General features: G+C 41.6%; 1 long non-coding RNA gene across 1 annotated transcript; it reads left to right on the forward strand.

The window, feature by feature from the left end:
• The first annotated feature begins 2,990 nt into the window (after window positions 1–2,990).
• On the forward strand, window positions 2,991–74,284 carry LOC118880321. Its single transcript, XR_005016254.1, has 3 exons — window positions 2,991–3,113; window positions 8,066–8,181; window positions 74,214–74,284. It is a non-coding gene; the product is annotated as an uncharacterized LOC118880321 (long non-coding RNA).
• Window positions 74,285–144,179: the final 69,895 nt, after the last annotated feature.

Below are 144,179 nucleotides of genomic sequence, written 5' to 3' on the forward strand. Positions count from 1 at the left end.
TTTCAGGGAGTCATTTCCCAGATTGTCAAGTACTATGTCTGTTGTTTTCTAAAACTGATCTTCTTGAGAGCATGCTGTGGTGGAGGTGTCATTCTGGGTAAATCCTTCACAACTGTCCTTCTCTGTTACTCCATAACTACAAGATGCCATATAGACCACTCTCCACATGATTGTCTCTCAAATCTCAATGTCATTTTGGAGACAGGGAGGAAGATTTACAACCCAGTGTATTATATAGAGCCTAAACACTAAACAAATATGAGGGTAGAATAAAATATTTTAAGACATGCAAGCTAAGCAAAATCATGCACCTTTTCTCAGAGAGCTACTGGAGCATGTGCTCTAACAAAAAGAGGGAGTAAAGAAGACAGTTAATCATCAACATAGGAGAAATGTGAAGGGAATCCTGGAAGTGATACCAAAAGAATATCTCCAGGTCATTAGCTATAATAGATTCGAGAACAATCAATCTAAATGAAAGGGCATAAGGCCAAGGAGAGGTATTTTCAAGAAAAGAAAAAAAATTACTAGATTTTCTGCTGTGTTTGAATGTACTGAGAAATGATTTCCAATTTTGATGAGAACCTCAAAGATGATTGATACATAGAAAATTAAGTGAATGAAAGAAATGGCATATATGTAAGAAAGAAAAAATAATCATAGCATAATATCTATTTTAGTTATAAAAATATTTACATGCTTATAATAATGTAAACACCTGGATAATGATTTAACCAAAAATTGGATAGAATATTTGGTTAACTCATTGGGAAATTTGTAGAATGGGGAAGGGAGGAGGGTGTATGTATGTGAATGTGTGGGCACATAAAAGAGTTAAATCTTTATCTTAATGTTAAGGCTCAAACAAGAAATTCAGAAATAATAGTATACACTCGTAAAATAATTTTAATAAGACTTTGGAATTGGGATGGGGAGTAGTGAGTGTGATAGGTAGATGCCCCAAAGATGTTCAGGTCCTAATCCCCAGAACACGTGAATATGTTAAGTAACATGACAAGAGAGACTTTCCAGATGTGTTTCTTTTCTTTTCTTTTCTTTCTTTCTTTTTTTTTAATGCTTTGGGGGAAGATCTTATCTTTTCTTATCTTTGTTTCCCTGTAGGTGAGGTGTTTTTCCTTCTGGCTGCTTTCAGGACTTTCTTGGTTTTTCTTAATCTGTGATTTTCTGTAATTTGAAAATGATATACCTAGGTGTAGTTTTTTGGGCATTTATCCTGCTTGGTGTTCTCTGAGCTTCCTCAGATAAATTAACTTAGATGAGGTAAGAATGCTTTGAGGTTGGTGCTATTACTGCTCCCACAGTAAACTCTATCAGTTAGCTTAAGGCAGTGAGCAGTTAAATCACGTGGCTAGTATGTGACAAGGCAAGGGTTTGCACTCAGGCAGTACTATTGATATTCTAAAGGCCCTATGGTTCATGTAGACTTTATTCCCAGCCACCTCACATTATTTTGAAAGAGTTGTGGCATGCCTTATTAACACATGAAAACAAAATGCTCACTTAACCTCAGTTACCTCTCAAATAGTACTTAATATATATCTAAACTATCTCTTCCTTCTCTGCTACTGCTAGTTGCTCTATTGTTGCTTATCTTGTAGACATTATTTGCAAATATCTCTGACTTTTAAGCATTCCTTTGTATCGGTGCTTTCCTTATATTGTTTTTTTCTTTTTTTTATTGCAAATGTTTAGGAGACAAAAAATGACTATGGTGTCTTAATTACAATGATTTCAATGAGCTGGTTTGACTTGCCTTTTTGTCTGTGTTCGCTCTGAACCCTGTCCTAGTTTCTGGGAGGTGTAAGGAACTGAGTGATTCATTTGGATCAACTGCTGTCATCAGGAAAGAGTGCCTGAGGGACAGAGGCTAGACTGGGATTTAAGATAACTAGAATCTAATCTCTCCTGGTTTACTGGCTGTTTTTACGTGGGGCTACATGTTGACTGTGATGTATAGGTGATCACTTAATTTCCTGTTCTTTGTATCTTTTCCCTCTAAAATGGCAGTAATTATTCTTTACCCCTTCTCCCCCCCACAAGGATATTGCAAAGATTAATTATTATTAAAACAAAATTATCAAGAGATAATTTGCTATATAAATATAAGAAATGATTCTCATTATTTCCTTGATCTTTATACCTGTGCCTGTAGGGTAAATAAGCACGTTCTCAATGAAGAGGGAGTGGTGAAATTCCTTCCAAAGAAGTCTGGCACTCATTCTAAATTGCCCTGGAGGCTCAGGAACCCTGGAATTGTTCCAGCTGGTTCTTACTCTGCCAGGTAAATATTTCCATGAACTAACAAGCTGTTTAAATTGATTATTCATGGATTCGACCGTAACTGTTGCCAGTTCTTGAGTTATTTTTGTGTTATATTTTTAGAACCCCTATAATTTTGTAGGTCCCAATGCTGAATCTGAGTCAGTATTGTTCTTTTAGGTGTCCTGTTAAAAAAGGACATTTATTGCAAACTTAATAAGATATTTAGAGGGAGGTGTTTCCAGATTGGTTTGTGACTTAGTATCATGGGGGTCCCATGTTCTTTCTTTCCTTATGCTTCAACATCTGTAGCCTGTTTAGTTTTTATCCTTGGGTGTCAGGCTTCATGGTCACCAGGTGGTTGCCACACCTACAGACAGCAAGTCTTTATGCAGCCGAGTGTGAGTGCAGAAGGAGGAGAGCTGTCAAGGTGGCAAGAGGCAGCTCTTCTCACATACCTGTTTCCTTTTATCCAGGAACAAAAGTCTTTCCCAGAAGTCCCTCTACCTTACATCTCTTTGGGCAGAAGGGGGTCTCATGGCCTCTCTGAGCTACAAAAGTGGCTAGAAAAGGAAGGATCTCGCTTTTTTAGCATCTACATTAGGAGGTGGGCAAGGAGAAAGGATGAGGAATTGCCAACCAAAGTGTTTGTTGCAACTAACAAGCTGCTTTTCTTTCTTTCCCTTCCACTCCATTTACAGACAGCAGTGTCTGCCAACAGCCTCCCTCACTCTTGGAAATGGACTCTGACAAACTTACCGCCGAGGCAGTTGACACTTCCCATCGAGCATGGAAGAATGGGGTTCCGAACTTCGTTACACTATTTTTGAAAGGTAATCAGCTCCTGTACATGAGTGGATGGAACAGGTCCATTTAAATCGCTTTGAAGTTTACCTAGTAAAGCACCACAAAACTGTGCAAGCTGAAGAATTGAGGGGGAAAGTTGTACTGGCATTGATCTGTTTCTCATAACTGCATTGGAAGGAGACAGATGACCATTAATCCTACTGATTTTATAAATGAGGATGAACAATTAAAGGGGTAGCAGTTTGAAATCTAGGAACTAGGCGTGAACAATTTCATTTCTAGGCTCCGAATGACCAAAGGTGCCAGGACAATAAGTTTTCTGTCCAAAACATGTTTGATATATGTCCATTGACAGCTGGATTTCATCTGAAATTCATGGATCTCTCCTTTTAAATCATTGTTTCTCAGAATTCCATACTTTTACATTGAAATTTGTATTTTGTCTGCCCTAGTCGGAGAATGCATAGGATGACCTTGTCGTTAGGCAGTATACAATACAATCAACTCTATGTGTTAATTCTAGAATAGTTTCCCATCGATAGGAATGTAGGAAACGTACACTGGCATCATTATCCTGGACATTTCTCTTTGTTTTTATTGTATTCAATAAAATATTGACTTCAGTAGCTCACCTTGGAAGAGGAGTGTGATGGAGTTTGACTATCCTTTAGTTTTACCTTAATTGCCAAAATGCCAGGACCCCAAACCTGTCTTCCTCCTAGTGAGGTCAGGTTGGAGACAATGAGCACATCTTTCTGAAGGTGATCTCCTTGATCTGAAAATGAAGAGAACCACTTGATGTGAATAAAACCCAAAGAATTTTGGGAAATGTTGGTGTTTCTTGATCCACACTCTTTACTTGGGATAGATTTAGCTGAGAGGGGCAGGAACTTTGATACTGCTTAAACAAACAAGGAGTTTCATTTTTCTTGCAAAAAGTATGGAGGTGGTCATTTCAGGGTCCAGTGCAGCTGTTCTAGGGCCGGGCTCATTTCACCCTTTTACTTCACTGTCCTTCATGCATAATGGCTGAGCATCTAAGAATTATGTTAGCATTCCAGAAACAAAGAAGAAAGATGAATAAGGAAGAATAAGTGGCTAGATCAGGACTTGGAACATTTCCAGAAACCCCAGTAAATGTACATCTTCTTGCCCTGAACCGTGTCCCACAGTGACCTTTAGCTGCAGTAGGGTCTGATGCCTGTTTTGTTCTCTGGGCCCAGTGCCATTCCTGTCAGAATTGAAATTCTCTAAATGAGGATGAAACAGGGAAGTGATATTGCCTCAGCAACTCACAGTGGACACCACACCCATCAGAGTCAGGCAGGTTATGGTATCTGTGTTTCATTTGTTGGTCATTATTCTCAATATCTATTGCCGTAGCTAATGTAAGTCAAAACGATTAGATGTCAAAAATGAATCTACCATTTTCTTTTCTTTTTCAAGTAAGCAATAGTAGCCTTCCTATGCGTGTTTACTTTTGTGCAGAGTGGAAGTTTGTTTTCTAGTTTTATGTGCGTCGTTTTACATATATTCCCAATTTTGGTGAGGAAGTGAAGGTTCATTTGGATGATAAAGTGAATCTTGGAGGGGCAAATTCATTCAGTTGTCAGATGGGTCTGGGCCTCATCTGGTCACGTCTGTGCCCCCTGTATGGTGCCTGGGCACCTGGCCTCCCCTTGGAACCAGGGCCCCCTCAACCCTGCCCGACCTGCAGAGGATCTGAGCTAAAGGCTGAGGAGCAGCTTCTGAGTCACGAGGTGGCTCACTTTGTGCTGTGCTGACCTGGCTGGCCAGCTGGGTCTGTGGGGACACTGCTGATGGTGTCAGGCAGTAGGTCAACAGTGTATTTAAACAGAGCCGGGGGACTGCTGCATGCACAGCCTGACTGCATCATGAGCAGGGATCGTTCCCTAGGGACCTAAAGTGTGACAGGCATTCCAAGCCGATGGAATCATGGGGTTAGCCTTTTGCAACCATGATGCTAATCAGAACATTATACTAATAGAAACCTTTTTAGAAGAATCTAGAAGTCACTTTTCTAATTTCCCACCTGTAGGAATCTCAGAGGACCTCACCTAGTTCTTTGTGAAGACATCTACAGACACACACACATCATTTCACAAGTCAGCCAGTTCTGAAGAGCGTGTCAGAAGGGTGTTGATTGTATTAGGTGGATATCTCCTATCAGATTTCAAAATATCATACTAACAGTGAAACTCCAAAATCCTATTGGATGAAATGACAAAAAGGACTATTGCACTGACTGGGTATTACACTGCTAGGTCTTCCCTTTTGCGTTAGGCTTTGTTGATTCAGAAGTGAGCGATAGTAAGTCTCTGTCAGAAAATTTGGAGGGGAACTATATATGAAGCACAGCAACAATTCTGAAAAAAATGTGATGCAGTATAAAACAGAAAGAAATGAATGGTGTTATTTGCCCTGTGACTGGCATCTTTAAAATTAAAATGTTGAGGATATATCCTTGCAAGGAACTTTGATCATATTCCTCTCCATGTTCGGAGAGATGGTAAAACAGGGTTATCTTCTTCCTCTTTCCTTCCTCCCTCCCTCCCTCCCTGTCTTCCTTTCCTTCATTCCTTCTTTCCAGGGCTTATAACTATGAGCATTTCAAGGAGGAGAGCTTAATCACTTTGGTTTGAAATCATGAGAAGAGACATCAGGAGTGAGTTATTTGAGTGTTTGGTCAGATGGGATGGGAGATATTGAATCCAAACACGTGGACCAATGCCATGCTTTTTATTGAGTCTCCTAGAGTGACTCAGTCATGATTATTCAGGCCACTGTTTCACAAAGTAAACATGCAGCCCACAGGCAGCCATCAGTGTTGACACTTTCTTATCCTTTATTTTGGGGAGGGCAAAGCATTTAGGAGCACACTGATGAATACTCAGCTATTTTCAACAAGTTTCCCCAAGAGGCAGATGACCTTCTCAAGTCACAGGCTCTCAAGGAGGTACCTTGGGTTATGTGCCACTCTGGGCAAGCGACCTGTAACTGTATCACCATCTCTCTTAACAGCAGACTGCAATCCAAGGAGAGTGGAAACACAAGGGGAAACAAATACAGGTGCCCTGTGTGTTTTTAGAGGGTTGTCACAACTGATTTTAACGAAGCATATCGATGATGGTAGTTGAGGACAATCAAATGGTTGAAGACCACCTGTAGACTTCATCAGAGTCTGTTTATTCAGAGTTTCCTGTAGTGAGGGAGTCAGCTATTATCTCACTCCTTCTGCTAGAGACACAAAGGGATTTGAAGGGATAGTTTTATAGAGTGAAAGGAGGAAATTGAAACAGCTTTTGGTCCATGTCCAATTTGGGAGGGATTTCCCCTTAGGGTGGGATTTTGGGAAGTGGTATGGAGGTGGTGGGAGTGGGTTGTGGGCCAGGAGTTTTCTGATTGACTTGCGAATGTATGTGACAGTCTTTGATTGGGTCACTGTCAGCAAGCACATAACTGGGGCCTTCTCAGGCTGGGTAGGCCATGGGGGTTTTCCTGTTTCAACTGAAAGAATATCTGGTCCTCAGCTTTGGGCTCCAAATCTAGCCTAAGCCAGTGCTGCACGACTGTTGCATTAAACCCTAAGCTCCTTGTTTAGCATACACCAGTGCCTGGTATATAGTAGGGAGTCAATAAGTATTTGTAGAATATACAATACATATTTTATAAGAGGAACTTTTCTCCCAACATTTTATTGTAAAACTTTCAAATATAAAAGTTGAAAGAGCTGTACAGTAAGTATCCATATTGCCACCACCTAGATTCCATAATTAAAATATTACTGTATTTGCTTCGTCACAAATCTATCCATATATTTGCTCCACAAGAGGGATTTTCCTATGACACATTTGATTAAGCTAAAAAGAAAACAGTTTATAGCCTTACATACTTACGTGAGGAGAGATCCTAGTCCCAAGAGAATGTTGAGCGATGGTTCCAGAAATGTCTTAATTGCCCTTATAAACCACTATTTTTTGCCAAACATGGGAGGGGCTCAGATCCCGTATGAGGCTTTTAGTGTCCACCAACTTTAGGCAGTTAAAGTGCTAAAGGTTCATTTGTCGATAGTATTATTGAGCCAGGATTTACCCACACTTAAAAAAGATTATGATTAAATGTGTAGGGAGAAATGCCAATTTTAAAAAACTATATGGGATTTTAAGCTTAATGGAGCTACTACAGTCAGTGTTCGTCATATGATTTTTTTTAAGATTCCATGGAAGTCAGCTTCATTCACAAATGAAAGTTTATTCTGTAGGTGGAATGAGGCAGGTAAAAGTTGAATATGCTTTCTGCATCACAGACTGGTAAGAGGCTTGTCATCAAAATATGTTTGCTTGGTTTTTCCTCTGTTCTGAATTTTTTCTGGAGAGTTAATATATTTCTGTACTATTACTCTTTACTGCTAGATATCTGTGTGCTGTGAAAAGTCTAGCATATGGCCAGGGGAGGACTTGTGGGTACAACTGGGAGTCAGTGCAGCCTTTGAGTACAGAGCCGGATGCCTTGAGTTTGGGTTCAGCCTCCATCCTTCATAGTTGGGGCAAGTTACTTAGCTGCCCTGAGTCTCAATTTCTGCACCATGAAATTAATTTAATCCACAATGAAATTACCTCCCAAGGTTGTGATAAAGATGAAATGAGATACTGTGTGTAAAATGCCTGGCGCATAGTGACAACCAGTAAATACTAGCTGTCATCAGTTAAAATGAGGTAAAAGTCATATACTTAGGAGAACAATTAAAATATACTTATATCGGTAGAATAGAATTCTAGTTTTGAGCTGGAAGGGGCTTCAAAAGTCCTCTCCCTCAGCTCCTTATCTGACAAATAAGAAACTGAAATCCAGAGACATTAAATAATTTCCCCACAATAACAGTTGAATTTATTCTGGAAGAGGATGAAAACCAAGATTTTTTTATTCCCTTAGTAGAAAGCTCTTTCCACTATTCCAGGTGATCCTGTTTTGAGGATGCTGAGGATGGCCTACTACATCAATAAAGAGCACAATCCTTGGAGGCGTGCAGACCTGGATCCACATCCAGACTTCACCTCTTATTATGTGACCTGGGTAGGTTACGCCTTCGTTTTCTCTCTGTAAATAGGTTTTGTAATCCTACCAGCTGAGGCTGTTCTGAGGTTAAGTGAGATAATAGAATAAGGTGCATCGCACAGCGCTCTGGCGTATAATAGAATAAGGCGCATTGCACAGCGCTCTGGCGTATAATAGAATAAGGCGCATTGCACAGCGCACTGGCATATAATAGAATAAGGTGCATCGCACAGCGCTCTGGCGTATAATAGAATAAGGCGCATTGCACAGCGCTCTGGCATATAATAGCTTCGCTGTTATGGCAGCTGCTCTCAGTGAAAAGCAAGAAAAGGAGGTGGAGAAAGAGAAGGAGGAGGGGTTTTAAAGGAAGAACACATTCCCTCATTCTCATAATAAATTGTGAAAGACTTGGATCCTGAAAAGTCTGTGGCACTATCAGAGGGAGTTAGAAGAAAAGCAAGAAGAAAAGCAGAAATGAAGTAGGAGAATGAGAGAAGGAAAGAAGAGTAGAGAGAAAAGATGTTGATGGAAAACAACTGATGGTCATCAGTCATTTCTGTTACTTTGGGGGCTCTTGACTTTGGTTAGGAATAGACAATCACAGACATGGTGCAATTTGATTCCACTGCAAGATTCGCACCAACGGCGCTCCACCTCACCCTCTGCATGTGATTTGTTTTTCTTGACTCCTATCTGAGCTAATTTTTGGATTACATGGATGCAAAATCATTGTCTCAGAAGGTTGCTTTGCACCCTTTGATGTGTTCTATTGAGTAGCTGTGTAAAATATAGGCTCTGAGTAAGCTGTTTTCTCAATAAGAGAATGAGATAACCTAAATATGTTTTGAATTCAAGTGTAACCATTAAGATGGGTGGGTAGAGCGGACGGACTGCTGGAGTCCACGACGCAGTGATGTGTCATGGTCAGGAGCACAGGGCTGTAAGAGACGTATCTGTGATGATGGAAATGTTCTCCATCAGCTCTGCCCAGTGGAAGCCATGGGCTACGTGTGGCTATTGAGCACTTGAACTGTGGCTAGTCCCGTTGAAGAACTGAATTTGTAATATTATTTAATTTTAATTAGGTTAATTAATTAATTTATTTAAAAAAATTTATTTTATTGAAGTATAGGTGATTTACATGTTGTGTTAATTTCTGCTGTACAGCACAGTGATTCAGTTATACATATAAATATATTCTTTTTCATGTTCTTTTCCATTATAGTGTATCAGAGGTTATTGAATATAGTTCCCGGTGGTATACAGTAGGACCTTGTTGTTTATCCATTATATATATAATAGTTTGTATCTGCTAATTCCAAACTCCCAATCTATCCCTCCCTCTCCCCACTCCCTCCCCCTTGGCATAATTAGGTTAATTTAAAATTTAAATATGGCTGCAGGACATATTGGGCTGTGTAGGACATAGAGTGTAATGGTAGGACGCAGACACTGAGGCACGTGGCCAGGGTTTGCATCCCAACCTTGCCCCTGGTGGTCGCTCCACTGCTGAGTTCCATGGTGTCCCCGTCTGTCAGAGCTGTCGTGAAGACCATGAGTCAATAGATGGGGTCAATATATGGAAAGTCATGTATTGAGCCAATAAATGGAAAGAGTCACTCTATGAAAATGAATCAATATATGGAAAGTACTTAGAACAATACCTGGAAACATCACATATATATATATACATATATATTCATGTATATATATATATATATGAGCTTGTTATTACTTTTATGAGGAGGCCATGAGATCTATTTTAATTAACTAGATCATTAAATAGTTATTTGGCCTGATTTTTGCCCTCCTTGACTGCCTAGGCCTGGGTAGTTCTATCAGATAAACAAGGGGGTTAGTCAATGCATCCTCTTCTGGTTCTGAGAGTTAATGTCTCTGTGCATTGGCCATTTTCACTTGTATAGATGATTGATAGGAGGAAATTTTGATTTTGCTGCAGATTTATTGGTATGTTGTCTTCTATCCTCAGTTTTTGCATCTGATGGATGAGGTAAGCGCTACCTCATTTCTCAGATGTCTACATTTTAGAGTCACATGAGGGATATTAAATAACATTTAAGTAAATAGTTGCATTTCAGGTGTTTGGGACAGATTTCCCATGAATTATGATCATTATAACATAGCAAATATTGAGTGATTTTTCTAGGCACTGGGCTAAGTGGTTTATGGGCATTATTTCCATTGGTCTCCAGTGCAACCCTATTAGGGAGATATTGTCCCAGTTATTTTAAGGGGACAAGACAGAGAGTTTAAGCAGTGTGTTCCAGGTCACATAGCCAATGGACAGCAGAGACAGGCTGTGTTCTCTTTGACTCTGAAACGTGTATCCCGAAGTTTGCTGAGTGGCCTTCTCTTGCTATCTGAGAACACACTTCTTAACTTGATGTTTTTGCCCATGTGCTTTAAAAAATTCAGTGATTGAGAAATCAGTTTTAAATTTGGAAAAATTTTAGAAACAGGAAGCAAGATAGCTTTACAGAATGAGGAGAGAAAATGTTGGTTGTTTATGCCCCTTTTGTTGGTGAACTTTCAGTCATTTGGAATTTACTCTGCACAGTTTTCCTTCAGAAAGTCTCTTGCTCTGGTGTTTCTTATGCTGTTGCCAACACAAAGAATCCGATGAAAATAAACTCCCAATTACCCCCATTAGCAAATAAAGAAATATCTCACTGCCTGACAGCATTTCAATAAATTTTTTTAACTTGCAAATTTGTAAATGTAGAGAGGGTGGGGAGGGACGTGAGTGGATAAATTACTTAAGGTAACATTGGCACATTTTTTGGTGTCTCTTCTCTAGAAAACCATCTCCAAGAGGTCTAGGGATCCCTACACAACCCCAGTCCTATCATTGTGTGCTTGTTTTCCTTTGTGCACGGCTGTCAATGTCATCCTTACTGTCTTGTTGTCTTTCTTATTCATTCAGTGAGTGAATTCAGAGAATACAGGGCACCTGATTTCCTCTTCAACAATCGTCTCTTCATTCATGTTGGTGGGATTGACCCCACCCAACATCCAGGGATGGACCCTCATTGGTTTCAAACAATAAGTGCTTACCATTTTTGTTTGTTTGTTTGTTTGTTTTTGGCCAAGGGATCTTAGTTCCCCCACCAGAGATCGAACCCGAGCCCTCACCAGTGAAAGCACGGAGTCCTTACCACTGGACCGCCAGGGAATTTCCTTACCATTGTTTTTTTTTTTTTTACCATCTTTATTGGGGTATAATTGCTTTACAATGGTGTGTTAGTTTCTGCTGTATAACAAAGTGAATCAGCTATATGTATACATATATCCCCATATCTCCTCCCTCTTGTGTCTCCCTCCCACCCTCCCTATCCCACTCCTCTAGGGGGACATAAAGCACCGAGCTGATCTCCCTGTGCTATGCAGCTGCTTCCCACTAGCTATCTATCTTACATTTGGTAGTGTATATATGTCCATGCCACTCTCACTTCGTCCCAGCTTACCCTTCCCCCTCCCTGTGTCCTCAAGTCAATTCTCTACATCTGTGTCTTTATTCCTGTCCTGCCTCTAGGTTCTTCAGAACAATTTTTTTTTTTTTTTAGATTCCATATATATGTGTTAGCATACGGTATTTGTTTTTCTCTTTCTGACTGACTTCGCTCTGTATGACAGACTCTAGGTCCATCCACCTCACTACACATAACTCAATTTCGTTTCTTTTTATGGCTGAGTAACATTCCATTGTATATATGTGCCACATCTTCTTTATCCATTCATCTGTCAATGGACACTTAGATTGCTTCCATGTCCTGGCTATTGTAAATAGAGCTGCAATGAACATTGTGGTACATGACTCTTTTTGAATTATGGTTTTCTCAGGGTATATGCCCAGTAGTGGGATTGCTGGGTCGTATGTTAGTTCTATTTTTCATTTTTTAAGGAATCTCCATACTGTTCTCCATAGTGGCAGTATCAATTTACATTCCCACCAACAGTGCAAGAGGGTTCGCTTTTCTCCACACCCTCTCCAGGATTTATTATTTGTAGATTTTTTGATGATGGCCATTCTGACCAATGTGAGGTGATACCTCATTGTAGTTTTGATTTGCGTTTCTCTAATGATTAGTGATGTTGAGCATCCTTTCATGTGTTTGTTGGCAATCTGTGTATCTTCTTTGGAGAAATGTCTATTTAGGTCTTCGGCCCATTTTTGGAATGGGTTGTTTGTTTTTTTGATATTGAGCTGCATGAGCTGCTTGTAAATTTTGGAGATTAATCCTTTGATAGTTACTTCGTTTGCAAATATTTTCTCCCATTCTGAGGGTTGTCTTTTCGTCTTGTTTATGGTTTCCTTTGCTGTGCAAAAGCTTTTAAGTTTCATTAGGTCCCATTTGTTTATTTTTGTTTTTATTTCCATTTCTCTAGGAGGTGGGTCAAAAAGGACCTTGCTGTGATTTATGTCATAGAGTGTTCTGCCTATGTTTCCTCTAAGAGTTTGATAGTGTCTGGCCTTACGTTTAGGTCTTTAATCCATTTTGAGTTTATTTTTGTGTATGGTGTTAGGGAGTGTTCTAATTTCATTCTTTTACATGTAGCTGTCCAGTTTTCCCAGGACCACTTATTGAAGAGGCTGTCTTTTCTCCATTGTGTATTCTTGCCTCGTTTATCAAAGGTAAGGTGACCATATGTGCGTGGGTTTATCTCTGGGCTTTCTATCCTGTTCCACTGATCTGTATTTCTGTTTTTGTGCCAGTACCATACTGTCTTGATTAGTGCAGGTTTGTAGTATAGTCTGAAGTCTGGGGGCCTGATTCCTCCAGCTCCGTTTTTCTTTCTCAGGATTGCTTTGGCTATTCGGGGTCTTTTGTGTTTCCATACAAGTTGTGAAATTTTTTGTTCTAGTTCTGTGAAAAATGCCATTTTACCATTGTTTTGTAAAAAATACATAATTGCCAAGCCCTATGCTTGCCCATAAAGTGCCTGCTGCAAGAACCGGATGGAGCCTCAAGTGTCTCACTTGGGATCTCTTGGAAAACCATGCCTGCACTTTGTCTCATAAACTTAAAAAGATTATCCACCAAAAGGAGGAATTTTCAGCCTCCCTCCCTCCTCAAAATAATCAGCACTTAAAGCCTAGAATCCCTGCTAATATGGAATAAATGCCTCTTTATTCCTACATGTCTATCCCTTTTTCTTTTAGTCGGTTTCTGAGTGAGAGGCTCTCTTCTTCTCAGCAAGAAAATGAACTTAGCTTTGCTTCTTGCTCTGGGCCTCTTTCCTTTATTCTCTGGCACTGTCCTGCTGAATTCAGGGATTCCTTTTGTTATGGTGCAAGACCTAAGTCAGCCCGATAAAGACCATCTGGACTTTCAGTAAGCTGCCAGGGACTTAAATGAGGAAGCTTGTAGCTCTAGAAACTACCAGGTGCCATCTTAGGAGGAAGAAGAAATCTGGTCAGAGGTCAAAGTTGTACAAAGCGCAGAATTGAGATATAGAAGGAAATTGGATCCTTGATGATCAAGCCTTACCTGAAGTCTAAATCTGAACTTTTCAGTCAAATGGGCCAATAAGTCCTCATTATTTAGATGAGTTTGCATTTTCCTTAACTGATAATGGGAAACATCTTAACTTGTGCAGAGGGTATAGTATACAGGCTAGGAAGCATAATAGCTCCTGGGCTCACACTGATGGATAAGATAAAATCCTTGCCCTTAAAATTCAGGAGTTCAAAAGAGGCTGAAGAATTATTTCATATTTAGACCAAAGTGACATGAGAACTAAGTGCAACGCATGATTGTAGACTGGTTCCTGGGCTGAAAAAGTTAGCCATTAAGGATGTTACTGGAATAAGTGGCAAAATTTGACTATGGATGGTAGATCAGTCAACAGTATCAATGTTAAATTTCTGACTTAGACCACTGTGCTGTGGTTTGGTAAGAAAATGTTGTTGCTCTTAGGAAGTAATCACTATTTACAGGGAAAAGGGCACAATGTCTCCTTACCCTTAAGGGGTTCAGGAGAAAAAAACATGTATATATGGAGAGACAGTGAATGCCAAAGCAAATAAAGCTAAATATTAATAATTGGTGAATCTAAAAAAAAAAAAAATTCAGGAGTTCATAATTCAAAAACCTTCTTTCCCGCATTTAATTTTTTCCTCCTTGTAATGCAATAGGCAGAACTATTCTTTTGTGATACAGTTAAAATTTTTTAAATATACATTTTGAATTGAGATATAGTTCACATGCCATAATATTCACCCTTTTAAGATGAGCAATTCAGTGGCTTTTGTATATTCACAAGGTTCTGCAATCATTGCTGTCTAATTTCAGAACCTTTTCATCAGCCCCCAAAGAAACCCCATATCCCTAGAAACCCCATATTCCCATCCATCTTCCCCTCAAGCCTGGCAGCCACTCATCTCCTTTCTTTCTCTATATGTTCTGGACACTCCATATAAGTGGAATCATAATATGTGGCCTTTGGTGATTGCCCTCTTTCACTTGGCATAATGTTTTCAAGGTTCATTCATGTTATGGCATGTCTCAGTCCGTCATTCCTTTTTCAGGTATAATTAACATACAACACTATATTAGTTTTAGGTGTACAACATAATGATTTGTTATTTGTATATATTGTGAAATTATCACCACAATACATCTAGTTAACATTCATCCCCATACATAGTTACAGAATTTCTTTTTCTTGTGAAGAGATCTTTTAAGATTTACTAACTTAGCAACTTTCATATATGCAATATAGTATTATTAACTAGAGTCACCCTGCTGTATATTACATCCCCATGACTTATTTATTTTATAACTGGAAGTTTGTACCTTTTGACTCCCTTCCCCCATTTTGCACCCCAGTGCCTTCTTCTGACAACCACCAATCTATTCTCTGTATCTGTGAACTTGTTTTTTTAAAATTTATTTTTGGTTTTGTTTTTTAGATTCTACATATAAGTGAGATCATACAGTATTTATCTTTCTCTCTCAGACATATTACATTTAGCATAATGTCCTCAAGGTCCATCCATGTTGTCACAAATGGTAAGATTTTATTCTTTTTAAGGCTGAATAATATTCCAGTAAGTGTGTGTGTGTGTATGTATGCCACATTGTCTTTATCCAATCATCCATCAATGGACACTTAGGTTGCTGTCATATATTGGCTATTATAAGTAGTGCTGCTATGAATATAGGTGTGTATATATCTTTTCAAGTTAGTGTTTTCATTTTCTTTGAATAAATACCTAGCAATGGCATTGCTGGATCATATGGTAGCTCTATTTTTAATGTTTGGAGGAACCTCCATACTGTCTTCCACAATGGCTGCACCAATTTATATTCCCACCAATAGTGCACAATGGTTCCCTTTTCTCCACATCCCTGTCAACACTTGTTATTTCTTGCTTTTTGATAATAGCCATCCTAACAGGTGTGAGGTGATATCTCATTTTCTCATTGTGGTTTTGATTTGCATTTCCCTGATGATTAGTGATGTTGAGCATCTTTTCATGTACCTATTGGTTATCTGTATGTCTTCTTTGGAAAAATGTCTATTTAGATCCTCTGCCCATTTTAAATTGGATTGTTTATTTTTTTGCTATTAAGTTGTATGAATTCTTTGTATATTTTGATGTTAACCTCTTGTCACATATATAATATGCAAATATTTTCTCCCATTCACTAGGCTGCCTTTTCATTTTTGTTAATGGTTTCCTTTGCTGTGCCTTCATTCCTTTTTATAGCCAAATAATATTCCTTTGAATGGATATGTGACACCTTGTTTACTGATTCATCAATTGATGGACATTTGAGTTGTTTCTATTTTTTGGCTTATGGATAATGCTGCTATGAACATTTACTTACAAATTTCCACGTGGACATATGTTTTTAATTATCTTAAGTGTACGTTATGAGTGGAATTGCTGGGTCATATGGTAACTCTGTGTTTAACTTTTTGAGGAACTGCTATGCTGTTTTCCAAAGTGGCTGCACCATTTTCCATTCCCACCAGCAATGTCTGATGGATCCAGTTTCTCTACATCCTTGTCAACACTTGTTATTTTCCATCATTTTCATTATGCCATCCTAGAGAGTGTGAAGTGCTATTTCATCATAGTTAATGGGCAGGATTTTGTGAAGATCCCTCCCTGAGCTTGGCCAATCTTCAGATGACATGCTGTAATCATAGCTCTGGTCATGGCATTCTTCCTATTCTACTTCTACTATTTTGTCTGTTTTTTTCTCTCTCAACCCATCCACTCCTGCTTCTTAACAAATCAAAATATATAGAGATCAAAAGGAAATTATTGATATAGTAGGTCTAGAGTGGGTTCTTTGGAATCTTTTTTTTTTTTAACATCTTTACTGGAGTATAATTGCTTTACAATGGTGTGTTAGTTTCTGCTTTATAACAAAGTGAATCTTTCTTTTTATAAAACTTACCTGATAATTCTGAAAGAAGCCAGGTTTTGGAACTATTGCTCTGGATTTAAGCAAGCACTGTTTTTGGTTCATTACTTGTAATTTGAACAGTGTCTGGCCCATTGTCAATGCTAAATACACTGAGGATCATGATAGAGAGATCTAAGACTCTGGAGAAGCCCTTCTATTTTATTCACTAACAAACTGGATATAAAGGGAGCAGAAAACATTTGTTCAGAGTTGCACAGAACTTCAAAACGCTCCATGAGGTGACAAAAGAAACTTTGGTATTAAATGTCCAAGCCTCATAATATGCATGAGGGGATGCTGGCCTTCCATTTCTTTTCTTTTTTTTTTTAAAATTTATTTAGTTTTTATTTATTTATGGCTGTGTTGGGTCTTCGTTTCTGTGCGAGGGCTTTCTCTAGTTGTGGCAAGTGGGGGCCACTCTTCATCGCGGTGTGCGGGCCTCTCACTATCACGGCCTCTTTTGTTGCGGAGCACAGGCTCCAGACGCGCAGGCTCAGTAATTGTGGCTCACGGGCCGAGTTGCTCCGCGGCATGTGGGATCTTCCCAGACCAGGGCTCGAACCCGTGTCCCCTGCATTGGCAGGCAGATTCTCAACCACTGCGCCACCAGGGAAGCCCTGGCCTTCCATTTCTAAAGTCATGGCTCTGTGTGTGACACTTGGAGGCCCTCAGAGCTAAGGGCTAAAGACATGGAACCCAGATGTCATTTGAAGTCACCTTGCTGCCTTCGTGATATTAATAAACAAGCAGAGAGTCCCTATCTCAGTTTGTTAAAAGCCTTTCCCAAGTTTTCTGCAAAGTCCTGAAGGTTTCATATCAAGGCCCCTCTGGTTCCCAGGCTCTTTGTTCTTCAGTCTTTCCCCGCTGCCCATAGAACTTGGCCTCTGTCTTTATTCTTTGTTTTATTTTTTGACCCTGCCCTCCTGGATGCAATGTTTCATTTCCATGTGGGTACAAGCCCCAAGTCAGGCCAGTTTTGTTGTTGTAGCAGATGACGGAGGGCTTGGGGGTGAATGTGGAGGCTTCTGGCACAGAAAGCATGGAGATAAAAGCTGAATATTAGACATTTCTTAGAAAGCCTTTCAGCCTTCCCACTGTTTGGAATTTCTCATGTAAACTTCCTCCAGCCTCGACAGGTTGACCGGTTCTCCCTCTCTCCCTCTCCCTTTCATCTTTCTCTTCAACTCATCGACATTCCTCTTCCTTTCTTCTTCTCTTTTTTTTTTTTTCAGGTCAACTCTCCCTGTGCTTCTCTTTCATGGTTTTAACTCTGCTCTCTGGGCAAAGTTTGCACATCATAAAACTTCTTCATACTAAACAAATATAGTCCTCTCTGGCTAGTGATGAAAAACACCAGACACACACACACACACACACAAAGAGTTTTCTCCTCTGCACAGTTAATTGTTAGGTGCTTAGGCTCAAGATTTGTCATTTTACGTATAATATTCGGCTTTCAAAGTTCACACAATTATACAAGTACATTCTAGATAGTGATGGCCAAAACAGTTTGTAATTGGTTCCTGTAAAACGCAAGTAGCTGGTGCTTCAGATAATCACACACCCCTTCCTGTTCCTCTCTCCTCCTGGCTCTCACCCACCAATGCCTGACAGCGACTCAACAAATATTCACTGCACACCTACCATGACCGGGTACCATGCTGGACACTGAACAAGATAAAACACTGAACAAGCAAATATGACTCCTGTTCTCACGGAGTTTATAGGTACTCATGTATAATAGATTACAAACATCAACTCTGGGAAAAAACTAGACCAGAAAGAAATCTTACGGCATCTTGTGCATTATAGCCTTTAATACAATAAAAGCTTCCTCCAAAATCCTTACTGTAAAGCAGAGATTTGGTCCCCTAGTAGCCCCTAGGTAAATAGTGATACGCAGTGTGTTTTTCCCATTATGACACTGAAAGCCTTTAGATTGGGAGTTTCTATTCTATCACAAAACTAAGAAGTTAGACATTTACGAAGCCCCTAACTGAGGATTTATTATTAAAGTGGAACACCAAGGAACTGTTAGGTCAATAAAAATCTCTAAAATTCTTTAAAAATTATCAGAGAATCGGAAACAAAAAATATGTTAGCAACATTATTTGGATTATAGGAACCAGGAAGTGTAATTAGCCATAAGTGGAAGTGAAATACATGAGATGAATATTATCGCTCAAGGAAAATATAAAACGAAAAGGTACTAAAAACATATAAAGCACACAGCACATGTGCTTTTTTAAAAATTATTTTATTGCAATAGCTAATGTACATTAGCTTATCTGTTTTGCTTTTTAAATTTAATAATGGCAAGTGAGGCATTAAAAGAACAACAGACAAAACCCGAGTTATCTTCGCCACCTCATTTTATGATAGCTACACCTTTCCTAAAAGATACTTGAAAGCATCTTATGTGAATTAGATGGTAACAATGAGAAAAATGCGTGAGGAAAGTGCGGCGGGGAATTTTGCGTATACTATAGACGACTCCCTCCACCCTTTCTCCCAGGTAGAGTCCAGATAGACAGGAGTATAAACATGGGCCTGTCTTAGAGGAGTTAGTATTTTCTTTAGACAAACCACACATAATTCCATAACAAGTAAAATCCAAGGCAGTAATTACACTAGCAAGTGATACTTTATTTAGGCAAAGACGGTTCCGTTACTGGGCCGTGATAATCTGGAAGGCTTTGTGGAGGATTCAGTGGGACCCGGGCCAGGAAGATGGACCGGTTTTGGAACAGGCATAGAGGAATGAAGAGCAGCTGAAGTGAAGCCACGGTGTGAACAAGAGGAGGAGGGAGCCGGCCATGTAAAGTTCGTGCATTGATTTCCTTTCCTGGGGTAGAAGAATTGGGGGCAATTATAGAGAAATAAACAGGAATAATTAGTCAGGTAGTAACATATTGTGGAGAAATTTGACAAACTGGGAAAGGAGCTTAGGTTTTTTTTTCTTTTTAAAAAATTTTTATTTTATGTATTTATTTTTGGCTGCGTTGGGTCTTTGTTGCTGTGCGTGGGCTTTCTCTAGTTGCGGTGAGCGAGGGCTACTCTTTGTTGACGTGCGCCGGCTTCTCATTGCGGTGGCTTCTCCTATTGCGGAGCACGGGCTCTAGGCGCTCGGGCTTCAGTAGTTGTGGCACATGGGCTCGGTAGTTGTGGCTCGCGGGCTCTAGAGTGCAGGCTCAGTAATTTTGGCTCACGGGCCTAGTTGCTCCGTGGCATGTGGGATCTTCCCGGACCAGGACTAGAACCCGTGTCCCCTGCATTGGCAGGCGGATTCTTAACCACTAGCGCCACCAGGGAAGCCCCTCTTTAACACTTTTAATAGGCCTCAGTTTATCTTTGAGCAGACATTAAAGTTCTTGCAGTGTAACATCCCAACACACACAGACAGAATTACTGATGACAACCCTGCCAAAGGGTCATCAGTCTCTGGCTAAGCATTTCTGTTCTATAAACATGAAGCTAGTAATTGCAGCCCCATCTATAACAGTCAATCATTGGAAGCAACCAAAATATCTAGTACAGAAATAAGTCACTATCAGACAACAAGTAGAAATTATAGCTGCGAACATTTGTGAAAATATTTATGATTTTAAATAAAAAAGGCAGAATATAAACTTGCATTTATATTATGCTTAAAACTAATTGTGGGAAAGAAGATGGAAAGATATGAAGAATGAAAACAATTGTTATGCTCGAGCTCTGAAGGTAATTTTTCTTTTAAACATTTGTTAAGTATTCTATAATTTTGCTTAGTCAGTGTTCTTATATCAAGCGAATACAAATAAGAGGTTGGTTTTACTTCTTTTCTTTTCTGCTTGAAAACAGATAAAGTGAGAAAGGGAGATAGTAATGTTCTCCAGGGGTCAGAGACAATGATCAAAGGAAAAAGTTTCAACTTTACCTGGTGAGACAAGCGAACATTCCATACCTCCCACCCCCTTTGAAAACCATTGTAGCTGCTTGTTGAATTTACGTCTGCAATTTAATGCGAGCCAGGGGATCATATTAAAAAGGAACAGATTTAAGAGAAAACACAGCGCAAGAGAAAAACGTTAACCAATTCTTAGAACAAACCTAATTACACTTTCACTTACATCCTAAAAAAAAGTATCTCCTGTATTTTACCGCACCATACAACTGATTGGCAGAGTTTCCCCATCTGAGTGAAGTCCTTTGGCTTGTTTTAATGTATCTTTATTACTTAGATGTAGCAGTTTAGTGTTTAGATGCAGGGACACATGCTTTTTCATTGTTGTGTCTTCTATTGTCTGGAGACTCGTAAAACCAGAAGGTGGACAGATTCCGTTTTGTTCTTATTATTTGCCCAAGCCATTTAACTGTGTGATTGGTGCTGGAGCCCTATAGCAGTTCATAAAGGATAATGTTTCCTGTCTTAGGATGAGGATTTTCAAATAGAAAAGAGTCTAAGGTTTTTGGATTAAAAAGATCAACCACAGCAAACTCGATTTGAAATAACCTTAAAAACAATATTGCTGTCCCGTGGAATGAAAGTGTTTGATATATTTAATTTTAGCTTCTTTGACAATTTATGACAATTAACTTTATAGTTTTAAAAACTAGATGGAAATTAGCCGTTAGTGTAGTAAGCAAAAATTGAATATATTCTATTCGTATTTAGAGAGCAAAAGATATATTCTAATTTGGAGGAGGAGTATTGTTTTCCTCTTTTAACATAGAATTTGAAATTCATATGCTCTGGTATTTAAGTAGTAAATATACTGTCTATCTAGGTGCTGAATCAAATAAAGGGCAAGTCAAAATTTTTTAGTTTTATTCTAACTTGGTTATAAATCTTAGAATCTAGGAAGACTCATACCAGGCAGACTATAATTTGTTACTTTTCCCTCTTATAATAATTTAGCACAATTTTATCAAACCCCTCCTGGCTCTCTGTTAATTAGATAAATGAAAAGAACTCCTAATCTTCATCTAAGGTAAACTTTTAATAAATAATCGTGCTTTTCTGTTTTGTTAAACTTTTCTCTCATCTTACATATGTTGTCCCTCTACTAGGTACCCCCATTTTCTCGTTGCTTTGGTTACCTTTCCTTCCCTGGCAGGTGACCAGCTTATTAAAGTGGGGACTCTTTAGGATCTGGTCCAGATCAACAGTGACTGAAAAGGCTCTTCCATCTGTGTTTGGCTGGTAGATGTGTCTGCCTGAATTTGATTTGATGTCAAAATTAGAACCATAAAGAGTGATGGGACAGCACTGGGAACCGAAAAGCAAAGAATAAAATGTTTTGAAATAACTTGAAACTTTGCCAGTGTGTTTTTAATGAAAATATTTTAATCAAGGCTTTTTAATTAGAAAAACAAGTAGACTTAACAATATGAATTCATTCTCAATTAGATGATTAGGGAAATGCAAATGACTACCGACTACCCAGATATCCGAGCAAAAAGGTGGGTGCACTTAAAGTTATACAAAATGACATTGTTTCAAAGGGTCCTGGTGATGATCAGCCAAGGTAATGTACTTCTGGCCTGAGCTGAACTCTCCGGAGATTGTGGGCATTTGTGCTGAAGCAAAGCATTGCTGGATCAACGGGCAACACACTCGAACCAGACAGAAAAAAATGGGTACTCTCTCCAACCTATTGCTCTGGTGACCATCCCGTGCATTTGGGAGGTGGAAAACCTACATTGGCTGTTAAGGTCTTGAGCATGTCATTTAGGTTTTATTGCAAAAAGGAAGCTCATTCCTTCTCTTTTCAAGTATTTAATATTACATCTGCGTCTCCCCTCTCTCCTTCTCTTACACACACACACACACACACACACACACATCCCTCTTTCTTTTGTTTATTTATTCTTTAACTTCTAGACTTTACATCCTGTGGCTCATGCACTCACAGCTGCAAAGTTCTGCTCAAACCCCTTCCTTCCCCCCAAACCTCCAGCTGCTGCTTTTTGCTGCTTCTTTTCGAGCCTTGCCTTTTCAGCCGCATGAACAAGTCCTAGTGTCAGAAGAGTTTTATCAGAACTTCCCGCGGGGTGTTCCCCTGTCCCACAGGGTCCTCAGCAGCCACCCTGATGGCTGGTGTGCCGGGAGGACCCAGGTGAAGTTCATGAGCCTCAGGGTCTGGAAGAGCCCAGCCCCGCCTGGTGGGCTGTGAGTTGATCCATCGCCTTTTGCTTATCTCCTGCTAGATTTCTTCCCCTATTCTCTGGCACTTCAAGTGTGTTTGGGGAGCAGATCTTGCTCACAGACCCAGAGGAGTGTGTCTTTCTGATAAAAGCATGGGGATTCGAGTGACTCTAGTTTTTTTTCACCCCCACTCACTGATTTTGGTAGCGGAAATAGATCTACATCATCATTTAAGTGATAGGCTGGAAGATGCGTCCTGACATGCTTGTGAGTGAGAACAGCCTTGACTGTACCTGGAGAAAACTAGACCGCGTTCCATGAATGGTTAGGAAGCAACAGGCCCGGCCAGCTTGGAGGTGAGTTGATTTCACCCCGTGGATTAGGTTCCTAGGGCTCCTGGCATAAAGTGCCACGCACGGGGTGGCTTAAAACCACTGCAATCTGTTTTCTCACGAGTTTGGAGGCCAGAAGTCCAAAATCAAAGTGTCGTCAGGGTTGGCTCTTTCTGGAGGCCCGGAGACTCTGCTCCACGCCTCTCTCCTGGCGTCTGCTGGTTGAGGGCAGTCCCTGGTGTCCCTTGACTTGGAGACACATCACTCTAGTTTCTGCTTCTGTTGTCACATGGCGTTCTCTTCTCTGTATGTCTGTGTCCACATTTCCCTCTTTTTATAAGGACACCAGTCATTGGATTAGGGCCCATCCTACTCCAGGGTGATCTCATCTTAACTTGAGCACATCTGCAATGACCCTACTTCCAAATAAAGTTACCTCCCCTGGTATGAGGAGTTGGGACTTGAGCATAAGTTTCTGCTTGGACAATTCAACCCGGTTCATGGCATCCACACCCTTTTCTGGACTTACAGCTCTACTTCGCCTTTCTGCCTCCTCAAGTCAGTCCTGAGGCTTTGGCGCTCTGTCAAGCCTGCACATTCTGGAGCTTTCCTACCTGCCTTCCCCTCATAGCTCAGGCTCACCTTACTGACTGTTTCCACCACCATCGCTCCCTCAGAGGCCTGATCTTTGCTAAAGGGATCGTGATTTGTAGCTGACTTGACGTATGCCCTTTGTAGAACAAAGCTCCATAGACCCTTGGCATTCTTAAATTACACATTGTGATTTCAGCTATAAGAAAGTAAACGGGACGCACATGCGAAGCAGTGATTTGTAACTTGGGGACATCCTTCTGAATTGGGTAGATCTGCCAAGCGTGTGGAGTCTCCCAGAGCTGGTGAGTGAGCCCAGCCTGCCGCCCTCCCCCTCCCCACCCCCCACCAGCCTGGCTCACTGGCTCACTATCCAGTATCTGTCCTTTTTTTTTTGAGAACATTGTCCATTGAGAGAGAAACTATATGTTCATGAAATGCTGCCAGGGAATTGGAGCTTGGGAGGAATAACAGCAGCCCAGGATAAAGATGTTTGGATATGTATACATTTGGAGATTCTTGAAGCTCTCACATGTTACTCACCAACATCAGGGATCGATCATATTTGCAGGTTGTATTGCAGTGATCTTCAAGTTATTATTTTTTATTTTCAAGTTATTCTTTTTAGCAGCAGCATGTGTTTTTTTCTAAAAATATTATTAACTGGAACTTTAATGTATAATGATTGATAAAAATGAATCAGCAGGTTCCTCAAGGACTTATAGAGATTTTCCTGTTTTCTGGTTTGATGAGATAGAACCTTTTAACTTGCATCAAGAAAGGAAGAGGCTTGTTTAGCAGGACGGCCTTAAGAATCTACCTCCTCTCTCCCTCCCCAGTCCCTCGGCCACAGGTGCATCTGGGCATGGCAGTCTTTGGCAGGGGTCGGCTGAGTGTGAAGGTTAATGGCACCTTCAGGGCCAGGGAACAGCCTCTGTGGCCCTGTGTGTCTGGTTCTGAGGGGAACAGACGACCTTTGAGTGTTAGCCTCCTCTTCCCGACCACCGTGACCCCTGTGATCAGAACTCCTGCCTTGTGTGTTTCCTCTGGATTTACAATAAATTTGACTGTAATCATATACTGATTTCAAATTGATTTCAGATCAGTCAAATTGATTTCAAGCATATATTCAAATATTTAAGTTTACTTTATGACTTTTATAAAATGCGAGTTCAACTTCCAAATTAAACAAGGCATAAAATAACAGGGAAATGTGTGAGGTGAGCTATGTGTTACTTATCTCAATGGGGGGAAATCCTTTCACAATGTATATGTATAGCAAATGATCACATTGTGCAGTTTAAATATCTTACAATCTTATTTGTCAAATATACCTCAATTCAAAAATTTTAATAAAGTCTAATTTATGTATCAAAACATAAATAAATCAAAACATAATGTCTAGCTTAAATATAATCATAATAGTTTTATAGATATGAGAGAAAAAAGTCTTTCCATACATATATATATATGAAGAGATGTATATTTCCTCCTCTCCCCACTGGGCCTGTCCATTGAGTGAGGTGTATCCTACGTAGAATACAGTAGAGCAGTGTTTTTCAACCCCGGAACTACAGACGTTTTGCAGGGATAACTCTCTGCTGTGGCATTTCTTGGGCATTGCAGGTACCCGCTAGATGCCCGTGGCCCTCCCCACTCAGCTGTGATGACCACAAATGTCTCCAGACATCACTCAACGTCCAACGGGGGACAAAACTCCCTTCGGTCAAGAGCCACTGCTCAAAAAAAAAAAAAGAACCACTGCTCTACAGTGATTGCAGTTTTACCCAATTATCCATGTACATTCTAAGAGATTTTATCATATGTATTTACTACTTTGTTATTTAGTACCTATAGATTCATGACTATAATATCTTTTTCATGACTTTTTATCATTACCAAATTACCCTGTGACCTTTTTTTTTTTTTTTGGCTGTGCCGCTTGGCATGTGGGATCTTAGTTCCCCAACCAGGGATGGAACCTGTGACCCCTGCATTGGGAGTGTAGAGTCTTAACCACTGGACCATCAGGGAAGTCCCATACCCTGTGACTTCTTAAAACATTAAATTCCCTATTAATCTTTTATTAATCTTGCTATTCCTACATAGTTTGTTTGTATTTCCCTGGTAAATTACTGCCCATTCCTTTATTTTCAACCCATTTTGTATAGTTTCTATTTCACCATGTCCACAACTACTACCACACGTAACTTAGAACTCTACCGAATTGTAAACCCGAATCCGCCTTGATTGTATTTCTCTCAGCAAAGGAGGTGTTGGGCTGTCAACCTCACCTTCTCTATGTACTGATACTGAGCTGTGTTATGGGAAAAAATGAGAAACCTGTATCCCATGACTTTCTGTGCTTCAGCAATGCACTTATTGGACTGCAAGGAGAACATAGTAAGTGTAGTATTCTTAGCAGCTGAAGCCTGTGCAAAGTTTGATGCCACTAGAGAGAAAGAAGATTCTCTCTCTAACCCCATGACTTGGACACTTGGATTCTGAGTCACTTTGTAAGGGGCACCAACATGGGTCCAGATGTGCCCCGCCCAGGTACAGCCCACACCAGTCCTACCTGCTTCTGATTTTATGGTTATTGCACAAATATAGCCTCCAGAAATGAGCAGAGCTTCCTGGTACCACAGATACTTCTGAAAAGCTCCTTTTGTTTCAGGAGTGCACCAGATAGGGAGTGCTCTGTAAACATTCAAAATCCTTGAGAAGAGAGCTGTAAGTTACAGTCTAACATTCAGTATCTCTAACAGGAGGAGACAAACTCCCAAGACTTGAAATGTAAAGACAATGGCAATTGAATTGGTTAATTCAATTTGGGGTAATGAATTGGAGGTGACTTTCCTGGTCCTGCCCACCCGCCCGCTGGGAAGTGTCCATCTCCTCTGCCAGGACTGGCTACCACCCACTCGTCTGTCATCTTGCTCAGTTGTCACCTACACAAAGCCTTTCTTTCTTCTCCCCCGGGCAGCGCTAATGGCTTCTTCCTCTGGCTCCCCCCCGCCCTTTGTGTAGGCTATATTTAGAACTAAACAAATTGTTCTGTCATGAGTTGTTTATTTATCTGCCTTGCCCAGGAGGTGATGAGCACCTTGGAGCCCGGAGACTGTGTCCTCATCAGTTTTATATCTCCTTTTGCTGAGTGAATCTTTTGAGTCTACTTTCACATCTTTCTGAACACCTTTTGGTGATTCCCACACTGTCACCAACATAAACTCCAAACTTCACTTGTGTCAAATGCCTCAACCGGTCAGGGTGAGCAAATGTTTACAGGCTCTCCGAAGCGCATTGGGCTCTCTTTACTGTTTGGAACACACCTCCCAAACATCAAACCACCCCCTTTCCCTGCTCTGGGTTAACTCTTCCTCATTGTCAAGATTGGTTAGGAGCACACCCTGGGTGTTCCTATCGTATTCTCTGCTTTCTCAGCACGTGAGTTAACACACGGTGTTGTGACCGTCTGCCTGTGTGTCTGCCTTACCCCCTAGGCTGAAAGATCCTTGAGCAGAGAGCTTGGTACTCAGTAAATATTTGCTGATTGTTTCTTACAAAATCCATGTAATGTATCAGGAAACTTTGGAGTAGAATAGAAAGAGTTCGTAATCCGAAATTACACAACTTGTGTTTTCATCCAGGTTCTGTTATTTATGCACGGGGAAGAAAGTAAAATATGAAAGTTTGCCTAACTGTAAGAATCTGTTAGCAAAAAGCAGACATGAGCAAAGAGAAACAGGCCCCTGTCAGGAAGCAGGAGCCAAAGTACAAGGACGGTGAAAAACAACAGACAAGCCAGCTTAGCAGCAAGTGGGGTTAACGAGATCCAGCAGAAGGGGGTATCCAGTCCTCAGGTCGCAATGGCCTGATGACGATGCAGGCCAGGAGGACAGGCCTGTGCCCGGGCAGGCGGGTGCCACCAAGATCTCCCCACGGACAAAAGGAGGAAAGAACTGGTTTTTGGCTTTGGGTAAAAATAAGACATCAAGCCTGAGCTTTATTTATTTATGCACAGGTCTGCCCTTCATTCCCCGGTGAAGCCCTTGGAACAAATCCTTGTCGGCCGTGTGGCCTTGCTGCACGGAAGCGAGAGAGTCAGGCTCAGGCTTTGGCAACTCTTGTGACGTGAATGCAACGTGACAGCCGCCTGGACTGCTCACCCTGGGCCTAGTCAGCATGGCCCACCTGCGTGCGAGGTGGCAGGTCGTTCAAAGCCTTTGAGCCTCAGGATCTTTCTCGGTGAAAATGGGGATAGACATTTACATTATGGATCTCAGACAGTAATTAGCCATGAACATGTTATAGACATATAAATCGTTTATGCCTCTGTCCACGGCCCTTCGTGGCCTTAAACGTACCTCTAGGAGGGCAGGAATGTGTCCTGTGTCCTCTGTGCCACCACTGAGCTTCCAACCGGGCTGTCACACACAGTGGATGTTTTAAAATAGATTGTATTCTTTGACAAAGATAGAGCCGTTTCTCATTAAACCTCTCCTTCTCTCTCTCATGGGTTAGACCCCAAAAGCCCACATTTTGCCTACCTTCCTTGTTAGTGTATTCACTTAAGAGAGGTTTGCTGTGTGTCTCTCATCAGTGTCAGGAGTGAGGAAGTGCAGACAGAGTGGACCGGTCCCCAGACACAGGGGATGTCAGTGCTGTTTTGCTCATCGTAGTGGCAACGACTAAGGGTGATGTCTTGCAGGTGCTATGGTGCAGCGTATTCTGAGGGCCTGGCCTCGTCCAGGCTTGGGTTCAAGAGGCACAGGGGGGCAGCTCTGGAGTCAGGCTGTGTTCTGTCCATGCTCTGTCTCTCAGCATCTGTGTCACCTGGAGCATGTCACTTGCTAGTGTACTGTCTGCGGGGTGAGACTAGCAAAGTGCCTGCTGCATGAGGCTGACGTGGGGAGTCCGTGGGACTACGCACGGTACCCTAGCTGTGGTCAGCATGCGGTGAACGCAAGGTGTATCTCGTTCCTGGTTGAGTTCTGACACCAGCGTGTCAAACGGGTGCCACTATCCCTACTGTCCGTGCGAAGAGGACGAATCTTAGTCGGCTTAAATAAATGAAGACGACACTTTTCGTTAAGTGGCTGATTGGGGATTTGAATTCAGTTCTGTCAGACACCCAGAGAGGGACTCTTTTCTTAGTGCCATGCTGCACTGGTGGTGGTCGCTAAGCTTAGGAAACTTTCCTGTGACCTGTGCTGAGGCAGCTGTCTCTCTTTGCATACTCCTTGCCTTCAGATCGGCACACCCTCTGCCTGCCCCCTTCCTCTTCCCTCCGGCAGCCTTCCCTCCTCGCCAGGGCCAGGCCCTCGGGGAGGGGCGAGTTGCAGTTGGCCATAGTTACCGCATTCTCTCTGGGCGAGGGGCTCAGAGCAAGCTCCTGGAGGAGCGGGGAGGGAGGAGGAATCTTCTGGAGAAGCTTCGTGACTCTAAGAGAGAAGCACAGCTGGGAAGGACTGGACAGGGCGAGGGGGGTAGTCGGAGCCCGTAAAGTTGCGGTTGCTCGTGTGTTAATTACGCAGCCCTGCAGCCAGCCTCCCCGTTACTGCGCCTCAGAGCAGGGCTTTCTGCCATGAGAGGTGATAAATGTACTTGTCTTAAGGCTATTTCAAATAGGAACTTCTAGTGCTTTTAGCCAAAGAAATCTAAACGGTCTTTGGTCTTATCTCCACATGAGTCAATCAAGGTGGTTATGAAAGCAGTGAAATCTTTGTGGGAGTTTTAGACACTAGAATTATCATTTCAGACTTAGTAAGAGGTTTATGTAGTGAATTATGGCATTTTGGGTTGGAAGGGCTCTTAAAGAGTATTAAGCAAGAGTGTTTAGTAAATCTACGTCTATGACTTTCCCAGTTACCTCTTTGTGCAGAACGAATCACTTTCAAAACTCAATGACTTGGGACTTCCCTGGTGGCACAGTGGTTAAGAATCCGCCTGCCAATGCAGGAGACACGGGTTCGAGCCCTGGTCTGGGAAGATCCCACATGCCGCGGAACAACTAAGCCCATGCGCCACAACTACTGAGCCTGCGCTCTAGAGCCCACGAGCCACAACTATTGAGCCCGCGAGCCACAACTACTGAAGCCCGTGCACCTAGAGCCCGTGCTCTACAACAAGAGAAGCCACCACAATGAGAAGCCTGCACACTGCTACGAAGAGTAGCCCCAGCTCACCGCAACTAGAGAAAGCCTGTGCGCAGCAACAAAGACCCAACGCAGCCAAAAATAGAATTAATTAATTAATTAATTTAAAAAAGACCCAAAAACTCAATGACTTAACACAACCAAAAACCTTTCATTATTGTGGTGGTCGGCCTTGTGTGTCAACTTGGGTTGGTTGCAGTACTGTGTCATTCAAATACTCATCTGGGTTGTTGCTGTGAAGATATTTTACAGATGTGATTAAGATCTATAATCAGTTGACTTTAAGTAAAGGAGATCACCCTTGATATTTTGGGTCGGTTTGATTCAATCAGTTGGAAGTCCTCAGGGGCAGACTGAGGCTTCCCTGAGGAGGAAGAGATTCCCCCCGTGGGCCGCAGAGTCAGCTCCTGCCCGAGAGTTGCCGGCCTGCCCTTCCTGGCCCCCACCATCATGACCTAACTCCTTGCCATAAGTCTACATCCTTCCAGCTCTGGTTCTCTCCTGGTGGAACCCTGGTACAATTTTTGTGGATATCTCTCACAGTTCAGGGGGGTTGACTGAGCACAGCTGCAGGTGGTTTTTCTTGGGACCCCCTCAAGCAAATGCAGTTAGAAGTCATGCAGAAGGTATCACTCATGTGTCTGACGGTTGGCTGGGACTCAGCTGGGCATTGACTGGAAAACCTAGACGTGGCCTGGCCGTGTGGTCTGAGCTTCGTCCTAGCACAGCAGCTGGGTTCCCAGAGCGAGTGCCCCAAGAGAACAAGGGGAAAGAGCATGGCTTTTTTGTTTTAAAGAGATGTGCAATTTATTTATTTTTCAATTTTTTGGCTGCACCCCGAGGCACATGGGATCTTAGTTCCCTGACCAGGGATTGAACCCACGCCCCCTGCATTGAAAGGGAGAGTCTTAACCACTGGACCACCGGGGAAGCCCCTGGCTTTTTTTTTTTTTTTTTTTAATGACCTAGTGGTGGAAGTCACAGAGCCTCACTTTTGCCACATTTTATTGGTAAGGCAGCCATAAAGGTCCACACAGGCTCAAGGGGCAATTTTCACCAATTCATGGTGGAATGAGAAAAACTACAGCCAAACTGATTCACTTTAGAGGATGGTCCTTGATTCTGACCTTAAGTTTTGGGGTTGAAATGTCCTATATGGAATGAAGTGGTAATTATTGTACTTGATGATTCTTTTTCTAAATATATTTACTACACAAAATAAATAGCTGGTGACTTAGGGTCAGTCACTGGGGTCTTGCGAAATTCAGAATCTGGCAGTTTGATTGCATGCACTTCTCCATTCAGTGTTGTGAGGCTTTTTGCGACATTCCCCAGTCATTCCTTCTGTGGGCACTCCTGGTGACCTTGGGCTCTCCTCACGGAAAGATTAGCTGTTCTTACCGCTAACAATCCTTGCTAGTATAAAGTCCTGACTTACTTCCCTCCTGTAACCTGTACCCTTGATCTTGAATCTTCCCTCTCTATTCACTTAACAGCTTTTCTCCTATGTAACCTGTCATCACTGCGCCGTTAACTCTTCCTTTTTTCTAGGTTTAGCTATAATTCCTGTAAATGTTCTCTATGGGATCCATCAGTAGATTGGGATCTAGGTGAGCTTCTATATCATGGTAGTATTATCTCTACTTTCTATGATTTCAATATTCTCAGTTTGTTCATATTGGAATTATGACTTTTAAGGTACTTGCTGGCTAAAAATGTCTATATTCTACAATTCTGTCTATACACTTCTAGAATCACTACAGTTTGGCAATGTTCTTCTTTAACATGTGATTACCACAGAAAACGTGTTCTTAGCAATACAGAATACAGTGAGCTATAAAACCTCTTCAAAAAAAATCAGGTATGACATAGAGATGGTAAATGTTAAATATGTAATTAATTTTAAATCTACATATAATAAAATAGAAACTTTTACTTTTTTAAAGTCCTATCCTTGTGCAATTGATTATTTTTACCTTCAATTTGGTACTTTACTTTTATTTCTATTTTATTATTAATATTACTATTGCTATTATTATTATTGTTGCTAAGCATTGATGATAATGCATTTCAATCACTAGTTTTAAAAATATTTTATTTATTTAATTTTTTATTTTTGGCTGCGTTGGGTCTTTGTTGCTGCGCGCGGGCTTTCTCTAGTTGTGGTGAGCGGGGGCTACTCTTCGTTGCGGTGCACAGGCTTCTCATTGCAGTGGCTTCTCTTATTGTGGAGCACGGGCTCTAGGCGTGCGGGCTTCAGTAGTTGTGGCATGTGGGCTCAGTAGTTGTGGCACGTGGGCTCAGTAGTTGTGGCATGTGGGCTCAGTAGTTGAGGCACGCGGGCTTAGTTGCTCTGCAGCATGTGGGATCTTCCTGGACCAGGGCTTGAACCCGTGTCCCCTGCATTGGCAGGCGGATTCTTAACCACTGTGCCACCAGGGAAGTCCTCGCCTCTCTTTTTGAAAGTCAGCTGATTAGCATCCTTGATTCCATCTGCTACCTTAGCTCCCCTTTGCCCTGTAACATAACTTTCACAGGTTGGGGGATTAGGATGCGGTCACCTTTGGGGGCCATTATTCTGCTACCACAGTATGTAAGAACATCTGTACTGGAGGACCTTGGCACGTCAACAGAACCCCTTCATGCACTGTCAGCGGCAGCTTCCTGGAGCCATTTTCAGCAGCGCCCAGGCTGCCGCCACCGCCGCCTCGCAATCCATTGCATCCACCGCCTCCATCCCCCCTCGAGGCCCCCAATCCGGGCTGCCCGGACCCTCCTCTATCCAGAACCGCGATTATTTTTGGCTCTCTGGGGTCAGTGCGGTGCGGAAAAATAAAAAGAAAAGAGAGAGAAGGGGCTCGGAAGCGCCGGGCGGGGAGGGGAGAAGGAAGAGAGACTTGGAAACTCCGACTGTAAATAATAAAGAAATTGAAAACAATATGTTAATATACTCTAGCAATAAAAAGCAGGAGCGAAGAAAAAACCTGTATATCTCTCTTGTTTCTTAGTTGATTAGAAAGATGTTGTATGTGGATTTAAAAAAATTCTCTCGTTTGAATACTTACAATTCGATTGATATCTCTATCATAGCACTTATGTATTCTATCAAAATGATCTGTTTATTTATGTGTCTCTCTCCCCCACTAATACATACGCTTCTTAGTCATCTTTGAATTCCCTGAAGACAGCACCGTGACTAGTATAAAGGAGATACTTTGAAATGATTATATGGAACTGAATGAATTTTACTTATTTTGCAATAATTTCTTGTATTCTCCATCTTTAACTCTGACAGATGCTTTCCAAAACCCAAGTGCCTTTGCTTTCACAAATTTTGTCTTTCCTTTTATATAACACTTTTTCATCTCACATACATTGGGAAATAAACGATTTCTTTCATTCTATTAAGTGGAAATTCACACAAGAAACACATAAAAATGAAAATAATAATAAAAATTATTTTCAAGGTTTTTAAAAGAATGAAAGTCTGTGAAATTTCTCAATATCTGTAACTAGGATTTTTTTGCAAATGCAAAAGGAATTTGGACATTATTTTTCCAGGAAACTTTGGTTCCAGTAACAATGAAGCATTTTTCAGTAATTTATTCAAATCATTTTTTTATTGAAGTATAGTTGATTTACAATGTTGTGTTAGTTTCAGGTATACAACAGTGATTCAGTTATACAGGTATATATATACATATATTCTTTTTCAGATTCTTTTCCCTTATAGGTTATTATAAAATATTAAGTATAGTTCTCTGTGCTATATAGTAGGTCCTCGTTGGTTATCTATTTTATATATGGTAGTGTGTATATGTTAATCCCAAACTCCTAATTTATCCCTCCCCTGCCTTTCCTCTTTGGTAACCATAAGTTTGTTTTCTATGTCTGTGGGTCTATTTCTGTTTTGTATATAAGTTCGTTTGTATCTTTTTTTAAAAAAAATTATTTATTTATTTATTTTTTGGCTTCATTAGGCCTTCGTTGTTGCTCATGGGCTTTCTCTAGTTGTGGCGAGCAGGGGCTACTCTTCGTTGTGGTGTGCGGGCTTCTCATTGCGGTGGCTTCTCTTGTTGTGGAGCACGGGCTCTAGGCATGCAGGCTTCAGTAGTTGCAGCACGTGGGCTCAGTAGTTGTGGCTCGTGGGCTCTAGAGCACAGGCTCAGTAGTTGTGGTGCACAGGCTTAGTTGCTCCGTGGCATGTGGGATCTTCCTGGACCAGGGCTTGAACCCGTGTCCCCTGCATTGACAGGCAGACTCTTAACCACTGCGCCACCAGGGAAGTCCCTGTATCTTTTTTTTTTTAGATTCCACATGTAAACAGTATCATAAGATATTTGTCTTTCTCTGACTGGCTTACAGCAGTGAACCATTTTTTTAATGCATGATCCATGAATGTGAATCAGTTATTCCTAATTATGTAAGTTTTCATTGTGTTTATTACATCAGTATCTGTATCAGTACAAATAATCTATCTAATTTTTGGTTGAAGTCAACCTAATATTTATTGTGCTATTCTGTGAATTTGACAATATGCAAACAATGTTCTGAGGAAAAATCTGCTGCTTTTGTTGCTTTTTTTTCTTTGTCATTAATCTCTCTTTGGTTTGCTCATCAAACTCATTCTCAGATCATCCATTAAAACTGATTGGCTAACCTAAAAAGATGGTCCACTTACAATATACTTTTTTTAAACCACATTTAATTTTGATACTTTTCCTTAATAGCATTTTCTTTACTGTATACTCTTAACTTATAGTGTTCTTCTTTATTGATTTTTTGGCTCCTAACAATCAACACTCTTTATTCCCATAATCCTTGCCAAAGTAGCAATCCCTCTCCCTTGGGAAAAGCAAGCATAGCCCTGCCTCTAAGTCAAAAGCCTCATGGCTTTTTGTGGACCCAATGAAAACACACAGTCATTATCGCAAAGTTGACTTCTGTTCTTCAGAAGAAAGATTTACCTGTTCCCTGGGATCTGCTCCTAGTTCTGTTACTCTGTGCACAGTGATTTTATCTGAGTCACTGGTAACACAGGATCAGTGTGGGAGCTTCTTGGACCAATAATTCTATGATTTCTAGTGATACTATAATTTTGAGATAGAGTGATTAAGTATTGGGATGGTGGTTTCCTCCAATGTAAAGGAGGGGAGTTAGAGAAGATACTTCTCCTTTTTAAAAGCATTAACTCATTCTCTGTCATTTATTTCAAAATTAACCCATGAAAACACAGAAAAAAATTATCTATAGTCTCATCGAGGGTGATAGCTATTAGTCATTATTTTTCTAGTTTTTATATAAATTATAAATATGTATATATATAAAGCTTTTCTATGTGTATATCCTTTTCTTTTTATTTATTTATTTTTAAAAATTTTATTTATTTATTTATTTATTTTTGGCTGCGTTGGGTCTTCCTTGCTACGCGCGGGCTTTCTCTAGTTGCGGCGAGCGGGGACTACTCTTCATTGCAGTACACGGACTTATTGAGGTGGCTTCTCTTGTTGCAGAGCATGAGCTCTAGGCACACTGGCTTCTGTAGTTATGGCACGTGGGCTCAATAGTTGTGGCGTGTGGGCTCCAGAGCACAGGCTCAGTAGTTGTGGTGCACAGGCTTAGTTGCTCCCTGGCATGTGGGATCTTCCGGGACCAGGGCTGGAACCCGTGTCCCCTTCATTGGCAGGCGGATTCTTAGCCACTGTGCCACCAGAGAAGTCCCCCTTTTCTTTTTAAATAACAAAAATGTCATCATGTACACAATCTGTCCTGCTCACTAGAATGAAGTCTCCTTGGGACTGTCTTCCTTATCTTTTTTTTTTTCTTATTAGTCATCCATTTTATACACATCAGTGTATACATGTCAATCCCAATCTCCCGATTCATCACACCACAACCCCCATTCCTTATCTTATTATCCACTCTATTCTAATTCCTAGAATAGTATCTGGTATAAAGTAGACAAGCAAGAAATAAATAGTTGTTATCACTGAACACTTTGCTGCGAGCCTTTTCCACAGTAATTAATACCGATTGTGGGAAAATTAATTTAACCTAACCTTACTGAGGAATGTTGAAAGGTATGCCTTAAACCACAAACTTTCAGTTGTAAAAGGAATAAATTCTGGGGATCTAATGTACAGCATGGTGACTTGACTTAATAATAATGTGTTGTATACTTGAAATTTGCTAAGGGAGTAGATCGTAAGTGTTCTCAAACAAGCACACACGCACACACACAGTGGTAACTGTGGGGTGGCCAGCATGTTAATTAACTTGATTGTGGTAATCACTTCAAAATGTGGACGTATATTAAACCATCACGTTGTTCACGTTAAATATATACAATTTTTATTTGTCCATTATACACCAATAAAGCTGGAAAATAAAAGAAAAAAATGTGAGTTACCATATGTATCGTCAGTAGATGGACGGGCGGGGCAACCACAGGTGGTACTGGTAAAGAATTAGGAAGAACAGGGGCCTTTGTCTGCTGAGAGCTCACAGCTGAGTCTCAGGAATGCCCTTGGCTGGAGAGCTGCCTCGCCCACCCCCATCTTCTGGGGGCAGTCACACACAGGGCTGATAGATAGAATAGGGGACCCCAAGTGCCAGCCCTCTTGCCTCCATCCAGGTCAGCTCCGAAGGGCCAGCTGAGCTCCTCGTGGGATCTTGGGTAAGGCTGCAAACTCTCTCTTCACTCGGTCCTGCTTCCCACCCTTATTTCCCTGAGTCATTCCTGAGAGCAATCTCCAAATAACCCCTGAAATCTCTAGGAGTCTGTGTCCAAGGGAACCCAACCCATTCAACATGTAGGCTGTTTTCAAGTATGTATACTTGAACATTTTCGAGAAAAATTTTGTTGATTAGAAAGGATGAACATTTTTAAGGCTTTTGATACCAGATGGCAACTGACCCTAGAAGGGCTGAATAATTTATGTTTTCACTGGCAGTGTATGCTGGTGCCCATACCCACACCCTCCTTTTGCCATCACTGGGCATTCATTTGTTGGTTTCTTTTTAATTTTTATTAATTTAATGGGGAGAAAAACCTTTGTCATTGCTTTTGTATCTGCAGTGCATTGATAACTAGTAATGTTCCACATATTTTCATGTATCTGTGGAACGTTTGTATTTCCTCTTTTGTTAATTTTCTATTATGGTCCTATTACCGTTTTCCTTTTGAGGGTAATAAATCAATAAAAAGAGAATCCAATTGTGTTTATATAGACTACTCTTTAACTTTTTACAACGTTGTTATTCCTGATCTACATTTCTACTTTGTTAATTTTTTAAAATGCAGAGACATATTTTTATTTTTTGTGGTTAAACCCATCAGATTTATCAATCTTTTTTCTGTGTAAATTTTGCATTTGAAGTGATGCTTAAAAAGTCTTTCCCTACCCCTTGAGAGTGTGAATATGTACCTAAATATTTTTCTAAAGCTTTTTGATTAAAAAAATTTTTTTTTATAAATTTATTTACCTATTTATTTATTTATTTTTGGCTGCATTGGGTCTTCATTGTTGGGTCTTCATTGCTGGGTCTTTGTTGCTGTGCGCGGGCTTTCTCTAGTTGCGGCGAGCGGGGGCTACTCTTTGTTGCGGTGCGCGGGCTTCTCAGTGCGGTGGCTTCTCTTGTTGCGGAGCATGGGCTGTAGGCTCACGGGCTTCAGTAGTTGTGGCACGTGGGCTCAGTAGTTGTGGCTCATGGGCTCTAGAGCGCAGGCTCAGTAGTTGTGGCACCACGGGCGTAGTTGCTCCACGGCATGTGGGATCTTCCCAGACCAGGGCTCGAACCCGTGTCCCCTGCGTTGGTAGACGGATTCTCAACCACTGCGCCACCAGGGAAGTCCCAATTTTTAAAATATTTTAATTCTTTGGCATTTATTTTGCCATCAGAGAGAGGATACAAACTGGTGGTCTGGGCTGGATTGGACGTGTAGTTTGCTTTGCTTGTGTAGTGGGGTTACTGGGTCCCCCCGAAGACTCTGTTCGAACCCTCGCCTGTGAATGTGGCCTGGTTTCCAGATGGGACTTTGCAGATGCGTTCAAGTTCAGATGAGTCATACTGGATTGGATGGGCTTATAGAACATGGGGAATGTGGACACGGAAGACACAGAGCTCGGACTGAGGCATCTACAAGCCAAGGGCTGTGGCCTACACCAGACGTTAGGAGGAAGGCAGGTAGCAGATTCTCCCTCAGAGCCCCAGGGAGAACAACCCAGCCGACACTTGGCCTCAGAACTGTGAGAGAGTAAGTTTCTGTTGTTTTACGCCACGCAGCTTGTGGTAATTTGTTACCACAGCTTTAGGAAATTAATACAAGTTGGTTCACACACTGTTTTAAAAATGTTTGAAATGGTCTCCTACAGTTAAAAATTGGGAGATTTCCTATAAAAATGCAGATTTCTCTTAAAAGCGCCCAAACCGTGAGCCCTCCTGTTAATACGGTCCCTGGCTGACCTCGAACCTGCTTTCTTTGCTCCCCCAATGCCGGCAGGATGGGTGAGGGAGATCTACCTTTTTAATTAAAGAAATTTTTTTCTTTTTGATTTTTAATGGTAAACTTGTCCCAATACTATCACCTAAGCAAACCTCAGGAGATTAAAAAATGCTGCTTTTGTCATCTACTATATGCTTATCTAGCACTTGAGTCTATTTTGGGGCTTTCTATTCTGATCCTTGAATCTGTTCAAATAGCCTCTCATCAGCACTGCACAGTTGGACTTAACGGGAGTTTAAAAATATAACGTTAAATCTCACTGGGCAAGTAGGTGCTCAAAGTTTCCTTTAGTATGTAAAATTCTATCAGTTAGGATAAGTGAATTTAATAGAAATGAATACAGATTCTGCTTAACAGACTTTAAGATTTTTAAAAAAATTTTATTGAAGTATAGTTGACTTACAATGTTGTGTTAATTTCTGTACAGCAAAGTGATTCAGTTATACATATACATATATATTCTTTTTCAGATTCTTTTCCATTATAGTTTATCACAGGATATTGATTACAGTTCCCTGTGCTATACAGTAGGACCTTGTTGTTTATCCAACCTATATATAATAGTTTGCACCTGCTAATCCTAAGCTCCCACTCCTTCCCTCCCCCATCCGCTCCTCCTCTGCTTAATAGACTGAAAGGTGACCCCACCGACTTAGATAGGTCTTCGCACTGAAAATGTTAGCCGTTAGTTTTCTGGCTATGGATTGCTTTCCCACTACCAATTTCTTTGGTATGAAAAAAATAATTCAAATAAAGGGTCATCGCATTATCATTGCAGTTGTGAATATCATTTGTTGTCTGAAAAAAGTACGTGGCATTAGAATAAGGAAGATATTTGTCCGTCACGTAAACTTCATTAAAATGCATGTGAACATCCTTTTTCCTGTAGCGAAGTGTCACCTTCTTGAAATTTTCTGTGCACAAAGTTTGAATTAATAGAAAAAGGAATACCCGAGGGAATCATGTCTGTAGACTACTTAAAGGTGTGCTTGAAATGATTAATTTATGATAATGTTCAGAAAAGCCTTGTATTTACATGTTTTTATTTTTATAACTTAAATTTGATATAATTACAGAGTCACAGGAAACTGTAAAGAAATATAGGGGGAGGTCCTGTGCGCCCTTCCCCCCATGTTAATATTTTATAGAACTATAGCGCCATAACTACACCAAGAAACTGCCTTTGGCGCAGTCCATAGATTTGTCCTGAGTTCACTGTTACGTATGCACTCATGTGTGTGTGTGTGTGTACGTGTGTGTATTTATGCAATTTTACAGCATAACCACTGCTGCAATCAAGATACTAAGCTGTGCTGTCACAAGGCTCCCTCCTGTAACCCACACCCATCCTTTCTCCCCTTCTCTACCCCCCTGCAACAACTAATCTGTTCTCTATTTCTATAATTTTCTCATTTCAAGAATGTTATATAAATGGCATCATATAGTATGTAACCTTTCGGGATTGGCAGTTTTCACCCAGCATGATTCCCTGGAGATTCACCCAGGAATGTCATTCCTTTCTCTTGCGGAGTAGTTTTCCATGGTGTGGAGGCACCACGGTTTGTTTAATCATTCATCCATTGAAGGGCATTTGGGTGGTTTCCAATTTTGGTCTATTACAAGCTGTGGGAGGCCAGCTGTACCAACATCATTAGTTAAAAAGATTGCTCTTTATCCATCGGATTGCCCTGTACCTTACCAAAAATCAATTGGCCAAACCTATGTGCGTCTACTTCTGGACTCTTTATTCTGTTATATTAATATTTAAAAAATATGGCTACCGGAAAATTTACAATTACGCATTCAATTTCTGTTGCACCGGATTGCTCCAGAGCACGGATGATGGCACAGAGGGCTGGCCTTTGGAACTTTCCAGTCAGTCCCTGGCTGCAGGGTCCCCCAGGGGTGGGCATGATCTCCCCGTCGTCCTTTCCAGGGGAGGTGGCTCTCAGGGCTGAGGGCAAACCTCAGACGCTCACAGCAACTCACGCTGTCAAGGGGGAACTGGGTGAGGCGCCAGCGCATCCCCTCTAATCCTCTCACCTTTATATTCTGGTCTCTCTTTTCTTTCTCTCTTTCCTTTGTGCTGTTTAAGTTCTGAGCATTGCAGTTCCTCCTTCCTGTTCTGTCCCCGCCCCACCCCCAATCTGTCTCTGTCTGTCTCTCTCTCTCTCCATTTAGCATGAAGTCTTATTTATTATCTTAATTCATTTTCTCTTCCTTGTGGACTTTATTTCTTTCTCCCTCGACTTTCTTACCTCTGACATATACACACTGCCAAATGTAAAACGGATGGCTAGTGGGAAGCAGCTGCATAGCACAGGGAGATCAGCTTAGTGCTTTGTGACCACCTAGAAGGGTGGGATAGGGAGGGTGGGAGGGAGACGCAAGAGGGAAGAAATATGGGGATATATGTATATGTATAGCTGATTCATTCACTTTGTTATACAGCAGAAACTAACACACCATTGTAAAGCAGTTATACTCCAACAAAGATGTTAAAAAAACCCCAAAAACCTATACACTTATTCATGATTATCTGGAAGGCCTTGTTATATCCCAATACTACTATTTAGTTTCAGCATCTGTGTTTGTAATTTTTAATTGAACTGATGCTCAATGATCATTTAAAGTGATACTATTTAATTTCTAATATAGCATTTCTCGAACTGGGCACAGAAGCAGCATTCTAGATCGGCCTGTGAATTCCCAGGGTTTGCAAAAAACTCTAGAATTCCAGAGACTGACAAATTCATTCAATAGTGATTTTAAGCGCTTACTCTGTCAGTCAAATTGTTCCTGTTACTGAAACACCAACACGAACAAGGTCCAGTGTTTGTTCCCAAGGAACTTATGTCCTAAAGGAGGCAGAAGGACGAGAAACCAGTGTTTACAATATGCAGAGGTCATGTCAGGGTGTGGAGGAAACCCTGCAAAGGACCACGAAGGAGGAGCAGCTACTTGGCCTGGGGGGGAGACGAGAAGAGAAGAGAAGTGGGAGGGCTTCTGGGGAGGTGCTACTAACAGGAGCTGAGAACCGTGCTCTGGCAAGCGGATCCGGATCTGAGCAGGTGCGACCATGCCAGCCGGAGAGGAGTGTGCAAAGCCAGGGGCGCGAAAGGGCCTGGTGCATCGGTACATCGGAGAGCTACCAGGGATTGTACTCGGAGGGAAATGTGGGCTGGTTGCAGGGGGTAAATTGGGAGGGAAGTTGGAAGAGAGCCCCAACGGCCAGATTATGAAGGATTTAAGGAGTTTGTAAGTGGTGGGACACTGATGAATAATCTTTTTTTTTTTTTTATTGGAGTATAGTTAATTTACAATGTTGTGTTAGTTTCAGGTGTACAGCAAAGTGAGTCAGTTATACATACATATATATCTATTTCTTTCATGTATATCTATTTTTTTCAGATTCTTTTCCCTTATAGATTATTACAAAATATTGAGTACAGTTCCCTGTGCTATACAGTAGGTTATCTATTTTATATATAGTAGTGTCTATATGTTAATCCCAAACTCCTAATTTATCCCTCCCCCTGATGAATAATCTTAAACACAAGACCAGCAGGACCGAATTTGTAACTTTGTAAGATAACACAGAGCGGCGTGGAGGGCGGACTCTGGGGTCACATTGGGGTCATGTAGAAAGGGGTTAGGAAGTTATTATTTCATTTGCAAGCATAAGAACACAATAAGAAAGAGAAATAAATATTCCTGTGGGGAATGGGGAGATGGAGGAGTAGGAGGTTGGTTACTGGTGGGAGCTCAGCAACACAGAAAGGCGATGGGTTAGGAAGAAAGGACCTGCTTCGGTCTGTCTTGGTTTCCAGTCCTCTTTTGGGTCTCTCCACCAAAATTAAGTTCATCTGTGCCTGACAGCAAGCACAAAACAACAACTGCTTACGTGAGAACCCTTTTCCGTGAGCGCAGATGGATCTGTCCAGGGCTCCATGGTGGCCCCAGGCCATCGTCTGAGGCCGAGTCTCCTTCTATTGTGTTACCCTGCCCTCCTCCTGGACCAGCTCCACCTTCCTGTGCTTAGGAAGGGGGTCAGAGAGCAGGAGGGACGCCTCCTCCCTTTAAGGACCCCTCCCAGGATTAGCACCGCACACTTATGCTAACCTCCTGGGCTAGCTCTTAGCCAAATGGTCACACTTACCTGCAGGCAAAGTTGCACAACATAGTTTTTATTCTGGATGCCTGTGCACCCAGGTGCAATCTAGGGGCTGCATGACTGAGCAGGAAGTGGGAAACGAGGAACAAATAGTCTTTATCAAGCCTCTCGGTAGCCTTGACATGAAAAAACAACAGGCCTTGTGCATATCTTGTGATGCTTATCAGAAGGTATTTCATCATTTTTGTTGGAATTGCAAAAATGGATCTTCCATTCCATCGTATTTCCTAACTTGCTGTTCTTCACTGGACTTATTTGGTGATTGATCTTTATTAATTCTAAAATTAATAAATTTAGAAAAATTTTAGTCACTTCCTTTGGGTTTTCTCTGTAAATAAGTCCATCACCAGAAATTAATTCCAATTTGTTATTTCACATTTTTATATTTTGTATTTCCTTCACTTGCCTGCTTTCACTGGCTAATAACTCCAGAACAATTTTAATGATAATCGTGCTACTGGTATCCTTGTTTTTCATTTTAATAGCAATGACTCTAGTATTTATTCACTGAGCATGTGTGTCCTCTTACATATGTTTAGTTTTATATATTTAGACTTACATATTGAGAGTTTTCAAATTTAAGAGTGTTGAGTTTTATCAAATGTTTTATAACATTAGAGATAATTATATGATTTTTCTCTCAATATGGTAAAGTAAATTAAAATCTTAATAGTAAGCCATTTCCTCATTCTAGCTGTAAACTTTACTTGATCAAGATGTATTATTCTTTCAGTGTATTTCTAGATTCTGTTTGATAAGTTTATCAGCTTCATTATTACAATATTGATCTATATGTGAATCTCAATTTTACTTTGCTTCTGCTCATTTATCTGCATTTACGATTCCTCGATCCTGGATGACTTCATCCTTTAAATATTTGTATCTACTGCAGATGCCTACCCTACCTAGTTAGTGTTTACCTAACTTAAATCTGTTTAATTCTTTCACCTAAGTTAGCCTTTGGTCCTCGGTATGCATTTTGATATTCCTTTTCATTTTTTTTCTGGACTTTTACTCATTGGCGAAAATTGCTGTTAAAAAATTGTAAAGAAAAGCAGTTTCCTCTAAAGAAAACTGAAAGTGAAAAACTACTGGTAGATGTAGCTACTGAGTCCCTGTGAGATGACGGAGCAGGATGGAGGGGCTGTGACTTACTGACCCCCTTACAGTGTGAGGGGGTGGGGAAGAGGTCCCAGCCTACACTCGGAAAGATCCTTATTTATAAGGAAAAGGTGGAAAGTCTGGGTGAGAAAGTAACCCAAAGCAACTTACTCAATATCATTGAATTCAATAAAAATTAATAGGACAGATTAGGTTTCATGATCATTTAACATGTAGTAAAAATCAAATTTTAAATGTAATGAGTTATGTTTTATGTTATTAATCTCTAGGAGAAGTACTGGAAACATCCCGGTTTATTAACTGGGCAGGAAGATGCTTCCAATATCACTGGATTAACAAGGCTCTGATGGGACAGGCAGGGACCCGTGAAGGCCAAGCACATCCCAGATTTCCAGAGCTTTCCTTGTTCCTGGCTGTTAGAAACAGAACACCTCCAGTAGGGCTGGACCTGGGAATAGTATTCTTGGTAACATTTGAAAGTGATGAAGAGATGGACTCTCCTGCTGAAGCAACAAAGTATAAATACTGAGCAAATCACATCAATGTAATTAAATAACCTTTAAAAGGTTAAACCACTCTCCATGTAGTGATAGTCTAAATTGGCCCATCGCAAGTGGTGATTAGGAACACAGGACAAATGGCTCCCATAAGTGACAGCCGGAGTCTGAAAGGCAGGCAGGGCGAGGTTGGGGTGTGGTTAGGAGAGGCCATTGAGCTGACCTCCAGCCACCGTCACAATTAGTTTCTTAGGTGTGCCAGGATCTGACCTGTGCCCTGGAGATAACACAGATTAAAAATGAACAGTTACAGCATAATGTAGTATTGATGGTCTGGCATACCTGCTTTCTGAGAATGTGAGTTGATTAATCTTAAGGTCAGAGAAAGAATGTGCTAAATGATTAGACACAAAAGTGCATGAGGTCAGGGACATATATTAACTTATTTAATTCTTATGAAACTGTCCATGAAAATGGAGACACAGAGAGGTTAAGAACTTTTCCAAAGTCACACAGCTAGTGTGAAGAGCTAAGATTTGAATGGACACTCTGAGCTGCTTTATTGCTACACAGATGAAGAGTGTAAAAGCACATGGTAATACTCATTAATTTTGAACTATCATTATTTTTAAAAAATATTTATTTATTTTATTTTTGGCTGCATCGGGTCTTAGTTGTGGCACGTGGGCTTCTCTCTAGTTGTGGTGCACGGGCTGCAGAGTCCATGGGCTCTGTAGTTGCAGCGTGCGGGCTTAGTTGCCCCACGGCATGTGGGCTCTTAGTTCCTTGACCAGGGATCGAACCCACGTCCCCTGCATTGGAAGGCGGATTCGTAATCACTGGACCACCAGGGAAGTCCCTAATCTACCATTATTATAAGCTTGATTTTAAGAAGTGTTCCTTGATGTAGACAGCTTGAGTTTCTCTTCCTGATTATAAGAATAATCTTTCCAAAGGAACTGATTCTACCTCCCAAGTATCTATCCCTTGGGGACTTCCCTGGCGGTCCAGTGGTTAAGACTTTGCCTTCCAATGCAGAGGGTGCGGGTTCGATCTCTGGTCGGGGAGCTAAGATCCCACATGCCAAAGGGCCAAAAAACCAAAACATAAAAAAAAATAAGTAATATTGTAACAAATTCAATAACAAATTCAATAATAATAAAAATGGTCCACATCAAAAAAATCTTAAACAAAAAAAATCTGTCCCTTGAGTTTACCTATTTCTAAGTCATCGGGGAGTTCAGGCTACCATTATTTCTGCCCAGGATTACTGCAGCAGCCTCTACTTCTGCTTCCAGTTTACCACCTCCCACCCCTTTTCTTCAGGGCAGCTAGTCATCTTGCTAAAATGCCAATCTGATTTCATTTGTCTAATTCACCAAACACCAGCAGACAATCAATCAATAATTATGGAATGAACAGATGAGTGAATTAAATATAAGACTTCCTTGGTCATAATTCCCTCTCCATTATGGTGGTGTTTAGATGAACCCTACCACTGCGTCATTTTTTCCAGCTTCCTTTGCTAACAGTTCCCTCTTCCAAGCAATTATTCTTCCAGTATTTCATTTAATCCATCAAGTGATCTTGTGGGATTTAAAAAGTAAGAGAAAGAGAAGTGTTAGTGTGTTTTAACTGGGTGAGGGCTCTTTACCCTTCATTTTCAAATTGCTCTCAAACTTTAAGTAACTGATTATAATTAATACTGCTCTTAATCTCATATGGCTTGATCTGAGCTATATTTTTTCTCTTAATTTTGTTGCTTAATACAGATACTCGTCGACTTCGATGGTGTTATATCCCAATAAAACCATCGTAAGTTGAAAATATCGTAAGTCAAAAATACATTTAATATACCTCACCTACTAAACCTCCCAGACTTGCACCCAAGGGCCTTGACACACAAGACCTTCACGCATTTGGTACCATCCAGAGACCAGGGGCGATGTCTGGAGGGACAGCGGTAACTCGGGTTCGGATTCAGTGTGTCAGGACCACCATCCTCATGCCCACCCTCAGTCCCCTTTAACTTCCAGCTTAGTTTTAGGCCATCCCTTGGCTCAGATTCTAAAACTTTAAACCATCACCTAAAAAGATATAAACACTGACTAGGTCCTAGATATATGTTTTGATGTACGAGTGAGGCAGTGGGAGCTTGTCAGGGAAAGGTGGGTAAGGAGGCTCTGTGGACACTATTAAATTCTATTGGTAAAGAACTAATTATATCTCTTTCTCAAGAGTTCTACACACTCAAAAGAGTTTTTTCCTGGATTTTTATACCCAAACCCCAGCAGGAACTTGGGACATCATGGGCTCCAGGCATTCTGGATTTGGTGACAGGTTGACTGGGTGACCTGGGAGCCAACGAATGTCGCAGAGTGACCAGCGCTGACCTGAGTCTGCCCTGTACTTTGCTTTGGATGCTCTTCAGTTCGACTGGCCTGGGCGCCAGCATCGGGTGCAGCAAGGATGCACTCCTGTTGATGTAAGGGGTGCACAGGTAACATCCAGTGGCTGATTTCACCCCCAGGAATACGAGCTAGGCTCTGCTGATTGAAGCACTCAGGGTTGCCCTCCGAACAACCGCAGGGCTGCAAAGAACCTTTTATCTCAGACTTTCCAGAAAGCAAATTCAGCATTTCTTTTCCTCTGGGCATAATTTTATTTCTGAGCCCAAGTTTTGAATAAAAATAGCACACTTGCTGGTGCTCAGCCAGCTCTTTGATAAAGCAGCCAGTCTTAGGAGGTGAGGCTTCCGACGGCTGGTGACTCAGTCCTGCTGAGCGTGTGCCCAGGTAAATATCTCCCCCGGGGGCAGGGCTGGGCGCTGAGTGCCCGAGGAGGATGCGGTGGTGGTGTGTCGTTAGACCCTGTGCTTCATTCCACTGCAGACCAGGCCACGCTTCACTGTGCGCGGCAGTGACCAAGGGTACAAATGTGTTTTACAATCAGGGCTGCCAGGGCACCAAACACTGCTGTGGAGATGAGAAGGGGTTGGAGGGGGCACCTGGAGGCAGAAGCAGGCAGGAAGGCACAGGTTTGCACCAAGACTGGTTATAAAACAACCAAGAGGGGACTTCCCTGGTGGCGCGGAGGTTGAGAATCTGCCTGCCAATGCAGGGGACACGGGTACGAGCCCTGGTCTGGGAGGATCCCACATGCCGTGGAGCAACGAAGCCCATGCGCCACAACTACTGAGCCTGCGCTCTAGAGCCCGTGAGCCACAACTACTGAGCCCGCGTGCCACAGCTACTGAAGCCCGCATGCCTAGAGCCCGTGCTCCGCAGCAAGAGAAGCCACTGCAACGAGAAGCCCACGCACCGCAACAAAGAGTAGCCCCCACTCGCCGCAACTACAGAAAGCCCACGCACAGCAGCGAAGACCCAATGCAGCCAAAATTAATTAATTAATTAATTAAAAAAAGAACCAAGAGACAATTACGGTCACAGCCTTCCAGAATTCCTTAGAGTGAGGTGGGTATGTGAAGGGGGTGCAGCGCGCTCACACATCTCTGACATTCCCATTTTGTGGTTTTCCCTTCCCTCATTTTCTGTTCATTTTAGGCAGAATTCAGTCTGTAACAATGTTAAGACAGTGATGGACAGGCCTTTAGACAATGTTCCTGGTACTTAGAGACAGGTGTTGCTTCCTTCTTGGTAATTTTATTCAACTAATATTTATTGAGCATTTATAAGTGCAGGACATCACGGAGTAGGTAAAAATATACACGTAATACACATTCACCCAGAGATAGTCGAAGAGCTTGCTTTACATGGAACAATGAATTAGGAAGTTCTCAACCGAACAGATTACTTTTTGGATTGCAAAGTATATATGTGTAAACCTTGAAACATATATTTGCTCTGTAAGAAATTAAAACAATACAAAATATAGAAAATAGGGAATTCCCTGGCGGGGAATCCGCCAGGTTAGGGCTCCGTGCTTCCACTGCAGGGGGCACGGTTTCCATCCCTGGTCAGGGAATTAAGATCCCACATGCTATTCAGCATGGCCAAAAAAAAAAAACCCAACAAGATGTAGAAAATAAAAAGTGAAACTACCCCATAATCCCCTCCAGATAGCCACACTTAACAGAGCATGTCTTTAAAACCTCTTTAATATACTTTAAAACAACTATTTGGGAGTTTCTGGAAAGAAAGAATGAGAACATTAAAAATTCAGAGGACATGAAAATATTGGCATTCCAGTTAAAGAAAGTCATCTCAGAAACCTTCCCTGATTTTCTTTTAATATTGTACTAGAAATGATCTTATTTTCCTAGAAAGATGTTGGTTAGGTTGTATATGAGATTTGTATCCAGAGCGGCTCCTGAGAGGTCAGGCCCGTTGCCCGAAGTCCTTCTAGGCTGGAGTCTGCTGGCCTGAGCTGAGTCCCTGAGGCTGTGTCTGAGTCACTCACCTTTGTGATTGCTCATCCAGGGAAGGCCACACAATCTACCTTCTAAAACACAACTCTGGCCAGGACCCTCAAACTTGAAATTGAAGATCTCATTTCCCTTGACCAGTAAAACGAACACTTGCTCTGATGGCATCTGGTTTCCTGGAGGTGTGAGAGATAGGCTGAGATGCTGGAATCTAAGAGGGATGTAAAGATGCAATGCGTGTGTTCAAGGACATGCCCCCACTAAAGACACCACCTAATCATTATGAGCAGGACATTTACTTGGAGATCTTATTTAAAACAGTTTTGTAAACCATTTTAAGGAATGCCTTTGCTCTCTCAGTTTCGTCTTCCCAGGATAAATTTCCTCTCATTTGCCTATCAAGATCTCATCCATTCTTTAAAGCTGAGCTTGAATTTCATCTTTGGCATAAGGTCCTTGGTAAGAATATGTTTTCCACTCTTCTTTTTATTTCTACTTCTGCCATGGCACTTTTATTATCATGAGTTGTCGTTAGCTGTTTCCTTCACTTGATAGCAAACTTTTTAAAAGCAAGAATTATTTATTTCTGTAGATGCTAAATGATTAGTTCAGTTATAAGCATAAGCTGATGTTCAATAAATAGACATTTATTTTCCCTATAGGACTAGAACAATAATTACAGTGAGGCAATTTTTACAGTACTAGAAGGTCTAGAAAATAGGAAATACATGGTCCACATCTCCTAATGTTCACGGCTACCATTTATACCTGCTTCTCCACACTGCTGAGCAACGGAGCCAGTCTTTTCTTCTTTATTATTGCTTTTGCCTTTCTTTCTCATGATTGATAATCCGTTGGCCAAGCTAAATGTCAATCATCTTTTCCTTTGTTTTTCCTTCTCCTTCCAATTGTGCAATCATGCACTCCAATTTTGGCTTGTTTAGGCAAGATTCATGGTCCTGACCATAGGACAGTTTTTTCTCTTTCCACAAATACTTCTTTGAGCAAGGATCATACTTCTTTGGTAGCTTTGTGACACCTGGGGATCTGTTTTCTTTATGGACAACCAAAGCATGGTCAAGGGATTCACCCCTGAGCTCCACATTTAATGACTAAGGAAGACATCAATTTGAAATATCACCTGTTCCAAACCTGGCATTTTACTTATGAGGGCCTTGAGGTTCCACCTAAGACGAAGGCAGGACAGAAAAGCAACCTCCATCAAGTTGCAAAGTTCTCCCTTCAGAAGATATCAAGCTAATGCATTTCTGTCTTCTACGCTTTGCTCCAGTTTTCTTATCAGGCAGCCATCAGTTTTATCCCTGTTCCTTCATTTGGAGAGAGAACTAGTAAGTCTTGGTCAAGCCCTATGATTCATTTCCTTACTTTCAAGCAAAGGTCACTGAAGTTCCCATTCAGGTTCTGCCAAGTGCTCCCTTGGGGGGAGGGGATGCAACCTGTGTCCTCTTGACCTAAAAGGGCTCTGGTGGGGCGATGACTCATTAATTCCCTAATGTCCTTTCCAAGTGCAGATAAAGCTCACAGTTGATTAAATGATGGGTCAAGGTGTGGAATGAAGGTTGGCACCACGCTAGGAAATAAAGTACATTTCCTTTGCCAAAGTAAAACATTTATTTTATTTGGCTCACAATAAATAGTAGGGGCAATTGTAGCTAACAAAAGAGAAGTGCACTCTGGAGAACCAGCATAGTATAGAAAAGAAAAAAAAAGCACATAGAGATAGAAAAATTTTACATCAACCCTATTTGTGCCTTAGAGCTATTTTATAGGATGATAAAATTTGCTGGAATTAGTAGCTCTGGAGAGTAATTGAGAACCACAGAATTTCAGAGCTGAGAGGTACTTTACAAAATAACTGATTCAACCCCTTTTATATTGCAGATGAAAAAAAGATGAGGTCAAAGTGTTTAGAGATAGGACCAGTTTCCCAATTCTTGTGTGCCTTTGACTGAAAAGTTTAGGTGAATCACAGATCTTGATTGCCATAGACCTCTAGAATTATCTAAACACCACGAAGAAGCTGCAGCTGGCTGGCTTTTCATCACCTTCCTCGTAACTGTGGGATTTGGTCCATATTCCTAGGTATCCAGGCTGGGTTAAAGGGCTGGACCTCCTTGAGATCCTCTGAGCTCCCAAAGACTCAGCAAGTTTATCAGGACTCCAGATAGGTGAGGGTTCCAGCCCTTGGGACCCCTCTGTGTCTCTCAGTGAAACGTTCAGTTGAGTTTTGGGCTTCCTGTGGCTCTAAAGATGCTCTGGGACTTTGGAACGTGGCATGGAGGCGATGCTTAAGATGAATACTTTTCAACATAATTATGCTTAAAAGTCTTTAAAAGCCCTTCATTGGCAACAGGGATGTTTTAGAAAGTAGGTTTTATTGTTATTCAGCCATGGTGAAGCCAACAGATCAGCAATAGCTGCGGAAAAGATAGTTCGTTCCTCACAGTTCCCAGGAGGAGGGGGCAGGTGGTGCCATGGAGGGCCACCTGGGGGAGCACAGTGTGGGTCAGGAAGCAGAAGGAGCTGGGAGAGCACGGCACAGCCTTTATTGTGGTTTCCTCAGGAAAAGAAAGGGAGGGTAAGCAGCCTTAGAACCGGCTCATTAGAATCATTTCAGTGGGCTCTGGGGTGTGGAGGCTGACCTTGGGTTGATTAGGGCAGGAGACTATTGCCTTCGGGAGTGTAAGAACCATACAGAGGCGGGGGTGGGCTTGCGAGCTCTGGTTGAGTCAGTCTGGGTAGGAAAGGTGAGTCCTAGGTGTGCAGTTTGCTGTCTTTGAGAACTAGCTAGCCCCGCCAGGGGCAGAGGCCCCAGCTGACAGAATTCAGAAAACAGAGTTAATACAACTGGCATTTGCGGAAGTGTGCATCTCAGAACAGTTCTTCTGGGAGACGCTCTGGAGGGAGAGGGTTCTGTCGCCCTTTTGGGAGCTGTTGCATATGGCGCCCTGTTGGTAGCACATTAGTAGGTTAAAGCTGTTGGGGAGTCCTGCTTTAAAGAAACCTGTTAGTCTTGATTTAATACAACTTTCCATGCTTGTTTAACCATAAAATCTTTTTGAAATACATAACATGTGGGACTTCCCTGGTAGTGCAGTGGTTAAGAATCCGCCTGCCAATGCAGGGGACCGGGTTTGATCCCTGGTGTGGGAAGATCCCACATGCCGCGGAGCAACTAAGCCCATGCGCCACAACTACTGAGCCTGCGCTCCAGAACCCACGAGCCACAACTACTGAAGCCCGCGCACCTAGAGCCCATGCTCCGCGACAAGAGAAGCCACCGCAATGAGAAGCCCGCGCACCGCAATGAAGAGTAGCCCCCGCTCACCGCAACTAGAGAAAGCCCATGCGCAGCAACAAAGACCCAACACAGCCAAAAATTAATTAATTAATTAAAAAAACTACATAACATGTAGTTTTTAAGATATCTTGAATATGGTGTTTTAGACCTAGAATCCAGATTTGCTCTGTCCATAACCTGGCACTCATTTTCTCCCCTGGGGTTTCTAATAGAAGGGGTTTCATTGCAGGTAGGCTGGTTTGATTAGGGTCAATAACAAGCTCTCCTCATTCCTGCCTCTAAGCTGTGTTCAAACCGGTTTTCCCCACTATTCAGGATTGTACCTCAGGCTCTGGACCTAATTCCACTCTTTCTGGCGCCAGCTCCTCTGTGAAGTCCTTGCCAGCTTCCTAAACCCACAAATACATGCTGCGTACCATATGCCAGACATTCTTCTAAGCATTTCAAAATATCAGCTAACTTAATCGTCATAATAGCCCTACAAGACAGACGCTATTTTATCCCTATTTTATAGATAAGCAACTTGAGATACAGAGATGTTGAGTGATTCATCCAAGGTCACAAAGCTAAAAGGTGTTCAGGATGTCATTGGCATTGACTTCATGCTATTGGAACAAATGAAAATGTCTGTGGGAGTAAGGGAGGTGCTTTCTGATGGGGGTGTGTGTGTGTGTGTGTGTGTATGTGTGTGTGTATGTGCTTTAAATCAGAGGGAAGAAATCTCTCTCTTTTTTAACACTCTGGAACTTTGTTAAGACTCTACCCATTCAGAATTTGTTCAGAATAATTCATATTCAATTTTAACTTAAAGTTTACTTTGGCTTAGTGAGAGATTTTCTGACTCCATCCTCTGAGGGTGTGAGTTCATCAGTAAACAGAATGCAGGGGAAATTGTAACCCACTTAAACATACACTTTGTAGTACTAGTTTTTATACACACACAATATGTGACTGCTAATTCATTCTGTTTTTTTGAATTTTATTTTCTTTCTTTCTTTCTTTATTATTATTATTTTTTTAGATTTTTATTTTTTAATTAATTAATTAATTAATTTATTTTTGCTGTGTTGGGCCTTCGTTTCTGTGCAAGGGCTTTCTCTAGTTGTGGCAAGCGGGGGCCACTCTTCATCGCGGTGCGCGGGCCTCTCACTATCGCGGCCTCTCTTGTTGCGGAGCACAGGCTCCAGACGCGCAGGCTCAGTAGTTGTGGCTCATGGGCCTAGTTGCTCCGCAGCATGTGGGATCTTCCCAGACCAGGGCTCGAACCCGTGTCCCCTTGCAGTAGCCGGCAGATTCTCAACCACTGCGCCACCAGGGAAGCCCTATTTATTTTTTTATACAGCAGGTTCTTATTAGTCATCCATTTTATACACATCAGTGTATACATGTCAATCCCAATCTCCCAATTCATCACACCCCCACCCCCACCCACCCGCGGCTTTCCCCCCTTGGTGTCCATATGTTTGTTCTCTACATCTGTGTCTCTATTTCTGCCCTGCAAACCGGTTCATCTGTACCATTTTTCTAGGTTCCACATACATGCGTTAATATACGATATTTGTTTTTCTCTTTCTGACTTACTTCACTCTGTATGACAGTCTCTAGATCCATCCATGTCTTTACAAATGACCCAATTTTGTTCCTTTTTATGGCTGAGTAATATTCCATTGTATATATATACCACATCTTCTTTATCCATTCATCTGTCGATGGGCATTTAGGTTGCTTCCATGACCTGGCTATTGTAAATAGTGCTGCAATGAACATTGGGGTGCTTGTGTCTTTTTGAATTATGGTTTTCTCTGGGTATATGCCCAGTAGTGGGATTGCTGGGTCATATGGTCATTCTATTTTTAGTTTTTTAAGGAACCTCCATACTGTTCTCCATAGTGGCTGTATCAATTTATATTCCCACCAACAGTGCAAGAGGGTTCCCTTTTCTCCACACCCTCTCCAGCATTTGTTGTTTGTAGATTTTCTGATGATGCCCATTCTAACTGGTGTGAGGTGATACCTCATTGTAGTTTTGATTTGCAATTCTCTAATAATTAGTGATGTTGAGCAGCTTTTCATGTGCTTCTTGGCCATCTGTATGTGTTCTTTGGAGAAATGTCTATTTAAGTCTTCTGCCCATTTTTGGATTGGGTTATTTGTTTCTTTAATATTGAGCTGCATGAGCTGTTTATATATTTTGGAGATTAATTCTTTGTGCATTGATTCGTTTGCAAATATTTTCTCCCATTCTGAGGGTTGTCTTTTCATCTTGTTTGTAGTTTCCTTTGCTTTGCAAAAGCTTTTAAGTTTCATTAGGTCCCATTTGTTTATTTTTGTTTTTATTTCCATTACTCCAGGAGGTGGATCAAAAAAGATCTGGTTGTGACTTATGTCAAAGAGTGTTCTTCCTATGTTTTCCTCTAAGAGTTTTATAGTGTCCAGTCTTACATTTGGTCTCTAATCCACTTTGAGTTTATTTTGTGTATGGTGTTAGGGAGTGTTCTAATTTCGTTCTTTTCCATGTAGCTGTCCAGTTTCCCCAGCACCACTTATTGAAGAGACTGTCTTTTCTCCATTGTATATCCTTGCCTCCTTTGTCATAGATTAGTTGACCTTAGGTGCGTGGGTTTCTCTCTGGGCTTTCTATCCTGTTCCATTGATCTATATTTCTGTTTTTGTGCCAGTACCGTATTGTCTTGATTACTGTAGCTTTGTAGTATAGTCTGAAGTCAGGGAGTCTGATTCCTCCAGCTCCACTTTTTCCCTCAAGACCGCTTTGGCTATTTGGGGTCTTCTGTGTCTCCATACAAATTTTAAGATTTTTTGTTCAGTTCTGTAAAAAAATGCCATTGGTAATTTGATAGGGATTGCATTGAATCTGTAGATTGCTTTGGGTAGTATAGTCATTTTCACAATGTTGATTCTTCCAATCCAAGAACATGGTATACCTCTCCATCTGTTTGTAACATCTTCAGTTTCTTTCATCAGTGTCTTATAGTTTTCTGCATAGAGCCCTTTTGTCTCCTTCGGTAGGTTTATTCCTAGGTATTTTATTCTTTTTGTTGCAGTGGTAAACGAGAGTGTTTCCTTAATTTCTCTTTCAGATTTTTCATCATTAGTATATAGGAATGCAAGAGATTTCTGTGCATTAATTTTGTATCCTGCAACTTTACCAAATTCATTGATTAGCTCTAGTAGTTTTCTCGTGGCATCTTTAGGATTTTCTATGTATAGTATCATGTCATCTGCAAACAGTGACAGTTTTACTTCTTCTTTTCCAATTTGTATTCCTTTTATTTCTTTTTCTTCTCTGATTGCCATGGCTAGGACTTCCAAAACTATGTTGAATAATAGTGGTGAGAGTGGACATCCTTGTCTTATTCCTGATCTTAGAGGAAATGCTTTCAGTTTTTCACCATTGAGAATGATGTTTGCTGTGGGTTTGTCGTATATGGCCTTTATTATGTTGAGGTAGTTTCCCTCTATGCCTACTTTCTGGAGAGTTTTTTTTATCATAAATGGTGTTGAATTTTGTCAAAAGCTTTTTCTGCATCTATTGAGATGATCATATGGTTTTTATTCTTCAATATGTTAATATGGTGTATCACATTGATTGATTTGCGTATATTGAAGAATCCTTTCATCCCTGGGATAAATCCCAGTTGATCATGGTGTATGATCCTTTTAATGTGTTGTTGGATTCTTTTTGCTAGTATTTTGTTGAGGATGTTTGCATCTATATTCATCAGTGATATTGGTCTGTAATTTTCTTTTTTTGTAGTATCTTTGTCTGGTTTTGGTATCAGGGTGATGGTGGCCTCATAGAATGAGTTTGGGAGTGTTCCTTCCTCTGCCATTTTTTGGAAGACTTTGAGAAGGATTGGTGTTAGGTCTTCTCTAAATGTTTTATAGAATTCACTTGTGAAGCCATCTCGTCCTGGACTTTTGTTTGTTGGAAGATTTTTAATCACAGTTTCAATTCCATTACTTGTGATTGGTCTGTTCATATTTTCTGTTTCTTCCTGGTTTAGTCTTGGAAGGTTATTACCTTTCTAAGAATTTGTCCATTTCTTCCAGGTTGTCCATTTTTTTTGGCATAGTGTTGCTTGTAGTAGTCTCTTAGGATGCTTTGTATTTCTGCTGTGTCTGTTGTAAGTTCTCCTTTTTCATTTCAAATTTTACTGATTTGAGTCCTCTCCCTCTTTTTCTTGATGAGTCTGGCTAATGGTTTATCAATTTTGTTTATCTTCTCAAAGAACCAGCTTTTAGTTTTTTTGGTCTTTGCTATTATTTTCTTTGTTTCTATTTCATTTATTTCTGCTCTGATCTTTATGATTTCTTTCCTTCTACTAACTTTGGGTTTTGTTTATTCTTCTTTCTCTGGTTCCTTTAGGTGTAAGGTTAGATTGTTTATTTGAGATTTTTCTTGTTTCTTGAAGTAGGCTTGTAAGTATAAACTTCCCTCTTAGAACTGCTTTTTCTGCATCCCATAGGTTTTGGATAGTCGTGTTTTAGTTTTCATTTGTCTCTAGGTATTTTTTGATTTCCTCTTTGATTTCTTCAGTGATCTCTTGGTTATTTAGTAATGTATTGTTTAGCCTCCATGTGTTTGTGTTTTTTACATTTTTTTCCCTGTAATTGATTTCTAATATCATAGCGCTGTGGTCAGAAAAGATGCTTGATATTATTTCAATTTTCTTAAATTTACTGAGGCTTGATTTGTGACCCAAGATGTGATCTATCCTGGAGAATGTTCCGTGCGCACTTGAGAAGAAAGTGTAATCTGCTGTTTTTGGATGGAATGTCCTATAAATATCAATTAAATCTATCTGGTCTGTTGTGTCATTTAAAGCTTGTGATTCCTTATTAATTTTCTGTTTGGATTATCTGTCTATTTTTGTAAGTGAGGTGTTAAAGTCCCCCACTATTATTGTCTTACTGTCGATTTCATCTTTCATGGCTGTTAGCAGTTGCCTTATATATTGAGGTGCTCCTATGTTGGGTGCATATATATTTATAATTGCTATATCTTCTTGGATTGCTCCCTTGATCATTATGTAGTGTCCGTCCTTGTCTCTTGTAACATTCTTTATTTTAAAGTCTATTTTATCTGATATGAGTATTGCTACTCCAGCTTTCTTTTAATTTCCATTTGCATGGAATATTCCATCCCCTCACTTTCAGCCTGTATGTGTCCCTAGGTCTGAAGTGGGTCTCTTGTAGACAGGATATATATGGGTCTTGTTTTTGTATCCATTCAGCAAGCCTGTGTCTTTTGGTTGGAGCATTTAATCCATTTACGTTTAAGGTAATTATTGATATGTATGTTCCTATTACCATTTTTTAAATTGTTATGGTTATTTTTTTTGTAGGTCCTTTTCTTCTCTTGTGTTTCCCACTTAGAGAAGTTCCTTTAGCATTTGTTGTAGAGCTGGTTTGGTGGTGCTGAATTCTCTTAGCTTTTGCTTGTCTGTAATGCTTTTGATTTCTCCATCGAATCTGAGTGAGATCCTTGCTACATAGAGTAATCTTGGTTGCAGGTTCTTCCCTTTCATCCCTTTAAATATGTCCTGCCACTCCCTTCTGGCTTGTAGAGTTTCTGCTGAGAAATCAGCTGTTAACCTTATTGGAGTTCCCTTGTATGTTATTTGTCATTTTTCCCTTGTTGCTTTCAATAATTTGTCTTTAATTTTTGTCAGTTGGTTACTATGTGTCTCGGCATGTTTCTCCTTGTGTTTATCCTGCCTGGGACTCTCTGCGCTTACTGGCATTTGGTGACTATTTCCTTTCCCATGTTAGGGAAGTTTTTGACTATAATCTCTTCAAATATTTTCTCGGGTCCTTTCTCTCTCTCTTCTCCTTCTGGGACCCCTATAATGCGAATGTTGTTGTGTTTAATGTTGTCCCAGAGGTCTCTTAGTCTGTCTTCATTTCTTTTCATTCTTTTTTCTTTAGTCTGTTCTGCAGCAGTGAATTCTAGCATTCTGTCTTCCAGGTCACTTATCCATTCTTCTGCCTCAGTTATTCTGCTATTGATCCCTTCTAGTGTTTTTTTTCATTTCAGTTATTGTATTGTTCATCTCTGTTTGTTTGTTCTTTAGTTCTTCTAGCTGTTTGTTCTTTAATTCGTCTAGGTATTTGTTAAACATTTCTTGCATCTTCTCGATCTTTGCCTCCATTCTTTTTCCAAGGACCTGGATCATCTTCACTATCATTATTCTGAATTCTTCTTCTGGAAGGTTGCCTGTTTCCACTTCATTTAGTTGTTTTTCTGGGGTTTTATCTTGTTCCTTCATGTGGTACATAGCCCTCTGCCTTTTCATCTTGTCTATCTGTGAATGTGGTTTTTGTTCCACAGGCTGCAGGATTGTAGTTCTTCTTGCTTCTGCTGTCTGCCCTCTGGTGGATGAAGCTATCTAAGAGGCTTGTGCAAGTTTCTAATTCATTCTTATATTGATACATTAATGACAATGAACATTTTCAGAACTGTATCAGTCAGGGTTCAAGAGATAAATATTAAGAGGTTTATTGCAAGGCATCATGTTATGTGATTGTGGAGCTGACTAGTCAAGTCCGAAATCCATAGGACAAGCTGGGAATTCTAAAATAGGCTGAAGCTCCTGTCCCCAGGCAGAATTTCTTCTTCAGAGAAGCCTCAATTCTGCTTTCAAGGTCTTCCAACTGACTGAATCTGGCTCAGCCAGATGAACTAGGAAAATATCCCTTAACTAAGGTCAACCGATTATGGACTTGATTCACATCTGCAAAATTCCTGCACAGCAACACCTGGAGGAATGTTTGGTTGAATAGCTGGGGGCTGTAGCCTCTCCAAGTCCACGCATCAAAAGATCATCTCAAGAACCTTTCCTAATCGTCATGACATTCGTTTCTTCTATGTTCCTATTTGCATATGAAAAGTGGAAAATAATTTATTTAGAAATATTCTATTGGATAAATAAGATGTTTTCATCATTTAAGTGGGCTTCATTTCCATTGGCGTGATGCCATGTGGCACCATATGTTGGTATTTCCTTGGTTTGCGGTCATCTTACGATGCCTTTCTGGTTATGCTTGCCTTTCTCTCTCCTCATGGTCCTGGCATAAGTATCTCCAGTTTATATTAACCCTGAGCTCAGTCACCTTATCTGAAAAGGAGGACAATTACAGTATTGATCTCCAATCCGGATTGGAGGATTAACGGAATGAGTTAATGAGTTAATTCCTTAGCACAATGGTGTGTCTGGCATGCAATGAGCAACATACTTTAATAGTAGAAATTGTTCTTCTTTCCCTCTGTTAATTTTTTCTGGCCACGAACATGCCCTTGAGTGACAGGTCCTCTGCAGCAGACACCCAGAGGTTCTGATGTTACATTTGGAAGAATTCAAAAATTGGCATTTATCCATCCCCTTCTAATGCAAAAGGTATCATTTTCAAAGACCTGTTTCCCAACATCTTTCCGAGGTGCTAGGGATTCACACAGCCTCCAGGGTGGTGGCTGGAAGAGCTTTTGAAAGTTCACTGTGGCTTAGCTGCCAGGCCAGGTGGTCGGCCTTTCACTTGATGTGGTCATGCTACTCATAAACTCTCAGTAGGTTCAAAGACCTTTCTAGGCTTAAAGCCAGTTTTTCTAGGTAGCTTCCTTTGAGGTGAATAAGTATGTTTTATTATCATCTCATTATGAAGGAAGATACTAAGATGCCGAGAAAGGGCATTTCCCCAGTCTCAGCTCTGGAATTAGCAATGAGCTGTTCCAGGTGTCCAGACCCTCACCTGCCTGGTTGTGGAGGAAACTGGCTGGTACTGAACACTGAACTCTGTCTTTGTTCTCAGTGGGCACCAACACCCGATCCTAGGTGAGGTGGTCAGGAAAATCTCCCATCTTCTTCCCCAGTTCTCTTTTCCTGGCAGGAAAGCAAATTTCTTTTGCCAGCAGTGATATTTGCCTCATTTGCTTTTAGGAGAGGGTGGCACAATTTCTTCGGGGAAGAGAGTAGCAGTTGCTGCCTTGCAAATAGGAGGCAAGAGCTGTCAGCATCCCCAGAGTCACCTCTTTGCAGAAACACTCGGGCTGTTTGGAGGCGTGGGGGGGGGGGGAGGGGGTGTGACAAGGGGCAGGAGAATGTTTTCTTTCCACATCCACCTGCGTCAGCTGTCCACAGCCATCTGGTGGGGTTGGTGTATGCGTTGTCCCCTACACGGGCGGACAGAATCGCGTCTCATGCTCTGAAGTCTCCAAGAAAAGTTGTCATTTCAGAGATATGGCCCATGTATGTGGAGCCAGCCTGGCAGGTCCTCTTCCTGTACCCATGTCCTTTTCCCCAGCTCCCAGTCCTACAAGACCGTGAAGTCCTCAGGTCCCATCTGCATCTCCACGCTTCCCCGAGGAAGGCTCGAGGCGAAGCACCTGCTCAGCAAACGCTGCTTGAATGAGTGAATGAATGGATCCACTAAAGGGTTTCTAGGTTCGTCTAAAGGAATAGATAGTCGAGACGTTTCTTAGGACCCAGAGCTACCAGGAACAAGAATTCAGAAATGGTTGTCTCGGTGAAGTGCCCAATAACGGAAGAGTGTTTCTGATTTACATAAGAGGATGCAGATGTGGACCAAGTGCCTAGAAATGGCATCTGTGTTGTAGGAAGATGCTTCTTCCCCTCTGATGAGTAGATGATTGATTGGATTTTGGTACCATTACAATGGAATGTTGTATGTATTGAGATCATGAAAATATGATAATGAGAAGGAAAATATTGAGACAATGAAAATGAAATATGATCATGAAAATATCCTGCTTTTCACTTAAAGGATGTTACTTAGGTTAATGATCACCACAATCTAGTAGGTAGGACTAAGAATGCAGATTCAGTATTGAGTAAATGTTGTCTAGAAGGAGTTGATGGAAGGTACCATGAAGAAAAATCATGAGATTGAATCAAAAAGGCCACTCTGTTCAATGCTAATCTGAACAATCAATTTGTGAAATCATCTCAATAATTTATTCAAATCAACCATCTTATAAATTGGGTTGAGATCACAGATTTAGACCATTTCCTGAATTCTGACTCAGAAGGTTTCACATATGTGCTTATGGCCAGAGCTAAGTAGATAGAGGAAATATTTCACCTTCAGAACCTTTATCTTGAAGGTAGCTCAGGTATGTGGGTGACGTCGGAAAGTCAAAGTGAAACTCTCTTGCCTGTGATGAATTATATGAAAAACTGCTGATTTTAATCGTGGCTTTTTTTTTTTTTAAACAGACAGATCAAATATTCAAAAGTCTTTATCACGTGTTCCCACCATTAGCTAAACTAATATTTACTGCTCACTCCTCTAAGCACTGCATGTGTATTGACTTATTTAATTCTGGAAACAGTCTGGGAGGAAGTCATTCTCAGTCTTTTGTAAGATAAGGACCCGGGGGTGTGTATGGCGGGTGATGACACGGCCGCTGAGTTCCGCCCCTGGGAGGCACAGAGGGGCCTGTTGGAGTTCATATCTGGACTATCGGGATATGTTCTTTCAGGGAAATTATGAAAATAAGCATTAGGCGACACTCAGATATTGGTGGGATATCCACAAACACAAAATCGGGGCAGGCCGTGCCTCCTTCAGCTTTTGAAAGCTGTTTATAGGAACGGTCAGATGTGGGGTGGCTTCTGAAACAAAACCTCTAAACCAGAGAAACATGATTCATCACAACTCAGGGCCGAATAAACCTCGATGATGCTGTTAACTGACAGTTTCAAAAAGGAAGACCTGATTGAGAGAAAGAGGCGTTTGTATTTGGGGCTTGTTCAGACTGAAGCCCGGGAAGCACAGATTCAAGAAGCATCTGAATTGTGTTCTGTTGAATCACAAAATAAGTAGAGGAATATATAAAGACAAAACCCGCAAGGCCACCGTTACTTATATGAGCTGTTTGTTAAGAATTATCACTGGAGCTGGCAAGAAATGAGGATGCTTTCTAAGCAAGGGGGGTTGGGGTCTGAAAGGGTTACATAATTGCAAGGGGGGATCTTGAGGCCACACGTTGCAGCTGGTGGGTGTTGATCTAAAACAGCTGGCCGTGTCCTTGGGAGGTTGTGTTCTGGTTCAGAAAATTCAAGTTCTCAGCAGTGCAGAAAGGTGTCTACGAGCCGGTCCTCAGTGGCCACCCAGCTCCACTTTGCGTGCCTGAACCAGGATTACTCCACTGTAATTTCAATCTGTCATCAACGCTGAGGGGTGGGGACCCAGACTGTCCCCCATCCCCCATCCCTGGCTGCAGCCCGACTTTCTCCAACTCCTGACTTACAGCGAAATGCTTGCCTCTCGTTGGGATGTAAGAATTTCGGCGTCTTTTTGATATTTGTTCAAATTCAGCCAGGCATTATTGACGTTTTTCTGGAATTTTGCCCAGTATTCTTTCATTTATTTTAACACCTCATTTGCGTTCCAAATGAAGAGACTCACTGTGTTTTTGTTTCTGATTTTCTTTGCGTTTCTGTATCCCCCTCCCTTTAAATGAATGCAAGTGGAGAGAAAGAGATGAGAGAATCTGAAATCTAGAGAAATGCCATGGATGTACTAACTGTGCCTAAATTAAAAAGCAGAGCACCTGAAGATGCTCTCTCTCTCGGTGTTGTTTACACTGGTCTGTGTCACATTCACGCAGCACAGCTCACTGCACAGGAACTGAGTTTTTTTTTTGGAAGGTATACAAGAACAATAAACAAAGGGTGCTAAATAATAATGACATATAAACATAAGAACAACCTTTACAATAAGTGTTGGCTATAATGTGCTGGACGAGAGTTCCAGCAAATCCAGACTTCAGGCGATAGGAGCTCTCTCTCAGTTTAGAATTACGGTCCTAACAGTTCATTTTGTCACACATGTCAAGGAGGCTCATGCAGCCACATGCTAGTAGAAGGCCTAAGGATGCAAAGTTCACGTGACACACGCGGAAGAGCCATCCTGAGAGGGGACAGCGCTCAAGAGTCCATTGGAACTGCTCCAGCAACCTCCCCACCCCACCCTGCTAACAAGTGCGCTCGCTGCCCCCGTGACCGTGGGCACAGAAATTGTGTCACACCCAGAGGGCGCATCTCAGGATGCCGCAGAGCAGGAGCAGTGTGGGGACTGAAGGATGTCGTGAGCAGGAGGTAGAAGGAGAGTCAAGTCCAGGGGTTTCAGTAAGAGCGAAGGGACCGCCCACCGAGTCTCAGTGTCAAGGTCGCTGACGTCACGGCCGACTTCAGAGTCTGCTCATCCCAGCCACGCAGTCACACGTGAGGAACCTCGGGTGGACAACATAAGTATGTAAACATGTTCACTCTCAGTAGAAGCCAAGGAAAGGCAAATAAAAATGGAAAGTAACTTCCCACTTACCAATATGGCAGACATTAGAAAGGAAAGGTAACGGCCAGGGTCTGTGAGGGCGTCGGGGAACCTTGGCTAACGCCAGCGGTGGAAGTGGAGCTGATATGAAACTCATTCATTGCCCTCCCAGAAATATATAAATACATATACAGTATTATTTAAAACTGTAACTCCCATCATTTTTACTGCCCAGGAATGGCAAATGATAGCAACTTAAATATCTTTATGGTAGCAAAACAGTACCATGACTTACGTTGTATCCATCCATACAGTAAGGTGCACTGTAGTGATTAAAAAGGAAAGTACAGATAGAGGAATATTCAAAGACTAGAAGGGTGCTCAGAATAGATTTGTGGGAGGCAGACGATGGGCCCCACCCCACCCCAAAGGTATCCACAGCTGCCCTGGGACCTATGAATGTATTGTGCTTCTGGGTAAAGGGGATTAAGGTTGCAGATGAAGCTAAAGTGACTAAGTTCTCAGTTGAAACATGAGAGAGGAAGATGATCTTGGATCATCTGAGTGGGCCCAGGGTACTCACAAAGGCCTTTGTAGGTGAAAGAAGGAGGCAGGAGAGTCCAAAGTAGAGGGATGCTATGTGAAAGAGACTCAATGGACCACTGCTGGGTTTGGACATGGAAGGGGTCCAGGGCTCTGCGGATACCTTGATTTCAGACCAATGAGACCCACGTTGAGCTTCTGACCTCCAGAACTGTTAATATATTAAATTTGTGTTGGTTTTAGTCACCAAGTTTGTGGTAATTTGTCACAGCAACAATAGGAAATGAACACAACATTGTTAAGTGAGAAATGTCTAGTTTTGTATTGTGTACACTGAAGAATGAGTTAAAAATATAAAATACATATATATACAAACACACATGCACACACACAGCAGAAGAGTCTGAAATGTTCTACAAAATAGCTAAATTTAATTGTGGTTCTATCCAGGTGGTGATGTTACCCTTGATTTATATTATTTTTGGATATTTTATTATCTGCATTTTCCACAGTACTACTTTGTATCAGAAAAAATGTATTACTTTGTAATCAGAAAAAAAATGTTTGTTAAAATGTTGTAGAGATCTCTCAGTTGAGGTCGCTGCAAGCCCTACTCTAAATTTGCAGTATGCATCCTTCACAGAGACACGTTAGTTTGTCATTTGTTTAAAGGTGGAGCTTTTGCTCTGGGGAGTTTCTTTCTTGTAGGATAATATTTTCCCCAAATCATAGACAACTGGTCATTGATAGTCAGGTAAAAGCCCAAACAGATATCTTTCACTGAAGAGTGTTCTCAGGTAAGCACTTCAGATTTTTAGTACATTACAGGGACATAGTTTTTACTACTCCAAGTGTAGTCCCACATTTTGACAATGTGCCAATTCATTCTTTAAAAGTTTATTGCCTTCTGCCTTATGCTGAGCAGTGTCTGCTTGCTAAAATATTGCACAGCCAGAGGACGGTGGTGATTGTAACTACTTTGTAGGAGCATTGAAAACAATGATTATACTTTGTTCTGTGACAAAACAGAATGCAAAAGCCCACAGACCTCTAACTACAACTTTATAAAAAAGAAACATCAGAAGATTTATATTGGTTACACCGCTCAGAAATAATTTTCATGCAATGCAGTCCACAGCACAGGGACCATGGTTTTCTCTGGAAGGTCAATAAAAACAATAAATGTGCATAAGAAGAATATCAGTAGTTGGCTTAGAGGGTCTAATATTAATATCAGCTAAGAGACATCAAGGACTTATTTATTATTTTTTAATAACTATGTCAGATTCATGGTAGGTGTAACTACTATCTCAACATTGTCAACTGAGGCTTAGAGAAGTGACTTGTTCAATGTCACACTGGAGTAGCAAATTAAATCAAAGTAAAATTCTGATTCTAAAGCCTGGGCTGTTAATCATGATTACTCTCAAAGATTATGATTTTTTTTAAGATTATGATTTTTTAAATGATTAGGTTACTTTTATAATTGAACCATAGAAATAATTCTGCAACTCCCTGGTCTCCCCATAACCTAAAATAGAATGTTAGTCCTGGGCATGTGTGAGGAAGAGAGAGAGAGAGAGAGAGAAAATCACCGTAAGGATAAATATAAAGGAAAACTGTGATTAAGAGAAATTATCATAGCTTTCCTTCAGCCGCTGCATTTTTGAAATGTCAGAAATTACATCTCAGTGAATAGTCTTGATTTTCTATGGGTAGAGAAAGAAGAGTGACTCCATTTTGGAGGTGGCAGTGGCCAGGATAATCACCTTACCTCTCAGTTTCGGCTGGGGTGATGCCATAGAAAGGGTATTTGGGGAAAAAACAGTGCTTCAGAGAGATTGTGCCAGTGATTCGGTTACTGTCAGGTCACCCCAAGGGAAATAACTCTCAGACCATCAAAGTGGTGAGAGGCGGGCACGTTCTCGAAGAAGGCCAGAGCACTCATTTTGTAAAAGTTAAAATGCAATTTAAAGCCTTGGGAGGTTAAGTTATTTGGTAGAAGCACAAAAACATCATGAGGAAGCCTTGTTGTTTATTTGCAGTTTTTGCTTGTACAGTTCAGTTTTGATGGTTTTGATTAGTCTCTGATATTTGGAGAGCATATTGTCATTATCAGAGCAGAAGTGTCCTTAGTGAGGAACAAAGCATCTAAAATGAGCAAAATGGTAGGGAGGAAAGACCATACGTTTTGAGAGGTGGGTTAGGTAAGTGTGAAAGAGTTCTGACTCCAAGCTTGCCAAGGGCTGAGAGGGGTCGTGAATGTGTGAGAGATTCTTAATGAACAGATGGTAGACAAGGCTGGGCCAGGGCTCGTCAAAAGTAACTCCTCCAAATTCCTGAGAGAGCCAAGGAACAGAACATCTTTGCATTGTTTAATTTTTTTAATTTATGAAATATTTCATAATTACAGAAAAGTACAGAGAAAAAGATGACCCCCACCAGCATGGCCACTGATTCCTATCAAAGCTCAATGTTTGGCCACATTTACTTCACATCGTTTAAAATGAGGACAATTGCAGACACACTTGAGCCCCTCTGTAAGGTCTCCCTCTCCGATCCCCACCTCTCCCTTTACATTCCCAGAGAAGGATGTGGTGTTTCTTATTCCCATGAGTGTTTTTTGTTTAAATCATTTTGTTACTGAGGTACGTATCTGTAGATTATTGATAGTATTTGCAGGGGGTTGGCTGGTGGCCTCCAAAAGATATGCCCACATCTTAACCCCTGGAACCTGTGAATGTAGCTTTATTTGGGAAAAGGGTCTTTACCGATGCAATTAAATTAAAGATATGGAGAAGTGATGACCCTGGATTATTCAGCAGGTCCTATGTCCAGGGGCGAGTGTCTTTATAAGAGAGAGAGAGAGGAGAAGGCTGATGGAGTTTAAGGCAGATGTGGGAGAAAAGCAGCTACAAGCCAAGGAATTCCTGGAGCCTAATCTTTATGATTTGGTCTTTTCAATAAATCTTGTGTAGGAAATCCTTTCCCACCCTAGTCATAGCATCTTGCTCTGATACTTCTTTTAAATGTTTTAATGCATTTGCTTTCCATGCCTAGGTTTTTAATAGACCTTGAATTATTTCTGTGTATGATGAAAGTGATGGTTATAATATCTTCCATATGGGGGATCAGTTGTTTCATATTTACTGAAAAGAGCAGTGTGTGTCCGGGCTCCCTGAAGCCCTGGGCTGCTTGCCTAGTTCCCCCACCTAATTGGCCATGGTTTTGTAACAGTTCCTGTTATCAGATAGGCAAGTCTCACCCTTCCTACAGCTTTTCGTCTTCAGAAATGTCTTCATTATCTTGGCTCTTTGCTCTTCTTCTTCTTCTCTTTTTTAATTGAACTATGGTTGATTGACAATATTGTCTTAGTTTCAGGTGTACAGCAAAGTGATCCAGATTTTTCAGATTTTTTCCATTATAGGTTATTACAAGATACTGAACTCCTTATGAATTTTAAAATATGTATGTTTAATTATGAGAAAAACCCTGTTGATTTTAAAAAATTGGAGTTTCTTTTTTTCAGATCAAGTCTGATATAGTTATGAGTCTTTCTATCTAAGGACAGGGCATATGTCTCTATTATTCAAAACCTTCTTGTGTGTGTCCTTCAATGACGTTTATTGTTTCCTCCATAAAAGTCTTGCTCATACTTTTTAAGATTTATTCTTTTGCATCTCGCAGTGTATGCTACCACTTTTGGGGCCTTTTTTTCCTAATAACTTTTGCACTTGGTTATTACTTGTTTATTCTAAAGCCATAGCTGAACTCTTTAGTAGTTTTGCTTGCATTTTTTTTTTCACACACACACACTGTATTTTATTTTTACAAGGGATAAATAAACTGACACCAAGCATTGTAAGTGGATGACCACAACAAAAGCAACAATGATTGCAATTACCAAACACGAAACACACTCATACTATGTCATAATATTGACATTCAGTCCAGTAATCCTCTACTGTAACTTGCTTGCATTTTTAATGGTGAGACATTTCCTACAAATAAGGAATTTTGTAGAATTGTTATCTCTAACTTTCCACTTTTTATACCACTTACTTCGTTTCCTCTCTTTAACTGCATTGGTTAGGTGCCTGATACAAGGCTGAAGAAAAGAAGTGTTATTAGTTATCCTTGATGTGGGGCATTCTTGTCCCTGACTTAAGTGGGAGCGTGAGTTAATAGCTTAAGCTATGTTGAGTGCATGGGAGAGAACTTTTTATTTTTCTCAGCCTTGCACTGTGGTGGTGAGACACGTAAGAAGAGACACATAGAAACACACTGCTGGGAATTCCCTGGAGATCCAGTGGTGAGGACTCTGTGCTTCCACTGCAGGGGGCACGGGTTTGATCCCTGGTCGGGGAAATAAGATCCTTCATAGCCACGCAGAGACAAAAAACAAAACAAAACAGAACAAACAAACAAAAAACACAAAACACTGCAAGGAGGGCTTCTAGCAAAATCGTTTTTTGGCACCTACTGAGATGGTGATCTCAGGCTACCTGTATGAAACAGCATGTGACTTTTTAATTTTATTTATTTATTTTTCGCTGCGGTGGGTCTTCGTTGCTGCATGCAGGCTCTCTCTAGTTGTGGCGGGTGGGGGCCACTCTCCGTTGCGGTGCACGGGCTTCTCATTGCGGGGGCTTCTCTTGTGGAGCACGGGCTCTAGGCACGCGGGCTTCAGTAGTTGTGGCACTCAGGCTCAGTAATTGTGGCTCGCGGGCTCTAGAGCGCAGGCTCAGTAGTTGTGGCGCATGGGCTTAGTTGCTCTGTGGTATGTGGGATCTTCCCGGACCAGGGCTCGAACCCGTGTCCCCTGCAGTGGCAGGCGGATTCTTAACCACTGCACCACCAGGGAAGCCCCAGCATGTGACTTTTTAATACCCACTGGTTGTTCATGATAATCACATTAATATGTGAGCACTTTACCCAGAAAAATGTGGTAGACAGTGTTCATGAACTTGGAGGGAGGGAAGTGAGTATTTCCCTGCGCTGTGGGAGGGGACCGTGGGCTCGTGGTGCTCCGCATCTGAAGCGAGATGGGGAAGGCAGCCCGGCATGCTCTCCTCTCTCGTGGTCTCTGAAAAGAGCGGAAGTGGTTAAGCCCATGACAGGCTAATGGTGCCTAAACCTTCTCCATAATATTTTAAACTGTGAGTTGGAGCTTAAAAAACCATTTTTTTTTTAAAGCTGAGGCCTGTATAACTTTTCAAACTTCAAAATGAGCATCTTTCAAAACATGCTGATCTGGGTCCGTAATATAATTTGAATATTTACAATATAAAATTATTCCGTCTATTATAGACATACAAGTATAAACAAAATTTCCTTCTAACTATAATTTCTCAGCAGTCAATGATAGTGTCATCAATACGATTTTTGTCCAGGATGTAATGTCCTGCTGAAGCTATTATGCATCAGTTCCTTAGAAGATGCAAATGTAAACAAAGAACATCTCTTTATGTCAGAAATAGCGAGGTTCCCCCAACCAGATCGCTTCCAAGGCAGCTGCAGTTTGTTGCTTGACTAACAGGCAGGAGTCCGGCAAGTCCTGCCTCTTTGCTTCCGTCCACACTGAAGAGACCACACCCTGAGGAGAGAGAGAATTTGAAAAAGGGCTCCCAGTACCATCTTATACTCTTTAGCTCAAATGGGCAAGTCCTCCTTGTGAAAAAAGAAATCAGCAAGAGCTTCATGGTGAAAAGAAAGCTTGCCCACCACTGATTCCAGGGGAGAAGCTGTTTCTTGCCCAGTGGCATGAATTATCTCTTCCAGGCTTCTGTCGTCCCTGGGACGCCCCTGGGGCAGACTTGAACTTTTAAGAAACCGTGTTTCCTCAAGAAACCGCATTTCCTCTGCTCTGTCACGAGAACCTAATCTGGCTGTTTAGCTGAGTCAAAGCGTAGGACCCTGCAGACAGCTATTTCAAGCCACTGGCTTTCGCTTCTGTCTGGACCGTTTCTTCATCTTTATCCTCAAAATCCTATCCGCTCGTCAGTCTGTGCTCAAATATAGGTTTGTCCTTGAGGCCTGGGAAGGCTTCCTCCCCTTCACTAATTTTCATTTTCTCATTCCCTCTCTCTCTTCCCCTTCCGGCTGTTCCACATGATATGTTTCTACCTCGTTTTTGAGGAGCAGAGCAAGGGCTTTGGAGGCAGACCTCGGTTCAGATCCCTCTCTGAGTCTCACTGCATGGACCTGATGGGCAGCTTTCTCAATTTTATGGGCCTCAATTTCCCATCTATGGAACAGGGAAAATAATGCCAATGTCACCATATTTGTGAAAAATGAGAATGCATATGAATCATTTGACATGGCATCTACCAAACAGTTGGGCCTCAATAATCTATTATATCCCTCCTTTTCTTTTTTTCTTTTTTTTAAATTGAAGTATAGTTAATTTACAATGTTGTGTTAATTTCTACTGTACAACACAGTGATTCAGTTATACATACATATACATTTTTTAATATTCTTTTCCATTATGGTTTATCATAGGATCTGTTTTATTTCCACTTAGCTACTGATTGTTTAATAACATTTTGATTCATGGGTATTGAGACTGCATCTTATAAAACTTTGTATCCTCCTGAACCAAAGACAGTGTCTTGGGTGTATCAGGCAGTCGGTAGGAGTTGTTGAATTAAGCTGCTCAGAAGAGAAACAGAGAAGAAATAAAAGGAGATAAACTCAAAATGGACTAAAGACCTAAATGTAAGATCTGAAACCATAAAACTCCTAGCAGAGAACACAGGTGGAGCACTCTTTGACGTAAATTGTAGCAATATTTTTTGGATCTGTCTCCTAATGCAAAAGAAATAAAAGCAAAAATAAACAAGTGAGACCTAATTAAATTTAAAAGCTTTTGCCCAGCAAAGGAAACCATCAACAAGACAAGAGAACAACCTACTGAATGGGAGAAGATATTTGCAAATTATATGACCGATAAGGGGTTAATATCCAACATATGTAAACAGATCATATGACTCAACATCAAAAAAAAGGAAACAATTAGAAGATGGGTAGAAGAACCGAATAGACATGTTTCCAAAGGGGAAACGCAGATGGCCAACAGGTACATGAAAGGATGTTCAGTATCACTGATCATTGGGAAAATGCAAATCAAAACCACAATGAGATACCGCCTTACACCTGTCAGAATGGCCGTCCTCAAGAAGAACACAAATGACAAATGCTGGAGAGGGCGTGGGGAAAAGGGAACCCTGTGCACTGTGGGTGGGAATGTAAATTGGTGCAGCCACTGTGGAAAACAGTATGGAGGTTTCTCAAAAAAAAAAAAAAAAGGAATAGAACTACCATATGACCCAGCAATTCCACTCCTGTGTATATATCTGAAAAAAGGACACTAATTCGAAAAGATACATGCACCCCAAAGTTCATAGCAGCCTTATTTAAAATTGCCAAGATGTGGAAGCAACCTAAGTGTCCATCAACAGATGAATGGATAAAGAAGATATGGTATATACATACAATGGAATACTATTCCGCCATAAAAAAGGAATGCAATTTTGCCATTTGCAGCAACATGGATGGACTTGGAGGGCATTATGCTGCGTGAAGTGGGTCAGACAGAGAAGGACAGATGCTGTATGATATTACTTGTACGTGGAGTCTAAAGAATGCAACAAACTAGTGAATATGACAAAGGAGAAGAAGACTCATGATATAGAGAACGGGCTGGTGGTTACCAGTGGGGAGAGGGAAGGGGGAAAGGGCAGTATCAGGGTAGGGGGTTAAGAGGTACAAACTATTAGGTATAAAATAAGCTACAAGGATATATTGCACAACACGGGGAATATAGCCAATATTTTATAACAACTTTAAATGGAGTATAACCTTTAAAAATTGCAAATCACTATATTGTACACCTGTAACTTACATAACATTGTACAGCAACTATACTTCATTTAAAAAAAAGGCACATAATCAACATTCTGGTTCTTCACTTCTTACTCCTCAATTGAGAAGATAGCAGCAGGTTTCAAGGTCTAAATACCAAGGAGTATTTTAGACCACGACTACTGTGTACTGAGCCCTAACAATTCTTATGCTACCTTGTTACCAGAAAGAATCTCGGAGCCACTGTGACCTCACCTAAAAGCCTTAAAATTCTGTCTCCTTTTCTTTTGCTACATAGGACATTAGTGGTAGGACTGGCAAACTTGTTATAAGATCTATAGGATAGATACTGGTAGTATATCAATGCTGATTTCCTGCTTTTGATAATTGCAATGTGGTAAGGCAGGTATTTGGGAAGAGGGGGTTATTATGTCTGCCACTCACTTTCCAACGCTTCAGAAAAAACATACTGTGCTTAAGACAGAGAGAGACTGATGGAGCAATTGTGATAAAATGTCAATATTTGGGAATCTCCTTGAGGCTCTGTGGTTATTCTCTGTACTAGTTTTACAACTTTTCTGTAAGGCTGAAATGATCTCAAAAGAAAGAATTGAAAACAATAGCTCTTTGAGAGTAGATGTTTGCATCTTACTTGACCAGGTGAGGGAGTTACCAAACCAAATTATAGCTCTCTCGCTTCTTCCTAAAGGAAATGCTAATTATGTCATTGGCTAAGCCTGATTCAAAACTTTTGAGGCAGTCTGCTCTTCAGGGTCCGAGGCATTTCTGCTGCTCACCTGCAGTCGAAGCCTCACCATCCCTCATCCTGCTTGGATGGAGTGTCATCCTGGAGTTTGTTCTACATCGATCAGGGACAAGTACAGAGGCTTTGCTTGACCAGCAATGTCTGAAGTGGGTGCATTCCTGGAGCTGGGGACACGGTCACCTTGGAAAAGATCAGCTTTGACAAACAAGGCTTTAACGACACGCTTGCTTAATGCACCAGTATCGGGCTGGATTGTTTTCCAGAGGACTGGTCAGAATTGTTTGACTCTGTAACAAACTTGTGCTTGGGTGGAGGAGGGAGGGGAAGAAATAATGCTATAGATTTATTAGATTTTTATGAAGAATAAAAGATAAATATTGGAACAGCTCTTTGCAAACGCAGACTAAATTATATGTTTAATTGTACATAAAATTGGCTTTTCTATAATTTTCCTTACAGTATTACTAGTCTGTCAGATTTCCCTTCCATAGCAAACAGAGGACTCTGGGAAGGATATTAGGAGGTCACTGCATGCCCCTAAATTGTGGTCCAGCTAGAATTCAAGCATTTCTGCCAGACCCATGGGAGCAGCCTTTTTGATGGGCAGCTCCAGAAAATAAGGGAGAAGAGATTTGAGTCAAACTTGGTGGGATAGAGACACCCCAGATTTGTAAACGAGAGAATTTCTAATGCAGCTGCCAACGGTCCCTCACCCCCGTCCTCATCCATTAATCTCGGGTCCTCTCCTGCCTTCTCCACACACACCCTCCACCAGGTGAGGGTCTCACGTCTGGGGACCAAAAGTAGAGAGGCTAATTTTACAGATCTGGGAGTGGCATTGGGGGCATAAGGAAGCACTTTGGGGAACCAACCTAGATGTGTGACCTAGAGGGTGTGTGTGTGTGTGCGTGTGTGTGTGCATGTGTGTGTGTGTGCGCGCACGCGCGCGCTCACGGCGTCATTGGACAGCACAGCGTGTGTGCGCCGAGGGCGCAGCATGCTGACATCTCGGTGATGCTGGTGAGATCTCAGCCAGGCAGTGACTTTGGCGCAGGGAAGGACTCGACACGCCGGGCACTGGCGCTCCGGGATTCCTACATGGCATCGCTGCCATGCACCGATGGCATCAAGGCGCTTCATATAGCACCATGCGTAGGAAGGGAGCCAGAGCTGAGGAAGTCACCACGCTGGCAGCTCGGGGATCTGTTCTTGATTACCTGCGAGACAGACGCCTTCTGGAGATTTGCAATTTTAAGAGAGACCGATCCTGCAGTAACCAGCGCAGGACGAGCAGAGAAATAGCTCATGTACTACTGCTGTAAAAAACCCAAATGAAATCCACCGTGAACCTACATAATCCACATGTGGGTTAATTGGCAGATTATTTGCATTTCTTACCTTGCTAACTTATAAGGATTGTTATTTTTTAAAATCTCAATTTAAATATATACATTAAAATAAATTTTATTTGATTGCCACAATCGTACTCTAACCTGATATTCGTCAAAGCAATGCAGAGATTCTGAAGCTGGGGTGCACATCAGAATCACCGAGAGAGCTGTAAAAATACATATGCCTCGAATCCATCCTGAGAAAATCAGATTTCAAGATTTGGGATGAAACCAACATAGCTATAGTTAAAAAAATTTTTTTAAGGAGATTTTAGGATTCATTTCCTTGTTGAAGACTAACAAACAATGTAATCCTGTTACGTAATATAAAATGTATAATTATAAATGTATGATACTTATACTCTACTTAGATAAAGCCTATAGTTACGATAAAATGTAACAGGTGAATCATAAAAGGAAATCATAACTGATTATATAACCCTGTCGTGCATTGTATTGCTGTTTTTATCTTTTCAAAGCCCTTTACAACCATTATCCTGATTTGTTCCTACAGCAATCGCAAAAGAGAGGTGTGAAAAGTCTTTGGGCTGTTCCTTGGAAAAGAGACAATGATCGGGATAAGGTAGCGACACAGGAGAGTCTTACCGGAAAGGATCCAGGTAAGTGCGTGTCCCGAGCTTAAATGTGCGGATCTGAACATACTTCTGGCGTTTAGCAGAGATTACCCAGTAACTACCTGTCTGTTTGTGCTAAACTCTTTTACAGGAGAATTATAGCCGTTATAGTTAACTGCCTTTTTAGCATTATGCTCTGTAATTTAAAAATATTTCCCAAACCCCTACACCTGTAGCCTCCTGCAGTCTCCGCCTGGCAACTAACATCTTTTGAAATCTATTCCCTTAGGATTCTACTCACAAGGGTGGCTGGTCCAGTTCTGCCAGATGGCAACCAGCTTGCCTAGGTAATCTCCGTTTTCATTAGAAAGTCCAGAACTAATTTAGGATAAAGCTTTGCCCATTTAGTGTACGTTAGTCCTTGTTCTTTTAAGATGATTTAGATGTATCCACAGGCCCATCATTCTTCCTGTTAGTTGTCTGGCTGACATAGATAACTCTTATCACAGTGCTTGCATGTTACTGAAAATGTTCCCATAGAATAGAAATTAAATGTGACTATAATTTATAGATTTGTGGATGAATATTTTTGGATTCAACATATTCATTTCCCATGAATATTTCTAAGAGAAAAAAAAAATCAACAGAGACTTTGAACAATGGATATCAAATCAGAATTGCAAGGGAATAATCATCTTTTCATCTTTATTAAATTTTAAAAGCATTTGGCTGAATATAGTTTTGCTTGCATTGGCATTAAAAAGTCATGGCATTCAACTGGTATTATTTTATGTACATAAATCAAAACAATCAACGATATATGATTATTTGCTACTTCTTTGTATAATCAGTGAAAATTTAATAATTCTACTTTTAAGAGGAAAGGTTAGTATTTCTTTGTATGAATACTTTCTTTGTTAGTATTAATTTAATAAAATTAAGTTGCAGCTGTAGAGGCATAAACATACAGTTAAGAGAAATACTGCCCCCTGCCCCCCCGATCTGATCCCCGATAAGACCTGCTGATTCTCCCTCCAAATGTCTAGAACCTGTTTCCTTCTCTCCATCTTCTCAGACATGGTCTTCCCGGACTACCACCCAAATTCCTAACCACATCTGAGTCTCCCTGCTTCTGCTCTCGCTGAATCCCCACCCCATCCATTTATACAGCAGCCAAATGATTTTTTTCCCTGTAAATGCAAATGGGATCATGATTCTTCTCATTCACTGGTTTCCCATTGCACTTGGGATACATCTGAACTTCTTCAGACCCAGGAGTTTCTCTCCTTCTCACTCACTGTGGACTATCCACGCTGGCTTTGGCGTCTGTGACCCAAAATGCTGACTCACAACTCTTGGCCTGAATGGTCTTCGGGTGTCCGCTTAAATGTCACTTCCTCCTAGAGGTCTTGTCTGGTCGCTCTGCTCTTTTCTTTCTGAGCCTTTATCACTATGTGTAATTGTATTTTCACACATTTGTTTGCTCATTTAACACAGCTCCATGAGGGCTGGGATCTCTCTGTTTTTGTCCAGAGCAGTGCATGAATGAATACCCAAATGTTTCAGATAAGCGTGGAACTTGGGCAATATGGATGAATCAAAATTACGCGACGTATCCCAAAACTGGGCCCAATCATCCCAGTGGGATTTCCCCGACAAGTTCATTGTAATTTTTTGTCCCTCTGTTCGAGGTGATCTCTATTCTTCTTCACTCTTACATTACTTTGTTCAACTCTCCTAATCTTAGAATGAAGACATTGCAAATGTTTCTGCCAATACTAATTTCTGCGTTTATTGTCTGCAGTAGAGCATTTATTTTTTTATTTTTGTATTTTTACCAAGAGATGTTATGAGTGTGTGCCTGACCTCTTCGGTTACAGAGTAATTAAAGACATGGTTTTTTCCTTTTCCTTGGCACTGAGCTCTGGGTGAGATTGAATATATATCTATATACCTATAGATACATATTTGAGGGGATGCATGTATTTTTTATACATATATTTCTCCCCTCCCTTAATTTCTCTTACTGCTTTTGAATGAGGAGGATCCAAGCTAATTTTTGCATGAAACATATATTTTTAACAAGTTGACTTTTTTTTAACATGCTGTAACCATCTGTCAGTCAGTAAGTCTAAAAATCAGAGATATTGAAATTAACATTCTTTTAGAAGAAAATGTAGTCATTTCTTGTAAGACCTTTAAACCCCCAAAGGGACTTAGGGTAATTTTGCTTCGAAGCAACACTGACCTCCTGTGGCCAGGGAGTCTTATTAAACAGTTTTTCTTTTCTTTTCTTTTCTTTTTTTCTTTTGTCTTTCTTCTTCTTTTTTAAACCAAGTTTACCTTTCTTTACCAAGTTTTCCTTCTAATAATTTCTCTATCATGGAAATTTTTATTTTCAAACCACAAAGTTTATTTTAACTTAACCGTGATGGTATGGTCAATCTATAATTCTCGCTCACCAAGGCAACAGTGAAGAAGAGACCCTCTTCTGTCACTTGTGGGGCAGGTGCAGGGCTGTAGAGCCTCAAAGTGCAGGAGGTATGGTATTTGGAGTCTGGTCGCTCTAAGTATGTGGTTATTTCCCCCATTTACTGCACTTTTCTCCTATTCCTTCCATTCAATAAATGGGTCAGTCTTAATTTATCTCATGGAAACCTTGGAGTCAGCTCTTCTTCAGTTAGCTAAAGTTCATTATTCTTACGCCCCATCAATTTACTTTTCAAAATACCTTGTGTCTGAGTCTCTTCCTCACTTGCATTTTCACCACCTTTGTCTTCAGCTTCCTTGAAGATGACAGTAGCCCCCTGAGCGCCTTCTCTTGATTTTAACTCCCTTTTTTTAAAAAAATTGAGGCATAATCAACATACAACGTTATATTAATTTCAGGTGGACAACATCATGATTCACTATTTGTACACACTGTGAAATGATCATCACAATGTCTAGTTAACAGCCGTCACCATCCGTAGTTACAGAATTTTTTTTCTTGTGATGAGAACTAAGATTTAGTCTCTTAGTGACTGTCACATAGGCATTACAGTATCATTAACTCTAGTCACCATGCTGTACAGTACGTCCCTAGGACATTTATTTACAGCTGGAAGTCCCCTTCACTCATTTCATCCATCCCCACCCCCTGCCTCTGGCACCCACTGGTCTGTCCTCTGTTTCTCCTCTTCCGCTGCCCATTCTTCGCTCATACGCCACTCCTCAGAAGAACTACTCCACGTGTTGTCTGAGAATCAGCTGTTCCTTCTGGGTCTGCGATAACGTCAGGCTGCAACTGAGAGTAAGAATTTCAAAATGTTCATGATCATTTGACAGAGTAATTTTGTGTATGTTTGAATCTGATAACAAAAAAATTGGGTTTTGAGGGTAGTCATTGCCTTTCTTTATTCCATGTTCTCGACACCTATTTTTGTTGTATTTTATTGTCTTTTATAGTAACCCTTCTTAGGCTGGAAATAAACCAGCCCTTCGCTACATGAGGTTCGCAGAACACTGTTCTAGTCTAGCCCACTGGACTAATCCTTCTTCATCATCCTTTTTTAGGGGTTATTTCCTCACTCAAAGATTTCCATACACTTATTTCACAGTGTATCACTTCTAAACTGTCCCTAGGATTTCTAGTGAATTTTAACTTCAGCGTCAGGAAGAAGCTGTCCAATCTTCTTCTCAAGTCAGCCCCTGGGCTCTCAGGGACCCCTGTGCAGACGCTCCTTCAGTTCCGTTCTTTCTTTGCTTATATTCCGGAGCTGCCCACACCTTGGATCTAACCTAGCATCCCCTTCTTGCTCTGTGACCCGTCCAAATGGGACCATTGCTTCTAGGTCCCCTGCATGTTTTCTTCCTGGTTAGAGTTTCCTGTTGTCTCAAACCTTAGTCATCTTCCTGTTCAGTCAGTTCCCATGGCAACCACCGTAACGACAGGTCTTACATTTTTGGAGGGCCTCTTTGTGCAGGTGTTGCTCTCTGCACCTGTGCTTTCTGTGCAAAATCTCCTGTAATCCTCAAACTAGCCCTGCAGGGTGGTTGCTATCTTCATCCCCATTGTATGGGTGAGGAAACTGAGAAACAAGGTGTTAAGTCTCATTCCCAAGGTTGCAGAGGTTGTAAGAGGTGGAGTGTGCATAACACCAAGTCTAAATTGGGTTTAGATCTCTCTGTGAGATGAGTATTATGAACGTTCGTTTAGAGAGGGCCACGGAAACTGGGGCGGAACGGATGTGAACCCATGTCAGTTGTATCAGTTTCCTTGGGCTGCTGTAACAAATCATGACAACCTGGGTGGCTTAAACAACAGGTTTATTGTCTCAGAGTGTTGGAGGCGACAAGTCTGAAGTCAAGGTGTTGAAAGGCTCCTGGAGACTGCAGGAGAGTCTGCTCCATGCCTCTGTGTCTCCCAGCTTCACGTACCAATAGTTGCCAGCAAGCCTTGCATTCCTCGGCTTGTAGTCACATCACTCTGATGTCCACCTTCATGTCCACACGACCTTCTCTTCTCTGTCATTGCTCCCTGTCCTTTCTCTTGTAAGGGCACCAGTCACTGGATTTAGGGCGACCTCCTCTCAAGGCCCTTAACTTCATTACAAGTACAAAGACCCAAGTTCCAAATAAGGGCATGCTCCCAGGTAACCGGATTTTGGGACATGAGCATCTCTTTTTGGAGAACACGATTCAGCCCACTGCAGGGTTTGTCTAACTACACAACACACATTCTTTCCATGCCATGCCGCCTTGTGTCCATCGCTGTCGTATTTGATGACACGCTCTCCAGACTTGCAGCTGTATGTTTCACAAGGCTTGGTTTCATTTCAACTATTGGTGCTTCAGGACCATGCTTTCTACACCATCTGCTGCCCCTCAGTGCCTCTCACAGAGCAGTATGTAAGAAAGTGCTCAGGAGGGAATGGCTGGCATCAGAATGGATGCAAGAGCTGTCCTTGGAATTCTACATCACAGCCACAGAAAGGTAACTGACGTCTATGGACAAAGCCATTCTTGGGTGTAAGCACATGAGTGGTGTCCCTACACACAAACAAGGAAGCGTGCTGGAAGTTCTGGGGCAGGAACCCATAATTATTGAGCTTCTACTACATGCTCAGCCTTGTCACCCATTTTACTTTATTATTATTTGATTCATACTCAGTCCACTGAAGTTCACAGCAGTAGGGGGAAGAAAATGAAGCAGCTAAAATAGGTAAATTGCAGTTGATTTGGGGATAGTAGGTTAAGGCTAACAAGACTGAAGAAAACAATTTTTTGTGGCTCATTTTGAAAATAATTCTTGAAAAATAATCGAATCAAGGTATCACAGGTCTTATCAATCAAATAAATGCTTTTATTAAAAAGACAAAACCTTGGGACTTCCCTGGTGGTGCAGTGGTTAAGAATCCGCCTGCCAATGCAGGGGACACGGGTTCCAGCCCTGGTCCGGGAAGATCCCACATGCCGCGGAGCAACTAAGCCCACGAGCCACAACTACTGAGCCCGCGTGCCTAGAGCCCGTGCTCCACAACAAGAGAAGCCATCGCAATGAGAAGCCCGCGCACCGCAACGAAGAGCAGACCTCGCTCACCACAGCTAGAGAAAGCCCGCACGCAGCAACAAAGACACAACACAGCCAAAAATAAATAAATAAATTTATTTTTAAAAAAAGACAAAACCTTAGCACTGTGAGAGAAGCTTCGCTTTTGTATTGTCACTCCTGGGAAAGCTTTAAAGCTAAATCATAATGAGCCTTATAACTTTTAGTCCTCAAGTTTCAGCGATTCTTTCTTTGGTGACTTCACTTCAGGGCAAGTTAGGAATAGTGGAATTAATTCTGAGCACAACAAAGCCTGACTCAGACTTTCAGAACTCGATTTGCCGTTTAAACCTTCGGTTTTTGTTTGTTTGCTTTTGTTTTTCACTTAGCCCTTGAGAATGTAATGGTAAAAGACAGCACTTTGAACTGAAATGATGTGCAGGGTAATTGGAGCCTGGCTGGTGTGGGCCAGGGGTCCCCATGAAAGACTACCTCCCCCAGGATACTCAGCTTTCCAGCTGTTTTTAAAGTGGATTGTTCCCCAAAGAGAAGGAAGAGTAAATATATCTCAAGTGTAAGGCTCTGTTGAAAAGACGCAAAGACTGCCTGTTTTTAAATGACTAAATCTGTGATGAGAAAATAAGATAAGGGAAGTAAAGGCCTGGTATTCCCTTCGGTTTGCCTGTTTTTATGCGTGGTGCTCTATTTCTGGATACATGTTCTTGAACACATCCTATTTTAAAATCTCTCCCCTCCTTTGTGAATTGTCCAAGTTCATGCTGATATCCCAGTAGGGTGGAAATGGGAAGATTGTTTCCTTGTGTTACCTGCGTGGCCACGAAAGGGCTCTTGTTGGTTTACCAACAGCTCCCCCTGGTGGCGTTTCTATGCATTTCATCATTCTAAATAGTTTAAAAATCTCAAGGACAAGATGAGGCTAAATTTGACTTATAAACAATATTTTACTTCGGTTTTCAAGTTGTTGATTTAATTACTCCTCTCTCCTGCTGTATCTGTTGGTTCTGCCTGTGTAAGGCGGGGGAACTGGTCTTCGTTATTAAATTTAGGGATGAAGTCTGTGGCTTGGAGTGCACTGGGCCTCAGGTTCACGTAGGGTTCGAACACACGTTATTAACAGTGACCACTAAGTCAGTGGCAACAGTCTGCACCAAACCCTTGCACCCGACTTGTCTTTAAACATTTGAGTAATTTAATTCTAAAATACACTTTTTCAAGACTGAAGTATTTTTAATTGTTGTTATTGTTATCTCAAGGTATAGTATTCCTTTTATCTTTATTTGAACTCAGACTTTTTCACTAACTACTAAAATGTACATCTTGTACAATACCTTATAAGCTCATACTCCACTTAAATTCTGTGTGAAATTATTTGGAAATTAAGTTGTTTGAATGAGAAATTCATATATGAGAGGTATAGACTCAGCAAATGACGGCTACCCTAGGCTTTACATCTCTTTTTTTAAAAAAAACCCTCCATGTTTTAAGTCAGAGCAATAAAAATCAGAATTAACCCATTTTACATGAGAGGAACATCCGGTTTTGAGCTTTGCTCTAACTCTTGGTATTTTGGTGTTCTCATGACACTGACATTAAAAATGCTGCCTGACAACTTCTTCCTTTGGGTCATCATCTTACTTTCCTATCACTATGACCACTTTTCCATCTGTCTGTCAAGCTTTTACCTTATTTGAATAAAATAGATTAGGTGGTCATTCAGAGATCATTTAAAATATAGTTTTGCCTAGACTATAGTACGTATTTTACTCAGTGACTGCTTAGCTGTAGAAATAATCAGATCTAGGGCAATTAATTTAGAGGCCCAGGACTTATCTCTGTGTGTGTGTGTGTGTGTGTGTGTGAGCAAGCATGCTTATGTGTATTTAAAGATCATGTTGGGTTTACATGTGTTTTGAATGTATATTCTGAAAAACAATAGAATTTCTTCTAGAAGCATTAGGTATCAGGTTCCTTAAACTTCTATCGTCATTTTCTTTCTCATCTGGGCCATAGTTTTTTAAGTGATAAGTTTTTAAGATTTTAAAGATACTTCAACTTGTATTATCTAGCTCTAGTTACTCTAAGAAGTGCTTTGGATTTGCCCTATGTTTTAGTATAATTAGCTATAACACCTACCGTAACCTCTGTCTTTAATAAAACATTTAATATACTATGTGACCTTCTGACTTATGAACTATAAGATTTTGCATCCCTGATTTATAGTCTGTGATGACTGTATTCTTTTATGAAGAAAAATCTTTGAAAGAAATTTCTAGAACTTTATGAATCTTTGGGTCTTCTAATTAGTATAAGCTTTGCTTGCTTGCTTATTTATTTATTTAAGTTGTGGTAAAATTCACATAATATAAAATTACCATCTAAACCATTTTTAAGTGTATTCACATTTTTGTGCAACAGATGGCTAGGACTTTTTCATCTTTTATACAACTGAAACTATACCCACAGCTCTCTCCCTTCCCCACCCCCCCATGTCAGGGCTTTATTCTTTATGGACCTCACATCCTGTGAGGACCAGGCATGGAGGAGTAGGGCAGTGACTCCACAAGCAGCTGCTGGGAGAAAGGAGGGAATCAGGTGATGCTAAAAAAAAGCCCATTTACATTATAATCAGTCTCTTGCACCCCACTACTCTCCATGGAAAGCAAATTAATCTTATCCTACTGGTTAATATATCTTAACTATTTTTATGAACTCGCCTTCCCTTATTGTCCCTCAATTTTGTTGATTTTTAATAATCCAATTTCATATATGAGGGAAGAATCCACAGTGTGATTTGTGCTAGACAGCTTTGATTTTTTAAAAAAACTTAAATCCAATATTTAAAAGCGCTTTCTAAGAAGTGTTTAAAAATATGAAATACATGAAATCCCGGGGCCTGATGAAAAGAACTTAGGTTTTTTTAACTACTTAGAAGAGAAACAGTCACAGGGACAGTGTCTCTTTTTTGTCCGTATGCCTTTGTGAATGATGGGAGGCTGCTACTCCCATGTTGATAATCCACTGGCCGTTCTCTTTCTTCTCTTTCTTGAATATGGCTGAATGTATAGCAGCAGCCAATAAATATTTGTTAAATGATGAAATAAATAAATAGAAAGGACAAGCTATACGAGAGCAGCGAAGTGCTATGGAGAAAGAAGTAGGAATCTGTTCTTGCTTTGGGTACATAACCGGGACCAGGAACTGCATGTCTCCTTCCTCACCCCACTTTCAAACAATAACCCTAAGCAATATATGCTCGTATGCCACTGAAGACATGGCACTAGAGGAAGAAATAGAAGGAAGACTGCATCTGGAGAGGAGCAGCTCGAAGAGTTGGGTGGAGGGACTTCCCTGGCAGTCCAGTGGTTAAGACTCTGTGCTTCCACTGCAGGGGACATGGGTTGGATCCCTAGTTGGGGAACTAAGATCCCACAAGCTGCTTGGCTTGGCCAAAAAATAAAAAAATAAAAAAAAGAGTTGGGTGGAAACAGCAATGGGAGGGAAGGTAAGTCATGCTAGTAACTTCCAGAAACAGTGGGCATGGGAGGGGCAGAGGTGGGAAGTTGGTCATGGAGGGAGAGGTGACAAGAAAGCAAGAAACAGATTGGCTTTTATTGGTCTAAGAACTAGAATGATTGAATAAATGCACAGAGCAACATGAAAAACAGGCTGCTTCCTATTACTAATTTAAGAAGAAGAGTAAATTACTTCATTCAAAAAAAGTGCTTTAAATATAGACAAAATTCCAGCAAATTGAATGGAGCTTTTTTCCTTCTCATTGTGAAAGGTCACAGTGGTTCTAATTCCAATGTCCAATTACCAAGCACCATCAGCACAGCAAAGTGGAATCAACTGAATTTCAGTCTCAGGCATTTGCCTCACCTTTAACTAGCTTTGGTATGACTCACTGCGATTTTCTCATCGAAAAGCTAATTTTGGGAGCAAAATGTCAAGAAAAGATGAAAAAGAAGCGCCTGGTTTTGCGGAGGCTGGGATTTTTTTTTTTTTTTTTGCATTTGGGCTGCACTTCTAAGCTACTTGTCAAGTCAGTCACCCACAGAAGCCTGTCTGATGTTTTCGCTGTGCACTGAGCAAAGAGAAAAGATAGAAAGACAAGCATATTTGTTCATTCCCTAATCTCAAATGTAGGGTAACATTCTGTTCCAGACGATCCCTAAATTTTGACCTGATGATTCTTCAAAGAAAATGTTCATTTGCACGAGCAGACTTGACATAATGAACACGGAGTCTGGTGGCTTCTTACCCAGTTGTCCTGTAAGAAAAGAAATACTCTTGGTAAGTGAAATCTAGGGAAGGAGGGAAAAAAATAGATTTTCATTCTCTGGCCTGGTATTTCTGCTTTTTTGCTACAAAAGAGGAACAATATGTTTAGTCCTCTGAATGATCATAATGAAACCATCAGCAAATTCTGTGATCAGGCCATATGAGCAGGTGTCCAGTGCAGGGCGATTTCCCAGAGGCTCTTGGTCTAAGTGTCCTGGTGTTTCAGGAACACTCACATCCTGGAACACACTCTGTAGGTCCAACCAGATCCCTCCTGTCACAATATTGGAAAATCTTATCTTACTGAATCAACACGAAAATTACAGAATAGTAATCCAATTACCTTTTTATTCTTGAAAAGCCAGACTTCTTATCCAGAAGCCAGAGGCCTTATCTGTCTTCTGGGACTTGAACCATATTTGCTGTCCTGTTTGACCCTATGTTTAAAGGCTGCCCTTGCCTGTGAGCAAAGGTATGAGCTGGGATCACAGTTATTTTTTTTTTTACCGTGTTATTTCAAGAAATTATTTTGTATTTACGACTGATCTAGTCTACAGATGAACCAGAGGATGGCAGTTTAAAAAAAAAAATTCCAAACGTTCGATTTTTTTTTTTCCAGTCTAGACAGTTATTATCAGCTGGTATTAAGAGTGCAAAAGAGTAACAAATCCAGAGGGATGTAAGAGGAGGCGGGGCGTGGCTTCCCTCCCCCGGTTCGGTCCTTGCAGCCAGGCCGGTGGTGGGGTTGGTGGGAAGCACCTGACTGCTCACTTTGGGCCCAGTACCCTCTGGGAACAAGCTCCCGGGCAGGAGGGCCCCTCACAAGGTGTGTGTGTTGCTGAGGTGGGGGAGCAGCACCTGGGAAGGGGCAAGGGCTGTGCCCCACCCCAGGCCACGGGCATCTCCACGGCTTGGGGTGGGGGTGTTAGGCGGCTGGAGTTTGCTAACCCTACCCGTCTCCAAACCCAGGTACCTTTCTCCCGCCTTAGTTCTCCTCCACCCAGTGATTAGCCAGGTTGGATTACCAGGCCCTGTTGGTGACCCCATCTGACCCAAAGTGAGTGGTTGCCATAAGGTATCATATTCTCGCCATGGTGTGGGCTGCAGGCCCCTCGGAGCTGCTGGGATCACCACAGGCTGGTCCTTGGCAAAGAAAAAAAACAAAACAAACCCAAACAAATGAGAAAACCCTTTTTAAGCCACAGAAATCAACCCAAGATGATGCGCATTGATGCTACCGCCCCAGATACACTTTGTCTCCCGAAGGCAACTGACCCCCGAGACAAACAGCCCCTGCACCCCACAGTCATGCTGGTCCATCTGCCAAGACCCCTAGCTTGCCCTTGAACCCACTGGGGCTGTTCGGCGGAAGGCCTACCCCTGCAGCGGCGCTGGGCCGCCGGACCCCGGCTGCCCGTCCCTGGTCACGTCCTGCACACACCCCCGGAGGCCTCACCCCACGCGGGGAGGCCCGGTCCCTACCGGCCAGGCTCCGAGTCAGTTACAAGGCCGTGTGCTGGGATGGGCGGAGTGGGCCCGGGCCGGCAGGGGCTGCACGGGAGTCACCGAGTCCTCGAGAGTGGCCCCCGAGGCCCGCGGAGCTTTCCAGACCGGTGCAGAGGACTCCAGGCTGGCCCAGCGGATGCCCCTGCACCCCAGGCCCGGGGAGGCGGGGAAGAAGCGGCGCCAGAAGCCCGCGCCACGGGGGACGGGACCCGAGGAGGGCCCGGGGCTGCGCGTGGCGACGATGCGGTGCCGCAGGTGCTCCGGCCTCGGCGCCGTCCGGGCCAGGCTCTGGCCTGTCCCCGCTGGGCGGACGCCCCAGCCGGGCGTGGGTGCGCCCCGGCCCCGGAGCCGCGGGGAGGCCCGGCGGTCAGGAGGGGGCCGCACGGACCTCGAACCGCCCTTCAGTCCGCAGACTGAGAGGAGGCCTTGGCTCCCGGCGTCTCCCGGCGTCTCCCGGCGTCTCGCAGCGTCTCCCGGGGTCGTGCGCACTGTCCCCAGCTGCTGCCGGTTCGCCTCCTTGAGCATCGGGGCGGGATCCTGGCCCAGGCGGCAGCCCCTCCTGTGCAGGTTCGCGCGCGCTCTGTGTTCAAAGCATTTGAGACGTCTTCAGTGGTGTGACTTGTCTGGCAAAGGCGATCTCAAGCCCGGGAAGTGGCCAGCGGAGCTCGTGTTGATTTCTCTTCTTGGAAAACCCCCGTTCTTCATAATTCAAAAAGAGTCATGCACCACAATGTTCACTGCAGCTCTATTTACAGTAGCCAGGACATGGAAGCAACCTAAGTGTCCATCGACAGAGGAATGGATAAAGAAGATGTAGCACATATATACAATGGAATATTACTCAGCCATAAAAAGAAACGAAATTGAGTTATGTGTAGTGAGGTGGATGGACCTAGAGTCTGTCATACAGAGCGAAGTCAGTCAGAAAGAGAAAAACAAATACCGTATGCTAACACATATATATGGAATCTAAAAAAAAAAAAACGTTCTGAAGAGCCTAGGGGCAGGACAGGAATAAAGATGCAGACGCAGAGAATGGACTTGAGGACACGGGGAGGGGGAAGGGGAAGCTGGGACGAAGTGAGAGAGTGGCACGGACATATATACATTACCAAATGTAAAATAGATAGCTAGTGGGAAGCAGCCGCATAGCACAGGGAGATCAGCTCAGTGCTTTGTGACCACCTAGAGGGGTGGGATAGGGATGGTGGGAGGGAGACGCAAGAGGGAGGAGATATGGGGATATATATATACATATAGCTGATTCACTTTGTTATACAGCAGAAACTAACACACCATTGAAAAGCAATTATACTCCAATAAAGAGGTTAAAAAAATAAACAAAGCAACCTGGTTCTTGTCTCAGTAGGCATGTGTGCATGGGAGGGGTGTGGGCAGGAGTGTGCCAGGGCATCTCGCCCTCCTGAGTTTCTCTGGGTGTGTAAGGCAATGACAGGCTGAGGGATACAGCCATAGCTCCCGATTCATTCCGTTTATCTGTGTAAAAATACAAATTTGAAGTCCATGGACTATTTTATTCTTTTGAGGAAAAGAGACATGTCTATTGTTTTTGGAGAATATTTTAGGCCACGCAACAAGGCTGAACGTTACAGAATCTAACCTTTTGTAAAGAGATCAGACTTATGTTTTTTAAAAAAAAAAAAACTTTGCCAGCTTCATATTCTAATTGCTCAGATTTTCATACAGGATTAGGGCTGTTTCATTTTGGAATGGAAAATGGTAAACACCCTCCCCCAACTGTTTCCCTGAACCTTCATCATAACATATTATTTACAACATGGGTGGGAAATGAATCCATCCTCTTTCAAAAAGTTCGGAATGCTTTAGGATAAAGTGTCAAGGATGGGGCTATTCCTTTTGGAAGAAAATCTGGAAGAATATTAAGAATTTAGCCAATTCTTTTCCCTGAATTCGTTTTTCATAAATTCAAGTATAATTTGAATTATAAAAATATGAGTAATATACCAAATGAATTAAAAATCAAACAAAACATTGGGAAAGTATTTGACACAAATTTAATAGCTCAAGTGTGAATTTTCTCAAAATGGAAGAACTCACAAACGTTGAAATTTTGCTTTAATCTTGCTTTTAGTTCTTTGTAAAATAATAAATCACATAATTGGATCCAGTAGTCGATTTTTTCCCCCAGTATCAGATGTTGTTTTAGATGATTAAACTCAGATGAACTAAGACCTGGAGGGCTTTATTTACCATCACTGGGTTAGTTAGTGGCCATTTAGAGTGACCTCAAAAGTGTGGCTACGTGGTGTCATTGCCATCTGAGCTTTGTAACTCTGCCTGCACCCAACTGCAAGGGGTACTTTTTTGTGTCCACTTGGCTGGACTAAGGGATGCCCAGAAAGATAGCTGGCAAAACGTTATTTCTAGGGGTGTCTGTGAGGGTGTCTCTGGGAGAGATTAGCATTTGAATCAGTAGACTGAGCAATGCAGATGGGCACCGTCCAGTTGTTAAGGGCCTGAACAGAACACAAAGGCGAGGAAGGGTGAATTCACACTCTCTGCTTGAGCTGGGACGTCCACCTCCTTCTGCCCTTGGACGTCAGTGCTCCTGGTTCTCAGGTCCTTGGAGTCAGACTGAGTTACATCGTGGGCTTTCCTGGGTCTCCAGCTTACAGACAGCAGGTCGTGGGACCTCTTGGCCTCTGTAACCGCATGAGCCACTTATCGTGATAACTCTCCTCTTGCATATATCTGTACAGATCTGTTGGGTCTCTTTCTCTGGAGAACCCTGACGAATACATTGACAGCCCTCTCCTGCTCCTGGTCCTGTCATCACCCCTTATGCAAATCAGGACCCTCACCTTGCCCCTTCTTTTACAATACAGCGCCAGTGATGTCTAACAGCAGTTTAAGAGGGTCTGTGTGAATGAATTTAGGAGGCCAGGACAACTGGAAAATATCAGAATGCCAGCAGTGGGTACCGGCTAGATATGAGAAAGGAGGGGGGGGGGGAACAATTGAAAAAATTGAGAACACGAAAAAGAAATGCGGGAGTTCATAATTTTGACCATACATAGGCCTCGTACTATTGACTTAGGTGACAAATCATGTGTAAAGTGTAAAATTTCTCAGGAAGGAAAAAGCCAGAGATAATCATTTTTGTTTGTTCTCGGAAAAGTCAAAAATGTGACCGAATGAGGCAGATTAATTACAATATTTTTCAACCCACTCTTAATTGAAAATGACAGCTCCTTGCTATGGTAGGGTGAGCTATCCATTTAATAAATTGGAGGATTAGGGCAGCTTGCTTTCAGTGTGGTATTCCTAGTTAACAAATTAGGAGATTCTGAACATATTAACACTTGAACTTTATCCTCATGAATCTTCAGATAGTTGCCAAATGTTACTAAGAACTTACAAATGAATAAAGAATTCTCGGCTTGTTGTCTTGGGAAATTTTATTTTAATGACTAAACACAGCTCAGAATGTCTATTATCAGCATACAAACACTGCCAAGTTCTTTTCTTGAAAATGCCATCATATACAAAAGTTTAATATTTTAATATGAAAATTCCATGTTAAATCTTCATCCACATTAATAACTCACCAGATCTATTAGCACTAGCAAGGCAATGAAGAAATGCAGCAAGTAAGAGTTGCAAGAGTTTTCTTCTTTTCGTTCTTTGGGAAAACTTTATGAAAAATACATTAAAAATAAAATGTAATACATCCGTGCGGCACTTTTTAGTAACACCCTGTTTGTATTACATTATATCACTTAATCGTTATGACAGCACCGTATGTTTTGGAGGGCGAGAGTTTATACCATTTTACAAGTGAGGAAATGTGGATTCAAAAGCTTAAATGACCTGATTCAGGGCATACAGGCAGTTAAGTGAAAGTTCAGGGTCTGATATCAAGGTTTTTATAGATCCTGGTTCAGCATCCTCTCCATAACACTATGGTGATGCTTTTCCACTTTTAACCATAAACTCTATTTATTTCTTTTTACAAAATATTCATAGTGTTGGAATGCCCATCACTGCTGGGGATATATGTTGCTGCTTATATTTGGACCATAGACCTTGTGAAACAATAAACCAGGTGCATTGTTTGCTTATCCGTCTCTGTGCTCCAGGCAGTAATAAATCACTGTGGATTAGTACTAATGCTGATCTTACCTGGGATGTTTTTTACAGTACTGTGAGTCTGTGAAGAAACTGAAATGGTAAAAAAAAAAATGTTACAGGCCGGTAAGGTTTTATTTCAACTACAAGGCTGCTGTAAAAATTGCACTTTGCTTTCCGGTGCTTCCCTTTCCTAGGAATGAGCAATTTATGTGCATTCAGTTTTTGTAGAAGTGACTGCTTCCCTTCGAAAACAGCCCAGTCTTTTTATGTTTGCACTCAGTTTGGGGACTGGTGTTAATTCTTTTGCTGGCAGCACGTCAAGACAGAAGGAAAACAAAGGCTCCCTGGGCTGAAGGTGTAGGGGAGTCTGCCGCATCCGGATCTGGCCAAGCCTCATGCTAGCCAAGGCCAAGTTTACCTTCTAATCACACCATAAACTAAAATAAGATCAGCCAAAGGAATAGGGTCCTCCCAAGGCCTTAAAATTGTTGCTTGACACACAACCTGGATCTTTGACATTCTGCTCCGTTGGTAATTTGTTCTCCCTAACGAAGTTGAGTTGCTAGCAGCAACCATGAACTTTGTGACTTGGCCTGAGGCAGGGCGTCGCCTCTTTATTATTTTCTGATGTGACTCATCAGGTAGGGGAAGAAACACTTTGCCTCTGTCCTCCTAGCTTTGATAACTGGGTCTTTGGAATAAACTAACAGCGGGCAGATTAACATGAGAAACGGTACCGAAATTTATTCATTTTTAATATTAAATACGTGGGGAAAGCACAGGGGGAAAAAAAAGTGAATATCCAAAACATTGTGATTTGAGAGCATATATATACCGTCTATTATGGGAAGGAAGGGGGGCCGTTTAGTAACTTAGGGGAGAATACATGATTTTTAGGCAGGATGAATGGGGCTCGTTCTTGCCGGGAGGGAATTTTGGACAACCGAGTTCCTCTTGGGGATCTGTTTTTAGGCAGAGGAGGGGACTTCAGAGAAAGCCTCGCCCAGCACTGGCGGTTTTTCAAGTGACTTCGGTTCAAAATGATCAATATACCCGAGGGGCATCTTTTGGGGTGGCATGTCCTGAACCCTCACGACAGAGATTCGCACACTCTTCGCACTCAGTTCGGCCTCCGGGGGTGCTCAGGGGGAAAGTCGTGTCTTCGGATCTGGCAGCTCAGAAACAGGGTGGTGCGACTGGGGGGGGGGGAGGGAGGCGGAGCTGCGGGCGGCGCGGGGTGAGCCGCCCCGGGGGGGGCGGTGCAGAGGTCTGCAGAGGCGAGCGCAGCGGGGCCTCTTCCCTTCCCTGCTGCCGGCCCCCCAGCCAGTCCGCGGTCTCCGGATTCCTTCCCTCGATGGCCGTTGTCCTGTTGTTAACCACCGGCCGCCAACCGCCCCAGGTTCTCCTTCCTGCCCCAGCTCTGTCTGAAAGGGCTGCCAGGGGCTATCAGACAAAGCTACGCTCTGCTTTTATCGTAAAATCCAGAAGGATCTGTGTGGAAGGGCCCAGTGGGATGAAGCAGAGCAGGGGAGATGGGGCTGGATTCAGTGGCAAGAGTGCCACCTTGAGATGGAAGAGGAGGGCTGATGGGGACGGGTGGATGGCAGACCTCACCTGCACAGATTTTATTTCGTAGTGGGGCAAGAGGCGTTACTGGCAAACTGGTTCTTAAAATATTTTTAGGAACTGACGTTATACCAGCGTGTAGGACTCGTTACTGATGTCGAGTGTTAGGAGATGCCAGAACGTATTTTAGAGGAAGCTGTTTCCTGATACTGATACTGTTTCCTGATACTACTTTTAGTGGGGTTCGTATCTTTCTTAAGAACTCTTTTTATTTTTCTGATTATAAACTGAATATATGCTTTTTATAGAGTACTTGGAAAATACAGGTAAGTATAACAAAGAAGACAAAAATCACCCGTTAATTCCACACAAAAAATGTTCACTGTTAATGTTTTGGAAGTATTGTGTTTATTACTTTTGAGACACATATGCATATGTAATATAATATTTCAGACGTACCACATATGGAGATTTTAGATTTTGCTTCTTATTAAACAACTTCACTGAGATATGATGTATATACTGTAGTATCCACCCATTGTAAATGTACAACACAATTAAAAGTAAGTGTGTAAACTTGTGCAGCCATCACAACTGCTCATTTGCAGTTAATTCTTCTCCCCACTGCCACTCAATCTAGGCAACCACTGATGTGCTTTCAGCCTTTACAAATTTGCCTTTTCTGGACATTTCAGATAAATGGACTCACGCAATATATAGCCTTTCGTGTCTGGCTTCATGCATTTAGCATACGTTTTTGTTGTAGTGTGTTGTAGCAGGTATCAATAGCTCGTTCACTTTAATCGCAGAATAATAATCCATGGTATGAATCTGCCACTTTTTGTTTATCCATTCACCTGCTTTCGGTTATTACGAATATTGTTGCCACGAACACTCACGCACATGGTTGCATTTCTATTGGGTAAAATCGTAGAAGTTGAACCGTTGGGTTGTACAGTACATTTATGTTTAGCTTTTTAAGAAACTGCCGGACTGTTTTCCAAACTGGTGGTGCCATTTCACATCCCCAACGGCAACATGTGAGGGTTCAAGTTGGTGCATATCCTTGCTGACACTTGTCGTCGTCTCTCTTATTGACAGCAACCATCCTCGAGTGTGCTGGTTCTCACTGGGGATCTAACTTGGATTTCCTTAGCGACTGTACATGGAGCAGCTTTTCATGCGCTCACTAACCGTTTGTGTAGCTTCCACGCTGAGATGTTTGTTCACATCTTTTGCCCATTTGAAAAAGTGAATTGTCTTCTTACTATTGAGTTATGAGTTCTTTATTCTGAATGCGATTCCTATTATCAGGTATATGATTTGCAAGAGTTTTTTCCCCAGTCTGTGTCTTGGCTTTTCATTCTTTTTACTGCGAAAGTTTTTAATTTTGATGAAGTACAATTTATTAATTTTTTCTTTTATGGGTTATGCTTTTGATGTTGTATTTGAGAGCCTTTTGCCCACCCCAGGGTCACTACAATTATCTCTTTTGTTTTCTTGTAGAAGTTTGATAGTTTTACCTCTTATAGTTAGATGTATAATCCAGCTTGAATTAATTTTTATGTATGGTGTATGATAAGGGTTTCAGTTTTTTGTGTTTTTCTGTGTGTGGCTATTCAGTTGTCCCAGCACCGTTTGTTGAAACGCCTGGGCATGTTTGTCAAAATTCGATTGACCATGAATGTAAAGGTTTATTTTGGGACTTTCAGTTCTGTTCCATGGATCTATGTGCCTGTCCTTATGCCAGGACCACCCTGTCTTCTGTACTTGTTTACTTGTCTTGATGACTTTACACTCATCGTGGAATTGGGTAGTGTTAAGTCCTCCAACTGTGTTGTTCTTTTGCAGAATTGTTTTGGCTGTTTTAGGTCCTTTGCATTATAAGAACATACACTTAGGATCAGCGTGTGAATTCCTACCACAAAGCCTGCTTTGATTTTGATAGGGATTTCATTGCATTTACGTATTTATTTTATCAGAGCATTTTCCCATGTTTTTATAATTCTGAGACTTCTGGCTGGGATAGTTATGGCGGCATTTCTGGGGGGAAGAAGGGAGTTGGGCTAGATTACCTTTCAGTGTCCCTGTTCATCTTTGAATTCACTCAGTTTTTGCTACACGTATTTGCAAGGGATATATGGGTCTTTACAATGGAGAAACTGGTGACTGTGAACTTGTCAGTTGTTAAGATCTTACAGAGTTCTCCCTGGCAGGTCCTAGGGTCACCTGGAGGAGAATGGGTGGCCGAGGCAGTCCTGGAGGCTGGCCATCATGTTGATGTGTCCTTCAGTACCGGGGTGATCACTCCTTAATGCCACCGACAGTGTAGCTTACCAAAGATAACTCTCAAGATGACACAGCGATGTGCCATATTACTCAGCGGGCCAGGCAGGCAGCAGTTGCTGTCAGGAAGGCATCTGCCAGAAGTGGGGGGAAAGAGCACCCCTGCCATTGCCTGACATCGAGATCTGTGGGAGGTATCGCCCAGCCCAGCGCTGGTGGGATCCACACACACAGCACAGGAACGGGGGCTCTGGCTTCTCCCAGATCAAATGGTCCACGGTCGGGTTTACAGTCCTCATTGCTGATGTTGTAAGGTTAGAGGCAGTGACCTTGGGAGAGTTTACACTCAATTTAATTTTTATTGTTTCATGAAATGGGAATTGTTTTCTGCCAGTCAATAAAGCAGTGGGCATCCTGGTGTATAATGGATGTGGATAGACTATTACTGTTTGTTATAGCTGGTTTAACTGCAGGGCAGTCTTATTAGTGGGGATTTCAGAACCACAGGACTCTTGCCAGCCTCAGGGCTAATTCTTTATCCAAGTCAGCGTTAACGCTGTTACATATAACAGGTTATGACTGCTTCAGAAGGAGAGGAAAGTTCAAAGTCCCTGAGGTTTAAAACATACCAGAAAGGAAAGGAGCTGAGAGAACCAAGATCTGAGCAATCAGGAAGTTCAGGGGAGCCGTGTCTGAGATGTAAGCCAAGCAATCAAATGTTCCAGGACACAGTGGCCCAGCCAGCCTAGAAGGCAAAAGAAACATTATTGAAGAAATCAGCTGAATCACAGAGGAGAAGCACAATGACTAAGGCAAAAATCATCATTAGTTTAGGGATGGAAAAATGATCGATCATTTTCCCTGCATGTTATGAAAAAAATGCAAACCATCCTAAATCCCTCCAATTCCCAATTACCTATCCAAATTGAGCAGAAGTCCTATTGAAGCTTATGTGAAAGAGCAGGTTACAAAAGGGATCATAGCTTAGCTTCGGAAGGCCGAGAAATCGTCCTCATTATACTGGTGTGGTATGGTCTGCAAGTAATGCTGCATTCTGGATCATGGGCCAGTTAATGCAGAGATGTCGGGGAGAAGGTGAGAGTCCCAGGCCGCCGTGAATATAGGAAACAGGAAACAAGAAACCTTTCTCAGAGGTGACATGTGGCATCGAATAATACTGTGGGTAAAGAAGTTTTGTAGTGGGAATAGACTGCAGGTGTGTGTGTGTGTGTTTGTGTGTGTGTGTGTGTGTGTGTGTGAGAGAGAGACAGAGAGACAGAGAGAGACAGAGAGAGAGAGAGAGAGAGAGAGGGATCTCCAGTTATTGTTTGTGCTTATATCTAAGGTAGTGCTGGTTCTCCTTGCTCTACTTTCTGATTCTTCCATAGCACTTATCACCTTCAAGTATGTTATGATTTACTTATTTATTATGTTTGTTGTCTGTCTCTTCCCCATTAGAATGTAGAGGGCAGGAGTCCTGCTTTGTTTTATTCACTGATGTATCCCAAGCGCCCAGAACAGTGCCTGGCGCATGGCACCCAATACATGATTGATTGAATGAATAGAGACCCAAAAGGGAAGAAAAGGAGGATTCTTAGCCAAATAGGGAAGTAAAGAGTTATAACTTCTTATGGCGGGAAGGAAGATGGTGGCACAGAAGGAGAGTGGAAGTTGTTCCAGATCTCTGCTCAATCTGGGTCTCATCTGCTTCAGTCCAGAAAGAAGCATCTCCCTCCGCAGTGGGTTTTAATGGTTCAACTGCAACAGCACAGACAGGGAACAAGTCCTGTGCAATCCCATAATTTGATGAGTAGTCCTCTGTTGTTTGTTTCAGAAGTAATCCACCCATCCATTAAAATATGTTGCCAAAACTCAATCACAATGTTAATTTCAAGCATAGTATTTGGTCTTATTTTCAAACCACTCCATTTTAAAGAAGTTCAGTTTGCCAGGTCTATATTTAAAATCCATAGGCTTTAACTAATTTATGCAAAGGTACAAAAAGTGGCAAGTGCAAAATAAGTTTACCTACCAAAAGGGGATGTTCTGGCAAGTTCTAAGGGTACAAGTGGGTTTGTTAATAATAGATTCATTTCACTGAGAAACTAAGCATCAGAGAGGCCTAATTTCCTCAGAGTCACACAGTTACTAATTGGTTACAATCAGCGGTTTTTCCGAAGAAGTTTGAATCACGGGAACAGTCAGTGTTCAAATCCCATTGAATGTGCAAATGAAAGGGGCCTTGAGGACACCTGATATAATTTCCTCGGTTTACAAATTAAGACACAAGCTCAGTGTATTAGTCTGGGGTCTATAGAATAGAACAAATAGGACATATATATATATAATATATTTCTTATGATAATTTATTATATGTTTATTATAACAAATAATTTGATGTTTATTTTCAGACTATAACCTATTCATTATTATATAAACTTATTAGTATAATATATGCATGTTTATTTATTATAAATTATTATATATTTTATATTTTTATATTGTTATATTTATATATTTATACATAAGGCAAGCTGGAGACAGATAGTATAGTTCCAGCCCAAGTCCAAAGGCCTGAGAACCAGAAGAGTTGGTGGTGTAAGTTCCAGGTCCAGTGTGACTCCTGAGGCAGCAGAGGACTGATGTCCCAGCTCAGAATCTGTCTGCCAGAGAGCGTGGATTCTCCCTTCCTCAGCCTTTTTGTTCGGTCCAGACCCTCAGTGGATTGGATCAGGCCCACTCATGTTGGGAGGGGCAGTCTGCTTTATTGAGTCTGATTCAAATCTAATTTCATCTAGAAAAACACCCTCATAGCCACACCCAGTATATTGTTTAGTCAAATATCTGGGTGCCCTGTGACCCAGTCAGGTTGACACAGAAAATTAATCATCACACTCTGGGAGGGGATTTGTGCACAGTCTCCACTGTGAGTCAGGCCAGAGCTGCCAGGACCCTGACATGGACGGAATTCCCAGTTTCCTGTGCTCCCCTCTTCACATCCTTACACCTTCAGATCAATGCACATTTCCTACATAATTCCATAATTTCCTAATAATTCTCATACATCTAATTAGTTCTCATTTATGCATATTAAAATCATTAATTTCTAACAAATTTCTTCAGTGCCTTGTATATAATTTTCCTCAACTGCTTAGCAGGAAGCTATTTAATCTACATATTTAGAAGAATACTTTAACTACAAATTAGATTTTTTTCCCCATAGAAGTAAATGGTTCATTACTGAAATTAAGGTTCCTTATCATTGCACTGTCCCTCTGTGGATATGATGGGAAGATGGTACAGGTGTTATGGAGGGTGTTTGGCCTGAGACAGTTTAGAAAGGAGCGATGAAATATTTTCTTGATTGAGACGAGGCACAAAATAGGATGTTTTCTGTTGCTTTCATCTTGTTTTCCCTCATGAGAAAAAAATTTTTTGGATCTTTCCATTAGTATGACTTACGTAAATCATCTCCATAAATATATTAAAAATACCTGCTGAGTGTTCTAGAAATCAGAAGAATCAGAGTAGTACATCAAAGCAGATTGGAAAAATGGGTGCCACTTTTTTTGTGGCACTAGATTTGTGCCACTAGACAGCTTGTGTGAAGGGGAGAAGGTGGGCAGAAGAAGGTCGCCCACTGTGACAAAATGGAGTTTATTGATCCTTCACTGAGGACTGCTCTGGGCCAGAGACCACACAGGAGGCGTTTGGCCTGAGGCTGGGAAATGTGATGTGAACTTGCCCGGAGTCACATGAGTCCCAGGAGGCTGAAAACATCTCCTGGGGTTTTCTGCTGCAGCTCATTCTGGGAACCACTGTTTCAGCTGAGCAAACGAAAGGTGATAAGTATCACCTGAATGTTTGTTACACATTCAGATTCCTGGCCCTGCTCTCTTGACATTCTGGTTCAGTAGGTTTGGAAAGAAGTCCAGGAGTTGGTGTTTTTTCTTGTTTGTTTGTTTTTGATTTTAAAAATTTTTATTGGAGTGCAGTTGATTTACAATGTTGTGTTAGTTTCAGGTGTACAGCAAAGTGAATCAGTTATACATATACATATATCAATTCTTTTTCTTTTTTTTTAAGATTCTTTTCCCATAGAGGTCATTACAGAGTATTGAGTAGAGTTCCCTGTGCTGTATAGTAGGTCATTATTAGGTATCTATTTTATACGTCAGTCCCAATCTCCCAGTTAAAGAATCCCAGGTGTTGCTAAGGCAGGTCGACAGTGAACTTCCTTTGTGAAACAGTGCCCTGTGCTCTGCCCTCATCTCAGGTCTCAGCTACCCCAGGCTTCTGGGAGCTGCGTCCACCACTGCCCTTCACCCGTTTCCAGAGTGCAGAGATACATAAAGAAGTGCATCAGTGACTGCACCCTGGCTTTTGGGAAAGTGAGGAAATATTAGGACACATGCAGACTCAGGATTTAAAGACCCCCCCAACATGGGGTTGTTCCCTTACTTTGTTTCTTGAGTCTCTTTTCTGCCAATCAGGTCCAGGCCTCTTGGGGTGTTTATGGGGCTCTGTGGTCCTTCTGTGTTGTAGCTCACCCTTCACAGAGTTAGAGTCTCCTGCTCCTCTCCAGATCGCGCTGTGAGTTTCCCAGCTCCTCCAAGCCCTCCTCCAAATCGTGGTCAAGAAGAGGGGCGTTTATTCATCCTGCAGAGCTGCAACTTTGCACCCTCTGGCAACATCTCTCCCCACCCCCCTGCTGCTGGTAACCACCGTTCTACTGTCTGTGTCTGTGCATTTGGCTTCTGTAGGTCTGCCTAGAAGTGAGATCACGCGGTGTTTGTCTTTCTGTGTCTGGCTTATTTCACTCAGCATAATCCCTCCAGGTTCATCCATGTTGCTGCAGATGTACAGCATGGTGATTGTAGTTACTAATACTGCATTGTACACTGGAAAGTCACTAAGAGAGTAGATCTCAACTGCTCTCACCACACACACGCACACACACTGGTAACTAGATATGTGAGGAGATGAACATATTTATTAGCATAACTGTAGTAATCATTTCACTGTGTATATCGAGACATCATGTTATACACTTTAAATAGATATAATTTTCATTAAAAAATTTAAAAAGTGAAAAAAAAGAAGGGGTGCTCTATTCTTTTCATGCTTCTGACAGCCAGGCCTATCCCCCATCAGGGCCCTGCTGTCCGGGCCACATCCCCCAGGCCAGAGCCACCTTCCCATGACCCACGAGTGTTGACTGTGAAGGCACTTGCGCTCCTTTCCCATCTCTCCCTCTGATGAATGGTAACTGTGGCTGAAAAGCTTTGTCTCCTCCTCTTCTTCGCAAGTTCTGGAGTTGGGGCGGAGTCTGTCTTGGTCCTTGGCTGCTCAACCAGCTCTCGCTGACTTTAATTCTTGCATCTCTCTGCTGCCCTGTCTCTTTCCAATCCCAGCTATTTTTTTTCCCTCTCTGTCCCCTTTCTGCCTGTGTCAAAACCTATTACACATTTAATATTCTTGACCCTTAACTTCAGATGCTTCTTTTGTATAACCATAAAGAATTACTCCTGCCTATTCTCAATTAATAGATTTGGCTACCTTTAAAAAGTGACTTTTCTGTTGCCCATGTGTATTAATCTGCCAGAATTTTGCTCTTCCAAGCGAGCATGTGGTTACTATTTCTTTTATTCTTCTGGTTGTCCAGATTTTGTCACTGGGCAAGTTTAGCTTGCAAATCCCAAGTCCTAACTTCTAGCTCAAAAATCCCAAACCGCAAAGAAATTCTCCTTCTTGAGTTTGCATTTTTAACTTTCAAAACACATCTTCCTTATAATAATTTCAAAAACGAAGAATATTTAAAAAAATAAAAGGCTATTCTTTCTTTTCTCATCCCGCAGCCCAGATGGGATCACATTTAGAAGTCTTATGTATCCTTCCAGACATCTTTTATGCATATCGAAGCACGTCAGTTTATAGATATTTGCAAACATTGGTTTTTCTAGAGCATATGTTTTACTTAATTTTGATGGAAATCGTCATCCTTAACTTTTATATAGCTCAGGCTTCTGGCAGAGCAAACTCTTGACAGAAGGTACTAATTATTGTTATTATTGTAATTTTTACATGAAGAAATGTATTGCCACACGTGTAAAACTGCTGAAATCAAAAGGATTAAAAACTAGTTAAGGAAGGTTCTTCCAAACTAGTGGTTCTTAACCTTGGCTGCACTCTGGGATCCCCTGGGAGCCTTGAAAATTACCAGCTCCTGGACCTCCCCTTCAGCGATTCTGACTTCATTAGTCTGGCGTGTGGCCGGGATTTCAGGAGTTTTCCGTGCCCCCCCCCCCCCCACCCAGGTAAGTCTGTTGTACAGCCAAGACTGAGAACCACTGTTCCAAACAAAGATTAAGGACCATCAGTGTTAAAATACAAATATAGTTAGGAGCAGCCCCTTGGAGACTGACTCCCTTTCCTAACTAAAGATTTCTGATTTTCACTTGACTCCCATGAGTATGTGGTTTTCTTAGGACACGAACAAGCAAACACCCAGCCAGAAGCAAACGCCCTGCTGCCCAGATGGTCTTTCCAAAGGTGTCGCGTTGGTTGGTGACGGAGGCAGGGCTGGCCCTCCTCTGTGCCTTTTCTGCTTCTCTGGGCTGTGGCAGGACCAGGTGTGGTGCCGCCCCCTTTCCAGGAGCCTTGAACTGAAGGTGAGGCAGGGGCTGAGCCTGGGTGGAGAGGCACCAGGAGGACATAGGGAGTGACTCATCTGTTAGGGTCCAAGGTCAACAGGGTGCAGATTAGGAAGTGGCGGGTAAGGAAAAGGAGAGAGGCATCAGGATGGGTTTGGGAGAAGGTTGCTGGGATGGTGCTCATGTATCTCCAGGGGTCCCAGCCTCACGTGGTGCCACTTCCACATGCCAAGGCAAGACCTAGCCAGAGGTGTCTGCTCGAACGGGCCGTGTTAGGATCCGGCCACTCTCTTCTCCCAGATGGGTATTGGCGGGCTGGGGGGAGGCGGCCTGAGCTAATTGCCTGGCAGGTGAGACTCCCATCAGCCTCCACCAAGGGGGCAGGTAGGCAAGGCGGGACTCCCAGTTCCCTCCTACAGGGCAACGCTCTGAGGGGTGACGGTCACTGTCCTCGTTTCCCCCGGGGCAGCACAAATGCAACTAATTATACCTTCAGCCACAATGGTTAAGGAGGCTGAGTTATACCCTCAGCAGGTTAGAGGTAGAGCTTTTTGCAAATGATCAAGCGTCTAGCTGTATGTCTACAACTGTTCATTTGGGGTTTGGGCAGAGAGGGTGAATGTGCTCCTTCCTGCGGACCGCCTCCCCCCAAGCCCTCACACTGGGCAGAGGTATTTCATCACTAATCATTCCTGAGTGGTTAGGAAAAAACAACTCACTGTTCTTTAAAAGAGTCAGAACAGAGCAAGATAATGGCGATTCAAAGCTAGAATTTTGAAAAAAAAAAAAAAGCTAGGATTTTGTATGCAAACATTGGAGTGAATACTGTGTGTAGATAATTTATTTGAAATCTATTTTACAAATTAAGGCAATTATTGAAGAATTTTCATTGAAATTTGGTCTAAATGCTACAGAATGAAACAGTTATTTTCCTGTTCTCTGCAGCAGATTCTCAGGGAGGTGCCTGTGTGAGCCTGACCGAGAATCCCCCCGAGAGGCATAGAAAAATTTGCTCAACTTTGGTCATCGGGCAATGGTAGAACACCACCCTCCATCGTATAGGTTCTCTGAAATAGTTTGCTAGTGATGATAATTATGACTATAATATCATGAAAGTTGGTGGTGGTGAGGGGACCGGTCAGTTTGGCAAGAGGTCCTGCGGATGAAAAGGCATCTTCTTCCCTCATTTATAAGTGCCAGTTGGAAGACACAGATGGAGGTTGGCATGACTCCAGGTATAATTAGAAGACTTGGTTCAGTTACAGGCCTGACTGAAGGGAGAGGGTCAAGCTTGCCCGCAGTCCAGAGTCAAAGCAGTGAGTTCCCAGACCCTCAGATTCAATTATTTAGGGGAGACCTCTGCCAGCTCCGGTTCTGTTATTGCACCTTTGAGACTCCCTACCTACAGTGGATGCCCGCTGGCCGTCACAGCTGATAAACCTCGTAGGAGTTTCCTGTTCTGGGGGCAGAAACAGCTTCTGCCGAGACCCATTGCTGGCAGCAGCTCCGGCAGTGGGGACTCCAAACGACAGCATAAAAGCCGGAGGCTATCTGGCAGTGACTTAGCGGGGTTAAGAGCCACTCTGAAATCCAACTTTCTCTCTGTTTTGGGCTGATTCAGAAGGCTCCAGGGATCAGGGTAAGTGCAATCCTAAGATGGTAGAGTCCTTGGGAAAAAAAAATCTCTTTGGTGGGTAAAGCACTGGCAAATACAAGTGGAGATGAGTTTAAATGCTGTTCACACTCTGCCGATATAGATTTGAAAATAAAAAGAGGATTAGAGTTCTCAGGATTAATATAGGATTAATCTAGTTCTTTCCTTAATACCAAAGACACAAATGTCCTGAAGGAGAAATTGATGCTCTCTTTAAAAATAAGAGCTCATAATTCTATAGAATTAGAATTCTCATAAGGAGATCATCTTTTGTGAGCAAGATGATTTAGGAGAAATTCATTCCCTGATCAGCTTATGTTCATGATGAATGTAAATGTTGTTTTTTAAATGGCCATTGACGGCAACAGAGCAGCACTAATTTAAGGAGTGCTGAATTCCGGTCGATGAACAGTAGCGGAGTTTGGGAAGTAAGTTTCATGTTTACAACTTCGAGGTGCCAATAAAATACCAGCTTGGAAGTGTTCCTGGTTATTAACCTTTGGAGAACGGGAGCTCATCAACATTTCATTAAACCTATTTTCTTTAATGTGGCCTTTTTATTTACTAATCATCATTCAGCTATGCTGGAACAGATTTCAGAGAGGTTTCCTCAGGCAGAAGTTTCAGAGTATTTTGTGTCTATTTTTTTCTCCATCTTTACATGCAGTCTTCATTGATGTTTAAGTTGTTAATATCTATGTATAGAGAAAAAAGAATGCCGTTCAACATCTCTACTATTTTTGGAATAAGCCTCTGGATGAAAAAGACGATGGTATCAATTCAGGGACCATTCTTGACAAAGATTCTAACTACAAACGTTCAGGACCCTGAATCTGGAAACATGTTGCTGGTGATTTGAGGGGCAATAAAGGAGAGGAGATACATCTGCGGGGACAAACCCAGGAAAGCACTTCTGAGTGCAGTTAGATGAGACCACTGCCAATATAAATTACTGTTTATGATTTTGAACTTTGGAACCAGACAGACTTGGGTTCATATTCTGATGCTGCCTTAAGACCCTGGGTAAATTACTCAACCTCACTAAGCCTCAGTTTCCTCATCCCTAAAATGGGGACGGTGAAAGTGCCAACATTACAGGATGACTGTGAGGCTTAAATGATAATTCTTATGGCACATAGTACATTCTCAATAAATGTATGCAACCCTTTTGGCTGCAGTTGGGGGTCAAAATGATGGCTCAAAGGAAGTAGGCACCAGATAGAAGAAGAACATCTATTTTTGACAAGGACTAACTCTTACAGCCCTGGGTACTTTCATGACATTTTTAAGGAGGATTCAGGAAAAATATGCACCAGATATACACTCTGTGAGGCTAAGAGGAAAATAAATTTTACTGGCCAAAGAATAGCAGGGTGTCGTAAATGGATTGAGTCAAATTTGATTGCCGACAAATGCAACAATATGTCATAAAATAAAGTCTTACATCTGCATAATACTCGACATTTTTTTCTCTCTTGTGTTTTTGGCACTGGCTCTCCCTTGAGTTCCAGATGTTTTGATTTGGACTTTTGCTAGGTAGATTAGAGGACTGTGCTGAAAGTTAGTGGTGGGGGTCGATGAGCATGGCTGGCAGAGAGAATGGTGTGAGCTAAAACACAGAGACATGATCTACTGAAGGTCACAACCTGTAAGTGGTAGAACAAGCGTGGAGGTCTTACCTTATGATGGGTGAGTGAATAAATGAATGGTAATTCTATGTACAATGCCTTCTTTCACTCCAGGATACCTCTTAGTAGCTCAGTATCAAGAATAATTTTGTGCAATGCCTAATTAATTTGCAATCATAACTAATCAATCATTTCATTGGTTCAGTTAGTATTTATTGAGATCCTACTAGGTACATTGTATTAGATAATGTCATTTAATAAATATGTCAAGACATATACATAGATTACAGTGGTGGCAACAACCCACCGAAGCTTTGAGCCATTTTAAAACAAGGCATCACCACCTTTTTTATAAACCCATTGAAGATTTTTAGAATAACTACGAATTAAAGATTTTCTTTTTTGAAAATGGACTTTTTAAAAAATTTTTCCTAACGGTGGAGAAGTGACCAAAGCTACAGAGGGATCATGGAACGGTGAATTCCTTAAGGAAAAAGGATATAATTTATACATTTGATTGTCAAGATGCTTGTAAAACCAGCTGTAAAAATTGACACATTTTGTCCAGGGAACCAGGCAAGATTCCATCATTGAATAATCAAACCGCTATTGGAGGCTGCAGGATCCAGGGGCCAACACCGTGGAAAACTGAGGCCTGTGCCTTGTGTGCTTGTGGATAACGTGTTAATGTCTGGGCAAGACCCTTGACGTCAAGAACCAAGGAGAGAACAGCTCTCGGCATATGTGTTTCATTGACGGAGATGAAGGGAGGGTGCTGGATAATTTTTGTTCTTTTATTTTATTTTTCCTGAAATCACATAACACAGGAGTTTTGTTCGGTCCACAATTACTTGAGCTCTACGAGAATCACACGGTCTTCATTCCCCAGTAGAACCAGGGGTTTGTTGAGCGTAGGGATACAGCCCTGGGGCAGTTGCCCCAGAGCAGTGTTCTGTATTACATTCAAAGACCTCTCAGCATCACTGGATCCCCTGAGTCTTCGGCCTGCACTTCTGCTGGAAATGCTCCACTCCCGCGTAGCAGGGGCCGTGGGAGCTGAGCGGCTGCCAAGGTCCCTGCATCCCTTCCCGGAGCCTCTGTGACCTCCTCTTCTCCGTCTCGCCATCCTGTCACCCTATCTGTTTGACAAGTTAGGAGCTAAGACAGAATGACTTCATTGTTCCTATACGTATGCAATTCACATTATAGACACAGAATTTCTACAGAGAGTTCTTTTTAAACTTTTAAATGTAGTTTTTAAAATTTATTTTTTGAAAGAACCATATAAGAATGCGGTTATAAAATAACTAAGCAGTACCAGAGTATACACTATGCAGTGGAAACTAAGTCCCCTCCCCCCTTCCTCCCCAGCCCCCCTTCCCAGAGGTCATTCTATACTCTTCCAGAGCAATGCTGTTGATCAACAAGCATGTATACCTGTTTTTTAAACACAAAATGGGGGTGTATGATATTCTGTATTCTGTACATTTTCCCGAAGAACAGTGTCTCAGAAATCTTTCCATATTGGTATATGTAATTCTACTCCTGCTCCAAATGTCAGTATAGAATTCCATTGGAGAGAGGTAACAGGATTTATTTATTCAGCTTCCTCCATGGACATTTCTGTTGTTTCCAGTTTTGTTTTGTTTTGTTTTGTTTTTTGCTATTACAACATATGATTCAACGAATATCTTTGTATCAGCATGAATTGATGTGTAAGATAAATGCCTAGATGCATGTGGGCATTATATAAGACTGATTATGATAAACATTGCCAAACTGTCCTCTGTAAAAGTTGTAGGAGTGTCTTTTCTTGCCAACAGTATATTAGAAAGGTTGTTTGCCCATACCTGCTTTAGTGCACAAAGATTATAAAATGTTTTTATTTTTACCAATTTGAGAGTTGTTAGATTAAAAAGGTATCTTATTTGCATTTCATTAATCATTAGTGGGGTTGAGCATATTTACAAATGCTTAAAGGCAATCTGTATTTCTTTTCTCTCTGAAAATTGCCCATGTGTGTCTTAGTAGATGGCCGGTATTTTTCTTTCCGTTTTGCGTAAACACTTTTTAAATAGTAAAGACTTTAGCCTTTTCATGTGTGTTGCAAAAACTTTCACAGTTTGTCACTTGTATTTTGACATTTAGGTAATATTGTTTGGCACAGTAAAAACTTGCTATTTTATGTAGTCAAATCACACAATTTTATCTTCATTACTTCTAGGTTTTGTTTCTTATTTGAAAGACCTCTTGGTATACGGTTTAAGTGGTCATCAACAAAGATCTGGGTGAGCCTTCTGTCTTCTCAGTGCTCCTACAGCACCTCGAGCATAGGGTGTGAATCTCAAGGACTAATTGAAGTGACTTCTGTTTTACTCCAGATAAAACGGAGTCAATTTGACCCCTAAAGAGGGGCCCAGAATGCTCTCTCCCCTTGTCCCAGAGGCCTGCTCACCCCCTGTCCCTGCCATCTGTGTCACTGAGGTCTGTATCGGCCACCACCCCCCCCCCCCAGAGGTTGACCTACCTTGTCCCAGAAGGGTACCCTCCTCCCTCGCTTACTGGTCTCTGGACCAGAGAATCTGGCCTGGAACTCAAATAGAGGTTGTAGACAGGAACCCATCTAAGTCTTAGCACAGTGTTGTACCTGTTTTCTTTTCTAAAGGTACTGAGTACACAACCAGAGGTTTATTATGTTACACCTATTCTGTTCTTCATCACCTCTTACTATTAAAAATTCTATTTACTTCTGGAGCCCAGGACATCTCTCTAAATTCATCACCGGGAAGTTTATTGCAGTATTGCGCAATTTGGCCCTATGGTTAATTTTGCAGCATTCGAGAAAATCAGACAGACCTTATGGGATGTTTATAATATTCAAGGCTTCAAAGATGAGCAACATGTACCCCTGCCATGGATGAGCTCACAGTTCAAAGGGAGAAGACATGGGGTGAAAGTTTACAGTACAAGTGGTTAGTGCAGCCATGGAGGGCTGTGCAACATTGAGGAAGGGGTTACAGATGGGGTAGTTTTTGACTTGGGGCTTGCAGCAGGCATAAGAACCCTAATTCTCTACATACGCTCTATTTTTTGCAACGGATATTTCTTTGTACAAGATAGCATTCCGCTTGTTTTGTTCAATAAAGCTAAACGCTTGTTCAATAAAGGAACTACAGCAGTGAATGGTGACTATCTGGAATTATATCTCTAATTCCGAAAAATGTCTTAGTTTTCCTTTTTTCCTACTTTCTTCTTCCCATTATAAGTAACATCAATACTCAGGCACTTTGTTTAATCGCGATGTTAAATAAATTGGCCAGCAGAGGGCACTGCATACTGACGGTGCCTCCATATTGGATGCTCAAATCTTCAAAGGCTCCAAAAGTGACTGTGTCACTCAGGTCTGTTGGCAACTGTTTCAGACCAAAAAATATGGCAGAAATTAAAAGAGGAGTGTGGTAAATCAACTATACTTTAATATAAAATAAAAATTAAATTAAAAAAAGCAAGGGAACTTAAAAAAAAGGGGGCAGTGTGAATAAAGAAATTAGATAAATGGTATAGTAGAATTTCTCTTTAATTGTTAATAAAGAGGAAACGTCTACATGGTTATGAATGTAGCTTACATCAGTTAAGAGAAGGTAATATAATAACATCAGTGCCCTGCATAAATCAGCATGACTTCTAAGTACTCTTTGAAAATGTTTTTAGTTTCATTATGTGGTTTAATTCTCCATCTTAAACTAAAGAAAAAGAACTAGTTCCTAATGTATTACATTCTGTTAGACATTGAGGTAGATATTATTGTTTGAATAGTGTCAAAATGTTGTAGTTGTGCACAAATTCTTTTCCTGTCTGTTTACAGAGTTTTGTTTTGTTTCTGTTTTTTTTTTTTTTTTTAGCTGCGTCGCATGGCTTGCGGGATCTCAGTTCCCCCAGCAGGGATCAAACCTGCGCCCCCTGAAGTGGAAGTGTGGAGTTTTACCCACTGGACCACCAGGGAAGTCCTACAAAGATATTTTAATTTATGTATTTCCCCTATGGATTTGAGGATTCCAAAACATTTTTCGAGTATGATTTTCTCCCCTCCATCTTTTCCTTAAAACTTTTTAAAGGTATCATGTTTTTAAGCCCATTTGCACGTGGTCAAACTTGGCAATGTGGAAGCCCTTTGTTACCATGGCTGACACTTTAAGTCAATGCCTGGCATTTGTGAGCAAACTGAACTGGCCCCATGAAATGGGCCCAAATCATGTAAACACTGTCAAGAACCTACCCCAAATTTCTCAGAAGGAGGAAAACATTCAAGTAGATTGTTGTTTGCAGGAATCCCACATCCCCAAACTGTAAGCTCTGTGTTCCGGTGATTTCTTACTAATTTATCAGACATGTTTAATGACAGTTTGTAACAAAGTCCTGCCCTGATAACTAGGTGTTACGTAGAATCAGAAAGTGATAAGACATTCTCTCACGTCTTAATCCATGCTCCATTTAACTAGTACTTCTACTTAGGGTTATTGCTTGGCACAGTAAAAGTGTAGTGGTGGAAATGAGATATGGCCTAACCCAGACTATCAAATATTACTGGGGAAACTTTTAAGGGAAATAATTATAATTTTGAAAACTATCAAATAGCAGCTATGCAGTGCTTTGAGATTTAGATATAGGTTAAAGCCACTCTTTAGATTAAATCATGATTTGTCTTTTAAGCTTGGAAAGCAAATGAACGTTTGCCCCTTGGCTCTCTGTGCAGTGAGTGACCACCTGGGTACCTGGAGGTGATCCTGTAACCACGTATCGTTCTGCAGATAGAATCCTCTGTACCACGAAATGTTTGGCCTCTTACATTTCATTTTGGATTGGCGAGGCAACTGGAATAGGAGTTCCTTGGAACTGGTTTGTTATATGTTAGTAGTACCTTGGTACACACTGCGTTGGGAAGACTAATGACAGCCTTGGGGTGTCATACCTTGATGGTCTAAAGATTAGCTTCAAGTCATTGAATTTGTACAGTCATTTACTTAAAGTGATTATTGCTTGTAAATTATTGTTATTTTAAGAGAAGCTTTTCTCTCGTTGCCTGGATCAACGACTTGTAATAAGTTCTGTATTGAAGAGTCATTGCTTCCTAATTACCTGTGTATTTTCAGCGCAGGCTGGATCTATTTTATCCTGGGGTGTGATGGGTGTGGTCTCTGATTGTCTGGCCAGAGTCTAAATAGTATTGTCCAAATAGCATTAACCCTAACACAGGAGGAACTCAAGGATGCCACCCCCCATCCCACCCAAGGCGAGCAATTGTTCCCTTTTTTCTCAAGCATTTATGTGGCCTCCTCTAGGGAAGAGGCAACAAGTAGATTGTGGTTAAGACCCAGGTTCTGGAGCCAAACAAACCTGGGCCAGCCAGGAACAAACTTTGTAAGTTTAGGCAAACGGTTCAACTTCCCTGCCTCAGTTTCATCATGTGCAAATTGGATGTAGGAACAGGTTACTGTGAAGATGAAGGGCCACTCTGTCTATAAAATGCTGAACGGTCGTTATTAGTTATTGTTAACTGACAGAATTGGTGGTAAAACCGGGTACTAAAACTGGCCTTGCCTGTACAATTTTTTATTTTAAATTAATATTGTTTTAGAACAGTTTTAGGTTTACAGAAAAATTGAGCAAAGAGAACTGAGATTTCCCACATTCTCTTCTTTCCCACCCACAGTTTCTCTTACTATTAACATCTTCCACTATTTTTTGTCATCAATGAGCCAATATCGATTCATTATTATAAACTAAAGTCTATAGTTTACATTAAGGTTCGCTCCTTGTGTTGTACATTCTGTGGGTTTTGATGATGGATAATGTCATGTGTCCAACATGTTCGCATCATACAGAATAGTTTCACTGCCCTAGAAACCTTCTCTGTTCCACCTATTCATCCCTCCCCTCCCCCAACCCCTGGCAATCACTGATCTTTTTTTTTTCCAATTTGTTTTATTGAAGTATAGTTGATTTACAATGTTGTGTTAATCTCTGCTGCATAGCAAAGTTACTCAGGTATACAAACATATACATTCTTTTTCATATTCTTTTCCATTATGCTTATCATGGGATATTGAATATAGTTGCGTGTGCTATACAGTAGGACCATGTTATTTATCTGTTCTATATATAATAGTTTGCATCTGCTAGCCCCAAACTCCCAATCCATCCCTCCCCCCACCTCCCTTCCCCTTTGGTAACCACAAGTCTGTTCTCTATGTCTGAATCACTGATCTTTTTACTGTCCCCATAGTTTTGCCTTTTCCAGAATGTCGTATAGTTGGAATCATGCAGTATGTAGCCTTTTCAGATTGGCTTCTTTCACTTAGTAACTTGCATTGACGTTTCCTTCATGTCATGTCTGGCTTGATAGCTCATTTCTTTTCATCTCCGAGTAATATTCCATTTTCTGGCCACATTTTGTTTACCCATTCACCTCTTGTTTTCCATGGTATTTGAACTGCTTCCTTCCCTCTGTCACCCACTCCTGGGAGCCGATGGAGGAGGAGATTGCAGCTTACACATCACTGTAGCCTTAGAATCTGGGACAAGACTGGCTAAGTAGTAGGTCTGCAATAAATGTTTGTTTAAATAAGAAAAGTGGAAAGAAAGGACTTTTAAATCGGCTACAGTAGCATTGGTTTTGGAGGGTGCCGCTAAGTGGCAGGTTTTCAAAGGGCTGTCGGAAATGATGTCAGGCCTTGGCTTGTTTTATTCTTGGGAACCTGGAGGGTCTGGTGCTGAGTCTGCAGGGCAGCGACACACGCCCCGAGGAGGGACAGGCCAGCGGGCACAGCAGCCGGACACATATTTTCCACTGGCCCAGCAACGGCTGCTGTCGGGGGCTCCCCTGCGCTCCCCGGAAGGTGGCCTGGCAGTTACTGTCACATCTTTGCTTAGAGAGGAGTGAGTGTGGTCAGGGGGTATGGAGACTAAGTGGCCTTTGAGGTGATAAATTGCAGTTCCCTGGGGATCCGTATAAATACATCATTAAACCATGGAGTGACTATGACTCAAAGCATCGCTATAAAGTGTTCATTATTTAATGGCTGCTGCAGAAGAAGTTTTAGAATTTTCCTAGGCGAGGTAAGCAGGGCATAATTCATGTCGTAGGCGGGAGGTTATTCTTAAAATCAACATTATAAACATGAAAGTAGAGAAAAGAATAAATTACTGGGCCTCCCTGGCGGCACAGTGGTTGAGAATCCGCCTGCAACGCAGGGGACCCAGGTTCGAGCCCTGGTCCGGGAATATCCCAAATGCCGCAGAGCAACTAAGCCCGTGGGCCACAACTACCGAGCCTGCGCTCTAGAGCCCGCGAGCCACAACTACTGAAGCCTGTGTGCCACAACTCCTGAAGCCCATGTGCCTAGAGCCCGTGCTCCACAAGAGAAGCCACTTCAATGAGAAGCCCGCACACTGCAACAAAGACCCAACGCAGCCAAAAATAAATAAATAAACTAAAAAAAAAAAAAAAGAATAAATTATTACTTGGTGTTGTGCTAACCCACGTGAAACCCTGGCCTGGAACTTTTTTTTTTAACAGAGGAAAAATGTTTCTTCCATGAACTTGTGTCTACAGAGAAATTGTTACTTAAGAAGAGGAAAAGATTTGATATATAATCATTCTTCTTATTGTTTTTTTAATTAAAAAGCAGAGGATCAGAGGCCTGTCCTGTGGCATGAGGGGAGGCCTGCCCTTGAATCACCCCTGACCCATCTGGGAGGTTCACAATAGCTAAGGTTTCATGTGGCGAAAGCTTGAGGGGACTTTGGGGAATTAGCCAGTTATGGACTGTATTGTTTTACTCATCTCCTGTTGGCCCTGCTGGTGAGGGAGGGATTCCACCCGAGGAATGGGGATGGCCAGCACACAGCCTAGAGGAGGACACCACAGGCCATGCTGGACCACATGGGGCCGAGCTCAGAAGAGGGTGACCCAGCAGGGCCTGCGGGAGGTGGGCTGGGTACTCACAAGAGGGTGAGGTGCCCCTGGGTCCCGTGGGAGGATGTGATTGACCCGTTTGAATCATTCCCTGGGCTGGCTGGGGGCTGACACCCACCACTCAGCTGTGCGCAGGAGCCTGCCTGGTCCCGTGACAAGGGTCACGCACTAGGGGATCTTTTCTGCAGGAGCAGGGTGGGGAGGGGAACTTGACCTTAGCCTATCCAAGGCCCTCTTGGTCTCAGATGTCAAGACAGCACATAATACAGCACTTAATTTTAGGTCTTACACCGCGTGTGTATAGGTGAGGGGTGTCAAAGGGAGAGTGTCAGGCTGATGTTAATTAATTAAACATAATTAAATCAGCAGCCAAAGTAACCAGTTTACCTCTTCACCCTTATTCACGGCAGCCCACGTTTCAGGCACAGTTCAGTTCCTATTCTCTGAGTCACTGTCTCTGAGTTTCATCACGGAGAAGTCATAAAAGGCACACACCTCGCTTGCTAGAGCAAATGAAAAGACCCGGAGAGACACTTCACACCCGTGGCAGGTGATTCAGGGGCAGTGAGTGTTTACTGCACCAGACATGAAATGCGAAGTTCTGTTTTATACGTGGGCACTGGACACCACATCTAAAAGCAAGTATGTGGACTTGGGCCACAGAGCACAGAATGATTTCTTTCTGCAGAGTGCCTATGGAATTTTCATTTGTTTTTAATAACGTATTTCATCCTCTGGTGGGATTTTTCATATACCAGTAGGCATTCTCCAAAGGCACAAAGAACGATATTTACTTGTCATCATGCGGGACGGGGGTGGGGTGGGCTTTGACGGTTTCCCTCATGGAGTGCCGTGTGGCTAACTTGTTCCGTCATGTCCAAGGCGCAGAGGATAAGAAGGGTCATTTATTGTGACTGAGGGACTTTTAGACTAGCGTGACATTGCCAACGCGTATATCTTGATGGCTACCTTTAATTTTTATTCTTAGGCATTGCTGTATGTTATTCCAGGGGTGAGATATGGGTGACCTTGCTGCGTCTGAATTCTCAGATTTTGCTGAAGAGCAAAAGGTGTGTTCTAGATTTTCTTTACAGAGGCGCTGGAGACCGAAACTCTTGTTCCTGATTCAGGTCCTTGTTCTTAATGTCTGAGAGCCCATTGACTCCCCAGCGGGCTTCTCTGTTCCCTGAGAATAAATATTAGAGCCCCTGATCTGTCTCTTTCTTGCTTGGGGGGTTAGTGTGTGCACTCCACAAGGGAAGGAAGGAGAGACTGTCTTCACTGAGTTAAAGTTGCTTGTGCTTTTCCCTATTTCCAGCCAGCTGTTAGGAATTCTGCGGCCCTCAGCCCTGCCTGCCTTGGCATTACCACGCGTGTGCTGAGGATATTGATCCAGTGTGGGCAAAGGCAAGATTTAGGCCAGTTGTTAAAATCCTGATGAGGTTAATGCACGCTGAGCGTGGATTTACATTCTACCTTGAGAGTCATTAAAAATGAATGCTATGCTGAGCTATTCTATCTTGGCTTTGCATTTGAGAAAAACCTCTAAATAAAAGCGACTAAGAAAGTGTGAATAGCTTGGAAGTCCCTTCATATTCATTATAGTTTTGTGTGTGTGTGTGTGTGGCAAAGAATTTCCAATGCCCAGTTGTAATTGGTGACCTGCAGTCAGCCCCCAGGGTGGGCATTATTACTCCCTGTGACCTCTCAGGCATACACCTAACCCAGGCAGGCAGAAAATGAGAATGTTTTATGTCAGTAAATTAAATCTGTCCCAGGCAGATCAGCCGATTATGCCTGATGACAAGCCTTAGTTGGTGCTTCCTGTCAATAATAATATTGTAGGTATGTAGTGGGATGGGAGGGGGTGATGTGTGTCAGTATCTCTATAATAGACTTCTCTCCAAGATGCAAGTATCCAGCGATGTGTTTGGCAGATAATAGGTTCAGTTTTATGAGCTTTATTGTTATCTTGGTGATGTGCTGATGCCTGAAATCTCAGTCTGGGCAAAGCTGTAGCAACTGGAATTGCCCGAGGTTATAGATTGCTAAATGTAATTATTCAACCCTGTGTCGACAGGTGACTTCAGAAATATAGAGATGCTAATCCTGTCTCTGCAGAGTTTGGTGGAGATTGCTGCTCAAATAAATAAAATATTACATTTATACTGAGATCATGTAAATGATCTTCTAAGAAACAGTCCCATTAATGGAAAGAAAGCATGTTGCATTAAAGGTCAGGTGTATTGCTTTTAAAATATCTGAGACAAGAGAAGAATAATTTAAGAAGCATTTATCGAGAACATTTTTTGGATGTCATTTTTTTGGGTTACTGGTGAGCACTGAAATATTTGAAATCCCAGTTGCTGATTTCATGGGCTTTAATGAAATGACTGAAAAAAGCACACATGTACACAGAAAATCCTGTGATCAAATGTAAACCTCATATAAACAAAGCGTGTTAGTTTAAGAGACTAGACATTAATGTAAAAAATTTATTTTAAATTCTGGGGGTCATTAGAGGGAGCCAAACGCATCCAGCGCTGGGGGTATCCAGCCATCTAAACCCTCCCTTGACGAAACTGGGGTGTCTCCGCAGGTCCGTAACATGGGGCACCTGCCGAGGCCCACAGTATGGCCACTGTATTGAAATCTTCATTATGATTTTTGTAATTTGAAATTTCCATGCTTGTCCAACAGGATTGCTAGATTTAGCAAATAAAAATGTAGGACACCTGTTAAAACTGAATTTCAGCTCAACAATGAATACTTTTTTTTTTTTCCTTTTAATAGACCTTAAGAGCAGTTTTAGGCTCACAGCACAATGGAGCAGAAAGTGTAGAGAGTTCCCGTTTACTTCCTTCCCCCACTCATGCACAGCTTCCTCCATAATCAGCACTCTTCCCAGAGCGGGGCATTTGTTAACCAAGGATGCACGACATGGACACATCATCACCACCCAAAGGCCACCGTTCATCTTAGGGCTCACTCTTGGTGTGGTGCATTCTATGGGGTTTGACAAATGTATAATGACATGTATCCACAATTTTAGTGTCATTCAGAGTCCTTTCATTGCCTAAAAGTCCTCTGTGCTCCATCCCTCTTCTCCCGAAACGCCTAGCAACCAGTGATCGTTTCATTGTCTCCGTAGTTTTGCCTTTTCTAGAATGTCATATATTTGGAATCATACGGTATGTAGCCTATTCAGATTGGCGTCTTTCACTTAGTAATATGCATTTAAGGTTCCTCCATGTCTTTTCATGGCTTGATAGCTCATTTCCTTTTATTGCTGAATAATATTCCATTGTCTGGATGTACTGGTTTATTTATCCATTCATGTGCCGAAGGACATCTTGGTTACTTCCAAGTTTTGGCAATTATGAATAAAGCTGCCATAAATATCCATGTGCAGATTTTTGTGTGGACATGTTTTCAGCAACTTTGAATAAATGCCAAGGAGTGTAATTACTGGATGATATGGTAGGAGTATGTTTAGTTTTACAAGAATAGTTTTTTTTTTTTAGTATAAATATGTCCCCAATATTGCAGAGCAGCTCTACTTTTCAAAGATGGAGGGCTTCATACAGGGCAATGGACACACAGAGGTCACATTTTTTTTTTTAATAAATTTATTTATTTTATTTATTTATTTTTGGCTGCGTTGGGTCTTCGTTGCTGCGCACGGGCTTTCTCTAGTTGCAGTGAGTGGGGGCTACTCTTCGTTGCGGTGCATGGGCTTCTCATTGCGGTGGCTTCTCTTGTTGCGGAGCACGGGCTCTAGGCGCGCAGGCTTCAGTAGTTGCAGCACGTGGGCTCAGTAGCTGTGGCACACGGGCTCAGTTGCTCTGTGGCATGTAGGATCTTCCCGGACCAGGGCTCGAACCCGCGTCCCCTGCATTGGAAGGCGGATTCTTAACCACTGCACCACCAGGGAAGCCCAGCAGTCACATTTTTAAATTAGGGTTTTGAAAAATAAGGCAAACTTACATCTCTCTCTACTCCTCCAATTGATGTAACTTGCTCCTAGCCCCCTGCTGGTTTCCATGGCAGCCAGTGGTGCTGGAAGGAGCCAGACATCCCACACCCGGGAGGGCTGGACAGTGTCCTGGGCTCTTTTTTTTAAAATTAATTTCTATTGGAGTATAGTTGCTGTACAATGCTGTGTTAGTTTCTACTGTACAGCAAGATGAATCAGTTATACATATACACGTATCCCCTCTTTCTGGATTTCCTTCTTTTTTGATTATGAGGCTGTGCCTGACCCCCACAGAGCCTCTCACTGGGCTTGGACTTGGGACTGTGGGCTGAAGACGCTCCCCCGTGAAATGCTTGCTCTTCACCCAGGCCTCTCATACCTTTCAGCCTTCTGGCTGCCGAGGCCTCGCCCCTGCTGCCCGTAACTCATCTTGCTGTCCCGATCTCCCCAGAGATTTCTCAGGGTGGGCGGCGGGCTTTCGGAAGTGAGACCTGAGGCTTGGGAGGCATCAGGCCTTCTCTGCAGAGCTGTTTTAGGTTGAAAAGGAAAAGCAGCTGTCCCAGTGTGAAGACGATTGGTGGACAGCCTTCGGTGCTGCAGAGATCTGGGTAAGCCTTTCCGCCTAAGGAGGCACGGAGGCCCTGCAGCCGTGCCCCCAGCTCTGGTGCCCAGCACAGTTACCTGGGGAGCTGCTGGTCCCAGGACCAGGCCTCACCCCAGGCCTGCTGGATCGGGGTGGGGAGGTGGATATAGCAAAGCACTGTGTGCAGCTGCTCCCAGCCTGAGAGGGACTCCCGGAAGGGGGCGGGGCGGGGCTGTAAGGTGGGGACTTTCTTGTCCTGGGATCTGCCAGGGCCCGCGAGGTGCCACAGTCAGCAGAGGGGACAGGCCTTCAGTGGTGAGGGAGTGAGATGGCCCAGAGCACACCCTTGCAGAGAGCAGCTTGCCAGGTCACCCTGCAGCTGTACTGCTCCCTTTTCACAGTGGCTGAGACACCACTTGACTTCAGGTCCGCAGGACGCGCCACAGCAACATTCCTGGCCACCAGGGGACCCTGGCACCCAACAGGGAGCAGCTGTGGGCAGTGAGGTGCAGGGCCGTGCTCTGTGAATCCCGCCTGAGGGGCAGCAGAGTGGCATTGCTGGAATGCTGAAAGGCGGCCTGGGGAATCCACTGATTATTCCTCAGTGACCTCCCCCTGTGGAAAATCTAAGCTCCCTAAAATTCTAAGAGTCAGTTGGTAAAATAGGACATAACATCTGTATTTTTATTTCCATGGGACGTGATGAGGTTGACTGAGCTGAGGGGCTTCAGAGAACGGACGCAAGAGGGCGCCACCTGGGAGACGTCCTGCTCACCCCTGAAGTGCCTGGACTCGGGAAATAGACCAAAGCCAAACTTCCCACCTTGTCAGCGTCCTGAGAGCAAAGCTGCCACCCTGGTCAAGCTCATGAGCCGGGTTTATAAAGCCCAAGTTTTATGAAGTTAGGATGCCAGGTGACTAACCGTGGAAACATAGAAACTTAAAAGATTTATAAGCAAGCAGCGGAGCGGAGGGACTTAGAGGCTTTGAATGTTTGTCACCAACATTTCCACGAAAGGGGTTGCTTTGCTGGGGATAGACTTTTCTCTGGGACTCTCCTGGGATGGGCGCCATCCTTGCAAGCCCTTTTCTGCAAGACGTTGTTCTGTGCTTCCAGGGCAGACAACCCACCATTTGGATTTAAAAAGCTAAACGTATCATTAGGGTAATGTCTAGTCGTGCAGTCTGTGAACAATTCTTTTCCAACTTCATTTATGTGCTCTGATCTACCGTTGTGTTTATACTTTGATTTCGGAAGCAGTTCTCCCATTCTCATCTCAAAATATTTCGGCCTCATCTCAACTGAAATACAAGGCTTTTAAAAAACAGAGAAATGTGTTAGTGATCATAAATGATTGTGATGTGATCATCTGATGATTAAACACCTGACGATCACCTATAATCAAGTGAACTTAATTCATTGTCCGGCTGCTATAACAAAAATACCACCGACTGGTGGCTTAAACAGCAGACATTTATTTCTCAAAATTCTGTAGGCTGAATGTCCAAGATGAAGGCATCTGAAAATTCAGTGTCTGGTGAGGACCGTCTTCCTGGTTCTTGGTAGATGCAGTCTTCTCCTTGTATCCTTACATGATGGAAGGGGCAAGAGAGAACTCTCTGGGGTCTCTTTTATAAGGGCAATAATCCCATTCATGAGGGCTCCACCTTCATGACCTAATCACCTTCCTAAAGTCCCCACCTCTTTATACCATCACATCAGGGATTAGATTTTAATATATGAATTTGGGGAGGACACAAACATTCAGTCCACAGCAACACATGAATAGATAAAATACAGAAAGCTAAGAAAGCAATTTTCATGGACCTGGGTTCAATTCGATACAACAGCCATTTGTTGGAGTCCTACTGTGTGTCAGGTCCAAGGACTTGTTATTGGATCAACATGAGTGAATGAAATGTTCTTATCTGTAAGGTGGGTAGAGGGGAATTGGATGAATTACAAATAATTTTAACTGAATGATTGAAGGCAATTGAATTTTTTTAAATTAATTAATTAATTAATTTTTTTTTTGGCTGTGTTGGGTTTTTGTTTCCGTGCGAGGGCTTTTCTCCAGCTCCGGCGGGTGGGGACCACTCTTCATCGCGGTGCGCGGGCCTCTCACTGTGGCGGCCTCTCTTGTTGCGGAGCACAGGCTCCAGACGCGCAGGCTCAGTAGTTGTGGCTCACGGGCCTAGTTGCTCCGCGGCATGTGGGATCTTCGCGGACCAGGGCTCGAACCCGTATCCCCTGCATTAGCAGGCAGGTTCTCAACCACTGCGCCACCAGGGAAGCCCCCTGAAGGCAATTGAATTTTATGTAATGGTTGCCTGTATTTTTGTTATAAAGTGTTTGCTTATACTTCAAGGCTTTTAAACAGTGATAGATATGGATGTTGACTTGACATTCCAATACTAATAACGATCACAAAAGTGGTCATTGCGTTATAGCCAGGAAAGAGATGGCCATACAAAGAGGAAGCCTCTGATGTGTCCCTATACATAGGTTAGAATAGACTGCTTGTTAATGTTTTGTGATTTTTATTTCATTAGTAAAATTGAAAGTACAGGGCTTCCCTGGTGGCGCAGTGGTTTAGAGTCTGCCTGCCAATGCAGGGGACACGGGTTCGAGCCCTGGTCTGGGAAGATCCCACATACCGTGGAGCAGCTGGGCCCGTGAGCCACAACTACTGAGCCTGCGCATCTGGAGCTTGTGCTCCGCAACAAGAGAGGCCGCGACAGTGAGAGGCCCGCGCACGCGATGAAGAGTAGCCCCCGCTTGCCACAACTAGAGAAAGCCCTCGCACAGAAACGAAGACCCAACACAGCCAAAAATAAATAAATAAATAAATTTAAAATGCATTTAAAAAAAAAAAAAAAAATTGAAAGTACATTGTAAAGCAACTAGCACTTTTATGAAGACATACGTATTTTAATTATTACATACTTTCAAGACCAGAAAAGGGAGTAATCTAAAAAAAGACATGTATCAATAATATGCTGTGGGCTGCATTGAAGATTTAACGTATATTTACTTTGATTTCCCTTAATAAATGTTTAATTTTTAATATTATTAAAAAATTATCTCAGACCTTTCCACTCTTCCAGAAGAGGAGAAAGAGAATTTTTCAGAATTTGGAGCTAGGGAAATACTTACACTTGCATCCACCTTTGTTATGGAATTTTAATCATACAGCACTGCTGCAAATAAATCTTCTGAAAAGAGAGCAGCTCCAAAAAAATTGCAGCTAGATGTGCACCAGATGTTTTTCTAACAGGCAGTTTAACTGGATTATATAAATCGAGGAGAATGATGGTTTTTAAATCTCCATTTTCCCCAGGTCCGTTTTATTTTATGATTCTATCATCAGATTTCTTTGGCGACACCCAGGCTTCCTGTCTTCTTTTCTGTATTCTTTTCATTTTACACCTGCTTTATTCTTTAATTTGAACTTGAATCACAGTCATCCGTGTCATCTGTTCTTTCCTTTTTCTCCTTTTAGTTCTCTCTCTTCTATATTCTTTCTAAAATATTTTATACACACGTAGCTTTTATTAGAAATAGAACTTTTTATTAGAACTTTAGGTTAGAAATTCTCTAACCTAAAAGTTTTCTTTACTTTAGAATATGATCCAAAAGGTGTCTAGTTGAATGGAAGCAGGGATTTAAAAGGCTGAGATTAAATATGTTAACTTAAACTTTGATATTTGAAAATCAGAAATGATGAGCAGTACAATAAGTTTATTTGACGAATAATTTGGCCTCTTTTGCCGGAATTAGAATAAAATTGGTGAGGAAGAAATTTCATCTGTTTTGGTTAATTAACAATTTTCTTGCCAGTGTGTTTTGTATGGATGTGACATTTAGGAATGTCAGAGACATAAATATTGTCATGCTAGAGAGAGATGTCGTGGGAAATACTTTGGTTGCTGTGTATGCACTTATTTAGAATTTTAATTCAGCTTCTGGTATGTTTGTTGTATCTGTACATATGTTCAACTCGGTCTTGGTTTTCTATCCTACGGTGTTTAGGGAGCACAACTATCTAAACCTTCCCATCTATTTTTTTTTTGTCTTTAATGACACAATACAATTTATTAACTTTATTAAACCTTGACCCTTGAGTAAACATCTTTTTAATATTTTGTGACAAAATGGGAAGTATACATAAAACATTTTTGCTTTATATTGAAGTACGAAGGCTATCATGAGGTTGAATTGTGAGCTGAACTATTGGCTTTTTGCATAGAATACCATTTTTCCTTGAAAGAGCCACTGATACACAACCATACACATCTATGTCTGTTCAGGTTTGTATATTCGACAGACCTTTCCTTAAAAATGTCAATTCAAGAAAACAAACTACTATATTTGTTGCCAAGGATAAAATTGGAAATTTCAGGTAAAAATTTACATTTTTGAAAACTTGTGTCTACCCTGAGCTTGAAAACTTCCCAGTTCTTAAAGATTTTTCTGACGAGCTCAATGGTGATACAAAGGTAACTTTTTGATATTGTGTAGTGAAATGTGTGAACATGTGGAAGATCGGTATAACTCAGTAAACCAATATTTTCTAAAAAGTATCAATGTATAATGTCACAGAATTATGTGTGGTAAGAGAACGATCCAATGTACAAGATAGACCAATCGATTTTAATGTAATAGAGTAAAAATATTTACTTAGACAATTTAAGTTTCCACATTGTAGCTAAATTTAAAAAAACTTCCACTTACTGAGTTTTGGTGTAGTTTCAAAAAAGAAATAATATCCACAATCATCTGAAAATAGCTATGAAAATACTTCTCCTTTTCTTAAGTATATATCTGCATTAAGTCAGATATTTTTCGTATACTTCAGCAAGAGTAACCTCTCAACATATTGAATATAGACCCTTATATGAAAATTCAGCTGCTTCTATTAAGCCAAACATTAAAGATGTTTGCAAAAATGTAAAACATTGCCACTCTTCTCACAATTCTTTTCTTTGGGAAATATAATTATAAATAATTATAAGTATAATTATTTATAAAATATATCATTTTCTTTAAAAAGTAATGGGTTTATCATCATTCACTTAAAATAAATACATACTTTTGAATTTTTCAGTTTTAATGTCTAATATCATAAAAAGTGACAAATGTAACATCCATCACCATTCATAGTTACAAATTTTTTTTCTCGTGGTGAGAACTGTTAAGATCCCCTCTCTTAGCAACTTTTAAATATGTAATACAGTATTATTAACTATAGTCACCATGCCCTGCATTACATCCCCATGATGGATTTATTTTATAACTAGAAGTTTGTACCTTTTGATACTTTTCATTCAGTATGTTTCTTCTTGATGAGGTAGTATATCCTTTAATAATTCTTTCAGACAGGTTTGACTGGGGATGATAAATTCTCTAAGTCTTTGTTAAAACTTTCCATTTATTTTTCTAGGAAACTAAGCATATTTAAGTAAATACTTTGGTGGTTCTGGAAAATTTCTGTCATTTTCTATGCAGATACACACATATACATACTAATATTTCCCCTATATAAACTATATTTATTATGAAAATAATGCTTGACAGTTAAAAACCAAGAATATGGAAGTCCTTCCCAGAGCTTTATTTATTAATGATTGGGTGTCTGTTCTTCCCAGCTTTTCTCTACGTCCCTAACCGTGGTTCTTACATTTCAGAAGGCATCAGAATCTACAGGGGGGCTTATTAACAGAGATTGCTGAAGCCGATCTCCGCCATTTCTGATTCAGTGTGTCGTCGATGGGGACTGGTTGATTTTTAACCACATGCACATAATACTTTGAGCAAATTTCTCCAAAGTTTTTCGGTGTTGCTGATATTGCTGGCCTAGGAATCACACTTGGAGTCCGCTGGTCTATAAAATGCTACAGGTTAAATTGTTTTTTATTCTAATTTCCTTTCCCCAAATCTATCTTAGGGGAGGCATCTAATTAATTTTGCGGTTAAGAGGGTGGCCTTGAAACTGCCTGCCTTGAAATCCTCACTTTGTCAATAAAAACTATTGCTGTTGTTATTATTATAGAGTAATGTACAAATATGATCAAGTATTACATGCTTGAGGTTAAAAAATCATACGGTACAGAGGCATTTAAAGTGAATAGCAACTTCCTCCCCTTCTGTATTTCCAGTTCTCAGAGGGAACCATCTTCACCTCAATTAACCCTCTTCTCTGACATTTACCCCTATATATTGCTAATATGTTTAAACTGTTGTTTCTTGATTCGTCACTTTTAGACACATACTTGTTTTGTGAGAGGAATCCTTGAATTAGTAAACCAAACTTCTCTGTCTCCATCCCAGAAGGATTGTATTACTAATTTTAGTTCCTTGATTGATTATTTTTAGACTCTAAGTAGTATTTTACCTTTGTATTTCTTGTTTCATCAATTATAGACCATAGCTCTTGATTCCTCACTTCATGATATGAAGATAATAACATTATTCTTTCAGCTCTTCTCAATTTCTAGCTCTTGTTTTCTGTGATTTCTTCACATAACCTTTCATTTTATTCTATAACCAAAATTGTCCTCTTTTCTTTGTTGAGATTTTGATAAGAACTTGAAAATAGAATAGTTTACTTGATCTCACTATGTGCTTATTGTTCACTAGAGGGCCATGTAGTGTAATGATTGTATTGTCTTTGTTTTTGAACTCTGTTTCACATGGAGTTTCTGTTGACTTTCTTTTAAAAAACTTGACTCTTTGCCTTTATCATAGTCTCAATTTTATTTTTTTTCATATTTATTATTTATTTATTTGGCTGTGTCAGGTCTTAGTTGCAGCATGTGGGATCTTTAGTTGGGGCATGCAGGATCTTTAGGTGCAGCATGTGGATTCTTAGTTGCAGCATGTGTGACCTAGTTCCCTGACCAGGGATTGAACCCGGGCCCCCTGCATTGGGAGAGTGGAGTCTTGGCCACTGGACCATCTGGGAAGTCCCCTCATTCTTAAATAAATCAATATCATACCAACTATTTTGTTAATTTCCCTTTTACCTAAAGGCCTCTCTCTGAGACCTTTATCTTTTTTCTCTGATCTTAGGTGGCTTTTTCCTAGGGCTGCTCCATAACTCTCACCTAGGAACCCCCTTCATAGCTCTCCTCAGTTGGGTCCACTCATTCCTATATCCCCTGATTTCCTCTTTCTCATCCTTTTTCTTGACTTAGTCCTTCCTTTTGCTGATTTACATTCTTAATAAAGTTATTAAGAAGGAAATAAGTATTGTGAGTCCTACCATGTTTAAAAATGTCTCCATTTGGCACTTAAAATCGATTAACTGGTTGACTTCTATAGAAATTTCTGTTAAGAATGACTTTCCCATCAGAAATCTGAAGATGTTGCTACATTGTCATCTGCCATCCAGTACTAGTGATGGGAAATTTAATTCTTTCTCCTTTGTAGGTGACTTTCCTCTATCTTCTGTGGAAGCCTTAATATCTTCTCTTTATTCTCAGTGTTCTAAAAATTATCTGATTAATTTCTTTTTTCTGTTCCTTGTGATCTCCGTTTGGAATCTGTTAGTTTGGTGGAAAACAAACTGGATTTCTTTTTTTATTTTATTGAACAACTTTCATCTCTTCTCTTTGTTCTATTTTTCTATGAGATATTTTAAATTTATCTTCTTCCTGTCCTCCTACTAACATTGTTGGCAATTATATTTTTAATCTCTGAGTCTTTTCTGATTCTCTGATTTTTCCTTTTTCATAGCAACTGTTATTATTTGTGGATGGCATATCTCCTAAGAGGTCACCAAATTAGACTTTTAAAAAAAGTTCTATTTCCTGCCTTGTGTCTTTTTCTTTTTTTTTTTTTTTAATCCTGGGATCTTTTTGTTTTGTTTTGTTTTTTTAAACCTTGGTCTTTATGTTGCAGAATTTCCTCAAATGTCTGGTGATGCTTGGTTGCCCATTCATATTTAAGAATGAAGCACTAAGAAACAGACCCCAGAAGGCATGGCTTAGTTTTTGATATATTCTAAAATGCCAAGCTACACATGGCTTTGTTTGGTGCTGTGTCCCCTATGATGGCCTTCCCAATTCTTCTCAACATTATTCCCAATTTCTTTAGGGAAGAGCATCTTTTTCTGTGACTTGTATTATAAAAACAGGCTGCCAAGTGTTTTGAATATGGAAGTTGGGAGTGGAGTGGGGAATCAACATTTATAGGCTGTTTTTATCCCCATATCTCCTACTCCTTCTTTCCTGGCCCTTCTGGGTCTTGAGTTCCTTCAAATTGGCAACTGGCTCAATGGAGGTCCCCACAGGGCATCTTCTGGGCTGTGATTTTCCTGCTGTGCTTCATCATTCACGTCTCCTGCATCTGGGCCATCTTGTAATCTTTGGCCAAATCTCCCTCTCATTTAAGAAAATTATTGTGGCTGTTTTTTATTCATCATTCTAATGACATCTCAGAAATGGAGGCAATAAAAGCATATTCTTAATCTTGTGTCCAAAATATAAAGGGTCACATATCAAAGTTTATATTGAAGGTATGTTGTATTTTACTTTGGTGAAATCACAATTTATAAAGAATTGTGTTTTGGCAGAATTTTTAAAGTAATGGTAGACTTTTGTTGATGAATTAGTATTCGGAATCAGCTGTCAGTCAGTGGGTCTCTGACAAAGTCCTTATTTCATTACTGTAAGCACGGGAGACTTTTTTACATGGGAGAGGTCCAACTGAAGTTTTTGTGATGATAGATATGTTCTATGTCGTGCTTTCCAATATAGTATCCTATGTGCCTGTTGAGCACTTGGAACATGTCTAGTGCTGCTGAGTAACTGAATTTTAAATTTTATTCACTTTTAATTAATTTAAATTTAAATAGTCCATGTGACAGGTAGCCACCCTGTTGGACAGGCCGTTCTAGATCATTGGATCATTTAGTTTTCTTAAAGTACTTATAAGTGTTTACTTTGAGCCCATGAGAGTATTAGTTCTTTAAAGGCAGCGATGTGGTCTGTCTTGGTCCCTCTTGTATCTTCAGTGCTTATCACTGTACCTGGCACACAGTAGGTGCTCAAAAATATCTGTTGCCTACATAAATTGAGAATTGAGAAAGATAACACATTTTAGTGTGCACGTAGATCTGAGTTTTTCAGGCTATATCTCGATTCAAGACTAGGACTGGGTTGTAAAGAATAGATACACCACTTTCTACTTCAAAATGTCATTGAACACGAGCTATTATGTTGCTCATAGAAACATACTATGTTTCACGGGAAGCTTTTCTTCTACCTGGATGGCATGTTTGCCCTTTTCTCTGTTCTCTTTTCTACTTAGCTAAATCCTCTACATTAAGATTCAGCCTAGGTGACCCTGTACACCAGGAGGTATTCTGTGACTGTTTCACCCACTCTTCACTCAGCCTCCTCCTCCCTGGGTCTGGATTAGATGCTTCTGCTGTGTTATTGGCGAGCTGCTCAGTACTCACTATGCGCTGCTCACATGTTTTCACCATGATACTGCGAGCTTCCTGAAGGCAACACCTTGTCTGATCAGCTCCGGTTCCCAGCATAACACCTGAGAAGGGCAGGCATCTGACTAGCTCTCTTACTCATATTAATTGCTAACCTTGGCTGTTGTATCTAGTACTAGTGGCCTAGGAGGTAAATATGAAATATCCCAACGTGTTTGTGGCTGTGGTTTGTGCTTCTCTTATTTTTAAATGTAATTATCAGAAGTTGAGAAAAGGACCTATCTTTCTTGGTACTTAGCATATATGGTACAATTTAAACATGGATAAATACCAAGAATTCATAACTAATAAATTTCATTAATCCTCATCCATGTATTTATGGAAAAGATTGAGCATTTAGCAAGCTAGCACTACTTTGTCTATGCATCTTCTCTTGTCTGGAGCTGACAGGAGAATGCTAAAATGCATCTTGTGTCTGGGTCGAGGGCTGCATGTGGTGATTGCGGAGCTGACATAAGAGGTTGCTGCAGTTCTGAAGGGACCACGGTGTTTCAGAGGGTGGGGATGGATACCGTTTCCTTGAGTGGGGTTTGCATGTCTGTGAAGCACATTTCAGCAAAACAAGCAGATGCCGATAAACCGTCCTCTTAGTAAAACAGGAACGAGGCAAACAACCAGGTGTTTTCCTTAACATGAGCCATGCAGAGAGACACAGGCCGGATAACAAAACAGCCCAGGATGCTTTGTGTCTTTATAGGAGAGAGGAGGGAGGGAAAGACACAGAAACCAGGGATCATCATAATAAAGGCTGTAAGAGGATTAACTATCAGGGCCGGAGGAAATGTTTCTGAACCACGATGGCCGGGAGATGCTGAGGCAGTGTGATGTGCTGCCCTGGGGGGTCCTGCCCGCCCTACCCCCCCCCCCAACCATGGTCTCCCTGGTAACTTACTGCCATGTCTCTACCCCTAACTGAAGAGGCAAGAATCCATCTCAGGGCAAACTCCAAACTTTGGCCATACTCCCCACCTCTGACTATCCAGCTCCCCAGTTTCCCTGGGATGGAGATGTCCCCCGCGGGCTGCACTGAGAGAGCAGGGCCGGTTTGTGCAGGGTTCCCACGTTTGGTCTGTCAGCACAGCCTCCCATTTCCACCCAGGGACATCCTTTCTGCTCGGGCAACCCTGTCTGGAAGCAGGTTTTCATTAGCCTCAGCCGGAGGGGGTACCTTATTCATACAGATCCTCTCTGAACCTAACATGCACAGTTTCTGAATCAGTTCTGGAACTGACTCTCACGAGAGGTTTTACTAGGTTCCTCATTTCCCCTTGAATCTATACCACCCCCTCCCTCAGAGCAGACAGAGGAAGGGAAGATACCTGGTGAAGGTCAGCAAAGGCCACAACAAGATGCCCCTGCGAGCCTGTCCTCCGCTCACCGCCCTCCCTCCACCAGCTCCTGTGACGTGGGGAAGCCAGGCCTCGGTTCTGGTCTAGCACTGTCCAGGGCGTGGCCTCCCATGGAGCATGCTGGGTAGAGCCCATAGCTTTAGGCCAGAATCTTGATCAAGGTTTGGCAGGACAAGAATGACTTTGATTAACTCCTATAACACCAAGTGAAACCGCAAAATATATTTAGCTCTCTGAGGTTGGTGCAAGCAGTCAGAGTTATTTTCAGAGATACTGTCCGTCTCTGGGGGACCTCCAAGCCTTGGTCAGGAAGGGAGAGGCGTCCAACACAGCCCCCGAGCACCGCTGAGATCCACTCCTCTCAGCATCACAGGGTTCCCCTCAATGCAGCGTCAGCTGCGGTCTCCCCCAAAGACTCAGTACAACTGCATTAGTCATAGAAGGCACTGCAGAACCCACTGCTGCGTCTGCTTTCGGGACCGTAATTGCAACGAGCATCAGCGTTCTCTCTGCGCCCATCCTAAGTTCCAGCCAGCGTTTCAGCTGCTCTGCCTGCACAGGTGAGGTGACCTGGGCTTATCCTCGGGGGCTGGGGTGGGGGAGGTGTGTTCTTTTCTTCTTCCTCTTCCCAGGATTGGTTGCTGCAAAGACCTATTCCCTATTAAAAGCATCCAGGGCAGCCCAGGGTCCTTTCTTGTCTTGAGCCACTAGCAGGAGGGCAACATGGCCAGGTGTGAGTGGTAGCTTTAGACTCGGGTAGAACGTTACCTTATCCTCCTGTGGGAGTGGTCATCACGCTGGAAACCATAACCTCTGATCATGTAAACCTTAAGGGTACAGGGCTGGGGAACATAACTTCCCCAGGGGGTATCTGGGGCTGGTGGGTCGAAGGTCATCCCTGTTCGAAGGTCATGCTTCTCCGCTGGCTCCCAGGGTGTATTTTAGCCACTAGGGACGCAGCAGCATACAGCAGCCTCTGGTTTCCTGCGTCCTAGAGGACGAAGCCTGGGTCGTAAACCCTCGCTGGGAGTCGCTGAGGAAGTGGTTTAGTGCCTCGGCCACCTGGACGAAAGAAGGAAGAGCAGAGCTGGAGAAGGGCAGGTCACGTGGGACAAAATGAAGGGGCAGAAGCGAAGGAGGGGGAAGTTGTAGCAGGCTTCGTGGGAGGGAGGGCAGGACCCTTCTCACCTCTCGTCTTACCGTCCTCCCGTCTGGCTGCTGTTTCCACGTCTCCCCTGAAACTGCCCTGGTCCCTCAGTCTCTCCTGCGGCTGAATCCTGAAACACTCCCCTAGGCTTAGTGCACTCAAGCCCGCAGCCTCAATACCTTCCAAACACTCTCCCAGTGCTTCGGTAAAGTGAGGTCCGCTCTCTCTTCTCCAGTCCACACTGCCTGCTCCTTCTTGGATGGAGTCTGTTGATTCCTCCGTGTCACCTCTGTCATCACTGAATAGCAAAGTGCATCGAGGCTGGAGCCTGGACCTCCTGTTCCTTGATAACCTTCCCTCCCTGGGTTACATCATGGCATCAGGAATTCTCTGTATGCTTATACCCCCCAATTGGACTGCAGCACAAACTTCTCCCCTGGGCTATAAATCTTTGTATCCAACTGCCTACCTGACATCTTGAGTTCAGTGTGGAACAGAACTCTTGCTTCCCATCCTTCATATGTTGCTGCAAGTGGTTGGAAAAAAAAACAACTAACTTTTTATTCTTCATTAGAGTTAAAAATATAATTAGAGTTAACTCTATGAGTTAATTTATTTTTGTAGCTTAAATCCTCCAGGTTTAGCTTATGTAGTGTGTGTACTTTTTTTTTTTTTTTTTTTTTTTTTATTATTTATTTATTATTTTTATTTTTGGCTGTGTTGGGTCTTCGTTTCTGTGCGAGGGCTTTCTCCAGTTGCGGCGAGTGGGGGCCACTCTTCATCGCAGTGCGCGGGCCTCTCACTATCGCGGCCTCTCTTGTTGCGGAGCACAGGCTCCAGACGCGCAGGCTCAGTAGTTGTGGCTCACGGGCCCAGTTGCTCCGCGGCATGTGGGATCTTCCCAGACCAGGGCTCGAACCCGTGTCCCCTGCATTGGCAGGCAGATTCTCAACCACTGCGCCACCAGGGAAGCCCTGTGTGTACTTTTTTAAAAAAATTAATTCTTAAGTGTACGTTTGTGGCCTCTTAAATAACAGCTCAAGGCTCTTCTCCATCTTCCTGCCCCACTTACCTCATTCTGTCCTAATTGCTTTTGCAAAGCACACATGGCCATGGAGCTCTGGAATTAAGGGGGCAGCTAGGGATGAGGAGAAATGCCCAACCCCTGACCTCCTGAATGATTCCGCTTTAGGAAGTCAAGATCTTGTACAGTGAGGTCTCCTCTTTGCTTCTTTCTGCTGTGGGTGTGGGTGGTAATTCTGATGTAAAGCACACCCACTGCTTTCTTCTCTGATCTGGCATTTTGCATTAATATTATCTAAAATCTGGTTTCTGAATTTGGTGGAACTATAAGGAGAAGAAAAAAACCAAGGGCAGTGGTAATTCCTGGTTGGGTGTCCTTAATGACATTAGATAAGTTCTATGACTTCAGATTTCGGAATCATAGAATGTCTATTAGATTCATATATTTAACAAATTTACCAGGTGCTTACTAGATACCAGGTATAATACATGCTTGATTTTATCAAGAGAGAACTAAGTATCCACACTTCGCTATCAAGAAAATCTAAAATATAGCTACAAAATAATTTGCTTTTCATTTTTTGAGAACACATATTCAAAGAAAATACAACTGTGGTTTCCCACTGTGAAAATAGTTATATGGGAAAACTAGAAATGATGAATCAACAGGTAAGGTGGGGAATCCATGGGAGAGGGCAACTCAAAGTTATCCATGCCTTTCTTAATGTTTAGTGACTTAGGAAATATTCAAACTTAGGGAATACTTTCTATTAATTCACTAATTTGTATTGTTTAGTCATTCTTGTTTGTTTCCTAGGTTTTTAGAAACTTTCCTGTTATTTTGCTATCCAGTGATTTAAAAAACATTTGTTTTTTTTTTTCCCTTAGGCTGCTCTGGCTAATTGTTTAGTGAAATTTAAGAGGTCATGGAAAAAAGGAATATTTTTCCCTCTTATCCTGTTTGTGATATAGTATCTATGTTAGCATTTCTGTGTGAGAAAAATAGGCCGTGTATAAATGAATAGGTGACAGATTGGCTCATTCTTCAATCATTATGTGAGGACAAAACTCAGAAAGGATTGTGTCGCGTTAATTAAATACGAATAATGGCTATGAAAATGAATCAGAGAAACCATTGTTAGAAATCTCTTGGGAACCTGTTGTTCAGAAAATATGTGTGAGAAAAGTCATCCTCCAATGGAGAGGAAAATGTCTCTTTACGGAGTTTATTTGTATGCGTATTTTGAAAATCTAAATTAACTTGTTAAACAGTGAAACATAAAATATATGTGAGTTATTCAAATCTATAAATTTAAACTCAGTGTAAATTCCCTAAAAATATTATACACGCATTAAAACTACCAAGCTGGTATGCCATGGAGTGGTAGGCTGACATTTTTGAGGGCATTGGGACTGTAAGTATTCTTACTGTTCTGAATGGTTGAAATAGCGTCTGATGTAATTTTGGTGTGTGAGACTCATTCAAGTATGAAGCATATAAAAATGTTCAGAAGGTGTTTCTTACGATTGCTAAGATGCCTGCACGTGTGGGCGTTTTCTCAAACGGCAGTAAAATATGTTGCTGAAGTGTAATTGTTTCTGCTTTGACAGCATTTGACTATAAAAAGTGGTCAGATAAATCAGTGCTTAAAGTTCTCATTGACTCTCCGGGGGGAAAAAAAAGACAAGTCTTTATTAGTATTGATATTTTACTTCTTTGGATGAAATATTTCCCACACTCTCAAGTATTCTCATAGAAATTCTGAGAAAACCTTGTTCGTTCACTTAAAGATCGATCCATTTTTCAAATTTATAGAGTATCCATATGTTTAGCAATAGATTTAGAATAAAATGAATGGACCGAACCAAACAAATCTCCATATATATTTATTTAAAATCTGAGAGATAGTTATCTCATTTGTCTCATTCTACGCTCAGGTTCTGCCCACCCACATGTTCATATTTAACCTGACTTCTTGAGCCGAGTGGTTCTAAGCACGGTCTCGCTGCCTGACTCACGTGAAAGCCAATACTGTTGTTGCAGGAAGGGGGACGCCTTCCAGGGCCCGAGAGTGGGCTCTTGTCTAACACTCGGAAATGAATTGTCCGAGGAGACACACGTGCTGACGAAGCAAGAGACCTTATCGGGAAGGGGCGCCTGGGCGGAGAGCAGTAGGGTAACGGGACCCAGGGGAACTGCTCTGCCACGTGGCTCGCAGTCTCGGGTTTTATGGTAATTGGGTTAGTTTCCGGGTTGTCTCTGACCAATCACTCTGACCCAGGGTCCTTCCTGGTCATCGCCCAGCCAAGATGGATTCAGCGAGGAGGATCGTGGGAGGTCGGTAGGACATATGCACTGGCGTCTCCTCTCTCCTGTTGACCTTCCCCGAATTCTTCCGGTGGGTGGCAGCTTGTTAGTTCCCCGTTCCTTACCTGGACCTCCTGGTGTAAGAGAACTCATGCAAGTGGTTACTATGGTGCCTGGCCAGGGCGGGCGGTTTCACTCGGTGGTTCCCCTAACGCTGTGGCACTGGCTTTTGAGAAAAGAAAGAGCTTTATGGGGGTGCACCAGCAAGCAGACAGGAGGCAAGCTCTCCAATCTGTCTCTTCATCCAGGGTTTGGGGCACGATGTAAAGTTAGGGGAATTTCAAACTTGGAAGCTGATTGGCTAGTTGCTAATCAAGCCATATAAACTATCTGTGCTGCTGGGATCCTGATTTTCTTCACTGACCAGCTTCTTGCTGCATACAGGGCTCCAGTGGCAACATTTCTATACTTTGAGTGCCGTGAACTGCAGACTTTTGGCTCCAGGGTCATCCTGGAGGCATGAATTCCCGTCTTGCACCTGCGCAGTGTTGCCTCTGTAAAATAACTCTAGGTTTGATTAATTAACAGCCTATTCAGGGAGGCCAAACCAGTTTAAGCTGGTGCTGTTTCAGTTTGATTAACCAATAACCCATTTACGAGGCAAAACCAGTTTTAGCTGGTCAGTGTTTTGCGTGCTGTTTCAAGGTTAGTGTTTGTTTTTATCATTTTGAAATGAAGATGCATATGTAATAAATAAATATATTCTTGTTGTTAAAAGTTCAAACAATGTGTATGAATCTAAATGTTCACCCCAGTTAATCTCCTTCCTCTTTTCAGAGGTGACCATGTATGTTACTTTTCTATTTTTGGGTAACAAATCACCATAAATTTAGCAGCCTAAAAGAACACTCAGGTATCATCTCAGTTCTGAAGGTCAGGAGTGCCGGGGGCTCAGCTGGTTTCCCTGGTCGGGGTCTCACGAGGCTGAAATCAAAGTGTTGGCCGGAGTAAAGCTTCTCACCTGGGGCCCAGGGCCCTCTCCCAGCCTCAGTGGTTCTTGGCAGAATCATTTTCCTTCCCATGCTTTCCCTGTGGTCCCCTCCATCTCCAAGCCGGCTGGGTGCTCTGTTTCTGGTGCTCTGATTGTTCTCCTGATGCCTTTTGATTGTTCTCTCTTTGACTTTCTCTTCCTCATCTGGGAAGAAGCTCTTTTTCAAGGGCTCATGTGATTAATGCAGGGCCCACTCATAATCCAGGAGGACCTCCCTATCTTAGGGTCACTTGATGAATAATCTAAATGAGTTGCCATGTAACCCCTGGGCATAGCATGAGGGGATGAAGGTCATGGGGGCCAAAAATCTGCCTACCGGATGATCGTAGTCAATTTGGCACTTTCTTTTCTTTTTTTTTTAACATCTGTATTGGCGTATAATTGCTTTACAATCGTGTGTTAGTTTCTGCTTTATAACAAAGTGAATCAGTTATACACATACATATATCCCCATATCTCTTCCCTCTTGCGTCTCTCTCCCACCCTCCCTATCCCACCCCTCTAGGTGGTCACAAAGCACCGAGCTGATCTCCCTGTGCTATGCGGCTGCTTCCCACTAGCTATCTATTTTACATTTGGTAGTGTATATATGTCCATGCCACTCTCTCACTTCGTCCCAGCTTACCCGTCCCCCTCCCTGTGTCCTCAAGTCCATTCTCTACGTCTGCGTCTTTATTCCTGTCCTTCCCCGAGGTTTTTCAGAACCTTTTTTTTAAGATTCCATATATGTTAGCATACGGTATTTATTTTTCTCTTTCTGACTTACTTCACTCTGTATGACAGACTCTGGGTCCATCCACCTCACTACAAATAACTCAATTTTGTTTCTTTTTATGGCTGAGTAATATTCCATTGTATATATGTGCCACATCTTCTTTATCCATTCATCTGTCGATGGACACTTAGGTTGTTTCCATGTCCTGGCTATTGTAAATAGAGCTGCAATGAACATTGTGGTACATGACTTTTTTTGAACTGTGGTTTTCTTAGGGTATATGCCCAGTAGTGGGATTGCTGGATCATATGGTAAATCTATTTTTAGTTTTTTAAGGAACCTCCATACTGTTCTCCATAGTGGCTGTATCAATTTACATTCCCACCAAGAGTGCAAGAGAGTTCCCTTTTCTCCACACCCTCTCCAGCATTTATTGTTTCTAGATTTTTTGATGATGGCCATTCTGACCAGTGTGAGATGATATTTCATTGTAGTTTTGATTTGCATTTCTCTAATGATTAATGATGTTGAGCATTCTTTCATGTGTTTGTTGGCAATCTGTATATCTTCTTTGGAGAAATGTCTATTTAGGTCTTCTGCGCATTTTTGGATTGGGTTGTTTGTTTTTTTGACATTGAGCTGCATGAGCTACTTGTAAATTTTGGAGATTAATCCTTTGTCAGTTGCTTCATTTGCAAATATTTTCTCCCATTCTGAGGGTTGTCTTTTCATCTTGTTTATGGTTTCCTTTGCTGTGCAAAAGCTTTGAAGTTTCATTAGGTCCCATTTGTTTATTTTTGTTTTTGTTTCCATTTCTCTAGGAGGTGGGTCAAAAAGGATCTTGCTGTGATTTATGTCATAGAGTGTTCTGCCTATGTTTTCCTCTAAGAGTTTGATAGTGTCTGGACTTACATTTAGGTCTTTAATCCATTTTGACTTTATTTTTGTGTATGGTGTTAGGGAGTGTTCTAATTTCATTCTTTTCCATGTAGCTGTCCAGTTTTCCCAGCACCACTTATTGAAGAGGCTGTCTTTTCTCCACTGTATATTCTTGCCTCCATTAGCAAAGATAAGGTGACCATATGTGCGTGGGTTTATCTCTGGGCTTTCTATCCTGTTCCATTGATCTATATTTCTGTTTTTGTGCCAGTACCATACTGCCTTGATTACTGTAGCTTCGTAGTATTGTCTGAAGTCAGGGAGCCTGATTCCTCCAGCTCCGTTTTTCTTTCTCAAGATTGCTTTGTCTATTCGGGGTCTTTTGTGTTTCCCTACAAATTGTGAAATTTTTTGTTCTAGTTCTGTGAAAAATGCCGGTGGTAGTTTGATAGGGATTGCATTGAATCTGTAGATTGCTTTGGGTAGTAGAGTCATTTTCACAATGTTGATTCTTCCAATCCAAGAACATGGTATATCTCTCCATCTATTTGTATCATCTTTAATTTCTTTCATCAGTGTCTTATAGTTTTCTGCATACAGGTCTTTTGTCTCCTTCGGTAGGTTTATTCCTAGGTATTTTATTCTTTTTGTTGCAATAGTAAATGGGAGTGTTTTCCTAATATCACTTTCAGATTTTTCATCATTAGTGTATAGAAATGCAAGAGATTTCTGTGCATTAATTTTGTATCCTGCAACTTTACCAAATTCATTGATTAGCTCTAGTAGTTTTCTGGTAACATCTTTAGGATTCTCTATGTATAGTATCATGTCATCTGCAAACAGTGACAGCTTTACTTCTTTTCCAATTTGGATTCCTTTTATTTCTTTTTCTTCTCTGATTGCTGTGGCTAAAACTTCCAAAACTATGTTGAATAATAGTGGGGAGATTGGCAACCTTGTCTTGTTCCTGATCTTAGTGGAAATGGTTTCAGTTTTTCACCATTGAGGACAATGTTGGCTGTGGGTTTGTCATATATGGCCTTTATTATGTTGAGGTAGGTTCCCTCTAGGCCTACTTTCTGGAGGGTTTTTATCATAAGTGGGTGTTGAATTTTGTTGAAAGTTATCTCTGCATCTATTGAGATGATCATATGGTTTTTCTCCTTCAATTTGTTAATATGGTGCATCCCACTGATTGATTTGCGTATATTGAAGAATCCTTGCATCCCTGGGATAAACCCCACTTGATCATGGTGTACGATCCTTTTAATGTGCTGTTGGATTCTGTTTGCTAGTATTTTGTTGAGGATGTTTGCATCTATGTTCATCAGTGATATTGGCCTGTAGTTTTCTTTCTTTGTGACATTTTTGTCTGGTTTTGGTATCAGGGTGATAGTGGCCTCATAGAATGAGTTTGGGAATGTTCCTTCCTCTGCTATATTTTGGAAGAGTTTGAGAAGGATAGGTGTTAGCTCTTCTCTAAATGTTTGATAGAATTCGCCTGTGAAGCCATCTGGTCCTGGGCTTTTGTTTGTTGGAAGATTTTTAATCACAGTTTCAATTTCAGTTCTTGTAGTTGGTCTGTTCATATTTTCTATTTCTTCGTGGTTCAGTCTCAGAACATTGTGCTTTTCTAAGAATTTGTCCGTTTCTTCCAGCTTGTCCATTTTATTGGCATATAGTTGCTTGTAGTAATCTCTCATGATCCTTTGTATTTCTGCAGTGTCAGTTGTTACTTCTCCTTTTTCACTTCTAATTCTGTTGATTTGAGTCTTCTCTCTTTTTTTCTTGATGAGTCTGGCTAATGGTTTATCAATTTTGTTTATCTTCTCAAAGAACCAGATTTTAGTTTTATTGATCTTTGCTATCGTTTCCTTCATTTCTTTTTCATTTATTTCTGATCTGATCTTTATGATTCTTTCCTTCTGCTAACTTTGGGGTTTTTGTTCTTCTTTCTCTAATTGCTTTAGGTGTAAGGTTAGGTTGTTTATTTGAGGTGTTTCTTGTTTCTTGAGGTAGGATTGTATTGCTATAAACTTCCCTTTTAGAATTGCTTTTGCTGCATCCCATAGGTTTTGGGTCATCGTGTTTTCATTGTCATTTGTTTCTAGGTATTTTTTGATTTCCTCTTTGATTTCTTCAGTGATCCCTTGGTTATTAAGTAGTGTATTGTTTAGCCTCCGTGTGTTTTTATTTTTTACAGATTTTTTCCTGTAATTGATATCTAGTCTCATAGCGTTGTGGTCAGAAAATATATTTGATACGATTTCAATTTCCTTAAATTTACCAATGCTTGATTTGTGACCCAAGATAGGATCTATCCTGAAGAATGTTCCATGAGCACTTGAGAAGAAAGTGTATTCTGTTGTTTTTGGATGGAATGTGCTATAAATATCAATTAAGTCCATCTTGTTTAATGTATCATTTAAAGCTTGTGTTTCTTTATTTATATTCATTTTGGATGATCTGTCCATTGGTGAAAGTGGGGTGTTAAAGTCACTTACTATGATTGTGTTACTGTTGATTTCCCCTTTTATGGCTGTTAGTATTTGCTTTATGTATTGAGGTGCTCCTATGTTGGGTGCATAAATATTTACAATTGTTATATCTTCTTCTTGGATTGATCCCTTGATCATTATGTAGTGCCCTTCTTTGTCCCTTGTAATAGTCTTTGTTGTTTTTTTTTTCACACACACACACTGTATTTTATTTTTACAAGAGATAAATAGAGTGACACCAAGCATTGTATATGGATGACCACAACAAAAGCAACAATGATTGCAATTACCAAACACGAAACACACTCATACTATGTCATAATATTGACATTCAGTCTGGTAATCCTCCACTGTAACAGCTCCTTTACTTCGCAGTGAAAATTGATTTGTATATTCTTTGCCTCTGAGTCCTTGTGGGATTTTTTATTTTAAATTCAAACAGAAAGTCACAAAAATTATACTCATCCTCATCAGTTCACTCAGTCCCATGTAATTAATTTTTTTTCTTCATCTTGATCTTTTGTTAGCACTTTAATGAGTTCCTCAGTTTTTCATTAGAGTTCTGAAAATGCTTATTCATTCAGTTCAGCAGTACAGTCAGTTACGAGAAACCTGTATTTGTCAGAGTCTTTTCCATGAATTTCTTGAAGATGAAACCCTTTTATAGGAACATATTTGCAAAAGCATCAGAGTACACCCAGAACTCTCTGTAAATGACAAAAGACTTAAAAATGACCACGGTTAAAGATTTGATGAAAGTTCATGACAATGCAGTTGACAAGAAAATTAGTTATTTCTGAGATATACATTTTAAAGTAATAACTAGGATTATGACTTATAACATTATACCAGAACATATAAGATTTTTAGAAATTTCATGTAATGTCTGAAACATTTGTATTAACATATTTCCATACAAATAACCCAATGAAAGTTTAGTATTAGTTGTTTTGTTTGGTTTTTTATACTGCAGGTTCTTATTAGTCATCAGTTTTATACACATCAGTGTATACATGTCAATCCCAATTGCCCAATTCAGCACACCACCATCCCCACCCCACCGCAGTTTTCCCCCCTTGGTGTCCATATGTCTGTTCTCTACATCTGTGTCTCAACTTCTGCCCTGCAAACCGGCTCATCTGTACCATTTTTCTAGGTTCCACATACATGCGTTAATATACGATATTTGTTTTTCTCTTTCTGACCTACTTCACTTTGTATGACAGTCTCTAGATCCATCCACGTCTCAACAAATGGCTCAATTTCGTTCCTTTTTATGGCTGAGTAATATTCCATTGTATATATGTAGCACATCTTCTTTATCCATTCATCTTTCGATGGGCATTTAGGTTGCTTGCATGACCTGGCTATTGTAAACAGTGCTGCAATGAACATTGGGGTGCATGTGTCTTTTTGAGTTATGATTTTCTCTGGGTATATGCCCAGTAGTGGGATTGCTGGGGCGTATGGTAGTTCTATTTTTAGTTTTTTAAGGAAACTCCATACTGTCCTCCATAGTGGCTGTATCAATTTACATTCCCACCAACAGTGCAAGAGGGTTCCCTTTTCTCCACACCCTCTCCAGCATTTGTTGTTTGTAGATTTTCTGATGATGCCCATTCTAACTGGTGTGAGGTGATACCTCATTGTAGTTTTGATTTTCATTTCTCTAATAATTAGTGATGTTGAGCAGCTTTTCATGTGCTTCGTGGCCGTCTGTATGTCTTCTTTGGAGAAGTGTCTATTTAGGTCTTCTGCCCATTTTTGGATTGGGCTGTTTGTTTCTTTAATATTGAGCTGAATGAGCTGTTTATATATTTTGGAGATTAATCCTTTGTCCGTTGATTCGTTTGCAAATATTTTCTCCCATTCTGAGGGTTGCCTTTTCGTCTTGTTTATGGTTTCCTTTGCTGTGCAAAAGCTTTGAAGTTTCATTAGGTCCCATTTGTTTATTTTTGTTTTTATTTCCATTACTCTAGGAGGTGGATCAAAAAAGATCTTGCTGTGATTTATGTCAAAGAGTGTTCTTCCTATGTTTTCCTCTAAGAGTTTTATAGTGTCCAGTCTTACATTTAGGTCTCTAATCCATTTTGAGCTTATTTTTGTGTACGGTGTTAGGGAGTATTCTAATTTCATTCTTTTACATGTAGCTGTCCAGTTTTCCCAGCACCACTTATTGAAGAGACTGTCTTTTCTCCATTGTATATCTTTGCCTCCTTGGTCATAGATTAGTTGACCATAGGTGCATGGGTTTATCTCAGGGCTTTCTATCTTGTTCCATTGATCTATGTTTCTGTTTTTGTGCCAGTACCATATTGTCTTGATTACTGTAGCTTTGTAGTATAGTCTGAAGTTAGGGAGTCTGATTCCTCCAGTTCTGTTTTTTCCCTCAAGACTGCTTTGGCTATTCGGAGTCTTTTGTGTCTCCATACAAATTTTAAGATGATTTGTTCTAGCTCCGTAAAAAATGCCATTGGAAATTTGATAGGGATTGCATTGAATATGTAGATTGCTTTGGGTAGTATAGTCATTTTCACAATGTTGATTCTTCCAATCCAAGAACATGGTATATCTCTCCATGTGTTGGTATTATCTTTAATTTCTTTCATCAGTGTCCTATAGTTTTCTGCATACAGGTCTTTTGTCTCCCTAGGTAGGTTTATTCCTAGGTATTTTATTCTTTTTGTTGCAATGGTAAATGGGAGTGTTTCCATAATTTCTCTTTCAGATTTTTCATCATTAGTGTATAGGAATGCAAGAGATTTCTGTGCATTAATTTTGTATCCTGCAACTTTACCATATTCATTAATTAGCTCTAGCATAGTCTTTGTTTTAAAGTCTATTTTGTCTGATATGAGAATTGCTACTCCAGCTTTCTTTTGATTTCCATTTGCATGGAATATCTTTTTCCATCCCCTCACTTTCGGTCTGTATGTGTTTCCCAGGTCTGAAGTGGGCCTCCTGTAGACAGCATATATACGGGTTTTGTTTTTGTATTCATTCAGCCAGTCTATGTCTTTTGATTGGAGCATTTAATCCATTTACATTTAAGGTAATTATTGACATGTATGTTCCTCCTACCATTTTGTTAATTGTTTTGAGTTTGTTATTGTAGGTCTTTTCTTTCTCTTGTGTTTTCTGCCTAGAGAAGTTCCTTTAACATTTGTTGTAAAGCTGGTTTGTTGGTGCTGAATTCTCTTAGTGTTTGCTTGTCTGTAAAGGTTTAATTTCTCTGTCAAATCTGAATGAGTTCCTTGCTGGGTAGAGTAATCTTGGCTGTAGGTTTTTCCCTTTCATCACTTTAAATATGTCCTGCCACTCCCTTCTGGCTTGCAGAGTTTCTGCTGAAATATCAGCTGTTAACCTTATGGGGATTCCCTTGTATGTTATTTGTTGTTTTTTCCTTGCTGCTTTTAATGTTTTTTCTTTGTATTTAATTTTTGATAGTTTGATTAATATGTGTCTTGGCATGTTTCTCCTTGGATTTATCCTCTGTGGGACTCTCTGTGCTTCCTGGACTTGATTAACTATTTCCTTTCCCATATTAGGGAATTTGTCAACTATAATCTCTTCAGACATTTTCTCAGTCCCTTTCTTTTTCTCTTCTTCTTCTGGGACCCCTATAATTCGAATGTTGGTGCGTTTAATGTTGTCCCAGAGGTGTCTGAGACTGTCCTCAATTCTTTTCATTCTTTTTTCTTTATTCTGCTCTGCAGTAGTTATTTCCACTATTTTATCTTCCAGGTCACTTATCCGTTCTTCTACCTGAGTTATTCTGCTTTTGATCCCTTCTAGAGAATTTTTAATTTCACTTATTATGTTGTTCATCATTGTTTGTTTGCTCTATAGTTTTTCTAGGTCCTTGTTAAACGTTTCCTGTATTTTCTCCATTCTATTTCCAAGATTTCGGATCATCTTTACTATCATTACTCTGAATTCTTTTTCAGGTAGACTGCCTATTTCCTCTTCATTTGTTAGGTCTGGTGGGGTTTTACCTTGCTCCTTCATCTGCTGTGTGCTTCTCTGTCTTCTCATTTTGCTTAATTTACTGTGTTTGGGGTCTCCTTTTCGCAGCCTGTAGGTTCATAGTTCCCGTTGTTTTTGGTGCCTGCCCACAGTGGGTAAGGTTGGTTTAGTGGGTTGTGTAGGCTTCCTGGTTGAGGGGACTAGTGCCTGTGTTCTGGTGGATGAGGCTGGATCTTGTCTTTCTGGTGGGCAGGTCCACGTCTGGTGGTGTGTTTTGGGGTGTCTGTGACCTTATTATGATTTTAGGCAGCCTCTCTGCTAATGGGTGGGGTTGTGTTCCTGTCTTGCTAGTTGTTTGGCATAGGGTGTCCAGCACTGTAGCTTGCTGGTCGTTGAGTGAAGCTGTGTCTTGGCGTTGAGATGGAGATCTCTGGGAGATTTTCGCCGTTTGATATCATGTGGAGCTGAGAGGTCTCTGGTGGACCAATGTCCTGAACTTGGCTCTCCCACCTCAGAGGCACAGGCCTGATGCCTGGGTGGCACACCAGGTGCCTGTCATCCACACAGCTCAGAGTAAAAAAGAATGAAAGAATGAAAATGATAAAATAATATAACATGAAATAAAATAAAATAAAGTTATTAAAATAAAAAATAATTATGAAAAAAATTTTTAATGTAATAAAAAGAAAGAAAGAAGAGAGCAACCAAACCAAAAAACAAATCCACCAATCATAACAAGCGCTAAAAATTATACTAAAAAACAAACCGGACAGACAGAACCCTAGGACAAATGGTAAAAGCAAAGCTATACAGACAAAATCACACACAGAAGCATACACATACACACTCACAAAAAGAGAAAAAGGGAAAAAAATATATATATCGTTGCTCCAAAAGTCCACCTCCTCAATTTTGGGATGATTCGTTGTCTATTCAGGTATTCCACAGGTGCAGGTACATCAGGTTGATTGTGGAGATTTAATCGGCTGCTCCCGAGGCTGCTGGGAGAGATTTCCCTTTCTCTTCTTTGTTTGCACAGCTCCCAGGGTTCAGCTTTGGATTTGGACCCGCCTCTGCATGTAGGTCGCCTGAGGGCGTCTGTTCTTTGCTCAGACAGAACGGGGTTAAAGGAGCAGCTGCTTCGGGGGCTCTGGCTCACTCAGGCAGGGGAGGGAGCCGTACGGAGGAGGCGGGGCAAGCCTGCAGTGTCAGAGGCATCGTGATGTTGCACCAGCCTGAGGCACGCCGTGCATTCTCCCGGGGAAGTTGTACCTGGATCTCGGGGCCCTGGCGGTGGCGGGCTGCACAGGCTCCCGGGAGGGGCGGTGTGGAGAGTGACCTGTGCTCACACACAGGCTTCTTGGTGGCAGCAGCAGCAGCCTTAGCATCTCATGCCCGTCTCTGGGGTCCGTGCTGATAGCCGCGGCTCGCGCCCGTCTCTGGAGCTCATTTAGGCGGCGCTCTGAATCCCCTCTCCTCGCGCACCAGGAAACAAAGAGGTAAGAAAAAGTCTCTCGCCTGTTCGGCAGCTGCAGACCTTTTCCCGGACTCCCTCCCGGCCAGCTGTGGCGCACTAACCCCTTCAGGCTGTGTTCACGCCGCCAACCCCAGTCCTCTCCCTGGGATCCGACCGAAGCCCGAGCCTCAGCTCCCAGCCCCGCCCGCCCCAGCGGGTGAGCAGACAAGACTCTCGGGCTGGTGAGTGCTGGTTGGCACCGATCCTCTGTGCGGGAATCTCTTCGCTTTGCCCTCCGCACCCCCGTGGCTGCGCTCTCCTCCGTGGCTCCGAAGCTTCCCCCCTCTGCCACCCGCAGTCTCCACCCTCAAAGGGGCTTCCTAGTGCGTGGTAACCTTTCCTCATTCACGGCTCCCTCCCACTGGTGCAGGTCCCGTCCCTATTCTTCTGTCTCTGTTGTTTCTTTTTTCTTTTGCCCACCCAGGTACGTGGGGACTTTCTTGCCTTTTGGGAGGTCTGAGGTCTTCTGCCAGCGTTCAGTGGGTGTTCTGTAGGAGTTGTTCCACATGTAGATGTATTTCTGATGTATTTGTGAGGAGGAAGGTGATCTCCGCATCTTACTCTTCTGCCATCTTGAAGCTCCTCTCTTGGCACTTTCTGAATGAAGGTTTTGGTGGTCAAATACGTAGCTAACTTTCATGAGTCACCCATAAGTACTTGACAAGAGGATGTTTTCACTGTTTTCTGAGTTTTCTATATAAATTAGATATTATGTTCTTTAAATCATTTAAATCTTGACATGTTTTTACCTGCTTGTGTTAGACTTTAAACTCGTTTTAAGCATCTCATGCTACTAGCTTGTTTCTATTTCTTGTCTCTCCTGCTCTTCTTGCTTTACAGATGTTGTGGCAATGCTATTTGAAGCACAGAGATTCCTAAGTTATGTTCATGGTGAATTGTACCTTCTGGGATTTGAAGTACTAGTCTTTGCCCTTGTAAATTTTTTTTTTTTTTTTTTTTTGATCTTGCAAAGGTTTTGGCTCTGTATTTCACAGCATCACTTAATAAGATCATGATCTCTCTATTCTCTCTTTCTTTTTGGTTTTGTTTCATTTTCTTTTCCTTTTATAGTCAACCTTTTCAGTTCTGTTTAGATTTTTCTTCTATGTACAGTTGTTTTTGTTTTGGAATCAAACAAAAATTCTTTGTTGTTTTTGTTTTGGAATCAAACAAAAATTCTTTAAGTTGTTGAGTTTAGCTCATTTACAGTTATTGATGTGACAGATAAGTTTGGTCTTAGCTCTTTTATAGTATATTGATATATTTTCTGGTTTTACAGATATTAAAAAGCATTTTACTCTGAGGTCTCTGCTTCTTTCTCTTTTTGTTGTGTGTGTGTGTGTGTAGTGTTTATGATACTATAATGTTCATATTTCTGTGCTTTCATTCAAGGGGTTGTTGTACTTTAAGTTCCTCATAAAATGTTTGACCACAGATTTTTCTGTTCTTGGGCAACATTTTTTTCTTATTCTGGTGAGTGTTATTCATCTGTTAATAAATTTTACTGACCTCTTCCCTCTTATTTTATTTTTCATTATTGCATCTTTGCTTTGATACCCTGCCACTTCCTTTTATTTTATGTACCTTTGAATGAATTGGGCTTTCCTGGACCACCCATTAGCAAGTTTCCTTGTGGGATATTAGATAGACCAGAGCAGAATTCCATTTTAGTTGCTTTTCTTTTTCTGTGCTTTGGAAAACATGAATTATTTGTAGCCATATCTCATCGGATTTTTGAAACAAAACTGCATCCAACAGGCCTTTTTAGGCAGCTCAGCTCAATCTATTTCTCCCAACAGTGGTGGCAAAAAAGGGATATGACTCTTTCCCTGAGCACGTGTCCACACTTCTGGAAGTGTAACGTTTGTGCTCTCTGAGCTATGCTGCCTTCTGAATGGCTCCCATTCTAGTTTAGAATTTTTTTCCAACTCCTACATATGATCTGAGGTCTGGGGTTTATAGGGGTCTCCTAGTATCCCTGAAAACTGACACCTAGGAAGAGATGGAAAGATCCTTGCTGATTTATGAGCTCTGTTCATAATGGGATAATGGATGGGGGAAGGGGAGGTCTCTGGAAGTTTTAAAATTTTGGATGTAGTCCTTTGTGTGTTTAAAAATATTTTCTTCCAGACTGGGCTTGTCTTATTTTCAGTGGAGATTACCGTTTTTATG

The sequence above is a fragment of the Balaenoptera musculus genome, chromosome 14 (genome assembly GCF_009873245.2).
Source record: "Balaenoptera musculus isolate JJ_BM4_2016_0621 chromosome 14, mBalMus1.pri.v3, whole genome shotgun sequence".
Lineage (NCBI taxonomy): Eukaryota > Metazoa > Chordata > Mammalia > Artiodactyla > Balaenopteridae > Balaenoptera > Balaenoptera musculus.